The sequence below is a fragment of the Eublepharis macularius genome, chromosome 6, assembly GCF_028583425.1.
Source record: "Eublepharis macularius isolate TG4126 chromosome 6, MPM_Emac_v1.0, whole genome shotgun sequence".
Lineage (NCBI taxonomy): Eukaryota > Metazoa > Chordata > Lepidosauria > Squamata > Eublepharidae > Eublepharis > Eublepharis macularius.
The window spans coordinates 131577676-131721854 of NC_072795.1; positions in this window are offsets into that span (position 1 = coordinate 131577676).

The following is a 144179-nucleotide window of genomic DNA, read 5'->3' on the forward strand; positions in this document are numbered from 1 at the left end:
TTGAGAAGAGGCAGTGAAACAAATTGATTGTCATCGGGGGTTAAGCCAGTCAAAAAATGGCTGTCTTAAGATAGAAACCAACACAAGGAAAGAGGTCTCTAACACAGCAAATATACATGGAGGACCCTGTTCAAAGACACAGTCCTAGGAGACCACTGTATGTAAAGTATAAATTTAATATATCAGTGAAAGTGCAAAGTGCAAGAAAATCCCAATCAATATCTTAGCTCTTAATAATTGTTCAAAGCTCACCGACCACAATATAACCAATGCCTAATAACAGTGTTCACAATCAGACAATGTCCCAATTACTGTCAATAAATTGTCGCTGAAGAAACAACGCTGGTGAATTTCACAGTTCCTTCAACAAAAGCATTTGGTGGTCCGGTTTTTTCTTTCCTTTTCTCTGCAGGCAAACTCCCGTCAACACATGACAGCGGGAGGACACGCTCCAGGAGAGCTATAGATGGGGAAACCCTCTCCCGGGCTGTTGCCAACGGGTGCAGCAGCCTTATCACAGCCCATTTCACATTGCTTTTTCAAGCCTCATAATGCCTGCATCATCAGTGATAAGATATGTCTTTCACGGATATATGTCTTTCACTGACAATGACTTTCACCGATATATTAAATTTATACTTTACATACAGTGGTCTCTTAGGACTGTGTCTTTGAACAGTGTTCTCCGTGTATATTTGCTGACTTAAGATAGAGACAACTGTTTTCAAATGATTACTCCCTGAAGAAACCCCTTGGCTTTTCTGAAATACCTTCTACTCTATTGAGCCAGGATTGGCCCTTTGCTTTGAAGATGAAGCAAGTGACCACTAACTTTCATTTTTTTAAAAGAAATTTTATTTAAAAAGAAAAGCTGAAGAAAATGTATAATAAAAGGTTAAACTAACACTACATTAGAGATCAAGTTGAGACTTATACCATCTTATATAAACAATACATCTGAAATCAGTTTAAGTGTTGTACAGCACTGCAATTGAAATTACGTTGAACTAGTGAAGAATACGTTCAAAATTTGCCATAACTAAACAGAATTATGTAACAGTTCTCCTTCCCTCTCCTTGGTTAGTTTTACTTATACAAACTATGATATCTACTTCTCCCCCCCGCCCCACATAAGAACATAAGAACATAAGCAAAGCCATGTTGGATCAGGCCAGTGGCCCATCCAGTCCAACATTCTGTCACACACAGTGGCTAGAAATCCAGTGCCATCTAAAGGACTGTCAGTGAGGCCAGGACACCAGAAGCCCTCCCACTGCCTTCCTTCCAGCACCAAGACAACAGAGCACCACCTCCCCACAAAGAGAATACCATCTATCTCCTGTGGCTAATAGCCACTGATGGACCTCTGCTCCATATATTTGTCCAGTCCCCTCTTGAAGCTGGCAATGCTTGTAGCTGCCACCACCCCACTTTATTCCATGTATTTTATCTTATGTTTATACTAAAATATCTTAATTAATATTAATTTCTACCTAAATAGTCAAAGAAATCTTTCAATTTTTCCCAAAATTCGGCTATCGGTTATTTAAAATTCCGAATTTAAAATTCGGTTATTTAAATACGTAGTTAATTTAGCCCTTGATGCATATTCATAAATCTTATCTCTCCGCTCTGACACATCAGGACGAATACCTGTTTTCCATTTTGCTGCATATAATACTCTTGCTGCTGTCGCCAGGTAATGAAAAAGATCCCCGTTCTTTTCTGACATTAATTGGTAGGATGTTTAAGAGCATATTTTTCGGATTTAACTCATATTCAAGTTTAAAAATCTTCTGCATCTCATCATGTATCTTTATCCAATATTTTTGTATTTTCGTACAGGTACACACATATGGTAAAATAAAAAGCAAGTGACCACCATCCTTATAGGTGCTCCCTTGGAACTTTGGCAGCTTTCCCCCCAGGCTTCTTCATGTTTATGTTTACAAAACATTTGCATGCTGTTTTGTTACCTCTTTTTGTGTCTTTTCTGGGACAACACTTTCACTGGTGTTTTCTTATGAAGTGTGTTGATGGTGCAGTTCTTCAACATTCTTTGGAATCTTCTGATCTCCTCCCAGTTCCTCCCCCAAAGCACTTTTCCTTTCCATTTAGCCATGGATGCCTCTCTGCAAAACAAGCTGGATACAAATGTGTGTATGTGCCAAATACAAAGAAAAATGGAAAGGGAGGCAGGCTATTTCAGGCTATGATGATAGCCTGAAATAGTGCCCAACCTCCCCTCTAAAACTGCTTTTGTTAGGGACTTTTTGGAGGCTGTCCTGTGACCACACAGCGCAAGATAAGCCCTTGTGAGGAGTGTATGTGGAGGATGAGTTTTTGGAGCGACTCAGCAAAACACACACCTAAAGCAGAAAAAGCGCAGGAACGATTGGCTGTATGGAAATGCCATTGTCAGGCATCTTGGTGCCCATGGGCACCATGTTGGAGATCACTGTTTTACAGGAAACATTGAGGTGACCTAATCAGGAGCTTAACTCACATGCAAGCAAGAGAGTTTTATCAAGGTAGTATCATCTGGTAATGATGTTCTCAGCCTAGTTAATCCCCTCCCCACTCTGGGCTGTTCCTCATTCAAGAATTGACAAGGTTTGAAGCTAGTAGCAGCAATATATTGCCATATCTGGATCCTGCTGCCTTTAAGTCACTATTTCATGGCAAAATCAGGAACGGCCAGAGTCAAAAAATGTTCCCGCAATGGTAGGCCATGCTGCCTGGGCATAACCCTCAACAACAATTTCCTTTTTTTTTTTGAAAATTTTTTATTGGGTTAGAATCCGTTATTTTTACATTTACATTCAATTTTCCCCAAATTTTTCATTTCTAACCCCCTCCCTTCCCCCCCCTTTTGTTGACTTCCAACAGTTTTCCAACCCTTTGTCCCTTTTCCCTTACTTCTATTAAATTTCTCTATCTAAAACAAATACATATTCTCCATTATACTAAGCAGTACATCCTTAACTACTTTTCTTATTATATACCCAAACTGTAAGTCTTTGTTTCCATCTTGGATAAACAATTTATCCCATTTTCCAATTTTGAATATTTCTATATATCATAAACCTATATATCATAAACCATAAAGATCTTACACATTTAAATCAAACAATTTGACTTATTCTCTATGTATTACTCATTCTATCTTTTTATGGTAATTCTATATAACTCTCGTCACATAGTCAATCAATTTGACTCGTCTATACATTCAGTTTGGTGCATTATACAAATCTTATCAAAGAAAGAAAATATTGTTGGTTACTCAATCCGTATATTTAATCCTTATCCTTAATTATTTTCTATCAATATTCTATTTATTAACCAATATATATCTATATATATATCAATCTGTTGATCTAACTGCTTATAAATTCACATTTATCTCTTCCCCCCCCCGGTAAAGTCACCCCCCTCTACATTTTATTATACTTCAGTAGTTCTCAAACTGCCACAGTTTTCCTCCCACCTCCCATTTCTTCTCCAGATATTGTTTCAGCTTCTCCCAATCTGTGTTAAACTGCCCTGAGTCCAGATTTCTCAGTTTTCTTGTCATCTTGTCCATTTCTGCCATGTACAGCAATTTGTAAGTCCAATCTTCAATAGTTGGCACTTCTTGTACTTTCCATTTTTGCGCATACAAAAGTCTAGCTGCTGCTGTCATATAAAATATCAACGTCCTATGATGGGCTGGAATTCCCTCCATTCCCAAGTTTAGTAGCAGGAGTTCTGGGTTCTTATTTATTTGAAATTGTAAAATTTCACTCATTTCTCTTATTATTTCCCCCCAGTACTGCCTAGCTACCTCACACGACCACCACATATGATAGAGGGAGCCCTCATGCTTCCTACATTTCCAGCATTTATTAGAAGTGTTCAAATTCCCTAGCGCAATCTTCTTTGGTGTCATGTACCAACGATAGATCATTTTGTAGATATTCTCTTTAATATTTGTACATGTCGTTGTCTTCATTGTAGTCTTCCACAAGTATTCCCATGCCTCCATTGTTATCTCTTTGTTAAAATTTATAGCCCATTTCACCATTTGTGTTTTAACTGTCTCATCCTCAGTATACCATTTCAACAGTACTTGGTATACCTTGGATATTCTTTTCTTGTCCTCTTTAAGAAGGGTCTGCTCTAGTTCCGAATTCTCTATTCGTATACCTCCCTTTACAGAGTCCGAGTTATACAAATCTCTGATCTGTCTATACTGGAACCAATCGTAGTTCGGTGATAGTTCCTCTTGCGTCTTTATTCTAAGTTTAGATGCTTCTATTTTAGTTATTTCTTTATAAGTCAAACATTGTCTTTCGTTATCAACAGCTCTCGGGTCTATCACCTCATATGGAACCACCCACCAAGAAGTTCCTTCTTGTAGATAAATTCTGTACTTCTTCCAGATTGTGTATAGACTTCTCCGTACAAAATGGTGCAGGAACATCGAGTTGACCTTTACTTTGTCATGCCATAGGTATGCATGCCATCCAAATATTTTTTTATATCCCTCTAGGGCTAATAGTTTCTTGTTCTTTAATGTCATCCACTCTTTCAACCAAACTAGGCAGATTGCATCGTGGTAGAGTCTCAGGTTGGGCAGTTGCATTCCGCCTCTTTCCTTTGCATCTTGTAAAACTTTCATTTTCACTCGAGGCTTCTTGCCTGCCCATACAAAATCTGATATTTTCCTCTGCCATTTTTCAAATTGTTTAGAGTCTCTGATGATTGGTATTGTCTGTAGCAAAAACATCACTCTTGGTAACACATTCATTTTAACCGCTGCAATCCTACCCAACCATGACAGATTGAGCCTATTCCATTTAATCAAGTCTCTCTCAATCTGAATCCACAATTTTTCATAATTATTCTTGAACAAATCTATATTCTTTGCAGTCAGTTCAATTCCCAAATATTTCACCTTACTTGTTACTTCACAATCCGTTGTTTCCATTAACAATTGTTGTTTCTGCTTAGTCATGTTTTTGCATAGTATCTTTGACTTCTTTTTGTTAATGAAGAAACCTGCCAAGTCTCCAAACTCCTTGATCTTATCTATCACTTTTGGCATGTTCTCCAGTGGGTCCTCTACAATTAACATTATGTCATCCGCAAATGCTCTGACCTTGTATGAATAGTCCTTTATTTTTATTCCTCGGATTTCCTCATCTTGTCGTATTTGTATCATCAGAATCTCCAATACTAAAATGAACAACAGTGGAGACAACGGGCAACCTTGTCTTGTTCCTTTGCTTATAGTCAATTTCTTGGTCAATTCATCATTCACCACAATTGCTGCAGTCTGGTCTCTGTAAATTTCCTTAATTGCTCTGATGAATCTTTCTCCTAATTGTAGCTTTTCCATAGTGGCAAACATAAAGTCCCAGTTTAAGTTGTCAAATGCCTTTTCAGCGTCAACAAAGAAGAAACCAACCTCTTTATCACAACGCTTATCATAATATTCAATAGCATCAATCACTGTCCTTAAATTGTCTCTTATTTGTCTGTCTGGCAGAAAGCCTGCTTGCTCCTCCTCTATAACTTCCGAAAGCCACCCCTTCAGTCTCTCCGCCAGTATCTTCGCAAAGATTTTATAATCATTGTTGAGTAACGATATAGGTCTGTAATTTTTCACACTAGTCAAGTCTTGGCCCTCTTTTGGGATCAATGATATGTTCGCTTCAGACCAAGTGTCTGGAATCCTTTGATCCCTTAAAACTCCATTGATCACCTCCTTTAGGAATGGTGCCAGCTCACTGGCCATAGTCTTATAAAATTTAGCTGTAAGTCCGTCTGGCCCTGGCGCCTTTCCTAGATTTGCAGATTGTATTGCCTTACTTATTTCCTCATCCGTTACTTCACTGTTCAGTTTATTTCTCCAAGCATCCGAGATTTCTGGAAGTGTCATTTTCTCCAAATATGACGCTATTGAATCTTTATTTACTTCTTTCTTATTATACAGTTTAGCATAGAATTTATAAAAGGCTCTACTAATGGTATTCTGTTCCAAATACGTTTTGTCATCTTCACAAATTTTATTTATTGTTTTCTTTTCCCTTCTCTTCTTCAGTTGCCATGCCAGGTACTTCCCAGGTTTATTTGCACCCTCAAACGCTTTCTGATTCAGCCTTTTGAGATTCCACTCCAATTCTTTATTACTCATTGCTGTTAGCTGTTCTTGCAATATTTTAATTTCCTGGTATAATTTCTTTTTCCCTGGTCTCTTTTTTAACTGTATTTCCTTAGCTTTTATTTTCTCCTCAATCTCTTGTCTCTTCTACTCTTTCTTCTTTCTTGCTCTACCATTTAAGTCCATTAGTATGCCCCTTATAACCGCCTTATAAGCATCCCAAACTTTATCAGTTGGTACTTCTTTATTCACGTTGTATTGTATGAAAAACTTTGTCTCTCTTCTCAATATTTCCATATTCTCTTTTTCCTGTAACAAATCCTCATTTATTCTCCATGCTTTCCTTTTCCTCCTTTTCCCCAGCTTCCACATAATTGGGTTGTGATCTGAGCCTACCATCGGCATTATTTCTACATCTTTAGTCCATAACGCCAAATCTTTTGAGGCCCAGATCATGTCAATTCTTGATAACGTGGAATGCCTTGCAGAATAAAAAGTAAACTGTCTGCTTTTAGGATATTCTCTCCTCCATACATCTTCAAGAGTCTCTTGTTGAATCAACTCAAAAAAGAGCTTTGGTAATAGTCCTCTTTTCTTTTGTGCCATTGTAGTCTTTTTATCCAGTTCCAAATCTGTCACTCCATTGAAGTCTCCAGCAAGAATTATCTGGTCATATGAAAGATCATCTAAATGCTTCCTCAAATCCTCAAAGAAGCTCTCTTTTGCACCGTTGGGTGCATAGATTACGACTACCAACACTCTCTTTAAATTCCAAGTACATTCCACTGCTACAAATCTGGCTTCCACATCTTTCATTATGAATTTTGGTTGTAGCTCCTCTTTTACATACAACACCACTCCTCTTTTTTTCTTACTTGAGGCCGCTACAAAGTCTTTGCCCAATTTTCCCAGTTTTAGATATTTTACATCCTGTTTTCGAATATGAGTCTCTTGCAAACAAACAATATCACATTTTTGTTTTAGTAGCCAGTGAAAGATATTTTTCCTCTTATTCGGTGAATTTAGTCCATTTACATTCCAAGATAATACTTTACACTCCATATTCATAATCTTGTTGGTAAGTCTTTTTCATTGTCCCTTATAAATCGCTCCATCTCCCGCTCAGATCTGATACGCTTTTTGGCGCCTCCAAATTCGAAGGACAAACCCTCTGGGAGCTCCCATCTGTACCTGATTTTCATGTCCTTCAGCATCTGGATTAGCGCTTTATATTTTTTCCGATCTAGTAACACTGATCTGGGTAGTTCCTTCATTATAATGATTGTCTTGCCATCGATCTCCAATGGATCTTGAAACTGTTTAGTCACTATCTTCTCTTTCATGTTTCTTGTTGTAAATTGTACAATCACGTCTCTTGGTACTTTTCTCTGGGTTGCAATTCTCGAGTTCACACGATATGCCACATCTAGGATAGCCACAACATCCTCCTCCTCCTTCCCCAGGTATTCAGCTAACACCTCCGTCATCTGCTCTTGCGCTGTCTTTCCTTCCATTTCCGGCAGGCCGCGAAATCTGAGCTGCTTCTCCATATGTCTACTTTCCGCAACCGCCATCCTTCCCCTCATCAACCTCATCTCTGTTTGTTGGGTATCTGCTAAGTTCTCCATCGCTCCTTCTACTGTTTTAACTCTCTGCTGCGTCCCTTGTAATTCACTTTGTATTGTTTCCATACCTTTCTTCACTTCTGACAGCTCCGATTTTACTTCTGACAGCTCCGATTTTACTGTCTGTTTAACCTCTTTGATCAGCTCCAATTTCATGTCTTTAAATTCTTTAATCACCTCCAAAAGTTTTTTATCCAGGTTTTCTATTGCCGATTGCCACTCTTTCTTCGACATCGTGGGGCTTGCTTTGGCTCGCTCCCACGAATCCGCTCTCTTCCTTAGCTCCGTGGCGTTAAATTTAGTACCTTTTTTATTTCAAATGTCCCGGTCTTCTTGCATAAATTAATTTTAAAGGGTCCAAAATGTCGGGCGTCTTTTCTCTATGGTCTCTCTATGATTTTATAATCCAATATGGCCTACTTCCTTTTCCGCTGAAGCCGCGACCCTTCCCCTCTCAAAGATGGCGATTCCCTTCTTCCTGCCCTCCAGCAAGGGCCGCTTCTCTCCAGCCGCTCTATTGTTGTTACGCACTTCCTGTCTCCCGTCTTCCCACAGCAGGTCTCGCGATGGTGTCTTTTTCTCACAGCTCCAAAGCCACAGGTATTCAAAACAATAATCCGATTTCTTTAATAACTTCTTTAAACTTAGTCTCTTTTCTAATACAACTCCTGCCGAAGCTTCCCCTCCTTTTCGCTAGCCTGTTGCAGTTTAAAAGTCTACTTTTTTTCCTCTCTGTTTTTATCAATCTGTCCCGTATCGGAAGATAGTGATCTTTACCTTCCCTTCACTTTCCTCGGGTTGTAATCGCTGTTTCGATTTCAAGTTCTCCTTTCCACTTCTTCCCCCAATCGAAGCTTGGGTATGTAGGTCTTATGCCAGCCGGATTGGCCCCAAAACTGCCGCAGAGATTGTAGCCGACCCGTCGCAAGGTGGGACCTCAAGGATCGGGAGGGGACCCGTTATGTAGAGCCCCCCCTCGTCTGAGATCTAACTCACCCTAGGGTCTTGAGCGTTCTTTGCCTGCTCTCCGCCTGAGAGCAGTCGGCCGCGGGCTATTTTCACCCCGCCGGCCGCTTAAAACGGCAGTCCGGTCAGCTCCGCAAATGGAGCTGCATTAGACCTCCATGAATCCCAAACCGGAAGTCTGCTCAACAACAATTTCCAACAACCTCAGTTTCCAGTGGCCATGAATAGGTCTGTAAAGTGTTTCGAGCAGTTTTTGATCAAAGGGTTAATAGCACCATGACTACCCTTGAACGAATCTCCTTGTATTAAATGACCATTGTGTTGCATTTCGTACTCTCAGCAAGAAGATCCAAGCAAACATCTGTGTAAATAATCTCCCTTTGTGATTATGTTTGCAAACAGTAAACACCAAAGGTGGGGAGCAACCAGCTGTTCTTACTTCAGACAGACATGCAAGGACACTCTCTCTTTTCTGATTAATCAGATGCAAGTAGCTTCTACAATGGCACATTGTTGCTATCATATAATAGGCATAATTCCAATTTCCATGCTGTCCTCTAATTTACAAAGCAAAGTTTACCCGCATTTGGGTTTTCAGGGACACTTTATTAACAAACGCTATCAAGGGTACGATGGGGCTCTTCCTCCTTCACTCCGATTTTGCTGTTTAGTACAGGATCAGATTTGCAGATGTGTTTGCAAGATGCTCCAGCACTGAATGGATGGTGGATGCTGCCAAGTCTGATGGTGCTGATCGCCAACCAGTATCCCAAGTCTTGCATGGGGGCCTGTCCTACAGCAGCACCCTTCTTTCATGTCAAGAGTATTCTCTATATTCCCTTCTGGTTGTTGAATTGTTTGCTGCACTGAACTTTCCTTTAATTTGCTGTTTATACACTGAAACCATGTAATCCTAAATTGAGTTGCTCCAGTCTAAGCACCATTGATTGCAATGGACGTAGACTGGAGTTACACTTTTTAGGACTGCACTGTAAGTCACTATGCCTGGAATTTCTTCCAGCCTCCCCCACTGCCTGGCCCCTTTTGAAGCTTTCCTGGCCCCTCATAAGGAAAACGAGTCTAAGAGCCAAGCTACAAGTGACGCCTTACACAGGTTAGACACTTGTCAGCTTCCCTCAAGTTTTGATGGGAAATGTAGGCATCCTGGTCTTGCAGCTGTAATGGAGAGCCAAGCTGTAAAACCAGGACGCCTACATTTCCCATCAAAACTTGAGAGAAGCTGACACGTGTCCAACCTGTGTAAGGCATCACTTGTAGCTTGGCTCTAAGGCTTAGGCAGAGTATAGGCTGCACGTGTAGCCATTCTCCAAGCTCACCTTCCTCCCCAGCTGATTCCAGTGTGATTGCATATTAAAGGAGCTGTAACTTTTGGGCAGTTTGGCAGTTCTAGCCTGAAGTGTGGCAGCAGTTCCAGCCCAATCTATGGCAACCTAAAGTGCGGCAGCTGAACCACCAGCTTTAGGTAATTCTGTATCAGCCCCAATCCCAAACATTTCTAAAAGGCACATTAATGTGAGGGGAAAAATTACTTTGGGGGAGATTACCCTGGCAGCTCATCCTCATCAACAAATTCTTTCACTAGTCTAGTCCTTTCCTGGCAACTGGCAGAAGGTTTGGAGGTGAGGACAAGGGTGAGTGCTTGATGCTGTGTGTGCTGTTGCAATACTTCCAGGGAAACCACATAAGATACATAAAGTAGCTCACTGGGAACTCTATGGTTTTACCATAGATTTTCCATTGAACTCTATGGTTTTACCATAGATTTTTCTAGTAATTCCTAGAGTTACTCTATTGAACTTCAAGCTTTCTTCAAAACAAACATAGCAGCAAACACGATGACAAGTTTGCTGTTGCAATACTTCCAGGGAAACCACATAAGATACATAAAATGGGTCACTGGGAACTCTATGGTTTTACCATAGATTTTCCATTGAACTCTATGGTTTTACCATAGATTTTCTGGTAATTCCTAGAGTTACTCTATCGAACTTCAGGCTTTCTTCAAAACAGACATAGCAGCAAACACGATGACAAGTTTTTAATATTTTTCTCCCACCGCTACTTAGAGCAGCAGCAGGCAAGGGCAGCTAGTGATGGGCAGCCTTGTCTACTTGTCTTAGATGGGCATCATGCTGTTTTTGTAAACTCTCACGCATAGTCTTTGTTCACATGTTAATAGGTTCCTCCTATATGTGACTGTGTTGTCCTATTAGATCTAATCCTCCTACCTGGGCCTACCAGGCTAGTTTCCTCTTCTTGTCCAAGATCATATTGCAAGAGAGGTCAGTGTGATAGTGGCCGTAAGTCACCCATTAATCTTTCATGGCAGAGTGGGCATTTGAATCTGGACATAAAGTTGCCAGCTGGCAGTCAGTGGGAGATTTACCATGGGATGCTTTTCATACAGATTTGGATGAATGCTAAGGCATTGCCAGACACAATTACTCACCGTTGGGTCATGCCAGACGTGATGCCATGGCTCCAGCATACCACAAAACACCCCTCTATTCCCCCCCCAGCATTTCCCCTTCTTCCCTGCGGAACAATGGCAGGTGGAGCCAGCAGAGGGTCTTCCTCTATGGGCCTCTCAAGGCGAAGCTACAAGTGACGAATGACACTTGAACGGCAAGTGTATTTCTCCCTGTTCACTTGCGCTCCACTCAATCCACTTGCGGTTCAAGTATCATTCGTCACTTGTAGCTTGGTGCTCAGAGATCCTAATCCTACACTCTAACCGCCACATCATTCTGACTCTTGTTGACTCTTGCTTGGACTCATCCTTGCTTTGGAGAAATAATTCTCATGGCTTCTGGCCTACTGCCTATATACAAATTTCACACGAAGCAAGATTATGGGGGAATTCTAGCCACATTTTGCATTTGGAAATCCTTGCATGCATTGGAAATTTATCTCTATCAGTGTACCAAATAGGGCGCATATTACACCAATATTGCGCGAGCTGTTGCCAGTGGAGTATCAGATCAGGTTCAAGGTGTTGACCTATAAGGCCCTGTGCGGACTGGGGCCAGCGTACCTGAGGGACCATCTCTCCCCGTATATTCCCCAGAGGACCCTCCGATCAGGAGAAAAGCAATTGTTATCAGTCCTTGGCTACAAGGAGGCCCGCCTGGCCTCGACTAGAGCCAGAGCTTTCTCAGTCCTGGCTCCTACCTGGTGGAACGCTCTGTTTACCAAGACCAGGGCCTGGCAGGATCTATCATCTTTCCGCCGGGCCTGTAAGACAGAGTTGTTCTGCCAGGCTTATGGCTGAGGCTGGGCCTTCGCTGGCTGGAGGATACAACATCTACCCCCCTCCCTATGACAGCTGCCCACCACTGTTCTTAAGATGCTGCTACGTTCAACTGTACTGTTGCACTGTTTGTTATTAACTGTATTGCTGCCATCAAGAAAAAGAGCGCTGCTATTTTTATATTTTTGTGCGATGCTTCTAAATGTTTTATATGGGATGTTTTAAATATTTTTAATGCTGTTATCCGCCCTGAGCCTGCTTGCGGGGAAGGCGGAATACAAATACGATAATATATATATATTTTTTAAAAAATACAAGTCGCTCCTAAGTTTCAGAAAAGACACAACACTGGCACTTCTGTGTTTGCGGCTCCCAAATGGTTGCTTTTCCTTCAGATAGCAAAGTTCAGAGCAGCGGGATTCTAATCTGGAAAACCAGGTTTGATTCCCCCACTCCTCCACTTGTAGCCTGCTGAGTGACCTTGGGTCAACCTCAGCTTCTCAGAGCTCTCTTAGCTCTACTCACTTTGCAGGTTTCTGATTTCATTATCAGAAGCAAACTGATCCCATTATCAGAAGCTACTGATTGTATCTACTCCCCCTTCCCCTCTCCACCAATATATCTGACCAGTTTCTTCTTGTCCTCCATGCATCTGATGAAGAGAACTGTGATTCTCGAAAGCTTCTGCTACAGTAAAGTTGGTTAGTCTTAAAGGTGCTACTGGACTCTTTTCGATTTCACCTCACAGGGTGATTGTCAAGAGGATAATAATAGCATATTTTGTAAACTGCTGTAAGTGGGTGTTAAATTGTCCGGAAGGGCAGTATATACATCAAATGTTATTATTATTATAAGCCATCATCCCTACATTTCTTTCCCAACCTGAAATGTCCCATAGGGGGTGCTATTGGCTCTGTTGGCGGAAATGCAGTTCCCAATGAGATGAGAAGGTGACGCAAGAACCATCTTCCTTCATTGTCTTCAGTTCTGCTGTACTTTTTTGCAGCTTTACTTAAACACATGAAATATGAAGTACCTGGAGATGTTTTTAAGGAGTTGAGTCTTTCATGCCTAACTAGCCATTCCATTCTTACTACTGAGAATTACTGTCTGGTTCCTGATAACTGTTTTCCACAGCAGGCAGCGATCCCTATTTTTGTAGATAACTAGCAGCAGGGCTTCTTTTCAGAAGGAAAGCAGTGGAACGGAGTTCCGGAACCTCTTGAAAATGGTCACGTGGCTGGTGGCCCCGCCCCCTGATCTCCAGACAGAGAGGAGTTGAGATCGCCCTCCATGCCGCCGAGCAGTGCGGAGGGCCATCTCAACTCCCCTCTGTCTGGAGATCAGGGGGCGGGGCCACCAGCCATGTGACCATTTTCTCCGAGGGCAACCCACTGAGTTCCACCATCTCTTTTCCCAGAAAAAAAGCCCTGATTAGCAGGCTGGATCTACAGGAGAAGTGGGTCACCTTGCTCTTCTTGTTCACAGATGGTTCGATATAATGGATTTTGGAGGCAGCAAAACTCAACATGGAGATCAGTTTTAGGGACGCACAGTGAAAAGAGGAAACCAGGGCCAAACTATTTTACATATTTATGGAGGATCCTGTCCCCACTACCCAAGTCGCTTGTAGCTTTTTTAAAAACTGCGAGTGTCCCTAATTACATATTTGCTGGATCACTCCTAGGCCATTTTCACACATCATTAATGTCACACAACATCTCGCAACTGCATGGTGTGATTTCTGACTTCACCCCATCATGATTTCATTTTCGTGGCGCGATGACATCAGAAATCGCGCCATAAAGACGCTAGCATTCTGTGAGTGTTGCCCGATGTTGTGCAACGTTAATGACGTGTGAAAATGGCCCTAATCTGGCCCCTAATACACAAGGGGTGGGAGCAGGTTAGTCCCTTGGAGACCCCAGGCTCACTCCTTTACTTTTTCCTATGGAAGCGAATACTAGCCATTTGTTCTTATGGGGCAGAGAAAAGGACATCACTTCCTGGCTGCAGCTTTGATGTCACAATCTACTTCCCGCCACTAAAGCTGGGGAACCAAGCCCTTTCTGACAGGAATCCCTCTTGGGATTGCTTTTGTTCTTGGTCTGCAGAGCATGATTCTCTTTGCCTCGGGGTTAAATATATGTATCTTACCTTCATATGTGCATGCATATACAGCGCTAGTTTATAAGCAACTTAACCTCTCACAATGGGCCAAAAATAATGGCTGAAAAGGAGATAAACACAAATGTTCTCACGTTGCTTGCTTCCGTGTCAAGATGAGGTTAACAGCTCAGAATACTTTGATAATGGTTATAGTAAAAAAGTCCCCACTCGTAACTCTGTGGCACTGACATGAATGCCTTAGATTTTACTGAACACTGTATTGTCTTTTTCTCTCTCTCCTTACCAAGTACTAAGTCCTTGAATCACATAAAGAAAATAGGTCTGAGCAGGGGGCAGAAACTGGTACAAAGCTTGGTGACGGCATGTGCCTCAGCTACAGATTCACCCTTAATGTTGAGGAATATTAATGTATGCTCTTAATGTATGGAGTTCCTTGGGGGGAAAGAAAGTTTGGGCGCCTCAGTGTCCTCTTCGCATGTTACAGTGAACGCATGTGCATTTGTTTCTAAAACACAGCCAATATATGTTTGCTTTTTAATTGAAACTGGTTTTTTAAAAAAAATTTATTTTTGAATTTTTTAACAATATGCAATAGTAAATATATATATATATATATATATATATATATATATATATATATATATATATATATATATATATATATATATAACTATATAAACAGTATGAATATAAACATGTGCTCGAGACAGCGTATCAATTGCCTTGGCAGTATTTACAATATATGTGGTAAAGACAACGAAAGAACATAAAATTTAATAAATTGCTATAACTTTGAGATTGTCAGGTATTGACTTCAAGTATTTGTTTTGCTTTTCCATATAGTTCAGAAAAGGCCACCATTTCTCATAGAAATTGGATTGGAAGTTCTGGTTCTCAGCGGTTGAGATGCAGTCTGTGATTTTCTCCATTGTGAGAAGTTCCCATAATTTATTAATTCAAGGCTGTGTTGTGAGTGGGACTTTGGATTTCCATGATTTTGTGATTATGGCTTTGGCCGCACTGATCATAATTGAAATCAGATCTTTTCGGATTATGGGGATGTCCTCATTTCCCCACAAATTAAGAAAAACAAGTTCAAGACGTGGTTGAATAACATACCCGAAACTGGGGATTTTAATCACAAGTTCAGCTGTAACACAAGAATTACAACACGTTTAAAGAGAAAATGTTTAAAGAAGAATGCATAAAGAAAAATCAGTTGCACCCTGTACATGGATTGTGCATGTGTTTACTGTAACATGAACAGGGCTTATGCTTACACTGTACACAGATTGTACATGTGTATATTGTAACTTTCAAGCAGGGTGTCTTGGGTGAAAAGTTGCAGGTTTATCATCTGCTGCCTTGCAGTTTTTCAATGGTTCTTTTCCTGTTTCTTGCCACAAAGAGAAGGTGAATGTACAGAAAGACTTGAGAAGTGTGGGATATTATTAGAGAAGAAAAGCCCACACAGTACAAAAAGGAGAATTCATATACCTTCTGTACAACAATAGAGCTTGGGGGATGGGGTAGGGGGGTTGAATGGAGAATGTCAAGGCTGCCTGCCTCGGTATCTCTGTGGCTGTGTAGTATGGGTGAAGGTAGAAGGAACATTGCGATGCAGTATCCCAGTGTATGATTCTACCGAGGGCTGAATCGCCTTTAATCCAGTATTGACTCCTTTCTTTCAGATCTCTAGAACAGTATAAAATTGATACATGAAAAAGGAGAGGCTCTTTTATGCTGGAATTGTGGGGCGGGGGAGGAGAGGGCAGAAGGGGAAAGCCAGCTTTGTTTGAGGGTAGTGAGTTGTTTGTCTCTGCCGAAATCTCCAGTGGGGTATTCATTGTAGTGGCTGAGTTACAGCTCCTCTGCTTGCTGGGAGAGATGGAAAGCTATGATTGACACCAGAAACAAATCCTTTCCCCTCTCCCTCTCGAGCTAAAAGAATACATGCAGCCAAGTGGAAAAGAGTTGTGAATTTCTCTTTGCCATTTGAGAATGTTAGATGATGGTTCCCTGGCAAGTTTGTGCTCATTGGGCAGGGAAAGATGGTCTCCAGGCCCTGAGGTGACATCGTAAGATACGAAGGGGAGAGAATCGGGTTGTTTTTATTTATACTTTTAAGAAAAACAGATGACTTGGAGAAAGAAAGACATTTAAATTGGTGAATACGCTCTGGTTTTTATTCTCTAATTATTCTGGTATTATTGATAATTTGGATTCTATTATCTAATATGGTGTTTCTTGTAGAAAAGAGCAAGAGTCCAGTGGCACGTATAAGAATGGGTCATACTCACTGTATCTGAAGCTGTGGCTCACGAAAGCTCACACCCTACCACAAATTTTGTTAGTCTTATAGGCGCCACTGGACTCTTGCTCTTTTCTACTGTTGCAGTAGAACTCATCTTGATGATATTTCCTGCCCAGTAAAAAAACCCCAAACCCAGCAGAACTTACACACGCTTGAACCTGCTTTATACTGAACCAAACCAAATAGGAGTCAGTCTTGTCTACTCAGACTAGCAATGGTTTTCCAGGGTCTCAGGTGGAGGGCTTTCACATCACCTACAACCTGGTCCTTCCAGCAGATGCCGAGGACTGAACCTGGGACCTTCTGCATGCCAACCAGGACTCTACCACTGAGCCATAGCCCATGGTTGGAGCCATCTCATTAAAATCTAAAAAGGGGGTAGGGACATTACGCTTGTGTGTGTGTGTGTGTGTTATGTACCATCAAGGCACCTCTAACCTATGGCGACTACATCTCAAATGAATCAATTTTCTTCCTGTCTCCTTTCTTCACTGTCCAACTTTCACATCCATACATAGTAACGGAGAATACCATCGTTTGGATTATTTTGATCTTTGTTCCCAGAGAGACATCTTTGTCTTTAAAATTGTGTATATAAATAAAATAACATCACTAATGTACAGGTATAATAGTACAACTCATTGCCATATGCACAGAACCAATAAAACCAGATGTGTTTTGGCTCAAAGGCCTTCCACAGTGGTATAAAAATATCACAGATGGTACCCCATCAATAAAATACATAAGTTAAACATACATACACATTGAATGGTAAGATAAAAATTAGATGGAGTGAATTCCTTAGAATTCTGCCCCAGGATATCTTAACATAGTCAGGGCAATATTAGGATTTGTAATTCCTTTGCCCATGAATCTTACAGAGCCAGGTCAAGAATATAAAAGGCCATGCCAAGGTTCTCGATAAGGCACGCAAGGCTGACAACATTGCTGCCACCATCGATAGGCAATTGCTGGAGTGGGTAGGCAAGGATGTCACCATTATAGTGACAGATGGCAGTGCAAATGTCAAGGCAGCAGCAGCCAAAATGGGTCTCAAGCTCATTTATTGCATGGCCCACAAACTTCACCTCATGGTGAAGGACACTCTGGGTCTGGGTTTTTCAGAGGAACCTGGACTGGATGCTGCAACTCCTGAGATCCAGTGTCTCTTCCAGAGATGCAACTCCCCAACTGCACCAGAAGCACGTGAGGACAGGCGTGCCAGCTTATCTCCTGATCAGAGACATTTGTTGATTCCGCACACATTGGATAATGCACTTCCAATCCTCTTGAGAGATCATTTGGAACTGAATTTTTCATGTGTGAAACAAAAAATCCACTTCAAAACGATTGCTAAAGTGCATTGAAGGTACATTATCCAATGTGTGTGGAATCTACCATAGTTACTTACTGGAACTCCACCCATGCCATTCTTGTTTGGTGGAGAAGCAGGCTGCCCTCAAGATGTGGGTCTCAGAGCCAAGCTACAAGTGACGAATGACACAGATTGGACACTTGTCAGCTTCCCTCAAGTTTTGATGGGAAATGTAGGCATCCTGGTCTTGCAGCTTGGCTCTCTGACTGCTGCCCAATGGACTTTTCAACTGTCACTTGCCCAACATTCCGCCAAGCTGCCCACATTTCCCACCAAAACTTGAGGGAAGCTGACAAGTGTCCAACCTGTGTCATTCATCACTTGTAGTTTGGCCCTAGGTCTGCACACTTGCCAGGCAAGTGTAATTCATCACTTGTAGCTTGGCTCTCAGACAGTTACACTTGGATGGGGGAGAGACAATGGAGGTCCTTAGGTCTTTTAAAGACTTAATTATCATTTTCTTGTCTGACATGGTGACCCTGGGTATGGTCATTCCTCTGATCCAGACACTTCATAGGGGGATGACCTCCCTCCTGGACCCAGACATAGGATGAGTAGACCTTGCTCCAGCAGTGCATGAACTTGTGAGAAGGTTGCAACAGGGAATCACATCCTGGCTGCAACCTCTCTCTGAGAAGGAGCCATGTATCTTAGCAACTATGTGTGACCCATGCACCAAGGATGCCTTTGTCAAGTGGGTTGGGAAGCTCACCATTCTGAGACAAGAACTCTCTTGGGGGATGTGGCAGTGCCCCCTTCTTAGCAGTTTCCCCCCATGGCCACCCCTGAGATGTCCATGGAGACGGAGGCCGTCCATCATGAGCTCAGTCCCTCTGGGAATGTGAGGCACATGAGTCAGGATTCAGAGAAGCCGGTGGTCAAGGACTACCTTTCAGAGTCCTACAAGTTGCTTTCCACCTGTCCTCAAGCTACTGGGCCAAGGAAGAGGCAGTCTGGCCGGATCTCTCTCTTGAGGTCCAGAGGCTTCTTTCATGCCTTTCAATAAGTGTGCAGTGAAAGCATGTCTTTCCCCATGTGGACAACATAGCCTTCATCATACTTGCCTGCTCTCCTGGAGAGTGGAGCAGCTGGTCTTCCTGAAGGCCAACTTGCCTCTCTTCAGTTTCCCGGCTCTGGACTTTCAGAGGGAGTAAAGTAAGCACAGTGGTGCCTACATCCTCTACCAGTTTGTGATGGGGAGGTGATGTGAAAAAGCACTCTTCCCATAACTTAAAAACTTAGAAAACCAGCAGGAAGAACACTTGACCCAGTTGGCGCACCATAAAAGGCACACCACAATTTGGAACCATGGGAAATGATTGATTGCGGGCAGCTTGTTTAGGACGCAGTTGGATTTGGGAGGGACTTCTGTTTGGGTCGATTGGGCTTTCTCCAGATTGAGCTTTCATTTGGGAGTGTGCCTCTGGCCAGTGGAAGCCTTGCCCGTCTATGCTTCTACTTGGGAGCCAGTTTGGAGGTTTTTCCCACCATAGAAAACAATGGAGAGTGTCCTGGGCAGTTTGTTCAGGGGTCAGTTGGTTTGGGAGGCAGGGGGAATGCAGTCTGGTTCTGTTGGACTTTCTCTGGGTTCAGATTGCATTTGGCAGTGTCCCTCTGGCCAGTGGCAGCCTTGCCCCTGTGTGTTTTGGCCTGAGAGCCCGCCTGGAAATGTTTCCCCTATAGTAAGCAACGGAGAGTGGCAAGGGCGCCTTGTACAGGGGCCCATAAAATTGAACCCTGGGGTCCAATCTTCCTGAAACGGGAGGGATGGGTCTTTAGTGGACAGTCAGGAACAGGTACACTGAAAATTTGGAGGAATTTGTTTTTAAAATTCCCCTCACCCCTGGATATTTCCACCTACACTTAATAATGGCAGGATAACCATAGGATACACAAATCCTGCCAAACCGGATTTGAGAATCTTACCTGGATTTCAAGGATCCTGGATTTTTTTAGGGGGGGGTCCCTGAAACTTGGATCTCAATGACCCCAGTTTGTGTGTATGCATGCCCCCCAGTGGCATTTCTAAGGCCTAAGATTAGAAGCAGAATTTGCAACCGGCAGAGACTCGTTATAGTAGCAAAGCGTCTACAAGCTTCTGAATGATGGATGGAAATGGACCACTATTTTAAATTTTTAAAAAGCATATTATATCATCAGATTACAGTGAAAAGGCTAAATAAATAAAGCAGGAACAGTGACTGTGGTAACCAATGGAAAAGAATAAAAGGCCAAAGTATCCTAAAACTTATCATTTCAAAAACCATGACTCATCATTTTTATGAAAACGAATTGACAGATAAATGAAGTTCTCAGAAGATATACAGTGCAATTCTGTGCAGTATTACTCCATTCGAATCCCACCAAAATCCATGGGCTTAGACAAGAGCATTGGGTGAGGATTGTGTTTGACATTATTGTAGCATCTGAGACATGCTGAAACAACTTGGACATAGGTAGTGGGAGAGATTTGTCAAATAATACATGACTGCTATCTTCACAATGCTCAGCAAATTAATTATCATTTCCATATCCATTCCATTAATTGTGTAGATAATTCAACGATCCGTTTAATGGATCCACAAAGATTTCATACCTTGCCAGTTGTTCAAAATTGTTTGGCCTTTTCACAGTTCCAAAGAGGTGAAGCAAATCCGCACGTGGCTCCATTCCCATCTCAAATTGTAAATCATGACCCCATTGTAAATAAGTCAAGTTACAGGTGTCAAGTACTATGGGTGGCATGCAATCCATAGGCAGTCAGGTTTTTATGGGCAACCGTGGTCCTTCACATCCCATCAAAACTTGACTATTGTAATGCACTATATATTGGTCTTCCATCTAAGTTAACTAGGAGGCTCCAGTTGGTCCAAAATGCTGCAGCTTGACTGTTAGCAGGTGCAAGCAGGAGCATGAACATCACTCCCATCCTGCAGTCACTCCATTGGCTACCTATCAGCTACCATGCTCAATTCAAGGTACTGGTTATTACATACAAAGCTCTTCATGGCCTTGGCCCGACATACCTACGGGACCGCCTCCTTCCCTATGTCCCTCCATGGCAGCTTTGCTCAACCGAACAGGGTCTCTTGCAGGTGCCAGCCTGCACATGGGCAAAATCAACTGCAGTCCGTACACAGGCCTTCTCTGTGGTGGCTCCTACCCTATGGAACAACCTGCCTGAGGAGGACAGGAGAGCTCCCACACTCTTGGCTTTCTGCAACCAATGCAAAAGCCTTTATTCAAAAAGGCTTTTTTACTCAGATAGGAGGTTGGTACTGAAGGGAGGGAGTCTTGAATGTTTCACTAATAGGAGGGTGGTATTGTAGGGAGGGGGGTCTCAGATGTTTCGCCAGTGAGTTGGGAACCATGGACTCCACCATTATGTTGCTTTACATATTATCTGTTGCTCTGAATCTGTACTCATTTATACTGCTTGTGCTTCATGTTGCCTAATGTCAATCCTAGAATGGATTATGTTCTGTTTCAGCAATCCTTCAACCCTGTATTGGATCCTTGCTAATGCTATGCCTCTGTAAACTTGCATTCATCTACCCTATGACATTGTTTACGGAAATGTCCTTGACACTGTATGGAAATGCCTACCCTTGACCTTGCTACTGATCATACTGATCTCACACTATGTAATCCGCCTTGAGTCTCAGTGAGAAAGGCGGACTATAAATGACAGAAATAAAATAAATAAATTGGAGAGGAACTGTTACATTAAGCATATTTCTGGCCGTGGAAGTGTTAACAAAATAGCATCAGCATATAAACAGATGCTAAAGATCTCATTCTTATCCCTTGAATTTCTTGGTTGCCATGCAGGACCAATGCTTTTATGGATGAGACAGAAAGCAAAGGAGACATGGGATTTCACTCTCACTTCCCTTTGAACAAACTGATATTTTCTGTTAAATATCCATTTGCATAGACTGTACAGCTGTATTAATCTATTGGCAAAATGGCTTTTTTAAAATCTAGAATTCATTTCAGATGGGGACATAATCGAGGCTGTTCACCTCCATCAAATTGGCCACAAGGTGTCTGGGGTGACAATAAAACACGTTAATATTTAATCAGTCTTTTTTTTACACAAACTGAGGTAAAAGCCTTCTTTTAATGAACTCTCTTTCATCATCAATATACTTATAGATTATAGATATTCATGTAAAAGCAAACAAGAAGACAATGTTTCATTTAAGCCCCAAAGGAGCGACATCTGAAATCATCAGAATTAAATCCTTCTAAAATTATTTTTGAAGTAAAAGCGTAATAATCTTGCAGGGAAATGAATACATAGAATGGGCCTCACTTAATTTTCCGGGTAATGTGTATTAGAAATAGTTATATTCCATGGAGAATCCCCCAAACACTGGATACAAATAGAAGATACATACACACATCCTGTTTCTTGCCAAGAATTCTTATGGGACATATTGTAAGGATACCAGGCAACTCTCAAGAGACTTCACTTCAGGAGTAAAAGTTCTTTATTGATAAGATGCCAGTATTACACACTTACACCATCCTTGCTAAGACTGGCAGCTACAGACAAGCATCAAGCAGATATAATGTTATGTATTGGCAGGGCTTTTTTTCAGCGGGAACGCAGTGGAACAGAGTTCTGGAACCTTGTGAAAATGGTCACATGGCTGGTGGCCCCGGCCCCTGATCTCCAGACAGAGGGGAGTTGATATTGCCCTCCGCGCCACCAAGCGGCACAGAGGGTAATCTCAACTCCCCTCTGTCTGGACATCAGGGGGCGGGGCCACCAGCCATGTGACCATTTTCTCTGAGGGCAACCACTGAGTTCCCTCATCTCTTTTCCCAGAAAAAAAGCCCTGTGTATTGGTCTAGCTTCAATAAACGCTAGGCTCCTAATGTTTCTCTTTTTATTGGTAGTTTATTGTTGGCAGCAGCCAACCAGTCGTCTTCAATAAAGACCAATCACAATCTTGTAAATATGTCATTATGTGTATAGTTGATGCAAATCAAGGATTCTAGGTATGCGTTTTTCGTTGGTTGTTGTAAAAATGGGGGCGGGTCTTATGTTTATATATTCGGCTTCTGTTGGTGTCATAGCCCAGTCTGAGAGTGAGGTCTCCTCTGGAGGAGAGGAGCCTCATGTAGCCAGCCAGGACTCCTCAGGAGAAGAAGAGTTCTGTGTAGCCAGCCCTAGCCCTGACTCAGCAGAAGCCAGCAATCATGAGCAGCAGCTGCTGGCTGATCAAGGCTCACAGCTAGCAGCTGAGACACCAGCACCCTCTAGCCCCAATACCACAGGGGAAGCTCAGCCAGGAACTTCCACAGGGGAGGCTCAGTCAGGGACTGCCAGCACCACAGGGGAAGCCCAGCCAGGGGCTTCCACCCCCCCCCCAGGCTCACCCACACCTAGAGAGCGCCGCAGGCAGCGCCAGAGACTGGAACTGCAGGAGAGACGGCGCAGTGCTCGTCTCCTGAGCCAACGCCAGCTGCTGGAGAGTGATGATGAGTAGCATCAGGATGGAGCCCCAGCAGCTGGCTGAAAATCACGCCTGGCTATAAAAGCCAGTCAGGAGCAACTGCCAGGCGTGGAAGCAACGTGTCAACTACCTGCAACCACTCCCTGGTACCTTGTGTCTTGCTCTTGCCTGCACCTTGACTTGATACCCTCGTGCTCTGACTTACGGACTGGACTTGGCTTGGCCTTTTGGATCCTGGAGGCAACCCTGGCATTAACCTTGTGCTCTGACTACAGACTGGACCTGGCTTGTGACTTTTGAACACCCCTTGGCTTCGTGCTAGTACCTGGACTCCCAGCTTGGGCGGGCCCAGCCCATGACAGTTGGGTTTGTTCCTCGGTCTGTCTGTTCCCCCTCAATAAAGATGTTGAATTGAACCTCTGGTCTCAATACTTAATATACAGGTTCCCCAATGCTCCTCCTAATCCACCCCCCCTTTCTCCTAACAGTCCTCTAACTTAGCAGAAAGGAAAACAGGCTGTGTGATTCATGGACTTCTCAAAGCCAAACAGGCTCCCAGACTCGGGAGAGATCACAACAGGAACAAACACCTCCTGTTCTCAGTTTCCCACCCCAGGTTCAAATGATAGAATCACCTCAACAGCATCAGCTTCAGCTGCAGGGGGGTATTGAATATGACAGGTGATCCTAAGCACCTGACATAAGAGATCCTCAAGGATTAAGGGTTTGGGATAAACATCAACCTATGATATGGGTTTAGGATAAACATTGACCCAAACAGCCACAATATCCACTCTGTGACTGAAATGTAGGACATTTGGATGTTGCTACCTCTTGCTTATCATTATCTGCTGCTTAGAAAATTGATTAATCTTTTCAGGGACATTTTTTCAACGTATGAATTACTTTTCCAAACAATAACATGTTGAGGTTGAGAGAACATGCTGTTAATACAGGCAAAATTCCATTATAAGGACAGAGCAGTAATAACCCTCCCAAGCAATAAGTAATAAAGTTGGGGGGAATACAAATCAGCAGTTGTATTTCAAGATAAAACAATCATGCTGAGATCTGGAAGGATAAACAAGGCAGTGGTAGAGAAAGGAATATGAAAAAGGGCAATGTGCCTGTAGACAGAAGATTTCAGACCACGTAAAGAAGCAATCCAGGGCTTGCCACCAAAGAAGAGTCATAAGGGATATATGCACCAACCTCTCTGCCCCCTGACAGAGGTTGAGGCACGGGAAAAAGACATAATGGACACACACTGCCATTTCCAGATAAAACCCAGAAGTGATGTCATTGAAGATCAGCTAAATTCAAGAGTGTTGAAGACATCAGTGCCAGTTCAAGTTGGAAATGACTTTAATATGTTGATGATCCTCCAACACACATACATTTTCTCCCACCACTCATTAGAGCATTTATGGGAAACAGGGGGACACAGATGCTTCAGTGAGGGTTCACCTATCAGAAATATGGGCAAATAACTCTGTTCTGTACAAATGCCCCTCTTTAACAGGCTATTTCAGATGTAAATGTGAATGTAGATGTAAATGTAGATGTGACGTCATTGCACAGGTGCGGGGGCGCATGCATGCTTTGGGCTTGCATGAGGAGGATCATGGAAAGGCTAGAAAGGGAAGCACTGGGTCGCAGACCTGGTAATCCTATCATGAGTACAACTCCCACATAAATACAATAACATTTGCACTTGTTTATTTATGCTGACTTCTACATTACAAAGACATGACAGACAAATGTTTTTCTTTACTGGCAGCCTTGAGCCTTTAGGGTTATGTTGTAAATGGAAGAGACCACTATCAATTTCCTCCCAGAATGTTAACATTGTTACATCTACAGTAACTACAGATAACTATGCCAGGTGTATTCTGGACCTTGATGAGCAAGGAACAGAAAACATTTTAGCTGAGTGTTATGTCTTCCTTTCAAGTCAAGTTTTTGCCCTGTTAAAAACAAACCACGAAGTTAAAAGATGTCAGGTGTGTTTGTTCCTCCCTGATGTAACTGCCTACCTGAATACTTACTCATTTATTGAATTCACTTACAACCTGCCTTTCTCGCTGAGAAGGGTTGTCAACCTCCAGAGATCTCTCAAAATCACAATTACTCTCCAGACCACAGGGATAGGTTTCTCCAGAGAAAATGGCTGCTCTGAAGTGTGGACTCTATAGTATTAAATGCCACTGAGGTTCTTCCTCATCCCCAAACCCCACCCTTCCTGGGTTCCTCTTCCAAATCTTCAGGAATTTTCCCATCCAAAGATCATAACCCTATAGTTGAGACTAGACATGGGCACGAACAGCATTACAAATGGAAAAAACCCACGAACAGCCCATTCGTCCATTCTAAACAAACAAGTGGTCGTTGCAAGCCTCGTTCATTGCCTTCATCAGCCGTTCATCAAGCCAGACAGTCTGGGGCCTTTCAATCAATTCCACTGGCAACGGCAGGGACTGAACGATGTCTGAACTCCTTCTGGCTTTAATCCTTCAAAGTACTTCCAGCAGAGAGTCCCATTTTTGCCACTGTAAAGAGAAAATGACAACAAAGGGAAGGACCCATGGATCATGCCTTTCCCAGGGTGCAATCTCTCTGAAAGTTGGGGGTCGTCAGAGGACAGTGAGGACTATGTCCCCTGCAAATTTGGTGGGTATTGGACATTGGGAAGGTCAGTTTGTGGGGTATTTAAAGAGACTTGCCCCTTGCACTTGGCAGGAAAGGGCCCTTTAAACTATCAGCTGGCAGGTGGCAGGGGAGAATTCCCCCTGCTGCCTGCCAGCTGATAGTTTAAAGGGATGTTTAAGGGGCCACAAACAACGAACATGTTTGTGAACAGGGTCATGTTCGTTATTGTTCGTTGTTCGTGGATGGCAACGAACAACGAACAGCAAGTTGGTTTTTTTCCCGTTTGTGCCCATGTCTAGTTGAGACTCAAGGCAGGAAGTCCTACCTGGAAATCTAGAAATCCTACCTGGAAATGTCCTGGAATTACAGCTGATCTCCAGAGATCAGTTCTCCTGAGAAAAATGGCAGCTATGAAAGTCGGATGCTCTCCCCTGCTGAGTTTCTTCTCCAAACTCAGCCCTTCCCATGCTCCATCCCCAAATCTCCAGTAATATCCCAATTTGGAATTTGCAACCCTAATTTACTGTCAGCTCTTCACCTCTATCATTTCCCTTGCTGCAAAGCATCATTGAGAAGCCTGTTAGTTCCGTCCCAATCTCTGCCTGCCATTCCCTTTACATGCTAATTCTATCCTTTCATCCAATAGACCTTAATGTAAAAATGTCACCTTCTTTTTTTAGAACAGCCTTATTTAGTTCTGCACTCTGAGAAGCTGTGACTGACCCAAGGTCACCCAGCTGGCTTCAAGCGGAGGACTGGGGAATCAAACCCGGCTCTCCAGATTAGGGTTCTGCTGCTCTTAACCACTACATCAAATTGACTGTGCTTAGGATGGCACTGCTGTTCTGGTCCAAGAAGGTATATTTTAAATTCTTCTACCCATCCCAAGTGAATTAGTAAAATACCCAGGGTTCCAGTAGTTCAGCCAGCGTACAACCCCCCCACCAATGCCCTATTAAACCAAATGCCAGTAACAAGCCATGTGCAATTATGTGCCAAACCAATGCTTAATCAATCAATTACTTTATCTTAACATTTTACATTTTTAAAGTCTTTCACATATGTTCTCATATAAAATTCATGTTAATATTATCAAACCAGTAATAAGGGAGAGGCTATCGCCAGAACTGAACCAAAAAACTGCTGGTTTTTCATTCTGTAATTTAGCTATGATGCTGCACCATAGGTTTGAAGGAGGATGGGCCAGCTGGGTATGTGGGGGCACATATGACATTGGTGACACTGCCAAATTACCAATGGCACTACGTCAACTCTGGGTACAACCTGGAAGTGACAATGGGTAGCTCTAGGAATCACTACAGCTCGATGGTGAAACTATGATTTTATCATAGAGTTTCCAGCAATTCCTAGACCTACCCTACATCACTTCCAGGTTTTCCCTCAAGTGACCTCGCAGCACACATGACACTCCCATGTCCCCGCCACTGAAGCTCCCATCAGTTGCCAGGCATACCCTGGCAGCCCAATCTATGTCCCCCACTTCCATCCCTCCCATCGCTGCCCACTGCTGCCTGGTACAGCAGCAGGAGAAATTGTGGTGCCAGAACTGGTGTCACAGCAATGCAAACCATAGTGTTTGGGGAAAATGCTAGAGTGTTGCAATGATGCACAACACCAGTTATGTGACCAGAAGTGATCTTGCAGAGTCAGAAAATGCTGTGCAATAGAGATGGACATATACGGGAGAATTTCCAAACCGTGTGGTTTGTGGTTCGTCACGTTTCATGAACCACAAACCAGGAACTTTCACGAACTTGCCCCGGTTCACGAACCAGTTCATTCGGTTTGTGCAAATGTCACTTTTGGGTCAGCAGAAGGTCTGCAGAGGGCTCATCCCCCTGTAGCCTAGGAAACTGATTGATTGGCACCAGGCTGTCTGCAGTGATGAACCAAAATATGAACCAAACCAACCAGGATAAAATTTGTCACAGTTTGTGAGAAATGAGCTCCCATGAACCACTGGTTCGTGAACCACAAACCGAGCCGGTTCGTGAAGAGCTTCGGTTCGTGCCTGCCTCTACTGTGCAATGCATTGTCCTGCCCCTCAAAGCTCCAGGAGGTTGCCAAACCTTGAGCATCCCACCTTTGGCTGGCAACCCTAGGTTACATTGTAGTTTTAAAGAAAACTGCCTCAGTCCATTTACTAATCCTTCTGCCAATGCAGACAAGTTATTGCCAAATACAGAAACTGTGTGAGAATTAGGCAGAAGAGAGTATAATAAATGTATAATAATAGTACCAGTCTTGAGCAGCGTTCTTTGGGGTTAGCAAACTTAAAAAATATGTAACAGTGCTCCATCTTCATGTGTGAAACATGGAGGAACAGTTTCCCCCTGATTTTGGACTTGTAATCTGTAACCAGGGCTTCTGTCTCCAGGAAAGCCCAAACAGTAGAGGAAATGGAAGCTTGAAGAAGCAACACGGACAGCAGACAGCGTCAAACAGGGTTCAGACGAGGTAGCTAAGAAGGCACAACATCCCCCTGGGTTACTCAGACCCATCCATTATTCACAGCCCAGCTTTTACTTGTGTGACTTAAATGGAACACGTCAAAACATGAGCCATCAGTGCACTGGAGAGAGTGCGGAGGAGGAGGAGGAGGGGAGGGGGGGGACCGTGAGGACATCGCAGCATTCAGACAGCACCATCAGGAAATGAAGTCTGCAAGCTGCACGGCTGTATCCGTGCAGGCTCTGTTAAGCCGTTTGCCAGTAGATGGAGTAGTTAAATCATCTGTCTGTCATCCATCTCTTTTGATTGGTTTCTAAATGGCCAATATCCACAGTTTGTAGGCACTGTTAAATTTTCACCTCCTGGCTTCAAAGTGTCTTGACAGCCACATCTTTCTTGTTATAGGCGAGGAGTCTGAGGCTTTGTAATGTACTTTTGCAGTCTGAGAAAGAAAATCTCCCAAGCTGAGATAAGACGAAGCAGTAACTGGGCAACAGCTGGAACTTGCCAGGCCTGTAGCTGCAGGGTGTCTATAGGGGCAATGCTCCCTCAGAAATATGCCTCTCTCCGAATTTCCAACTTTCATTTTTTTTTCAAGATAAGCCTTTTCATTGTGGAGATATAAAGGGGAAATGTGTGAGATTGTTTCTTGCTGCAATGGTCCAGGGACCTGCCTACCATATCCTGTCATCCATAGCCTGACAATCCCCAACTCGTTTGTATTTTAAATACTATTTTTGAAGAGCATAGGTTTGCAAGAGGGTCTGACGGTTTGTTTTAACATTTAACGTTCTTTGGTCTACTGATATTTCCTCCTGGTTAGGAGAAGAGGAAGTTAGTGTTTGGAAGCAGCACAGTTTTGTCCCCTTGGCTCAGCCCTTCCATTACCAAGGTCCCACAATTTCTTGTCTCAATGGGGTTGACGGTAGAATGCAGGTTACAATGATCAATGCTTTGAATTAGTTTGCACAAACATTGTTCAGTTGAATAAGACTCTGTTGGACAGTGTTGTTAATAGAATAGCAGTCAGTGGTTCGGTGAGAATTCTGGGTTTGAACTAAGTTGCCAACTCCCTGCCTGGAAGATGGAGGTGGTTAGAATGGTTTAGTTGCATGCACGGCTGCCTCCCGTCCCATGTTACCCCCTCTTCGAAAGTGTCTCCATTGCCCACATGTATAACAGGGTCCATGATCACTGGGCTCCATGCCAGGTACTGCAGTATTTCCCTCCTGGGCTACAGGTCCTGGATAGGAAGTTCTTCACCGTCTGCTGTTCTGAGGGAAGAGCTTTTTTTCAGCTGTAATGCAGTGGAACGAAGTTCCGGAACCTCTTAAAAATGGTCATACGGCTGGTGGCCCTGCCCCCTGATCTCCAGACAGAGGGGAGTTTAGTTTGCCCTTCGCGCCATGCGGTGAGGAGGGCAATCTAACCTCCCCTCTGTCTGGAGATTAGGGGGTGGGGCCACCAGCCATGTGACCATTTTCTCTGAGGGCAACCCACTGAGTTCCCCCACCTCTTTTCCCAGAGTAAAAGCCCTGTCTGAGGGGACTTGGGGGGCGGGGATTGGACCATAAAAGGGAGGCCAAATTTCCACCTGAGCTGGGCTGCTAGACCATGGCCTGCAGCCTACCTAGGCCTCATGGCAGGTTCCATGGGCTCTGCTACCAGGACGTTTTCCCAGAGGGGGTAGCCTCCTTGAGGTCCAGCAGCTTGCTACTGGCTACCCAATGCCAAGCCTGGAGTCAGATGATCTGCAGAAGTTGTTCCAACATCACTTGGTCTACAATCCTTTTCCTTTGTTCAGCCATCAGTCGGCAGCATCCCGTATGGTAGCCAACAGAGCCCTGGGCCAAACAGTTTTCTTACATATGAGTTACCAGAACTTAGGGCAGTATGTCTTGGAAGTCACTTCATATCACTTGAAAACACGCTCCTTCAGGCTTTTCCTAGTCGTTGTTCTCCTCCTTAGTGAGAGCTTTAATGCCACATGGGCTTCTCTAGACAGATATCCCGAGTATGAATGTCCACTACTCTTTGGGCCAATGGGCTGCCTCAGCAGTCCTTTCAAAAGCCTCTAGATAGGCATCTATTTCATCTTCTGGCCCCAGCTTCATTAACTGGAACAATGGGGATTCTCCAGGGCTTGAGAGGGCCCCCAGAAGTCCCTGTCCAACAGGTGCATATGCAGGGATTGGGCACCCTGTCTCAAAGTCCCCACACAGATCTTGGACTGGGGCCACATGGGAGTCCCACTGTTGTTGCATAACCTCACACAGAAGCCATTCCTGGTGCTCCATAAGTCACTGACATCCATGGTAGTCTCCTTGTGAGTCAGAGTCTCTTCCTGAGTCACAGTCTCACAGCAGGCTCATTGCCTGCATTCTCCACCACTTTGTGAGGCTTTTCCTTCACAAATGCCCCTGTCTGGCTATCAGTTGGCCAGTCAGATGCTGAAGGTGGGTGTCCTCAGGCATCAAGGGGGTTCCACTCTCTGGTTCCTTCTCCTGCCCTGGGAACAGCAGCGCCACCAGCTATCTCTCCTTTTTCCTTTTCCCTCAGCCTTCACAAAAAATCTGCTTTTAAGGGATTCCCCTTCCCAACTCCCTGGCTTTCCTCACAATCCCCACCCAACCTCACCGATTAGCCATTCTCCCAGCCTATCTAGGGGAGAGCAGGGTGGCCTCTGCAATTCCCTGGCCCTTCCCTCCTCATCCCAGCCTAGGGCAGGGCATTGGCTCAGCCCTCTGCCTGGCTCATTCTTGCTGCTGCTGAAGCTTCCTCAGCAGTTATCCCAGTGGTCTGCAGCCTGGGTCTACAGGACTAGAGGTTGCTGCCCAGGGTTGGGCATGAATGTTGGCTGTTGCTGTTCTACCATGGAAGATAGCCTGGTCCTTTGTGGAGTTGCCTGCAGCAGAAAGGCTGATAGAGGAGCTGGTGCAGGATTTGCGGAAGATGCCTGCTGCTGCAGCTGTCAGTTCCTGGCAGGTGGATCCCTCAGCCCCTCTCCAGTGAACACACATTGGTTCCAGTAGAAAAGCTTTATTTAGGATTTGACAGTTCAGGTCTGCACTCCAGCACAGAGCTTGGTAGAAGTGATAAGGCAAGGCCAGTGATTCTATGTTATACTTGATTTTCCCGTGCTCAAATAACTGTTAAGGTTTTGGCACACAGTATACACGGGTCCTATGAGAACCCTTTTTAGTTATGGCTAGACATTCAGTATACAATTATACATTCCCAGCATGTATAATTGGCGCCGTGGCGTGGAGGGCAATCTAAACTCCCCTCTGTCTGGAGATCAGGGAGTGGGGCCATCATCCATGTGACCATTTTCTCCAAGGGCAACCCACTGAGTTCCACCACCTCTTTTCCCAGAAAAAAAGCCCTGCAGACAATCATGGCATGACTGAACACAGACATGACAGCAGTGCTGGTGGGGGTGATGGAAAGGAGAAGAAGAGTTGGTTTTATACCCTGCCCTTTACTACCCAAAGGAGTCTTGGAGTGGCTTACAATTACTGTCCCTTCCTCTCCCCACAACAGACACCCTGTGAGGTAGGTGGGGCTGAGAGAGCTCTGAGAGAGCTGAAACTGACCCAAGATCAACCAGCTGTTTTCAAGTGGAGGAGTGGGGAATCAAACCCGGTTCTCCAGATTAGGATCCTGCCACTCTTAACCACTACACCAAACTGGCTCTCAAGGAGGACAGCATTGTCCAATACCACACCATAAAATGTCTGGCTATTATCTTGCTCTTAGTGTTCACCCTTGGCCTAGAGGAATGGTGCTTACAGGGAGGTAGAAGGTGCGGGATGGAAAAATATGACTATTTATTTATTTCATTTGTATTTTACCATTCTTCCCTGTTGGAGCACAACTGTTCTCCTCTCCCCCATTTTATCCTCTCCCAGATCCTTGTCCAACACTCTAACCATTGTAACATGCTGGCTCCAGGATACAGAATAGGCCAAGAATGTACAGCTTAAGGGCCAATGATTTTAATCCCGTTCTGGTTCATGTCACCCCTTCCGACTTTTTTGGTGAATTTTCTTCATGTGTCACATTCCAGCTTCTGTACTGTAGTTCCTGAGAAGTAACAACAACAACAACATTCGATTTATATACCGCCCTTCAGGACAACTTAATGCCCACTCAGAGTGGTTTACAAAGTATGTCATTATTATCCCCACAACAAAACACCCTGTGAGGTGGGTGGGGCTGAGAGAGATCTGAGAGAGCTGTGACTAGCCCAAGGTCACCCAACTGGCTTCAAGTGGAGGAGTGGGGAATCAAACCTGGCTCTCCAGATTAGAGTCCCATGCTCTTAACTACTATACCAAACTGGGTCTCAGGTAAAGGACTCAGGTGAGATGAAGTAAGGGACTCAGGGCCAAGCTACAAGTGACGAATGACACTTGAACAGCAAGTGTATTTCTCCCTGTTCACTTGCCCTCCACTCAATCCACTTGCTGTTCAAGTGTCATTTGTCACTTGTAGCTTGGCCCTCAGGTGAGATGAAAAAGAGGCTCCAGCAAAGAGAAGAGGCTGAGATTCTGTATTATTATACTTACTTGGCACAGGTGATAGGAACACCCCAAGAATGGCTGAGGAGGCAGCCTCCAGGGAAAGACCTGTCTTGGTACCATTTCAGATGCTTTCCCAGTGTTTACCTCACAATGAATGGAGGATTAAGAGTCTCTAAGATTTGAAACTGTGTATCTACCAAGGGACAAGGAAAAGGATTTAAGAACAATATTTTGTTGGCTGCTTTCCAGCAGAGGATATGCATAATGGTGAATGGTATCATTTAACAGAGAATACCGGAGGCAGGGGGGGAAACCCTACACATTCTTGCTCTTTCCCTCCCTTCACCTATATGTATAAAATATATTTTCTCTCACTCAACAGTTTAGGTGTGATACTCTCACAGATGTGTGTGTGTGTGCTTTAAATTTAATATCAAGCATTATACAGGCTCCACAATTCCACCGCCCCTTTCCTATGCCAAAAACAAAAAAAGCCCGCATAAACATTACTTATTGTTCACATGATCCCAATATGGATCTGTCATAAATTTAAAAAGCCTCAACAGTTTTCACTGGGGTACCATTAATTGTTACAAAATGTGGTTCCCTTAATGTACTGACATTAAACAAAGCCAGATGTAGCTAACTAGAGAAATATCCAGACAAAGCTATGATTTAACAGGAAAACTATGTGTGGATTAAGGTACTAAAATGTGTGTTTGCATAAGATGAGGACCACAGGAAGATGTAATCTATACCTCCACCTTTCCCTCCAAATTAATTCTCTTTATTTATTTTTAACATCATATTTGTCTTATATTTTCATTGTGAATGTCCTTGCCAGCCTCTGTAGGACAGGAACGTGAGATGCAAGCATAAGCATAGAATCAAAAAATAAATTCACTGATCACAGTTGGATTTTTTAAAAAAAAATCCTAAATCATGAGTTTTATTGTGGGTTCAATACCTGCTATCTTCCAAAGACAAGCCAAGGGGTTGGTTAGAATAACTCATAGGTTTATCATTGAGACAAAGTATTGCCCTTTCACATCTTTCCCCTTCTGTTAGTATCTCTAGCTTCTAGGCTCTCTTCATAATTGCCTTGGAACCATAGACTCATAGAATCATAGGGTTGGAAGGGACCTCTAGAGTCATCTAGTCCAACCCCCTGCACAATGCAGGAAATTCACAACTCCCCCCCCCCCCCGATGGCCCCAGTGACCCCTGCTCCATGCCCAGAAGTTGGCAAAACACCTCCAGGATCCGTAGCCAAACTGGCTTGTGGAAAATTGCTACCTGACCCCAAGGTGGCAATCTGCATTACCCTGGGCATGTAAGAAGGCCATAAGAACTCAGCACTGATATAACCCATTCTGCCCTCCCCACCCATTCTGCCTTCTTCATCTGCAACATCTAGCGGATGATATATGTGTCTTTTAATGGAGTGAAGGTGGCCTGCTCATTAGGGAAGATAAACTTGTAGGTCATGTTATGTTAAATTGATTAAAGGGGGTGCTGGCTGCATGTACAATAATATAATAGTAACTAGAGGTTGGGAAGGGAAGCTTTGCTCTATCTATTCAGTTCCAATGTGAGTTTTTTGTTTAATATACATACGTTCATAAACACACAGCATACTTACTTGGAAGCTGATAAAGAGCCTGTTGGTAGATGTTAGATGGGTGGAACCATGGCTCAATGGAAGAGTGCCTGCAAGATTTTCTTAAACATACAGGACAAGGGTCAGACAAGGGTCTCAACTTAATGATGATGGGAGCTCTGACTCTCAACAGCTTACACTCTGAAAATGCTGTTGGTCTCTGAGGTGCCACTAGACTCAACTCCTGATGTTTTACTGCAGACCAACATGGCTACCCATCTAAAACTAAAAATAATGGCTGTGGGGCTTTTTTTCAGCTGGAACACAGCAGAACTCCATTACAACACTTCTTAAAAATACTGACATGACTAGTGGGTATTCGGCCATTTTGGGACTGTTTTGGCCGCTGCCGGGTGGGGGAGGTTCCCCCACCTGGGCTGTTTTGGACCTGTTTTGGCCATTTTGGGCCCAAACTGGTCAGGATTGGGTCCTAAATGGCCAGGATTGGGCCACTGCTTGGTGGAGGAGGATTCTCCCTTGTGGTAGCAGCCTAGGGTTGCCAGTCTCCAGGTAGTGGCTGGAGATCTCCTGGAATTACAACTGGTCTCCAGGCCACAGAGATCAGTTCCCCTGGAGAAAATGGCTACTTTGGGGAGTGGACTCTATGGAATTATGCCATGCCAAGGTCCCTTCCCTCCCCAAACCCCACTTTCTCCAGGTTTCTCCAGGTTTCACCCCCCAGATCTCCAGGAATTTCCCAATTTGGAGCTGGGAACCCTATAGCAGCCCCTTCAAGGCTGAATTGGGCCCAATCCAGCCCATTTTGGGCCTGTCTCAGCCATTCTGGGCCCAAAACGGCCAGGATTGTGCCTCTGTCTGGTGGGGGAGGGTTTCCCTCAGGGCAGCACACCGTTCCAGGCTGATTCAGGCCTTATCTGGGCTGTTTTGAACCCGTTATGGCAATTTTTGGCCCAAAACAGCCAGGAACCCTCCCTTGCCTGGCAGCAGGCTGATCCTGACCATGTTAGGCCCAATCATGGCTGTTTCTGGCCCGTTTTGGCCATTTTGGGCCCATTTCGGTCCCATTCAGGCCTGAAATGGCCAGGATTGGACTGCTGCTGGGTGGCAGAAGGTTCCCCATGTGGCAATGGCACTTTTCAGGCCAATTTGGGCCCAAATCAGGCCCCCTGTGGAGCGGGGGAGCACTCCACAGTGGCCACAGCCTGTGTGATCACATAACTTCCTGGAAGTGATGCCATCACATGGTCCCGGGGGCATGCATGTGCTTTGCGCGTGCACATATTGTACCCAGTGAGTTCCACCACCTCTTTTCCAAGAAAAAAAGCTCTGAATAGTCTATGCAACTGTTCCCTCAGTTAGAGAATTGTTCATCTCAGAGCAGAACCACAAGTGACAAAAGGCACAGATTGGACACTTGTCAGCTTCCCTCAAGTTTTGATGGGAAATGTAGGCATCCTGGTCTCGCAGCTTTGCTCTCTGACTGCTGTCCAATGGACTTTTCAACTGTCACTTGCCCAACATCCCGCCAAGCTGCCTACATTTCCCGCCAAAACTTGAGGGAAGCTGACAAGTGTCCAACCTGTGCCTTTTGTCACTTGTGGTTCTGCTCATAGTCACAATGGCCTGAGAGCAACTGTTCAGGTTGGTGGTGTACCGGAAAAGCTTCACTTGTATTGTGGCAGTAAACAAGCAAACAAAGAAACATGGAGAGTGTAGATCAAGATGGGTAGCCGTGTTAGTCTGTCTGTAGCAGTAGAAAAGAAGAAGAGTCCAGTAGCACCTATAAGACTAACAACATTTGTAATAGAGTATGAACTTTCCTGAGTCACAGCTTACTTCTTCAGATACCATGAGTTGTGATTCACGAAAGCTCATATCCTACCACAAATTTTGTTAGTCTTTTAGGTGCTACTGGACTCTTGCTCTTTCTATTGCTACAGACAGACTAACACAGCTACACATCTTGATCTATCTCCATGGAAGGCTGTACAGAATGGAAATCCATCAACGATGGGAAGTGCAGTTCCTCAGGAAGCAGAGCCAGTATCTACACTTCCGCTGTTACCGATGAAAGATGACTCTGAGTTTAGGAATGGGATTTGGATGCAGAGTGAGGGAACAAACAGAGAGATAGGGTAACATTCCCCCCTTCGTTTTCAGTTTCATATGGGAAATTCATTAATCTTCAGTTGTCCTGCTCTCTGGGGATGGCCCTCATCCCAGCAGCAATAAAATAAAATAAAATAAAATAAAATAAAATAAAATAAAATAAAATAAAATAAAATAAAATAAAGGCATAATATGGCAGATTGGGATGGCTGTGATCGCTGATGTGTGTTGCATGCCCTGAGCCTGCTGGAAATGTGGGGAGGGCGGAATAAAAATTGAAAACAAATAAAATAAATAAATAATAAATTTGGTGGTGAAAGCATTGCTGTGTACTGTTGATGCCACATCTATGTCCAGTCAGGCTGCCTAGCAAATCTCTCCTCCACTGACTATCGTCTCTGCCCACTTTCCTTTTGCAGCCTCTAGATTGCTTCTTTCCAGGGCTTTTTTTCAGCGGGAACGCAGTGGAATGGAGTTCCGGAACCTCTTGAAAATGGTCACATGGCTGGTAGCCCCGCCCCCTGATCTCCAGACAGAGGGGAGTTTCGATTGCCCTCCGTGGAGTTCCGGAACCTCCTGAAAATGGTCACATGGCTGGTGGCCCCGCCCCCTGATCTCCAGACAGAGGGGAGTTTCGATTGCCCTCTGTGGAGTTCCGGAACCTCTTGAAAATGGTCACATGGCTGGTGGCCCCGCCCCCTGATCTCCAGACAGGGGAGTTAAGATTGCCCTCCACGCTGCTCCAGCAGCGTGGAGGGCAATCTCAACTCCCCTCTGTCTGGAGATCAGGGGGCGGGGCTACCAGCCATGGTACCATTTTCACCAAGGGCTACCCACTGAGTTCCACCACCTCTTTTCCCAGAAAAAAAGCCCTGCTGCTTTCCTTGTGCCCTAGTCTTTTTCTCCCCAGTGACTGGTTGTAACTTCACTTCCCTATGGAAAATGGCTACTCCTTAGTTTACAGCTTGGTGTTGAGGTAAATAAAGAGAAAGATCAGAGCTAGGACTCTTGCTGGATGCATACAAAAGCACTGCAGAGATCTCCGGCTGCACAGCTCCGGAGAAGGCAATGAAATAAGAAGATAAAAAAGGAACCCAATCAGGTATGCCAATGGCGGTGGTGGGGAAGTGGAAGTAACTGAACACATAATTTAAAGGAAATAAAGGTGGGGGCAGAAACAGCAGTTGATTTAAATGTCTCAGATCCCTGCTGAGACTCATTTCCTAAACCAGAATATGCTATCTGCCATTCCGTCTGTTTTTGCCTCTACTCTCCTGGCTGATCTCCAATATCTGGTTTGATTTCTTTTTTCTGCTGGCATTGTTTCAATGTATGTTTTAGCAATTATTTAGGATCTGAGATGATGCAGTTCGGGGTCTCTTGGAATCCAAAACACCCCAGATTCTGAACGTTTGGAGCATTACACAACAACTTTGGTTTAAATACCCACCCCCAACTGATGAACAGTTCAGTTCAAAAGACTCGAGATTCTGCAGCTCCCATCTTGCAGGCTCGGAAGCTGAAAGCTAGTGTCTTTCTAAGGTTGCCAACCTCCAGGTGGGACTGGGAGTTCTAGAATTACAACAGCTCCACAGACAATAGAGATCAGCTCCCCTGGAGGAAATGGCATCTTCAGAGGGCAGACTGTAGACTCCAGGCGAAACAGATATCCTAGAGCAGCATCTCATCCCGGCTGATTTCCTTCCATTTCCCAAATTCTGCCCTCTACTGGTACCACCCTTAAATCTCCAGGGATTTCCCAAACAAGACAACTCTAGGGCTTTCCCCTTTGTTATTTTCTGACATCTCTTCTCAAAACCAGTGTGAGAAATGGATACAAAGCAACCGGCTTCTTTGCTGGAAGGAATATAATGATCAATCCATGACGTGTTTAGCATCAAGCATAGGTATGGGCAGAGCTTTTTTTCTGGGAAAAGAGGTGGTGGAACTCAGTGGGTTGCCCTCGGAGAACATGGTCACATGGCTGGTGGCCCTGCCCCCTGATCTCCAGACAGAGGGGAGTTTAGATTGCCCTCCGCGCCACTGGAGCGGCGCGGAGGGCAATCTCAACTCCCCTCTGTCTGGAGATCAGGGGGCGGGGCCACCAGCCATGTGACCATTTTCAAGAGGTTCTGGAACTCCGTTCCACCGCGTTCCTGCTGAAAAAAAGCCCTGGGTATGGGATATTTGGCTGCCAGTTATGTGCTGCAAAGTGGGTGTATGTGACGGCATGTTCTGCAGGGGAGAATTTACATGTGTGTGTGTCCTAATTCTTCCCCTAATCCTTGCTTTCCCCTGCAGCATCACTCCCCGGCTGACTTTTCCCCACTTGGCATTACCCGTAACTTAGAACATCAGCTGGAAGATTGTTACCTGGAGGCAGGGTCCTGGAAAGGGAAAAAGTGGTGGTGATGGGAGCTGATAAGTGCCCTCCATCTACTGCTTTGCCCCTGCAAATTATATGCCCTTCCCACCCCTGCTTCCCAACGGAAAAGTGGAATGTCAGTTTCTCAGCCTTTTGTTTTCCACCAATTGCAGAGACAGATTTGTGAAAGAAGGCTGATAGGATCTCCTCATCTGAGCACCACCTGAATAAGGGTACAAAATGGAGCATGCATTATATATGTTAAACTATATAATGGTTTATTTTCACTGTAAAACAATTAAGCATGTTTGCTAGATAGCCAATGAAAAGCCAGGTGTTAACTCTCTCAGAGGCTTAGTATGGGCAGCAAGTCAGGTAGAGAAAGACTGTTGCAGTTTCCCATGGGACCTCTGGCTGTAAAACACATTCTGCCATTGAATGCTGCTTAGGAGGAAGCAGATCCTGGAGAGGAGAAGCTAGTTGGGATTCTGAATAGCAGTTTCTGGATAGGCCATTCCTCTTGAGCAGAAAGAATTTGGAATTTCAGCAGCACTGCCGCTCAGAAAGATCCACAGCCATTTGTCTCTTGCCTGGTACTGTTCTCAAGAAGGCAGCAGGTAGGATCTTGGATTGAAGAAGGATGACATTATTTGCTGGAGCATACCAATCTAGATTTGGAACCCCATACAAAAAAAAAGTGCGGAATGTTTTTTCTACATAATATTAAAAGCCATGTTGCTCAGAGGCTTAGTAAGAGCAGCAGGACAATCAAGGATGTGGAATCTCACTGGCATGCAATTTCAGCATGTGGGTTGAGACTCTTAGAGCCAAGCTACAAGTGATGCCTGACACAGGTTGGACACTTGTCAGCTTCCCTCAAGTTTTGATGGGAAATGCAGGCATCCTGGTCTTGCAGCTGTAACAGAGAGCCAAGCTGTAAAACCAGGATGCCTACATTTCCCATCAAAACTTGAGGGAAGCTGACAGGTGTCCAACCTGTGTAAGGCATCACTTGTAGCTTGGCTCTTATATGCAGCACTGAATTATTTTGGTGGCTATATGTTTTGATGTCATCAATAACCACTTGAGGGGGAGGAGTGGAGCACTTAAACTAGTCTTTCCTGACTAGATCAAGAAGGGTTGCTGTGTTAGTCTCTCTGTAGCAGCAGAAAAGAGCAAGAGTCCAGTAGCACCTATTAATACTGGTGCAATGACAGGACAGGCATTTAGGGAATTCCTTCCCCTTTTTGACCAGGTCCTTGTTGAAAGATGTGCAGCTGAGACTGTCACTAAAGGAGGCATCGTGCTCCCAGAGAAATCGCAAGGGAAAGTGCTGCAGGCCACCGTGGTGGCAGTTGGGTCAGGCGCTAAAGGAAAGAATGGAGACCTCCAACCAGTTAGTGTAAAAGTCGGTGAGAAGGTTTTACTACCAGAATATGGGGGCACAAAGGTTGTGCTGGAGGACGAGGACTATTTCATCTTTTGAGATGGAGATAGTCTTGGAAAGTACATAGATGCAGAGGAGTTAGCCGTGTTAGTCTGTGGTAGCAAAATCAAAAAGAGTCCAGTAGCACCTTTAAGACTAACCAATTTTATTGTAGCATAAGCTTTCGAGAATCAAGTTCTCTTCATCAGATGCATGATACAGAGACTGGTCCCTCCTCTTCTGTATTTGACCAGTCTCTGTATCATGCATCTGACGAAGAGAACTTCATCCTCGAAAGCTTATGCTACAATAAAATTGGTTAGTCTTAAAGGTGCTACTGGACTCTTTTTGATTTTGGAAAGTACATTGACTGAACTGGGTTCCAGGACCCAACTTGGGTTCCCCGCAGCCACACAACAGCTGTGGGGAATTGTCCCGGGAGAGCCTAGATGGCCTCAGAATGCCACTTTAAGTCAAAATAGCACAGAACATGCCACGCAATGCAGCAAAAACAGAGACCCACCCCCACTTGCTATTTTGGAAAATGGCTTGAGGGGGGGAGGGGGGAACCCTTTGTTTCTTCACAGTGGCATTCGGAGGTCTTTTGGGCTCTCCTTTATTTTTTAACATCCATGCCCCACATCAGCTGAGTAGTTGCAGGAAACCCGTGTTGGGCCTGGGGAACCCAGACCCAACTCTTTGAAAACCTGCCCGTCTAGTTTGACCCCTTGTCAGCTAGAGATGTGCCCGCACTACAGTGATTCTGTGCACTCACCACAACCCTCACAGATAATTAAATATTTGCATCCCTGTATTTTGTTGTGTTGCTTTCAGTACTGATCTGTTCCTTTGCTTGTTGTTAGATGCTGATATCCTGGTAAAGTCCTCCTAGGAGTTATGATACCATTTCAGAATTGGCTTTCTGGAGTCATATGATGCTTTGGCCCAGGAAGATTGTGAGATATATTCTCTGTATCCTGGTTTGAATTTCCAGCAGTTCCCCGTTGCCATCAGAAGTGGTAATAGTGAATTAGTGACCAGCTTACAAGGCTCCTGGTAGAAGCTCAGGAAAATAGAGGGCTAAGCCAAATTTGCTTGAAGAGGATTCTCCTCCACAAATATTGATGCTGAATATTCGCCAGATTGACTTTATGTGTGCAAATATTCAGTGTGTTTCACTTTCATCATTCGACATCTGAAGATTTTGCAGTAGGTCTCAACATTTGACAACATCTGACAGTTGACGTGACAGCAGTGATCAACATTTGAAATGATTTGACATGTCTGATGATCAAATTGCAGTCGTCGTCAATATTTGATTTTCAGTTGAGTTTAATACCTTTTAAAATTAACTCTGTCTGTTCATTTAGCCACAATTAACGAAAAGCAAACACTCACAGTGATTTATGGCTACTGTATATTATAATAATTGAAATGTTGCAATCTTTACATGTTACATAGACAAGAGCAAATCATCACAACAAATAATGTGATCTTGTATCACAATTTTTAAAAAGCCCCATCCTTGTGATATAGTGGAACAGCTTTTCTGATACATACATCAGATGCAAGCATCTAGATGCAAGCTCATTTTGTAGTGGACCTTCCTCAGAAGTTATTCTCAGTGGATCTGAGAGCCAGTTGGAGTAATGGTTAAGAGTGTGGGACTCTAATCGGGAGAACTGGGTTTGATTCCCCACTCCTCTGCTTGAAGCCAGGTGGGTGACCTTGGGTCAGTCACAGCTCTCTCAGGGCTCTCTCAGCCCCACCCACCTCACAGGGTGTTTGTTGTGGGCATGATAACAGCATACTTTGTAAACTGCTCTGAGTGGGTATAAAGTCGTCCTGAAAGGTGGTATATAAATTGAATATTGTTATTGTTGTTGTCGTTGTCATTGTCGTTGTTATCTTCCTCAGAAGTTATCTCACTCTTGTTTGCAATTCAGCATTTACATAGGAAGCAAGCCAATAGCCCCTCCTTAATCAAGTACTATTGAATTGGAAGGAAGATCCACTACAAATGTCCTCATTATTTGTTGTGATGATTTTCTATTATCTATGTAATATGTAAGGATCGGAAGTCATTTCAATTATTATAATATACAGTAACCATAAATCACAGTGATTGTTTGCTTTCTGTTAATTGTGAGTTTTTTATACTGTGATCTTGGGTTGTTGTTTTTTTTTGCATTCATTAAGCAAGCAACATCGTTGGATCCTTATGTCAGACTTGATTGCTGAAATGTCAAATCTGGAGGGGTGATTTGATGGAATCTGAATTTTGCAATCAGCACATATCTAGCAGATGTCAACATTTTGTAAAGCTCCATCTTTAACAATGTTCATTCCTGTACCTGATCATCAGGAAATCTCCCCAGAAAGAGGTGGGCAACCTACATTCATATTGGTTTACAGTAATTTTTTTTAGAACTGAAATACATATTTCAAGAATTAGCAGTGCTGCTGCCAAAGATAGCAGCCCCATCTTAATGGCCCCTGTACAATCTGTGCCAGCATTCAAGGAAACAATACAGGCTGAAAATGAGGAACGGCACAGTGATTATATTAGGATATGGAGTAAGTTTAACTACACATCATGCGGAGGAGGTAGACTCAACATGGGGTTACTATTTTCTGCACTGTTGGTGCAGAATGCCCTCAAGTTATAGCTGACTTATGGCAACCCTTGGTGGAGTTTTCATGGCAAGAGACTAACGGCCAGGCTACAAGTGACAAATGACAACAGGTTGGACACTTGTCAGCTTCCCTCAAGTTTTGATGGGAAATGTAGGCAGCTTGGCGGAATGTTGGACAAGTGACGGTTGAAAAGTCCACTGGACAGCAGGTGGAGAGCCAAGCTGCGATCAGAACTTGAGGGAAGCTGACAAGTTTCCAACCTGTGTCATGTGTCACTTGTAGCCTGGCCCTAAGAGAGGTGGTTTGCCATTGCTTGCCTTTGCCACCCTGGTCTTCGTGGGAGGTCTCCCATCCAACCCTGCTTAGCTTCTGAGATCTGACAAGATCAGGCTCACCTGGGCTATCCAGTTCGGGGCATTTTAGGCACTGGCCCCAACTTTTTTGTAATAGATGAATAATTTGGACCTATCTTAATGTCTGTCCACTGGCCCTTATCTCCTCCTCTAAACCTACATTTCCCCAACTTCTGAGAGCCAAGCTACAAGATACAAATTACACGAGGAGGAGCATGTGAAGGGAGTTGCAATGTTAGCCGGGAAGCTGAGTTTTAAAAGAGATCGGAAGGCTTTGTCAATTTCCCCTCTTTACAGAGCCAAGAGATCACTGCTCAGAGGGTTAGTTAATTTCCTCTTTGCCTCTGGAAGGCTCTGTCAGTTTCACTTTCCTTTTAAGAGGCAAAGAAGTAATAAATGAACCTTCTGAGCAGAGATCTCCCTGGCTCTGTAGAGAGGGGAAATTGACAAAGCCTTCTGACGTCTTTTAAAACTTAGCTTCCCAGCTAACATTGTGACTCCCTTCACATGCTCCTCCTTGTGTAATTTGTCTCTTGTAGCTTAGCTCTGAGATAGGGTTGCCTGTATCCAAGCTGGTATGCACAGAATTTTCCTGTATTCCTCTCTGTTCCTGCAGCCCTTTTGATCCCCAGAAAAGTTACTTCTAGGATTGAAGGCCTGTATGGAAGACTAGCCACATGAATTAGGGAGCTGAATGGAGATCAGGGGCGGCAATCAATCCAATTCCGTCTGCAAGTGCAGCTTTGATGATGGAAGAGAAAGGAGGTGTCAGTCCTAGGGTGTCAATCCCTGGCAGTTAGATCCTCAAGTCCCTCATAGCAAGCAGGCAGGTGCATTGGTTGAAGAACTTTATTAGAGATCCATACAGTTCAGGTGTTCACTCATAGGTAGTAGTTGACAGAAGTAATTAGGCAAACAATAGGACTACTGATATAGAGAGACGCAGGGCCGGATCGACAGGGCGGGCAGGGGGGTAGTCTGTCCCCAGCACCGTCAAAGAGGGGGCGCCGGGCACAGCTGCCAGCCACTGGGAGCAAGTGGGCAGCTGACCAGAGGGCTGGGAGGCCGGCCGCACCATTTGCCTGCCCCGAGGGCAGGGGGTATGCAGCAAGCTGGACGCCCCGTCTGCGTGCCACCTGCACAGCAAGCCAGCTGCCCTGGTGCACCATGGAGCTGGTAGGGGCAGCACAGCTGGCACAGCCACCGACACCCTTTGCCTGCCCCACTGAGGGGGCGGCCGGCTTGCCACATGCCCCCTGTCCTGTGGGGCAGGCAAATGGCTTGGGCAGCCTCCCAGCCACCCGCACTGCTGCCATCAGCTCCATGGCACGAGGGCAGCTGGCTTGCCACGCGAGCAGCATGCTCTGCCCCTGCATGATGACATCACAGAAATTACATCATCATGCAGCATTGAGGCCAGACTTGGGTTGCCCTGGGCGCCGGCAACCCTAGATCCAGCCCTTGAGTGACGTTCCCCTGCCCCCCTTTGCCTTTAAGTGCAAAAGCCTAAAAAGTTACATTGGAACAAAAAGTAGTTTAGTCTGAGATAAGGTACACAGTGGCATCTTCTCTCCTGTGAAGCAGATACATTTCAGCACCCAGCAGTGAGCTTTCAGCCAAGGCCACACAAAACTGAAAGCGCACATTTCTTAGAGATAAGGGAGAGCTTGCTAGCCCCTTTGGCAATTAATATTAGCAGTTTGGACACCCTCAGGAGTCTTCTCATAAAATGCATAAGATTCAGTAGTATAATATAAAATGCAGTGTAAAATATAAAATGCAGTGTAATACAATGGTAGAATTGTCTATATCATTCTCAGTATGAAAGTCAGAATACAATGATGGCATGCAACACAACAGTGGCATGACAGGAGGGGCAGATTTCATTCCCTTCTTCTTCCTCACTGCTGGCCTCCATCCACACAGGTAGTTCCTCATGCAGGTCCTACAACCCCAAGAAAGATAGTTCCAGAAGAAGCTGCTAGAATGAAGAGGAACCAGAGAAGACACTCTGCCTCTCTGTAGCTTATTTCCTTTTTCATTATTAGACTTTTTGTTTGTTAGTTGTCACTCTTAGTTTTTGTGTCATTTTCTTTTTTGTGAGTTTGTTCCTTCCTTTATATAGAATTCTTAATTTTAAAAAAAAAAGAATGAGAAGTCTTCCAAACAGGTTTGCATCAGGTCTTTGTAAAAGACACTGCCGATTCAAACTGATCAGCAGCCATTATTGCCATTACCGACTACTTAGACAAACATCCAAGAACCAGATTTTATTGAAGCAAAGCAATTCTTTTTGATATTTATATGATTTCTCACTGATTTGTCTATTTTAACAATTGCCGGCCAAGTGCAGCAATTCATTCGTTCGTTTGTTCGTTTGTTCATTCGTTTGTTTGTTCATTCATAGTTTATTGCCAGTCTTTCTCAATGAGACTCAAGGTGGATTACATAGTATAAGTCAATACAAAAATTTCCTGGGACATTCAATAAACAATACAATAGAATAAGAATAATGGAAATTTGAAATCAAGCAGAGCAGAAGAAAAAAATGCTGAAACAAAACATAAACCAGCACAGAACTATCCAGTTGGAATATACTTATAGCAACAGACAATACACAGTAGTATAGTCTACAGTAATCAATGCATCTGAACAAGGATGACGGCAAAGGCGGAACTCACCTGGACTGTGTGAAAACGCACATACACAAAAGGTCAGTTGTACTGTAATGCATGTTTAGGAAGAAATACAGTGAAGCAACCTGACAAACAGCCGCAAATGCTTGTCAAGTTGCTTCAAATGGGTTGATGATTGACGTACAGTCAAGCTGATCATAAAAAAATCAGGTCCTTGTTCACAGTGGGTGAACAGAATGTGAACTGAACTTGCAGGTGTTCAAGCATCCCTTCACATGACTCTTAATTTCATCAAGTATCAGGGAAAGGACTGCCATATACTTTACTGACTTTTAAAAAACGTTCAAGTTTTGCAAACTGCAATGTTACAGAGCAGGGCAGACCAGATTCTTGGAATGAACGGGGCACAAGCCATACTAACACTTACCTTTGGGGATTTCTGTGATGCTATGAGCATTTCTCCTTGAGCACACACTTTACACTGGCTACATGAGCTACAGCAGGACTACTGGCACCTGGAGGAAAGCATCCCTCCTGTTTCACGAACAGAATAGTAACATGCAGAGATACAATAGTGAACCTCCTCAAAAAATTAGGAATCCTGTTGCATGTCTGCTTTAGGAATGATTGAATCATCCAAGAAATGCAGCTCTTAAAAATATCTAACCATCCCCGTTTTCTCAAGAGCCCTTCAGTTTGTCCTAATCCCATAGTCTCATCAACATATGGTGGAGGCTAATTTTAGTCCATCATTGCCGAGCCTTCCACCAGTCTCCCTCTATGAGGGGTTATGGAGAGTCCACTGCTGGCTGCCCTGAAAAGGGGTACAGTATTTTATCTGTCCGCTACTACCTCCCCATTTTGTATGCTGATGGGGAGGGGTGCAGGACTGCCCCATCTTGGAATGGTTTTACTGATTGCTGTTTTTATGCTGTGATTATTGTTTTTATGTTGTATTTTAATCAATGTTGTACCTCGCCCTGAGCCCGCTTGTGGGGAGGGCGGGTTAAAAATATAATAAATAAATAAATAAATAAATAAATAAATAAATAAATAAATAAATAAATAAATAAATAAATAAATAAATAAATAAATAAATAAATAAATAAATAAATAAATAAAGCAGTAATTCATCCTTGACTTCTGTATATGGCTTTCACAGGAAGAGACTGAAAGCAGCAGGCGGGAAAGAAAAGCAAAGTTTTCCCGTGGAGTAATGAAAGACAGCTGAATAGCACCAGAGGCAGAGGTTTGTCTGGGAGCGACACTGCACACACATACACACACCCCACTCTAGGGGTCTGTGCTGTATCATGCAAAACAGAACACCCCTCATTTAGGATTTAATAGCTCCAACTCTCAAGTGGGTTGAGAGAGGGATATTAATTCTGCCAACTATTGGATTAGAGTGGAGGCAACAGCAATTTGTTTTACCTGTTGTATTGATTTAAATCTAGTAGATAATAGCCTGACATGAAGCGATGGAAATGAAAAGGAACGTGGCTAAGCCTGCAATCTCCATATGCTTCAGAGGATACCAATCTGTCTAGTCCTATTTCCACCCACCTCTATCAGGTTTGCAGTTCCATCTGCAGCAATGCGTTTTGCAGACAGGTAAGCCAGCCACAGTTCTATGTGCTAAATCCAAGATACTCAAGCCTACAGATCACAGAGATCAGTTCCCTTGAAGGACACGGCAGCTTCGGGGGTGGGAGGTGGGAGGGATAAACTCTGGGCCATCATCTCTGAGCTCTCTGCCCTCTCCAAGAACTGCCTCCAAATCTCCAGGAATTTCTAAGCTGGACTTGGCAGCTATAGAAGAGCGATCACATGGGAGAAAATGAAGACTTCTCTGCCTAAGAGCCAAGCTACAAGTGACGCCTGACACAGTTTGGACACTTGTCAGCTTCCCTCAAGTTTTGATGGGAAATGTAGGCGCCCTGGTTTTATAGCTTGGCTCTCCATTACAGCTGCAAGACCAGGATGCCTACATTTCCCATCAAAACTTGAGGGAAGCTGACAAGTGTCCAACCTGTGTCAGGCATCACTTGTAGCTTGGCTCTAAATTGAATGGAGAGGGCCGTTCAGCAAAGGAATCTGATATCTACTTGGTAGGGGCTCCCTTTTGTTGCAGGTCTCAAGAGGAAGCTGGTCAGCCATCTGTGAGAATTCTCTATGCTTTCCATTTCCTGTAACAACAACAACAACAGAAACAGCAGCAGCAGCAACAACAACAAACAAACAACAACATTAGATTTATATACCCTTTTCAGGACAACAATGCCCATTCAGAGCTGTTTACAAAGTATGTTATTATTATCCCCACAACAATCACCCTGTGAGGTGGGTGGGGCTGAGAGAGCTCTGAGAGAGCCGTGACTGACCCAAGGCCACCCAGCTGGCTTCAAGTGGAGGAGTGGAGAATCAAACCCGGTTCTCCAGATTAGAGTCCCGCTGCTCTTAACCATGACATCAAACTGTGCAGGGGACTTGATTGGGTGGCAATTTAGGGTTGCATCCTATGGGCGATGTGCCAACTAGGGCCCCGTTGAATGATACACAGACACGTCGCATTTGGTTGAGATGGCCACAGCTTTATTGATAACAGCCCTTTGGAGCCTTGGCAAGGCAGTGGATCCCCGGGATCAAAAGGCCCTTCGCTGTTTGATGCATTGTTCCCCAGCAATCCTGCTGGCAACTGCGGGATCAACAACCAACAAGAGGCGTCCCCAAGAGAAAATTCCAGCAAATCATACACAAAACACTTGGGGATAAGTACGCTTATCAAGGTTCCTAATGATCAAATTATATCTTTATATCTAAAGTGCTCAGTGTTATACATTTTCTAAATACAAAAATAAGCAACTATATTAAACAATTCATATGTCCATCACAAAAAGTGAATACAGGGAACAATGCAGGGGTCATTTCGTAGAAAAAGAGCTGGAGGAACTCATTCGCATAACTCATTAGTATAACTCATTAGCCTATGCCACACCCCTTGACATCACCAGAAGTGTGTCATTAGCATAACTGATTTGCATATGCCACACCCCCTGACATCACCTATCCTGGCTGTTTTGGACCCAATCCTGGCTATTCAGGGCCAAAATTGGGCCCAAAATGGCAAAAAGGGGCTGAAAATGGCCAAAAAGGGGCCCAAAATGGTTAGGATCGGGCCACTGCTGAGCAGGAGAGTGATCCACCACCCATCAGAGGCCCGATACGGGCCGTTTCGGCCCCAATCCAGGCTGAAATGAGCCCAAATGGCTGAGAGTCAGGTGGGCGGGGCCACCTGACATGTGACCTCTTTGGGGAACTACCGGAACTGCGTTCCTGTGCGTTCCCCCTCAAAATGAGCCCTGGAACACTGTATATCACACTTCCGGTTTGGGATTCATGGAGGTCTGACGCAGCTCCATTTGCGGAGCTGACCGGACTGCCGTTTTAACTGGCCGGCGGGGGAAAAATAGCCCGCGGCCGACTGCTCTCAGGCGGAGAGCAGGCAAAGAACGCTCAAGACCCTAGGGTGTGCTAGATCTCGGACGAGGGGGGGCTCTACACAACGGGTCCCCTCCCGATCCTTGAGGTCCCACCCTGCGACAGGTCGGCTACAATCTCTGCGGCAGTTCTGGGGCCAATTCAGCTGGCATAAGACGTACATACCCAAGCTTCGATTGGGGGAAGAAACGGAGAGGAGAAGTTAAAATCGAAACAGCGATTACAACCCGAGAAAAGTGAATGAGAAGGTAAAGATCACTATCTTCTGTTACGGGACAGATTGATTAAAGCAGAGAGGAGTAAAAGTAGATTTTCAAACTGCAACAGGCTAACGATAAAGAGGGGAAGACTCGGCAAGAGTTGTATTTGAAAAGAGACTCAGTTTAAAGAAGTTATTAAAGGAATTGGACTATTGTTTTGAATACTTGCGGTTATGGAGCTGTGAGAAAAAGACACCATCGCGAGACCTACTGTGGGAAGTTGGGAGACAGGAAGTGCGTAACAACAATAGAGTCGCTGGAGAGAAGCGGCCCTTGCTGGAGGGCAGGAAGAAGGGAATTGCCATCTTTGAAAGGGGAAGGGTCGCGGCCTCAGCGGAAAAGGAAGTAGGCCATCTTGGATTGCAAAATCATAGAGGAACCATAGAGAAAAGACGCCCGACATTTTGGACTCTTTAAAATTTAATTTTTGTAAGAAGACCGGGACATTTGAAATAAAAGGACATTAAATTTTACGCCACGGAGTTAAGGAAGAGAGCGGACTCGTGGGAGCGAGCCAAAGCAAGCCCCACGATGTCAAAAAAGAGTGGCAATCGGCAATAGAAAACCTGGATAAAAAACTTTTAGATGTGATTAAAGAACTTAAGGACACGAAATTGGAGCTGATTAAAGAGGTTAAAGAGGTTACACAGACAGTAAAATCGGAGCTGTCAGAAGTGAAAAAAGGTATGGAAACAATACAAAGTGAACTACAAGGAACGCAGCAGAGTTAAAACAGTAGAAGACGCGATGGAGAACTTAGCAGACACGCAACAAACAGAGATGAGACTGATGAGGGGGAGAATGTCAGTTGCAGAAACTAAACACATGGAGAAGCAGTTACGTTTTCGTGGCTTGCCAGAAGTGGAAGGAAAGTCAGCGCAAGAACAGATGACTGAGGTGTTAGCTGAATACCTGGGGAAGGAGGAGGAGGAAGTTGTGGCTATCCTAGATGTGGCATATCGTGTGAACTCGAGAATTGCAACCCAGAGGAAATTACCAAGAGACGTGATTGTGCAGTTTACGACACGAAATATGAAAGAGAAGATTGTGACAAAACAGTTTCAAGATCCATTGGAGATTGATGGCAAGACGATTATCATAATGAAGGAATTACCCAGGTCAGTGTTATCAGATCGGAAAAAATACAAAGTGCTAATTCAGATCTTGAAGGACATGAAAATCAGGTACAGATGGGAGTTACCAGAAGGTGTGTCCTTTGAGTTTGGAGGGGCCAAAAAGCGCATCAGATCTGAGCGAGAGATGGAGCGATTTATAAGGGACAATGAAAAAGACTTACCAACAAGACTATGAGTATGGAGTGTAAAGTTTTATCTTGGAATGTAAATGGACTAAACTCACCGAATAAGAGAAAAAATATTTTCCACTGGCTATTAAAACAAAAATGTGACATTGTTTGTTTGCAAGAGACCCATATCAGAAAGCAGGATGTAAAATATTTAAAATCAGGAAAATTGGGCAAAGAATTTGTAGCGGCCTCCAACAAGAAAAAAAGAGGAGTGGTGTTGTACATAAAAGAGGAGCTACAGCCAAAATTTGTAATGAAAGATGTGGAAGCCAGATTTATTGCAGTGGAATGTACTTGGGACTTAAAGAGAGTGTTGGTAGTCGGAGTTTATGCACCTAACGGTGCAAAGGAAAGCTTCTTTGAGGATTTGAGGAAGCAACTAGATGATCTTTCATATGACCAGATAATTCTTGCCGGAGACTTCAATGGAGTGACGAACTTGGAACTAGATAAAAAGACAACAACTGCACAAAAGAAAAGAGGACTATTACCAAAGCTCTTTTTGACTTGATACAACAGGAGACTTTAGAAGATGTATGGAGAAGAGAATATCCTAAAAGTAGACAATTTACTTTTTATTCTGCAAGGCACTGTACACTATCAAGAATTGATATGATCTGGGCCTCAAAAGACTTAGCGTTATGGACTAAGGAGGTAGAAATAATGCCGATGGTAGGCTCAGATCATAATCCAATCATGTGGAAATTAGGGAAAAGGAGAAAAAGGAAAGCATGGAGAATAAATGAGGACTTGCTACAGGAAGGAGAGAATATGGAGATGTTGAGAAGAGAGACAAAGTTCTTCATACAATACAACGTAAATAAAGAAGTACCAACTGACAAAGTTTGGGACGCTTATAAGGCGGTTATAAGGGGCATACTAATGGACTTAAATGGTAGAGCAAGAAAAAAGAAAGAGGAGAAAAGACAAGAGATTGAGGAGAAAATAAAAGCCAAAGAAATGCAGTTAAAAAAGAGACCAGGGAAAAAGAAATTATATCAGGAAATTAAAATACTTCAAGAACAGTTAACAGCAATGAATAATAAGGAATTGGAGTGGAATCTTAAAAGATTGAATCAGAAAGCGTTTGAAGGTGCAAATAAACCTGGGAAGTATTTGGCATGGCAACTGAAGAAGAGAAGGGAAAAGAAAATAATAAATAGAATTTGCGAAGATAATAAAACGTATTTGGAACAGACTACCATTAGTAGAGCCTTTTACAAATTCTACGCTAAGTTGTATAACAAGAAAGAGGTAAATAAAGAGTCAATAGCGTTATATTTGGAGAAAATGAAACTTCCAGTAATTTCGGAAGCTTGGAGAAATAAACTGAACAGTGAAGTAACAGATGAGGAACTAAACAAGGCAATACAATCTGCAAATCTAGGAAAGGCGCCAGGGCCAGATGGACTTACAGCGAAATTTTATAAGGTAATGGCCAATGAACTGGCACCATTCCTAAAAGAGGTGATCAATGGAGTTTTAAAGGACCAGCGGATTCCAGATACCTGGAATGAAGCGAATATATCATTGATCCCCAAAGAGGGCCAAGACTTGACTAATGTGAAAAACTACAGACCTATATCGCTACTTAACAATGATTATAAAATCTTTGCGAAGATACTGGCGGAGAGACTGAAGGGGTGGCTTTCGGAAGTCATTGAGGAGGAACAAGCAGGCTTTTTGCCAGACAGACAAATCAGAGACAATTTAAGGACAGTGATTAATGCTATTGAATAATATGACAAGCGTTGTGTCAAAGAGGTTGGTTTCTTCTTTGTTGATGCTGAAAAGGCGTTTGATAATTTAAACTGGGACTTTATGTTTGCCACTATGGAAAAGCTACAATTGGGAGAAAGATTCATTAGAGCAATTAAGGAAATTTACAGAGACCAGACTGCAGCAATTGTGGTGAATGACGAAGCGACTAAGAAATTGATTATAAGTAAAGGAACAAGACAAGGTTGCCCGTTGTCTCCACTGCTGTTCATTTTGGTATTGGAGATCCTGATGATACAAATACGACAAGATGAAAAAATTCGAGGAATTAAAATAAAGGACTATTCATATAAGGTCAGAGCATTTGCGGATGACATAATGTTAATTGTAGAAGACCCATTGGAGAACATGCCAAAAGTGATAGATAAGATTAAGGAGTTCGGAGACTTGGCAGGTTTTTATATCAATAAAAAGAAGTCAAAGATACTATGTAAAAATATGACTAAGCAGAAACAACAATTGTTAACGGAAATAACGGATTGTGAAGTAACAAGCAAGGTGAAATATTTGGGAATCGAACTGACTGCTAAGAATATAGACTTATTTAAAAACAACTATGAAAAACTATGGACTCAGATAGAGAGAGATTTGATTAAATGGAACAGACTAAATTTGTCATGGTTGGGAAGGATTGCAGCAGTTAAGATGAATGTGTTACCAAGAGTAATGTTTTTGCTACAGACAATACCAATCATCAGTGACTCTAAGCAATTTGAAAAATGGCAGAGGAAAATATCAGACTTTGTATGGGCAGGCAAGAAGCCTCGAGTGAAAATGAAAGTTTTACAAGATGCAAAGGAAAGAGGCGGAATGCAATTGCCCAATCTAAGACTTTACCATGACGCAATTTGCTTGGTGTGGTTGAAGGAGTGGATGACGCTAAAGAATAAGAAATTACTAGCCCTAGAGGGATATAAGAAAATATTTGGATGGCACGCATACTTATGGCATGATAAAGTAAAGGCGAACTCGATGTTCCTGCATCACTATATACGGAGAAGTTTATATATAATCTGGAAGAAGTATAGAATCTATCTGGAAGAAGGAACCCCTTTGTGGGTAGTTCCATATGAGGTGATAGATCCGAGAGCTGTTGATAATGAGCAACAATGTCTAACTTATAAAGAAATAACTAGAACTGAAGAATCTAAACTCAGAATAAAGACTCAGGAGGAATTATGATTGGTTCCAGTATAGACAGATTAGAGATTTATATAACTCGGACTCTGTAAAGGGAGGTATACGAACAGAAAACTCGGAACTAGAGCAGACCCTTCTTAAAGAGGACAAGAAAAGAATATCTAAGGTATACCAAGCACTGCTGAAATGGTATACTGAGGATGAAATAGTTAAAGGACAAATGGTGAAATGGGCCATAAATTTCAACAAAGAAATAACAATGGAGGCGTGGGAATACTTGTGGAAGACTACAATGAAGACAACGACATGCACTAGTATTAAAGAGAACATTTACAAAATGATTTACCGTTGGTACATGACACCAAAGAAGATTGCGCTAGGGAATTTGAACACTTCTAATAAATGCTGGAAATGCAGGAAGCATGAGGGCTCCCTCTACCATATGTGGTGGACGTGTGAGGTAGCTAGGCAGTACTGGGGGGAAATAATAAGAGAAATGAGTGAGATTTTACAATTTCAAATTAATAAGAACCCAGAACTCCTGCTACTAAACTTGGGAATGGAGGGGATTCCAGCCCATCATAGGACGTTGATATTTTACATGACGGCAGCAGCTAGACTTTTGTATGCGCAAAAATGGAAAATACAAGAAGTGCCAACTATTGAAGATTGGATCCACAAATTGCTGTATATGGCAGAAATGGATAAAATGACAAGAAAATTGAGAAACCTGGACTCAGGACAGTTTAACACAGACTGGGAGAAGCTGAAACAATATTTGGAGAAGAAATGGGAGGTGGGAGGAGAACTGTGGCAGTTTGAGAACTACTGAAGTACAATAAAATGTAGAGGGGGGTGACTTTACCGGGGAGGAGAAGAGGTAAAAGAGAATTTCTAAGCAGTTATGATATTAGATTGATATATATAGAATAATAAATAGAATATTGATAGAAAATAATTAATCATAAGGGTTAACTATAAGGATTGATTAACTAATAATATTTTCTTTTTGATTCCGTACAGTGTACCAAACTGAATATGTTTATTTGAAGTTGTATATGAGTCAAATTGATTGATATCATATATAGACTTATGATTGAAGGGGAATAGAAATACTAATGTAAACAAATATAACTAAAATAGAAAGAAGAAGATAGAATGAATAACATATAGAGTATAAGTTAAATTGGCTGATTTATATGAATGTATGGTTTACATAGTTTATGATATATAGAAATATTTGAAAGTGAAATAATGAAGAATGGGATAAATTGTTTATCCATTATGGAAAAAGGGACTCATAGTCAGGGTACAGAGTATTAAAAATAGTTAAAGAAGTATTGCTTAGAATAAAGGGAGAATATATATTTGTTAGATAGAGGAATATATAAAGAGTAAGGGAAAAGGGATAAAGGGTTGGAAAACTGTTGGAAGTCAACAAAATGGGGGGGGGAAAGGGAGGGGGTTAGAAATTGGGAAATGGGAATATTGACTGTAATGTGTAAACATTTGATCCTAACCCAATAAAATTTTTTTCAAAAAAAAAAGAACAATGTATATCACTTTCATAAGACCAGAACCTCCAAAAGGTCTCTCGGCACTGGATGTAATCTCTTATACAAGTGTTTGTTTATTCTCTGCTTTTCATATAATCCAGATGTCCAAGACTCCTGCATAACCATCAGTTCATTGGATAAGCGGGTATTGAAGAAGGTAAGTAAGGATGATACAAATATAATGTTCTCTGTTCTTTTGCAGGTGGATGGAAGCAGATGGAACCAGGGACTCCAAGGGATCCCGAACCTGGCCCTACAAGTGGCTGGCAATATTATTTAGCTTGTTTCATCCTGCCAGAACTTCCTCAGGGGCCAAAGAAGACTCCACCAAACAACTCTCTAGAAATAAAAAGTTATATCATAGAAAATGCCGTCTCCTGTTTTTAACATTCCTCCATTATAATTGCCAATGCTGTAATCTAAGATATACACTCACCAGCCTGTTACAGCAAACAAACTCTTACGTGCAGTTCATTCTCAGCACTGCGAGGTCAGTCAGGATAACCAACTCCACCCTCACCGAGGTATTAAATACAGACGCACTGCTAGCCACAGTCACATTTAAAGAAACAGCAACAGCAACAGCAACATTTAGTAAGACAACTATAAAAAATTACAAAAAACAAGAGAGATTAAATTCCAAGTTAATTCCTCTAGGTTGTAAACTGCCTAAGGCAGGGGAGGGCAAATTGCGGCCCGCGGGCCACATGCGGCCCGCTACAGAGTTTTTTGTGGCCTGCCAAGACAGTCAGAAAAATCCGCCTTGAACCGAGATTTCCTTCCCGTGCGCGATATGAAATTAGCACAATAAATAAATTGAATAAAACTACCATTTTATTTAATTTATATTTATTGATTTTTATGATACAATTTATACCTTTTCTGAAATGCAAAGTTAACTAATGAATGCAATCATTTTAAAAGGTGCAGCCCTCCGCTAACCTCTGCTCCCACAAAGTGGCCCCCGAGCCAAAACAATTGTCCACCCCTGGCCTAAGGAATGAATCCACTGTGCTTGCCGTCTCAATAGATCTCTTTGGATATTACCCAGTGTTCCCTTTGTGGTGACATATAGGATCGTATATTTAAATTCCATTTCATTGTTATGATTCTTAGCAAAATGCTCGACCAGTGGTGCCTCCATCACATGATTTTTGATCCTCGAGAGATGTTCCAAAGTGCGGGCATATGATGCTGCCTACATAGAGTTTATTACAGGGATAATTAAATACTCAACTCCCTCCGTTTGACAAGTGAAGTGTCTGAGTGGAATATCTGATCTCCTCCCATTGATCTTGACTACCTTTCCAGATAGTACCAAGGGACAAATTCGGCAGTGGCCGCAAGCAAAATGTCCTACAGGAAGGCGACTATACTCTTCCTGTACTTTACAATCAGAATGGACCACAATATCTCTAATACTTCTGGTGTGTTTATAGCCCACTCTAGGGAGTCTCTCAGAGCCTTTGATTTCTGAAACCAAATGCCAATGGCGAAAAAGAATACTTTTAATGTCAGCTGCCAAAGGCGTGTATTCTATAGTGCACCTAATTGACTTGTCTTGGGTTACTTTATGTTTAAATAAGTCTTTTCTGGAGGTCATTTCCACTTTGCTTTCAGCCTGCAATAAGATACCAAGAGGGTATCCTCTATTTAAGAATGCTCTCCTCATGTCATAGCTACCTCTATGGAAATCCGTCTGTAATGTAGAGTTCCGCTTAAGTCATAGCATTTGTCCACATGGAATATTGTGTCTAATGTGTTTAGGGTGGTGAGATTGGAAATCCAAATAAGAGTTCCTATCAGTAGACTTATCCCAATTTTCCCTTGTTCGTCCCAAAATGTCACCACATCCAGGAAACTGATGTAGTTCACATTCATTTGAACAGTGAATTTAATGTTAGTGTCCACTTGATTCATCCATATGCTGAATGCCTCCACCTGTTCCTGTCCTTTGAATAGGATATACAGATCATCAATGAACCTCTTATATATACTAATATTATTCCAGAAAGCGTTGTATTCAGATGTCAATATGTACTTAGACTCCAAGTCCACCATATGTAAATTGGTGATGCTTGGGGCAGCCAAACTGCCCATGGTCACCCCCTTCACTTGGTAATAAAACTGTGACTTAAACCTAAAGTAATTCTTCTCCAAAATAAGATCTAGTAATTGGAGAAGAAAGGGGGTGCTAGGGGTCTGTCTCTCCCTTTTATACAAAGTTGATTCTACTACTGCCCTAGCTCCTTCGAGTGGGATGGAGGTATATAGTGAGGTAACATCCATAGTGAAGAATATATGGCCCTGTTGCATAATCAACCCTTCCACCTCTTTTATAAAAGAGCCTGTATCTTTAAGAAAAGCCGGCGTCTTAGCAACAAAGGGCTGCAAAAAAGAATCCAAGTAAATCGCCAAAGGGTCTAAAATAGAGTCACAACCCGAAATTATGGGCCTTTCAGGAGGTGGAAGGGTCCCTTTATGGATCTTAGGGAGAACGTAAAATAAAGGCACTCTTGGTGTACTATTCAATAGGATTCTATAGATGTTTTCAGTAATCTCTCCCATAAACACTCCTTCATCCAAGACCAATTTAACAAGACCAGCTATGTGGGTAGTTGGATCACTAGGAATGGGCAAATAACTTGCCTCTGTACCTCCGCTATGTAAGTGTCGGTAAGCCTTTATCAGCAGGCTTGATAGTAATTAAAGGGTCCTCACCCAAATTCTTCAATGCAACCCATTCAATCTTAGACAAATTGTGCCAAGTTTTAAGAGGTTTATTCTCAATTGAAGCTATGTTTCGTAACACAGTGAGCGCACGGTGGCTTTCTGTCCTCCCTGCAGGGTTGGTGTCCTCCTTGCGGAATCTCCCGACTGGGGGCTGGTCATTGGAATGTGTTCATCATTTGATCACCGTGATTAAGAAGAAAGGAGTGACTTGCTTCATTAAGAGACAATTTTGGGACATCTTCCCCAGACGGGAGTGTGGACTTTTTGTTGTGCAGTCCTTGTGTTCATTTTGTATTGAAAAGGAACAGGCTAGTGGCCTTTGTGATTAATATTGTTCATAAAAATGGTCAGTAACTTACACCGTAATTGTGTGTTGTACTTTGTAGACTTTATGTTAAGTTGCTAATCCTTACTGTTGTGGGTCTTTTGATTCAATGTTTCTTAACACTGCATATTTGAAAGCATCAATTCTGGCATCCACAACGTTAGGTACAAACACAGATTTGCGCACACGCGCAAGCTTTTTCAAAGGCTAAGAAAGTAAAAGGGCTAAGACGGTAACAGCGTCCATCGGAAAGCGAAAAGAAAATGTCCGGTGTGTGAAACATGTCGATTAATTACTCCCTTTGCCCTTGAAAAAGTGTGTGTGTGTGCGTATGCGAAACAAACTGAGCTAGCAGTTTGTCGGGCAAGCCTGGAACCGTCACTGTCCCATGGAGACTGTTGGGCTGGATAATGACATTTCAAGCCATAGAGCTCCTCTTTAACTAAACCAGCAGTCCTTCAGGACAAAGAAAACAATGGGCAAGTGCAATAAGGAGCGTTTATTGAAATTTACATGGACTACATTTTGTATTGATTGCCGGACTCATTTGAGAGTTATATGATTGTTTGACTGTATGAAAGACTTATTGCATTTATTATTACTTGTTGAAATTAGATTTATGTATAGTACGGAGCACTTTATAAATTGATTACACACGCTATTTATTTTGAATTAGAGAGAGCTTTGGTCTTTGAGCTATACAATCCAAACATGCTTTCCATTTTTCTCGAAATTCAGAAATTGGCCTATTGTGTAAATAAGATAAGGGGCTTGGACAATTCACATATGTTCATTTGCACTAAGACAGCTAATGGCACATGTGCAATCCCATATACTTTCCCACAGTTTTTAACCCTCTCTGCTGCCATGTCTCCCTCCACTTGATGACATTTTTAAAATTTGGCAGATTTTTCCACAGGTCCTCATAGCAACAGATAAACAGACACTATATAGAAACTATACAAAGTGTCAAGCCCCTTCTCCATCTGCAAGCACTCTTTACTCTTTCAATTCAAATTAGGCCACAGTGTCTTATTCCAACACTTTAAACCTGCTATACCTAAGCTCTACCCACCTGTATGACTTTTGGTGCCGTTAAGCGCAAAAACAGTTCCCCAAGAGCCTTGTTTCCCCAACCCCCCTTGAAAAGAACAGCATGTGTCTTCACATGTGCCAGCAATGTTCCCCTTGTGCGTGTGCAGTGGGCTGAAACACATTATAAAGAAAAAAAATGGATTTGATCCAAATTAATAATGGCCCACCTTGAAACAAACCAATCATGGAAGAGTTCATTTGGAAATCCCAGATTCAAAACCGGAACACATTTTTTCCTCAGTGCACACCTCTAATGTTCATTGCAGTATCTTGTACAGAATTTGGATTCCTGAAAACTGCAGCATTCATTCTTCAAAAAACTGGTCTACGTTTCTAGCCCTTATAGCTGTGGGGAGAAGATTGAAAGTGATCCACGGCAATGTGCAAAACTACACCAACAGTTCCACTGTGACATACAAATTAAATCCAGGATGACCTGGCAAAATTCATTCTTTGAATTGAAGATCCAATTTCCCAGTGGTTTTCGTATGAGGAATTCCTGTCCTCATCCATCAAAACCAATAAGACTTGAGTCTTGGGTAAGAAGGCCTCACAGGAAATAGTGTTTGAGTCCTCAATTTCATTGCCTGCTATATCTTTGTCAGGTACTGTTCTGCTAACAAGAAAAGGCCAATTGGAAAAGTTCTGCCAGTGTGCTCTAATGGGTTTCTTTCCCCCTGGTCTAACCTGACAACTTTGATGATGAGAAGGCGAACTGCAAAATGTCTTGAGAGTGCAATGGGATTATCCTCTCCCCTTCCGCCAATCAAGCCAAACTTTCCCCCTTCCCTCTTGGATGCTCTTGTTGGCTTTAATTCACATCTCCAAGCCATGGCACAACTAGGTCACAGCAGGCACGAGAAAGACAAGGGTGGATATGGGTCATTGCCAAAGCTGGAACTGTTCTTTTGGGGCTGAGCCTAAAGAGATGCTCTGAGCTCAGTGAAAGCTGCAGGTGCCATCTGCCTTGTCAAAGCAGCCCTCGTAAGTACGATTCACGTGAATTTTGTACAAGTCGATAAAAAGAAGTCAAATTAAACAGGCCTTACTCTAGAGATGGTCCTGGTTGACTGGGCCCTAAAATGCTTAATGTTAAAATCACAATGTTCAGTATTACTTTTTTTAAAAAAAATGAACAATTTTAATCAATGAATCCATCACCAGTCTTTTAACAGATAATTTTAAAACATTATTATGGATTTACTTTTTTAAAAAACCCTGCCTATTGAATTCTCAAATCCACTCCCAACGATACAACACCTGTAATATAATCAATAAGTGATTAAAAACATGGGTTTTTTTATGTTTGTTCTCAACCTATCCAATAAAATGTTTCTTTAAAAAAACAAAAAAAACCCCATGCATTTATTTATCCAGGAAATCAAAAGGAAATTCAAGTCATGCTGAAAGATTAACATGGAAATACAGTATCTGATCAGGACAAAATAAAGGAAAGATGGAAAAAATCCGCTGAAGAACTATGCAGAAGAGATGGAAGGATGACAGATACCTTTGAAGAAGAACCTTTTGATGAAGAACCAGAAATCTTAGAATGTAAAGGTTGCACTCAAAGCAATTGGGAGAAACAAAGTACCTGGAGTAGATGGAATACCAATAGAGCTATTTCAAGCTACAGAAACTGAGTCCATTAAAATCTTAACAAGAATCTGTCAACTACTATGGAAGACAAAACAATAGTCCAGAGACTGGAAACACTCAATCTACATTCCAGTTCCAAAAACAGGGGATGCTGAAGAATGCAGCAACTATCAGACGATCGCATTAATTTCCCATGAAAGCAAAGTGATGCTCAAAATTCTACAGCAAAGACTTTTACCGTATATGGAGTGAGAAATGCCAGGTGTTCAAGCTGGATTCAGAATAGGAAGAAGCACTAGAGATCACATTGTGAATTTATGATGGCTAGTGGAATATACCATGGGATTTCAGAGGAAAATCAGCCTGTGTTTTATAGATTACAGCAATGCTTTTGACTGTGTGTGTCATGAAAAGCTATGGATAGCGTTAAAAGAAATGGGGGTGCCACAATATCTGATTGTTTTAATGTGCAACCTGTACTCTGGAAAAGAGGCTACTGTTAGAACAGAATATGGGGAAGCAGAATGATTTCCAATTGGCAAAGGTGTCAGACAAGGATGCATATTATCTCCCTACCTGTTCAACCTCTACACAGAGCATATCATAAGAAAAGCTAGAAGATGGAGTGAAAATTGGTGGAAGGAACATTAACAATTTGAGATATGCAGATGACATCATGTTACTGGTAGAAAATAGTGACGACTTGAAAAGACTACTGATGAAAGTTAAAAGAGAAAGTGCCAAAGGCTGAATATCAGCTGAATATCAAGAAGACAAAAGTAATGAAAATTGGTGGAAGGAACATTAACAATTTGAGATATGCAGATGACATCATGTTACTGGTAGAAAATAGTGACGGCTTGAAAAGACTACTGATGAAAGTTAAAAGAGAAAGTGCCAAAGGCTGAATATCAGCTGAATATCAAGAAGACAAAAGTAATGACTACTGAGGAATTACACAGTTTTAAAGTTGACAATGAAGAAATTCAAATGGTTCAAGGTTTTCTATTCCTTGGCTCAATTATCCACCAAAAGGAAGACTGCAAGAAGAAGAAGAAGATTGAAACTTCAAAGAGCAGCTGTGAGGGAACTAGAAAAACTCATTAAAGATAAGGATAGGTCCCTGGGATCAAGATCAAGATAATTTGGCCCACCTGGACGGCAGCAGCGCAGCTTGGACGGGCGCTGTATTTGCAGCCCCGGAAGAAGGAAAGGCTGTTGGGCATTTCCTAGGCATCCGAGGGCTTTGCTGGATGGGCAGTACGAAAGGCATATTTGCCTGCTCTGCCCTTCCCCAGCACACAGTTGTCTTTGTTGCTCGGCCTGAGCAGAGCACACTTCAAGCTGAGCTCCTCTGAGGCTGGTTTTATCGAAGGCTCTCAGGTCGAGGCAGCAGGAGCGACCTGGGAGAAGCTGTGCTATTCCCCTGCTTGCTGCCTTCAGACTCCAGGAGGAGAGCCAGGGCCCAGCGCCAGGCTCAGGGGTTTGGCAGAGATTCCCCCTCCCCTCCTTATTTACGTTTGGGGCCTGTTGTCTATCAGTCAGGAGGGCTAAAGCAGGGTGAGGCCTCTGGACTACCTAGGCTCCTCTCCCCCCCCTTTTTTCACTCTGTTGGTAGGGAGTTCTTCCAGCAGCTGCAGCAACAGGCTTTGTTGTAGGCCACAGGGGTGAATTGCAGCCATCTGAGGGGCAGATTGCTTCATATACTATTGCCACGGGCTTAACAGGGTGGATGCTGGTGGCCCCCCTCCCTATCTGGGCTTTTCCCTCCCCCCATCCCCGTTTACACTTTGGGGGCTTGGGTCAGGCTCATGCAGATAGGCCTTCCGGCCTTAGCAGGCCTTGTTACTTGAGGGAGGCTAGAACTGGCAGTGTGGGCCGGTGGCGCCATCTTTTATTAGGGCAACTACAGAGGTGTGGTTATCAGTGGTGACGTGGGAATTTTGGAGTTTGGCTCTGAAAGACCCAGGCCACTAACAGCTTTCCATCCAAACTTATGAGAGAAAGCTTTTAAAACGCCAAAAGCGGAGGGTTTTTTTCCTCTACTTTTCACCCCCCCTTTCTCTCCTTTTTAACTTTCGATTCCTCTATCTCCCACACAAGCAAGTTAGCTAAAGAATGTGATACATTTAACACCCTGTAACAAGCAAAGTCCTTTGTTTTTGCCCGCAGAGATAAGCAAGCGTCTTCTTTAGCCAGAAGCCGCTGTGCTTTTTGCTGACTACACTAAAGGGATTCCTGAGAGCGCTCTGCCCTGCAGAGAAAGCCGATAAGAAAACAGGTACTTTCTGTAGCCCTTGAATCGGGTCCACTAGCCAAAGGGATCACTCCAGGAGCGATGACACATAGCCCATTGGACTACTATAAAATAAGGCTACAAGGCTTTACAAAGTGGGCTGATGCTCTAGCCAAGTGGCTAGGGAGGGTCTGTCTTAGGGAACCTCTCTGCTTGGTTTAAGACTCAGTCCAGGGGGCACGTAGACTTTTATTTGACTTGCTTTAGGTCAAGTTATAGAGTATAAGATTGCCTGTAATCCATTAGTGTGAGAGCAGAACCACATGTGACAAAAGGCACAGGTTGGACACTAGTCAGCTTCCCTCAAGTTTTGATGGGAAATGTAGGCATCCTGGTCTTGCAGCTTGGCTCTCCAACTGCTGTCCAATGGACTTTTCAACTGTCACTTGCCCAACATCCCGCCAAGCTGCCTACATTTCCCATCAAAACTTGAGGGAAGCTGACAAGTGTCCAATCTGTGCCTTTTGTAACTTGTGGTTCTGCTCTAAGTTTCTGTATGCTATGTTTGTTGTGGGTTTTCCGGGCTGTATTGCCGTGGTCTTGGCATTGTAGTTCCTGACGTTTCGCCAGCAGCTGTGGCTGGCATCTTCAGAGGTGTAGCACCGAAAGACAGAGATCTCTCAGTGTCACAGTGTGGAAAAGATGTAGGTCATTTGTATCTACTCAGGAGGGGTGGGGTTGAGCTGAGTCATCCTGTAAGAGTTTCCCAGGGTGTGGAATGCTAATGGAAGGAGGCTTCACTGTATCCTGAGGAGGTTCTTTTGCATATGGATACAGTGAAGCCTCCTTCCATTAGCATTCCACACCCTGGGAAACTCTTACAGGATGACTCAGCTCAACCCCACCCCTCCTGAGTAGATACAAATGACCTACATCTTTTCCACACTGTGACACTGAGAGATCTCTGTCTTTCGGTGCTACACCTCTGAAGATGCCAGCCACAGCTGCTGGCGAAACGTCAGGAACTACAATGCCAAGACCACGGCAATACAGCCCGGAAAACCCACAACAACCATCGTTCTCCAGCCGTGAAAGCCTTCGACAATACATTCTGTATGCTATGTTCGTGGTTGTTCGTGAGTGCCTGTTCGTGGATGGCAACGAACAACGAACATCATGTTTATTTTTTTTTCTGTTTATGCCCATCTCTAAGTACTACACCACACCTGTTTTTTTAAGTAGCTAGCTAGCTAACCAATTGCTTCTTATGTCCTTAAGCAAGAATGCCTCTTTAACACACAATATTTATCCCACAACTGCCAAGAGATACTGAGCATGCATTCCGGCTTTCTGAAACAGATACCACGTTGGTAAACCACAAGGATTCTAGCAAGCAGCAAAAGTATATCATTCAAGACTGCAGTTAGCCCAAAATTTATAAGCCTGGGGGGAAAGAAAGATGCTTTCCCATACATAATAGTGGGAATTCTACAAGATGGGGACTTTTACTTTGCAATTTTCAAAGCTAACATACTGATATGGTAGATTATGGTTGCTATTAAAACAGGGCTGCAGACACAAAGCTATTCTTGGATCAGAGCATCATTTTCTGAAGAGAAATGGTGGAGGGAGTGATTTTTTTTTTACTGCAGATTGTATATACATATGTTTCAACTTCTATTGTAGCCAGCCAAAAGCTATTAGAAGAGAGGAATAGAAACATAAATTTCTTCATTGAGATAAATAAATATGTAGGAAACAGGTTTAAATAATAAAGTCCCTTCAGGTTGGGTTTCCTGGGACATGTTTGAAAAGACTCCGTTCTATGGAAAACCATGCCATTTATTTCAATAGATTTCCACCTTCCCCAAAAGTGACATGAGATACTCAAGGCCTTTTTTTTCTGAATCATTCATTTGCCTGTTTACTTCTTACTCGAGCAAAACTGTTCGGTATTCCTTGTTCAAAGTACTGACAAGGTTGCAATTGCATATGGTGCTGCTCAGAAGACGGTCCTATTTCACATCTTTGCTTTTATGTGAAACTGGCTAGCACACACCACCTGTTGGGTATGTTATTGGTTTCTCAATGGATCTGAAACAACCACTCCAAAATCTGCAGTTTTATTCCAGACATTTATTCATGTTTGATTTTCATTCTGAACTCAAAAATTAGGGATACTTATTGGCAGGGCTTTTTTTTCTTGGATAAGACGTGGTGGAACTCAGTGGGTTGCCAGCACAGGGAGTAACTCCTGGTGGGAGGTGGTGCCCCTGGTATCCCATGCACATGCGCAAAGTGTGCGCACATTCCTGGGACCATGCAATGACGTCACTTTGTGTCAGCTGGAACAAGGGGGGAGTTTTTTAAAGTTTAGATCGCCCTTGGTGAAAATGGTCACATGGCCGGTGGCCCCACCCCCTGATCTCCAGACAGAGGGGAGTTTAGATTGCCCTCCGCACCAAGCAGCGAAGAGGGCAATCTAAACTCCCCTCTGGCTGGAGATCAGGCAGCGGGGCCACTGGTCATGTGACCATTTTCAAGAAGTGCTGGAACTCCGTTCCACCGCGTTCCAGCTGAAAAAAAGCCCTGCTTTTAATAGCATTGCCATTAAAGTTGTAACTCTCTGTTGAACAAATTCACAACTGGATAGTGTATGGTGTTTCCATGAAGAATCCATTTCATATAGATTGCAGAAATCCATTGACAAATTCTCCTCCCATATCGAATTAAGCACTTGGGTGAAGGAAGATAAAATGTAGCCATATTTTTGTTGCGGCAACATATTCTGGAAGGACAACAAAGCCAACTGTCAACTTTACAAATAATAGGACGTTTATTTTTTGCAGCAATAAACATATGAGAAGTTCTGTCCAAGCCACCCAAACAATATTAAAATCCATTGCCAAAGATAAGCATCCCGTAGCCCTTTCCAGGGAAATAAAAATAAACTGAAAGACATCAATGGTGTGTGTGTGTACGAGAGAGAGAGAGAGAGAGAGAGAGAGAGAGAGAGAGAGAGAGAGAGAGAGAGAAGTTATATGACAACTTCCATCACAGCATGGGGAGACTCTTCAGATCTCAGGAACTGAGGGCCAAGCTACACATGACGAATGACACTTGAACGGCAAGTGTATTTCTCCCTGTTCACTTGCCCTCCACTCAATCCACTTGCCGTTCAAGTGTCATTCTTCATGTGTAGCTTGGCCCTGAGATAAGTGACCTAATATCAGGTACCAGAGCTTGAGGGATTACATCACAGAATTTTTAGGCCTGGATGCTTGCTGAAATCTATGGAAACACCTTTTCCCCTTCCTCATCTTACTGGGAAAGATTTGCAGAAAACCCCAAGCCACCTTGTGTTCACCATGCAGATGTACGCGTACCTTTAAAACAGCGTGCATCAGTGGGGGGAAGCAAACCATGGCAGAGCAGAGCCATGGTGGGAGAGCTGTTTGCATTACTAATGGTTCCACAGGACCTTCCCATATTGTCTAATCATGCCTGGGCAGACACGTGGAACCAGAAAGTAATGCAAACAGCTCTCCCCTCACAGCCTTTCTCTGCTAAGTGAAACACACAGTGGGGGAAGGTGGAAGCTCTCCTCCTGCCTCCGTATGTACATGGGAGTTGATTTCTGTCCTTCGACTGTTTTGAAGGTAAGCTTACAGTCAAACGTTAAACACGAGGTGGGTTGGGGTTTCCTTCAAACCAAACTTAAGTTTGTGTAACATGTAAAGAAGCCTCAAGTTACCATAATCCAAGATCAGGGGTGGCGCCAGGGTTTCTGGTGCCCACGGCTGCCCCTACGTGTGTGTGTGTGTGCCCCCCCCGACTGTGTGATGATGTCACTGCATGATGATGTCATCACACAGCAAGTGCTCCATTGGCTGGCGGGTGGCTGGGATGGCACACAGAGGCTGTCCACGCTCCCAGTCGGGCTCGGTGGATGGCTGGGGAGGTTCCGCACACCGCCCCAGACGCCTGCTGTGCCTGGCCCACGGCTGCTGCGCCAGCCAGGGGCGTGTGTTGGTGGCGGCGACGGCACGGGGTTGGCTTGCTGCAGGAGCTGTGGGCCAAGCATGCCAGCTCTGTGGCATGCATCTCCACCCCCGGCATCCCCTCCGGCGCCCCCTCCAGCGCCTCAGCACCGGCAGTGCCCGCCTCACTGCCTCAGTGGCAGTGCCAGCCCTGTCCAAGATGAACAGAACCATCAGTACAATCCAAACACCTCTGTGCACAAGCCTTCACTGAGACATGGAGAAGAAGCAACACTTCCTTCTGGGGGCAGCCCCTCATGCACCAGAGGCCCCTGACCTTGGACAGGGCTTCTGAGGAGTACAACTGAGAGGGGGTTGGAAAACCCAGTACACACAGCAATTGGAATCTTGGCCAAAAGCAGTAAGAAGCTGGTCACGGGCTTTGGAAGGCCAACCACAGAGGGTGGCTGGGTGCCTGGTGAGGCTGGGGGAACTCCTGTCCTGGCACTTGGTTGCTCATCCTTCAGGTGGGGTCTGGTGGGATTTGGTATCATATTTCATGACTTTGCATCCCACAATGATTATTACACATAATAGTTTCTGTAACAATTCTGATGTTTGTCCAGTCCAAGAAGAAAGCATTCCAGATTAGAAAGTGAGGTTATGCTTGCAGACTAACAGGGCAATCATTGGTAGAGATACTCCTTGCTGAAATGCCTTGGTGTGTGTTCATCAAGTGTAGGGAGACACAATGTTAGCCAGAAAGCATAGTTTAAAAATACAGAGCTGGTGGAGATCGCTCCTCAGAGGCTTTGTTAATTTCATCTTTGCCTCCTCAAAGGCTCTGTCAATTTCACCTCTCCAGTCTAAAACTGTGTGGGATCACAACCAGAGGGCAGTGAGGAATGGAAATGGGCTAGAACTGCCTTCCAGAACCGGGGTTGGATGTGGAGAGGTTCTAATGGGCTGAAGTTTCCCTTCTGGCCTTGCACAGCCCCTTCACACAGCTCCAGTGTATAGTAAAGCCTTTGTTCTGCTGCAGGCTCTGTCTTTTTAAACTACCCTTCCTGGCTAACATTGCATCTCCTAGTATGTGTTCTTCATGCGCTAAACAGATGGGGGAAGTTCAGTGACTAAAACAAAGAATTGTAGAACAGTAGTTCCTGCTGGCATGCATCACCCGAACCTTTAATATCAAGAATAATGTGTGCGTGTTTAACAATGCAAATAATTTTGAAAAACAAATAAATCATTTAAAACTATTGCTAGAATTTGGGAGCAGAAGATAGAAATCTTTGTTCTCGTTTAGAACTTGCAGATGAAAAGCTGTGCACCCAAAATTAAGCTGTGTGAGAAAAATTTCAATGATCTTCAATTAGAAGATTAAACCAGGGTGGCCAGATCTTGGTTGGGAAATTCTTGGATATTTGGGGGTGGAGCCTAGGAAAAGTGGGATTGGGGGAGAGCGGGCATAATGCTATACTGTCTATCGTCCCAAACAGACAGTTTCTCCAAGGGAACTGATCTCAGTTACCCACACGTAGTGATTTCACTCTTAGCACTCTGTTTGCGGGGCTGCATACCTGCCTTAAATCCCACCTTCGTCGCCAGTATTAAATATTGAGACTAGGGCTCAAGTGATGTCAGCCAGACAATGACTTCAGCTCATGATAGTAACTTTATTGCAGAAAAAGAACAGCGTGGCTACTGAGGGAGCCAGATATATACACCTCCAACTCCACCCCATTTCAGTAACTCCCCAATAAGAACATAGGCACTAGGATCCTTCATTTGCATGCACTAAACAAAAGGTAACTTGTTTACAGGACCACAATTGGCTCATATCCAGGGGAAACGATTGGTTGGTGATAACCCTAATCCCCAATAGGATTGGCTACCTGAGGAGCTCTATTTTCCTCGAAGCTAGCCCAATACATAACATGAAGAACAGTTGTAATTCTGGGAGATCTCAAGTCTCCTTGAGGTTGGGAACCCTTCCTGCAACACATTCTATCAGGGCAGAGCAAGAGACAATATTTATTGTCCTGAAATTGCAAAGGAGTGAAACCGAGGCTCTTGGGCATCATCCCAGAAGCTGAGCATGTTCCCTCCCAATAAAGCTTCCACAATAAACTGTGTGGGATTGGCTTTCAATTATGTAAGCATCGCAGGCCAAGTCAGCTTGCAGATAAATTATTTATGCCAAGTGCCTGAATGCATGGCTGCATGAACAATGCGTTCGCATTAATAAACCCAACTGCAAACTCAAAACAGATCTTAGGCGGAAAAAAAATTGAAGAAGAAAAACCAACATACCATTAGGTAATACCTTCACATTTCAGCTGAATCGACTTTCTGTTGATTGCATTTTCCACATTAATCTCCGGTTGTGCTAAAATAATGCCTCATTTTGTTCAGCCTTATCTGTTTTGGCTTTCCCTGAGTGGCAGATAGCTCAAAAGGGACTAACGGCTGCAATTGTCGGTTATGTTCTGATTCCATGGCAAACATTGTATCTCTGCTTTTGTGGAGAAGTGGCCTTTGTGAGTTTGAAAATATTAGCATTGGTTTTGCTGACACTGTGCAGAAACATGTGGGGGAGAAGAAACAGGTACAAGTAGATGTACAACCTCATGAAATTAAAGAGGACATAAGAACATAAAAAGAGCCCTGCTGAATTAGGCCAGTGGGCCATCTAGTCCATCTGAGAGTCAGTTTGGTGTAGTGGTTAAGAGTGGTAGGACTCTAATCTGGAGACCAGGGTTTGATTCCCCACTCCTCCACTTGAAGCCAGCTGGGTGATCTTGGGTCAGTCACAGCTCTCTCAGAGTTCTCTCAGCCCTACCCACCTCATAGGGTGATTATCGTGATCAGGGCTCATTTTGGGGGGGGAATGCACCGGAATGGCATTCTAGAGGATCCAAAAAGAGATTACATGGGTGGTTGCCCTGCCCATGTGATTCCTCTTTTTCCCTGCTGTCTTTAGCAGCACGCGGCAGTGGAGGCAGCAGCAGCAGCAGGTAAGAAGCCGGGGGGGGTGGCCGTATGGGGGGAGCATGGGGGGCCTCCGGAGCAGGCTCCGTGGCCAGCCGCTGCTGCGGCCTGCATGGCCCGTCCTCCCGGCCTGCGGGGCACTCGAGGTGGCCCATGGCCTGCAGTGGCCTCCAGAGCAGGCCCCACGGCCAGCCCCCACTGCTGGCCTGCACAGACATTTCTCCAGGCCTGCAAGCTGTGAGTACATCTTCCCTCCTTCTGTGTATATCTGTCTGTGTTTTGCTGGCTTTGTTGTCTGTGGTGAGCTGCTCTAATCTGTCTATAGACTGTACCTCCCCAGATGTCACTTGTAACATTTTTTAAAAAAAAATGGTCATGTCAAGGGGTGTGGCATATGCTAATGAGTTATGCTAATGAGTTCCTGCAGCTCTTTTTCTTTGAAATGAGGATAATGATAGCAAACTTTGCCAACCACTCTGAGTGGATGTTAAGTTGTCCTGAAGGGCAGTATATATAAATTGGATGTTGCTGTTGTAGCGTTTAAGTTCGGCAGGACTCTAATCTGGAGAACAGGGTTTGATTCCCCACTTCTCAGCTTGAAGCCAGCTGAGTGACGTTGGATCAATCACAGCTCTCTCAGAGCTCTGTTATTGTTGTTGTTAGTCCAGCATCATGTCTCATACAGTAGCCAACCGGTTACTATGGAAGGCCAACAACAGGGCACGAAGGCTGAAGTCTTTCCCTGAAGTTGCCTCTTGGCACTAGTATTCAAAGGTTGACTGCCTCTGAATGGGGAGGTTCCTTTTCATCCCCATGGCTAGTAGCCATCTGATAGATCTGTCCTTCATTACGATGGGCCTTGGGTGAATGCTTAAGTTGGTGAAGCAAAAGAAAAGTATTTGCTTTATTGTGACTCAAAACAATGGGCCACATAGCTCCTTCGGAGGAGATGCTGTTATCCATGCTTACTGCATTTCTTAAGGCAGTAAGCGTGGATACCAGCATCTCCTCTTGAGAAAGGGCACCAAGATATTGTTGGCTGACATAGAACCCATCTAGGTCATTTCAATACCCTCCAACGGAAGGACGGGGCATCCCCATTCTCACAACAGGGCTCAAGTTCTCTCCCTTCTCTCATTAATAGAGATGGGCATGGAACAAAAAATGAACCACGTTCACGGAACATCAAAACACAAACTTCCAACCATTTCCCAGTTCATGGTTCGTTGTTCCATGGCATTTCAATCACCCTGCACTGGCTGCTGAAGTCAGTAAGGGGCGTTTGAAACAGACAGCCCCTTTCTTCTGCTGCCAGAGCAGCGGGAGAAAGAAGCTGTCATTTCACAGACCCTGCGCCGGTTCCAGCCCATTGGCTGAACCTGGCACAGGGTCTATGAAACAGACGGCCCCTTTCTCCTGCACAGGGGCTGTCCATTTCACAGACCCCCGCTGGGCTGAAACTGGCACGGGGTCTGTGAAACTCCAAAACCGCCCCCAAAATGGCTGGAAAAATTCAGTTGTTCCGTAAACACGCGTTCCCATGGAATGCGTGTTTCGGTGCAAACGACCCAGCCATTCCGTACAGAATTTTGTTCCGTGGTTCATTTCGTGCCCATCTCTACTCATTAATATATTGTTGAAGGTCCACCTGCTATATGCTGAATTCATCCACTTTGAAATGTGCCTGCCTCTGTATATTAGATCAAGAATTCCGAATGAATTTCCCCAGATGTAGCATGTGCAACACTGTACTTTTGTGTTTTACACATGTAAATGTGTACTAGACATCAGATGTATTCCCCAGATGTAAGATGTGTTCCCCCATCCCTAGACACAAGATGAATTTTCCCTGCCCCTGCAATTAACTTCGAGAGAGAGGGAACTGAAACCTGAAAGAATGCAATTCTCATCCACTGTGTGTTTGTTGTGTGTGTGCACATGTGTGCACATAAAAGAAGGCTAACAACATTTTAAAGACATCCTCAAAATATCACCAAAAAGCACAACCTGGACAGTGATTTACCAAGGAGAAATACCAGAAAACTGCAACTGTCACTAGTAAATAGGAACATTTGGAGTTCAGGGCACCATTTGGATAATCCATCTAATAGACTGCAAAAGTCTTAGATATATATATGGCTTTCCCAGAGAAAATTGCAGTTTATTTTCCTTCCCATTGAGCCCTGTACAGCTGGGAACACGGGGAATTACCTGGCCATTCCCATCCCTGTTTGAGTTACAACTCAATTTGGCATGGCTTGCAGGAGTCGATTTTTTATCTCTGGAACTAAGAGCCTTTGGACATTTGGAAACGGTATGCAAAGGAGTCAGGCTGCAAGGTGTTCACTTTACTAGCCATGCAAATCTCGGCATGAGAAATAGCTTCCATGCTTCTTTCCTAACGTGACTTCATTGCACCTGAAATTATATTGCAGAAATACTATTTGGAACTCGGTCAGGAAAAGTACCCTGGAGGGACACATTTGCCTGATTAAATCTGATATATTCTGAGTATCCTGCCTGGTTTTTTTTTTTGCCCCCCCCCACAAGTCCATTTATTCTGCAGGCACTAAGTCAGTAATCAACCTCGGCACCCACCTATTAGAATGATTACTGATTTACAACAGGTAATGTATGACCCATAGAGCTGCTGTTTCTTGCATCTAAAATAAAAAAAGGAGAAAGGGTGAGGGTCTGCTTTGTCATTCATTGCATCCTATTACATTTAGGAACATGAAGTGTTGGAAATAAAAGCCTATCAAAATGAACTGGTGTTGAGTATGTGTGGAGTTGACCCTAAAAGATGTACAGGCGATCTGAAGTAGAGTTGAACCCTTCTAAAGCAATGGACTTGGAATTGCTTTGTCTTTCACTTTTGGCTGTAGGGTTGTCAGGCCAGCACTGGGAAGGAAAGAGGGAGGCTTCAGAGAATAAGAATAGATCCAGAAGAGTTAGCCGTGTTAGTCTGTAGTAGCAAAATCAAAAAGAGTCCAGTAGCACCTTTAAGACTAACCAATTTTATTATAGCATAAGCTTTCGAGAATCAAGTTCTCTTCATCAGATGCCTGATCAAAACTGGGCAGATACAGAAGAGGAGGGGGAAAGAGAGAGAAAAGGGAGGGGTCATAAATCACAAGAAGGCAGAATGCAATTAGCATAGAGGCAATCAAAACATTCCTTTGCTTGGAAATGTAAACATCTCCTTTTGGTGTGCAGTCAGTTTGTAGCAGTGAAGGTGTCCAATTCCTATGTAGTATAAGCCTTCGGTAACCACAGCTCTCCCTGCCAGTTGCATCTGACAAAGAGAACTGTGGTCCCCGAAAGCCCACACCAGGCGTCACTGGGCTCCCCTAGATCACGCCTCTGTAAAGAGAATCTGTTACCTGTGGTAATGTGATAACCATTCATAGTCTCTATTCAGTCCCCGCTTGACAGAGTCAAATTTGCATATGAATTCCAATTCAGCAGCCTCCCGTTGGATTTTGTTTTTGAAAGGTTTCTGTTGAACCACAGCGACCTTTAAGTCTTTGGTGGAATGTCCTGGTAGATTGAAGTGTTCTCCCACTGGTTTTTGGACGTTTCCATTTCTAATGTCAGATTTGTGTCCATTTATTCTTTTGCGTAGAGGTTGGCTGGTTTGTCCAATGTACAGAGCAGAAGGACATTGTTGGCACATGAGGGCATATATCAGATTGGAGGATGAGCAGCTGTAAGAGCCAGAGACAGTGTAGTTGATGCCATTGGGTCCTGTAATTGTATTCCCTGGGTAGATATAGGGGCAGAGCTGGCATCTGGGTCTGTTGCAGGGCCTGGTCCCTGTGCTGGTGACTCTGCTGGCCGATTCATGATTGTAAGTGAGAAGTCGTTTAAGATTGGGGGGCTGTCTGTAGGCAAGGAAAGGTCTTCCACCCAGGGCTTCTGAGAGAGAGGTATCATTTTCCAGGATGGGTTGTAGCTCACTGATGATACGTTGGATGGGTTTGAGCTGGGAGCTATAGGTGACAACCAGTGGTGTTCTGTTATTAGTTCCTTTAGGTTTGTCCTGGAGCAGACTGTTTCTGGGTACTAGTCTGGCCCTGTTAATTTGTTTCTTCACTTCATTTGGTGGGTACTGTAGTCCCAAAAATGCTTGTTGTAAATCTCTTAAGTGTGAGTCTCGGTCGAGAGTATTGGAGCAGATACGGTTGTAACGTAAGGCTTGGCTGTAGACAATAGACCGAGTGGTATGTTTAGGGTGGAAGCTGGAGGCATGTAGATATGAGTATCGGTCTGTTGGTTTCCGGTATAAGGTGGTATTTATTCGTCCATTATGTAGTTGTACAGTGGTGTCCAGGAAGTGTACCTGTTGTGTAGAGTGGTCCAGGCTTAGGTTGATAGTAGGGTGAAAGTTATTGAAGTCCTGATGAAATCTCTCAAGGGCTTCCTTCCCATGGGTCCAAATGATGAAGATGTCATCCAGGAATCTTAAGTATAGTAGTGGTTCCAGTGGATGGGAGCTGAGGAAGCGTTGCTCTAAGTCCGCCATGAATATGTTAGCATATTGTGGTGCCATGCGTGTGCCCATGGCTGTGCCATTAACCTGTAGATATAAGTTGTCACCAAATTCGAAGTAATTGTGAGTGAGTACGAAGTGACAAAGTTCAGTGGCAAGGTTTGCTGTGGTTTTGTCCGGGATAATATTCCGTATGGCTTGCAATCCATCTGCATGTGGGATATTGGTGTACAAGGCCTCCACATCCATGGTTGCTAGGATGGTGTCATCTGGTAGGTTGTCAATGGATTGTATTTTCCTGAGGAAGTCAGTGGTGTCCCGTAAATAGCTGGGTGTGCTGGTGGCATAGGGCCTGAGGATAGAGTCCATGTATCCCGAGACTCCTACTGTGATGGTGCATTTTCCTGCAACAATTGGGCGTCCTGGGTTACCCGCTTTGTGGATTTTGGGTAGTAGGTAGAATCTTCCTGGTCGTGGTTCCTGGGGTGTGTCCGTATGGATGCATTCTTGTATGTCCATGGGGAGTGTTTTTAATATTTTATTGAGTTCCCTTTTGTATTGTTCAGTGGGGTCAGAAGGTAGTATTTTATAGAATGTTGTGTTGGAGAGTTGTCTTTCTGCTTCTTGTATATAATTTTGTTTATCCATGATGACAACTGCTCCGCCTTTGTCAGCTTCCTTGATTACGATGTCAGAATTATTTTGGAGGCTGTTTATGGCCTCTCTTTCTCCACGGCTGAGGTTCTGCTTTAGGTGTTGTTGTTTGTCAATTATCTCAGCCTGAGCACGTCTACGGAAGCATTCAATGTAAAAGTCCAATGAGGAGTTACGGCCCTCAGGGGGAGCCCATGTGGAATTCTTTTTCCTGGAGTTTTGTAACGATGGTTGTGTATTGCTGGGTTGGGGGGGTGGGGGCTGCTGAGGCTGCTGTGATGGTGTCTGTTCAGTTCTTTGTTCGTCATTTTGTCCAGCAGAGGAGTTGAAGAATTCTTTCAGTCTTAGGCGTCTAAAATAGGCCTCCAGGTCCCCACAAAGTTGTATGGTTTGTGTGGGTCTGGCTGGGCAAAAGGATAGTCCACGTGAGAGGACTGATTCCTCTGCTGGGCTCAGCTTGTAACTGGAAAGATTGATGATGTTGCTTGGATCCCAAGTGTTTTTGCTCTCTGTTGCAGGCAGGAGTTTTGAGAATTTCTTCTCCTTCTTGTTCTGTAATTCAGTGAATAGATTACAATAAATAGTTTCTCTGGTTGTGGCAAACATCTCCCAGTTACCGGTCTGTGCAGAGGGGGTGCACTTCATGGAAGAGTCTAGTTCAGAGACCTCTTGCTTGATCCATTGTTGCTTGCTGTACATCAGTCCAATGAGGTGAATTAAGAGTTTCCTGGATAAGGTGTTGCATAATGGTTGTTGGGGGTTTTCCGGGCTGTATTGCCGTGGTCTTGGCATTGTAGTTCCTGACGTTTCGCCAGCAGCTGTGGCTGGCATCTTCAGAGGTGTAGCACCAAAAGACAGAGATCTCTCAGTGTCACAGTGTGGAAAAGATGTAGGTCATTTGTATCTACTCAGGAGGGGTGGGGTTGAGCTGAGTCATTCTGTAAGAGTTTCCCAGGGTGTGGAATGCTAATGGCGGGAGGCTTCACTGAATCCTGAGGAGGTTCTTTTGCATATGGATTGGTGCTTGATGTGCTAATCTTCTCTGCAGGGCTATTGTCGGGTGTGGAGTGTTTTGTTGGCCTGGTGTTTTTCAGAACTGGAGCCCATGCTCTGTTCATTCTTAAGGTTTCTTCTTTCCTGTTGAAGTTTTGCTTATGCTTGTGAATTTCAATGGCTTCCCTGTGCAGTCTGACAAAGTAGTTGGAAGTGTTGTCCAGTATTTTGGTGTCCTGGAATAAGATACTGTGCCCTGTTTGAGTTAGGCTATGTTCAGCCACTGCTGATTTTTCAGGCTGTCCAAGTCTGCAGTGTCTTTCATGTTCTTTTATTCTTGTCTGGATGCTACGCTTTGTGGTCCCGATGTAAACTTGTCCACAGCTGCAGGGTATACGGTATACTCCTGCAGAGGTGAGGGGGTCTCTGCTGTCTTTTGCTGATCGTAGCATCTGTTGTATTTTTCGGGTGGGTCTGAATACTGCTTGAAGGTTATGCTTTTCCATAAGCTTTCCCATCTGATCAGTAATTCCTTTGATATATGGCAAAAACACTTTTCCTGTAGGTGACTGTTTTTCCTTGGTTGTTTGATTCATCCTGGGTTTGATTGCTCTTCGGATTTCATTTCTGGAGTAGCCATTTGCCTGAAGTGCGTGGTTTAGATGATTAATTTCCTCATTGAGAAAGCGCGGCTCACATATCCGTCTTGCACGATCCACTAATGTTTTCATTATGCCTCTTTTCTGTCGGGGGTGGTGATTGGAGTTTTTGTGTAAGTACCGATCAGTGTGAGTTGGTTTCCTGTAGACCTTGTGACCTAACTGAAAGTTTGCTTTGCGGATGACCAAGGTATCCAGGAATGAGAGTTTTCCCTCACTTTCTTTCTCCATTGTGAATTGTATGTTCAGGTGGATGTTGTTGAGATGATTCAAAAACTCCCTCAATTCTTCCTCCCCATGGCTCCAAATGATGAATGTATCATCCACAAACCGGAACCATACACTGGGTTTGTGGGGTGCTGATTCTAGAGCTGTTTTTTCAAAATGTTCCATGTAGAAGTTTGCTATAACTGGGCTGAGTGGGCTCCCCATGGCCACCCCATCCATCTGTTCATAGAATTCGTTGTCCCATTGGAAGACAACCAGTTACTTCCAATGGGACAACGAATTCTATGAACAGATGGATGGGGTGGCCATGGGGAGCCCACTCAGCCCAGTTATAGCAAACTTCTACATGGAACATTTTGAAAAAACAGCTCTAGAATCAGCACCCCACAAACCCAGTGTATGGTTCCGGTTTGTGGATGATACATTCATCATTTGGAGCCATGGGGAGGAAGAATTGAGGGAGTTTTTGAATCATCTCAACAACATCCACCTGAACATACAATTCACAATGGAGAAAGAAAGTGAGGGAAAACTCTCATTCCTGGATACCTTGGTCATCCGCAAAGCAAACTTTCAGTTAGGTCACAAGGTCTACAGGAAACCAACTCACACTGATCGGTACTTACACAAAAACTCCAATCACCACCCCCGACAGAAAAGAGGCATAATGAAAACATTAGTGGATCGTGCAAGACGGATATGTGAGCCGCGCTTTCTCAATGAGGAAATTAATCATCTAAACCACGCACTTCAGGCAAATGGCTACTCCAGAAATGAAATCCGAAGAGCAATCAAACCCAGGATGAATCAAACAACCAAGGAAAAACAGTCACCTACAGGAAAAGTGTTTTTGCCATATATCAAAGGAATTACTGATCAGATGGGAAAGCTTATGGAAAAGCATAACCTTCAAGCAGTATTCAGACCCACCCGAAAAATACAACAGATGCTACGATCAGCAAAAGACAGCAGAGACCCCCTCACCTCTGCAGGAGTATACCGTATACCCTGCAGCTGTGGACAAGTTTACATCGGGACCACAAAGCGTAGCATCCAGACAAGAATAAAAGAACATGAAAGACACTGCAGACTTGGACAGCCTGAAAAATCAGCAGTGGCTGAACATAGCCTAACTCAAACAGGGCACAGTATCTTATTCCAGGACACCAAAATACTGGACAACACTTCCAACTACTTTGTCAGACTGCACAGGGAAGCCATTGAAATTCACAAGCATAAGCAAAACTTCAACAGGAAAGAAGAAACCTTAAGAATGAACAGAGCATGGGCTCCAGTTCTGAAAAACACCAGGCCAACAAAACACTCCACACCCGACAATAGCCCTGCAGAGAAGATTAGCACATCAAGCACCAATCCATATGCAAAAGAACCTCCTCAGGATTCAGTGAAGCCTCCCGCCATTAGCATTCCACACCCTGGGAAACTCTTACAGAATGACTCAGCTCAACCCCACCCCTCCTGAGTAGATACAAATGACCTACATCTTTTCCACACTGTGACACTGAGAGATCTCTGTCTTTTGGTGCTACACCTCTGAAGATGCCAGCCACAGCTGCTGGCGAAACGTCAGGAACTACAATGCCAAGACCACGGCAATACAGCCCGGAAAACCCCCAACAACCATCGTTCTCCGGCCGTGAAAGCCTTCGACAATACAAGGTGTTGCATAGTTTCTCACTGTAGTCTGTGTGGTAAGTGGATTTCAATGGATTCCTCACACGAAGTCCCTTGGGTAGAATGTCCAGTCTTTTGCATTTAGAAAGAAAGATGATGTCTGTTTGTATCTGTGCCAGTTTCTTCATGAGGTTGATGGATTTCCTCTCCATTCGGCTGAAGAAACCTTTCAAAAACAAAATCCAACGGGAGGCTGCTGAATTGGAATTCATATGCAAATTTGACTCTGTCAAGCGGGGACTGAATAGAGACTATGAATGGTTATCACATTACCACAGGTAACAGATTCTCTTTACAGAGGCGTGATCTAGGGGAGCCCAGTGACGCCTGGTGTGGGCTTTCGGGGACCACAGTTCTCTTTGTCAGATGCAACTGGCAGGGAGAGCTGTGGTTACCGAAGGCTTATACTACATAGGAATTGGACACCTTCACTGCTACAAACTGACTGCACACCAAAAGGAGATGTTTACATTTCCAAGCAAAGGAATGTTTTGATTGCCTCTATGCTAATTGCATTCTGCCTTCTTGTGATTTATGACCCCTCCCTTTTCTCTCTCTTTCCCCCTCCTCTTCTGTATCTGCCCAGTTTTGATCAGGCATCTGATGAAGAGAACTGGATTCTCGAAAGCTTATGCTATAATAAAATTGGTTAGTCTTAAAGGTGCTACTGGACTCTTTTTGATTCAGAGAATAAGAACAGGAGGAAGGAGGGGTCTGGGGGGGTGGCAGGTAAGGAGGCAATGAGGGTTTGGGGAGGGCTGAGAGGCAGGAGGAGTGCAAGGAGGGTTGGCAGGTAGAGGGGCAAGGGGGGTCTTAGGGCTGAGAGGCAGGAGGGGTCTAGGGAGGGATGGCAGGTAGGGAGGCAATGGGGGTTTGGGGAGGGTGAAGAGGCAGGAGGGGTCTGGGGAGGGATGGCAGGTAGGGAGGCAATGGGGGTTCGGGGAGGGTGAAGAGGCAGGAGGGGTCTGGGGAGGGATGGTAGGTAGGGAGGCAATGGGGGTTCGGGGAGGGCTGAGAGGCAGGAGGGGTCTAGGGAGGGATGGCAGGTAGGGAGGCAATGGGGGTTCGGGGAGGGTGAAGAGGCAGGAGGGGTCTGGGGAGGGATGGCAGGTAGGGAGGCAATGGGGATTTAGGGAGGGTGAAGAGGCAGGAGGGGTCTAGGGAGGGATGGCAGGTAGGGAGGCAATGGGGGTTTGGGGAGGGTGAAGAGCCAGGAGGGGTCTGGGGAGGGATGGCAGGTAGGGAGGCAATGGGGGTTTGGGGAGGGCTGAGAGGCAGGAGGGGTCTAGGGAGGGATGGCAGATAGGGAGGCAATGGGGGTTTGGGGAGGGTGAAGAGGCAGGAGGGGTCTGGGGAGGGATGGCAGGTAGGGAGGCAATGGGGGTTTGGGGAGGGTGAAGAGGCAGGAGGGGTCTGGGGAGGGATGGCAGGTAGGGAGGCAATGGGGGTTTGGGGAGGGTGAAGAGGCAGGAGGGGCCTGGGGAGGGATGGCAGGTAGGGAGGCAATGGGGGTTTGGGGAGGGTGAAGAGGCAGGAGGGGTCTGGGGAGGGATGGCAGAGAATAAGAAGAACAGGGTACTACAGCACATTGTGAAATGCTGGATGGCACCCTTGGAAACTAGTTCCTGTTTTGCTTGTGATTGTTTACAGTGTTTATTTTGAACTTGTCCCCTGCCAGAACTTTACGACTTGTGGGACAGAGCCAGCTGTTGTAGTTTGCATAACAACAACACCCCCTGAACTGCAGTTTCACCTCAGATTACCTGACTTGATCTCCGCACATAATCCTAGAAGCCAATCAGACAGACTCAGGCCCTATAAAGCCTGAGCTTGATAACTTATTCTGATTAGAGTTGCCAGGCCCCCCAGCAACTGGTGGGGGAGAGGAGACTTCCCAGGTTGGGGGACATTATTACATTGTCAGTGACGTGATAATGTCACTCTGTTTGTGTGTGAAAGTAACATCAGTATGTCACTAAGAGACACTGGGGTTAAGCCACAGAGTTTTGCCTAAATGTCGGAGTATCCCTGGTGTCCCCTGGCAACATACTGACATTCAGGGCTTTTTTGCTGGGAAAAGAGGTGGTGTAACTCAGTGGGTTGCCCTCGGAGAAAATGGTCACATGGCTGGTGGCCCCGCCCACTGATCTCCAGACAGAGGGGAGTTGAGATTGGCACGGAGGGAAATCTAAACTCCCCTCTGTCTGGAGATCAGGGATCGGGGCCACCAGCCATGTGACCATTTTTAAGCGGTTCCAGAACTCCGTTCCACCATGTTCCAGCTGAAAAAAAATCCCTGCTGACATCACTTCCTGGCACAAGAGGAATGACATCAGCATGTCAGGATGCGGCTGATGTTTCCCTGTTCCCCACTGTTTCCCTCCTGCAGGCTAGTTGAGGATCCCCTGCCTCCAGCAGGGCTTGGTAAGCCTGATTCTGATGTGTAGTCAGCCCACCAGTCTCTGAGGTCCTGTCCTTGAGTCTCTCTACACGAGACGCCTCACTGTATTTTTGTGAACTGTAGGAAGATGCAACCTTAGCTGCGAGGCATAGTTTAAAAAGACAGAGTCAGTGGAGATTGCTCCTCAGAGGGTTTATCAATTTCATCTTTGCTTCCCCAGAGGCTCTGTAAATTTCACCTCTCCATCTAAAACTGTGTGGGATCTCAACGAGAGGGCAGCAAGGAATGGAAATGGGCTGGAGCCGCCTTCCAGAGCCAGGCTTGGACCTGGAGAAGTTCTAATGGGCTGAAGTTTCCCTTCTGGCCTTTCACAGCCCCTTCACACGGCTCCAGTATATAACAAAGCCTTTGCCCTGCAGCCAGGTCTGTTTTTTTAAACTACCCTTCCCTGCTACCATTGCATCTCCCGACATGTGTTCTTCATGTGTCAGATGTCTCATGTAGACAGACTCCTAGATAGGAGTTGAGATCCTTGAGCCTGTATATCCCAGTTAGGACTCACCTCCAGACTGTCATATAAAGGGTCAGGGATCTCCACTCCTTGCTGTATCTGAAGAAGGGAGCTTTGACTCTCAAAAGCTTACGCCCTTGAAAAATCTTGTTGGTCTCTATGGTGCTGCTGGACTCAACCCCCCCAAAGTCTCTCTGGAGGAGAAAGGAGAGGCTGGGAGCAAGGCCATGTTAATAAATGGTAGCAGCAATTATAGTAAGTTCTTTCAGGGAGCTGTTGCCGTAGATTTCTTTTCCTTGGCTTGGAAGGTTTAAAAAACAGCAAATTTCTGCTGATGGAAGCTGCAGAACAAAGACAGCACCCTGAACACCTCAATGAGGGTCTTGAACAAAGCAGGCCATTTCTATTTAATAAAGCATTTGTTGCATGTTAAGTATCCCCAGCTTGTAAATAAAGCAGCCATTGAAGTGTAATTATCTTAAGAGGTACATCTAGCTCTCGACGTAATTAATTGCACATTACACATTCAAATCAATGCATTTGCTAGTGGTAAACTCAGCAAAATGGTGACAAGTATTTTATTTATCAATTAAGTATGGGAGATCCTGTTGCTGTATCGAATTAATTAGATATCAATTAATATGTGAAATAATTAGTCATGTCTTGGGCAATATTAAATAAGCAACATTTAGGCAAGAACCTTTCATTTTTCTCTTATGATTGTAAGTGATCCAATAGATTCGCGGGACTTTCAACAGGTTGAATCACTCCCAACAGCCTGATTAACTGAGACTAGCAGTGCTTGGAAGCTAATCAGGATCAACCTTTGAGAAGAATTGGATGAGAGACCAACTAGGAAATCCTGGGTTGTTATGTGGAGGAAGGGACCTCTGTGTTTCTTGCCTTGAAAACTCCATGGTCCTGGAGTCATCAGGAGTCAGTTGTGACTAGACATGGGCACGAACCGCATTATGAACCAAAAAAAACCCACGAACCGCCTGATTGTCTGTTCGTGAACCAGCAGTTCGTGAGGGTCCATGGCCAATGAACCAGCATTCATTGGAAGCCTGGTTCGTTGCGTTCGCCTGCTGTTCATGAAGCCGGACAGTCAGGCACTATCAATCAATTCCCTTGGAAACAGAGCTGGGGGAATGCCTGAACTCTGCCTGCACTCCTTCGGTCACCCTGGAAACCTGAATTGAAGCCCAGCTTACCTTGATCAGCAGGTCTTCCTTCCAACCATAGAGCTGCAAATTGGTTACAATTGGTTACATGGGAGAAGATACCCGGGGGGAGGGAGGGGGAGGGGGTGTTCTGTAGCCATGGGCACACCAATCTCATCCCTGCAATCCTTGATAGGCAGTTCTGATGGCCAACCCCTTGTACACTGGGCCAACTTCAACTGGTAGCTCTAATTGTATCGAATGGGAGTTTCCTGGGGGCCTCAGATTGGAGAGGGTATAACTCCAAGATCCCTATTGCAATCTTGACCAAACTTGGTTGCTGTCTGGAGGACAGTCTGCTAAACACTCCCTGGGAATATGGGCTCTCCAAGTCCAATGGGGGCCATTCTGACGCCCACGAACCACAAACCTCGAACAGGTTCGTCAGCGGGAAATGTTCGTTGCGGTTCACTGGTTCAGGTTCGTCATCAGCACCAAACCACGAACTGCTGGTTCGTTAAATTTTTTGGGTCCATGCCCATATCTAGTTGTGACTTGATGGCTATAATTAATAGTAATATTATTATATCACCTCTACAAGTGTTCCTGCTAAGGTTGAAGGGCAAAACCTAGACAGTCAAACAGCTCAGCATCACAAGTTACTTTGCCTGATTGAGCAAGCCTTTTGTCTTCTGTGTGTGTGTGTGTTTAAAGTCCCCACTAGGTTGACTGTTGGTTTTCTTGAAATATCCAGGGCCTCGTCAACTTTGTCTAGTGAAATAGCTGTGGCTGGATGGAAGGCTGTCCTGAAATAGGGTACTATAAGAAGCCAGGCTGCTGACTTGACAGTTATCTAAAGGTATGACTGGTTTTTCTCTTGTGTTTCTGCTTGCTAGATAAAGGGTTTTTTTCTTCTTCTTCTGTGGGCTAGGAGGAAGGCTGGTTGTTAAATTCTTTAAAAAAATATATATTTTCTGTTTCCGTCCTGATTGGGATCTTGAGTCATATCAGGTGAGATCAGAGTCTCTCTCCTCTAGGCTCAGTCAAAATCATGCAAGTTTGATCATAATGAGCTGGGATAGCAGGTGTGATGGTGCAAAGCTTTCATTCTTGCTGGATTGGCCTTACCTATTCTCTTTGCTTTCTTTCCTCCCCTTGACTTCACAGCAAGGAGGAGAGGAGATCTCATCCTTTGATAGATTTCTTCCTTCCAAGAGATGGCAACTCTAATACAGAGGGTTGGCTTCTGCTTGCTTCACAGGGCCAAGCTACAAGTGATTGATGATGCTTGAACAGCAAGTGAACAGACTCACGTGTATTCCTCCCTGTTCACTTGCACTCCACTTGTGCTCCACTTGGCCAAGATCCAAGTGATGAATGACACTTGAACAGCAAGTGAACAGCCTCACATGTATTCCTCCCTGTTCACTTGCGCTCCACTTGTGCTCCACTTGGCTAAGATACAAGTGATGAATGACGCTTGAATGGCAAGTGAACAGACTCACGTGTATTCCTCCCTGTTCACACACACTCCACTTGCACTCCAGCACAAGTGGAGCACGAGTGAACAGGGAGGAATACATCTGAGTCTGTTCACTTGCCGTTCAAGCGTCATTCGTCACTTGTAGCTTGGCTCTTAGATCACAGCAAATATATTCAAACATTATTTTTTCTGGGCCCAAGACAAGCTTGTAACACGGAAGCCACAGCTTACACATAGGAGCTGTCCAGTGTATACAAGCTAGAGTTGCCAAACTCCAGGTGGAGCCTGGAGATCTCCCTGAAGTACAACTGATCTCTACCAAGATAAGTTCCTCTGGAGGGGGGATTCTATGGCATTATGCTCCACTGAGAGCCTTCCTCTTCCCAAACCCTGCCCTCTCTAGGCTCCACCCACAAATTTCCCAGTCTGGAATTGGCAACCTTAATACACGAACTGTGAAATTCGTTCATTCGTTATTTATGGTCGTTGACCAATCACATAACACAGTTTCACTAAAAATGAAAATTCAAGGCACTCAGTAGAACAAATAAAATAATTTGAGGTTAAGATCTAGATGCAGTACACTATAATTTCCAAAACCTGAATGTCACCCAACAGTATCTGGCTGCTTCTTAGGCAATCTTGGCATTCTTACTGGATAGGAGATCATCAAGAATAGCTTTTTCAGCAAGACCAGAACTGTGAAATTAAAAATTCTGTGATATTTGTGAAATGACATACATGGATCAGATCAGACTTGGGCTATGCGGATCCCCCTCTTCAGAGAAGTGTATCCATTCCCCACACTCACTCATAGACCTGGGCCCTGATCACAGTGGGTTTCACTTTCAACAGGAAATCATGCAACCAAGTCAAACAAATAATTCAACTCGGCTAAATGATCTTTCTTGAAGAACAAAAGCAACATTGCTAAAAATTACAATTGAAATTTGTAGATGCATTTCAAGAATTCATTTGTTCTTGTAGCAGCCATGTAAAGTAGGTCAATATTATCCCAAGAAAGAAGCTAGAGCAGGGCTTGTTCACCAACCAAGTGGCTTCTTAGGCTGCCAAAGAGGTGAGGGCCACCAATGTGGGAGGAGGCAGGAGACCTGGGTCTGAAGCCTTGAAGAGCCATAGCTTATTGGGGGGACATGACGTTTTCCTTCATTAGACCAATGAGGGCCAGTTTGGTGTAATCTGGAGAACTGGGTTTGATTCCCCACTCCTCCACTTGAAGCCAGCTGGGTGACCTTGGGTAGAGATGGGCACGAACAGAAAAAAACCCAAACATGGTGTTCGTTGTCATCCACGAACAGGGACTCACGAACAACCACGAACATGACCCTGTTCACGGACATGTTCATGGTTGGTTGTTTGTAGGGGCCAGCAGGCTCTCCTCCAGCCATCATCCAAGTTTAGTCAAGATCCCTACTGCACCACTTCCAGAAACCTGACCTGAGCAGGCACCAGAAAAGGTACCAATAATAAATAATAGCTTGGCCCAAGAGCCTGGCAGCAGCCCTGGAACTTGAAGGGGTAGATCCCTACCACACCACTCCCAGAAACCCTACCTGAGCAGGCAGCAGGAAAGGTACCAATAGTAAATAATAACTTGGCCCCAGTGCCTGGCAGCAGCCCTGGAACCTGAAGGTCCCAACACATACAAAGAAAATTCAAGCTCCAATGCACTCTCCCTGTCTATCAAAATGCCAACAGCAGGTGTCTCTCCCTCTCCACTGTCTGCAAAGACTAGCCAGAGCTGGGAGCCCTCCCTCCCTCATGGTCTTTGCTCTCTTGTAACAAATTTGGAGCTCCACACTTGTAAGGAAGACCTGCCTATCAAGCTAAATTGGGCTTTGATTGGGGTTTCCAGGGCAACAGCAGGAGTTCAGACAGAGTACAGACAATCCCTGCCTACATTGCCAGGGGAATTGATTGCAGGTGCCAGGCTGCATGGCTTGACAAACAGCAACGAATGAGGCTTGCAACAGCCACCTGTTCGTTTAGAATGGGGCCTCACGAACAGCTTGTTCTCGAACAGCAGATTGGGCTGTTCATGGCTTTTTTTTTGTTCATGCCCATCTCTATTTGTGCCCATCTCTAACCTTGGATCAGGCACAGCTCTTCCAGAGCTCTCTCAGCCCCACCCACCTCACAGGGTGTTTGTTGTGGGGATAATAATACACTTTGTAAACCACTCTGAATGGGTGTTCAGTTGTCCTGAAGGGAGGTATATAAATCAAATGTTGTTATTTGATCTGGAATAAGAGCACTTCATGTGTTCCCAAGATAATTGCTTCTAAATTTATTATAAAGCTAAAAAATGAGATGAATTTGGAACTTCCTCTTCAGGAAAAACATCTGACATTTTCAAGAAAGCAAATACAACTTTCTGTATATCTGGTGCAATTTTTCTGTGGAGCAGGTTGGCTTCGCTTTCTCACATATCCCTAAGATGCCACCAAGTTTCTCCCAAAGTATGATTTGGAAGTGACTGTGGAAGTTCTCGCTTGGGTGAATCATTGGAAGAATTGCCATGTCCTAGAAATAGACTCCTGGGATTTCTCAAAGGGGTTCTACACATTCCTACCTGCAATCCTTTAGCAGCATCCATCCATGTTGAACTGAAGTCGCTGCCTGTGGCATATGACAATGTGTGAATGCTGAGTGGCTCCTTTTACTGATGTGCATGAAGGTGCCGTAGGATGAGACCACGGACACTCATTTTCACTGGTGACCTAATCGAGGCTTTGAACCCAAATGTCCCAAGATGAAAGGCTATTGCTCATATTTTTCATTTGAAAAGCCATTTGGAGAGCACATAGACCTTTTCCCCCTGAGAGGAGGTGTCAGATTGATGTACTGCAGCACAAAACGGGAGTGTAAATGTATGTGATGTTCATGGACTAGTGAATAGGGCTAGTTTACTATGAAATGAATTACTGGCAAAACAAATGGGTCAGCTCCTTACCCAGACACTCTCTGATTTTGTTCTTAAAAGGTGGTGTTAACCAAAGAAAGGCTCCAAAAGGTGTTGATTTCTGACAGTTTTCTAATGATTCTGTCATTTTGTGTGTGTGGCGGGGGGGGGGAATCTTTTTAAGTGCTGCCGAGATATGGTCTCGTTTTTATTTTAAATGGAACAAGGACAGAGGAAAGAGCTTAAGAGGAACTGCAGGCATGGAAATTGCTTATTGCTATATTGTCATAATGGGAAGAATTCATTTGGTTAAGGGCTTTGGGGGCAATAAATGTAACCTCTAAATTAAAGCAGCCTTCATAGTTAATAGCTGAGAAGACTTACACTCATTCTGCCATGACGGTAAAAGTGCAAATAAGCAGCATCCAGCTTTATTGAATGTGAGCTGTTAACTTGGGGCATATCAGATTGTTTCCAAAAATGGAATGGTGAACTGTTAGCCTCGCATACATTTAATTCATGGGTGGAAAAAATTCACTGCTGCTAGCGTTCTGTAGTTGTCAAGAAAGAGCAGTGAAGATCTGAACCCAGAACCACTTCTGCATGCTTATGCCTTTGCATAGAATCACTGAAGACAATGGTAAAAAGGACAGTGATAACAGCCGTGTCTGCATAGCCGATTGTTCCCACCGTTCTCCCGCTTTAGGTCTGCGTTTTGCTGAGTTAATCTGAAAACTCATCCTCCACAAACACTTATCTTTCATTGTGAGGTCATAGGACAGCCTCCAAACAGTCTAAAACAAAAGTGGTTTGGGAGAGGAGGTTGGCCACTTTCGTCATCATAGCCTAAAAGCTCCTGCATCCCTTTATTTTTATTTTACTTTGCACATGTGCTATTGCCTGCAGCTCCTGTTGCCGGCAGGCTTCAGCGGCTGAACAGAAATGTGAAGGAGGAAGGGAAAGAGCTTCTGGGAAAGAATTGGGTGAAGATTGAGTGGAGTAGGAGGTTTCTTTAGAAGCAATTTAACATTTTCTGGCAGAAAATGCAAAAAACTTGCACCATAAACCCACAACAAAAGAAAACAGAGCAAGTGCAGTCCCAGAAAAGACACCAAAAATGCAGTAACAAAACAATATGCATATGTTTTGCAAATGATAACATGTAGATGCTTGGAGAAAAGTTGCCACAGTTCTGAGAGTGAACCATACCTCTGAGGATGTGTGGAAATGACCATCTTCTTTATGCTCTAGTAGGATCCACCCCCAAAGGCATCAGTTTTGCTAGTGTCTTGTTTGTCACTCACAATCAGTCAGCTGATCGGTTGCCGGGCTGTACATCTGAATTGCCACAGTTTGGACGCATCCACTTGTGTGATAACGGACTACTTTCTCACCAGTTCCCACCTTTCCCATACCCATCTGCTATCACTTTTAATTGTAAAGAATCATGTAAACAAAAAAACACATTAGAGATTTAAAAGTTGAGATTTACTACTTTAATATCTCTGTGTACCTTCTGACATCATCACTTGGTGTCTGCCCCTGAAATTTTGTGATCAGCACTTGAAATCACAATAGAAGATTCCACCTATGCAAATTCAATCAATCAATCAATCAATCAATCAATCAATCAATCAATCAATCAATCAATCAATCAATCAATCAATCAATCAACCAGTCGTTATTGCATTAGCTGAAAGCCACAGCAACAATACAAGATAAAATAAAATGTCCATCAAGATAAAATTAAATTTAAAAAATTCTGAACATTTTCATAGAAAAAATTAAAATACAGTATGATCATTTAAAATTAGGGATATGCAGTTGGATTCAGTAATCCCTTTAAAGTACTGAATTCCAGCTGATTTGGTGGAATTCGGGATTCCCAAACTGAAATTTACCAAATTAATTTTTTTTTAATTCAATAAACTTCGGTAATCACAGCTGGGCTGTTCCTTTGGTGTTTGTTCTTCTGCGGTGTGTGTGTGTGCACCTTCTGTTTTATCCTGTTGGAGGTGCTTTGTTTGGTGTTTTATAGTTTCTGTTAATTAAATTCATTTTTTTCTGGAGTGGGGGTGTCTCCTTTCTCCTGTTGTAGGTGCTTTCTTTTCCTAGTTGGCTTTAGTTGTGTGGAGGATGTTTCCCCTGTTGTTGGGGCTTGGGGTGCTGCTTTCTTTGTAAAAGTTTGGTTGGCATTTTTTTTTGCTGGGTTCTGTTGGCATAGGTTTACTGTAAATTTTTGTGGGTTCTTCTTTTGGGGGAAGGGTTCTGTTTTCCCTGAGGTTGGGATGCTTCAGTTTGTGAAATGTAATTTAAATTAACTAGTGGTGTTTGTGTGCTTTAGGTATTCAGAGAGGGATGCTACCTTTGAAAAGTATTTTATCATTAGGCTAGTTGTAGGTCTTGTAAGCCAAAAAATAATTTGTAGCTTTTAGGGACCAGCAGAGGGTTTTTCCTCTTTGAATAGGCTTGCATAGGAATTAAGAAGGCTTCAGGTGTGTTCTATTAAAATTATATAGATAGGCTGCCCATAGTGGAGTTTAACTAGACATTACCTGCTCACCTTGATCCCTTGAGCCAGGCCAGGCACATTAGAAGTAGTTTTTTTGGAGTTTGTCATAAGCTTACCTGTAGAGCCCTGTGGCACAGAATGGTAAGCTGCAGTGCTGCAACCCAAGCTCTGCTCACCTGAGTTTGATTCCGGCAGAAGTCAGGTTCAGGAAGCCAACTCAAGGTTGACTCAGCCTTCCATCCTTCTGAGGTTTGTAAAATGAATACCCAATTTCCAGGGGGTAAAGTGTAGATGACTGGGGAAAGCAATGGCAAACCACCCCGTAAAATTCTGCCAAGAAAACGTCATGATGTGATATCCCCTCATGGGTCAGTAATGACTCGGTACTTGCACAGGGGACTATCTTTACCTTTACCTTTTTACCTGTAGAGACTGGGTTCAGAAGTAGTGCTTAACCCCTTAAGAGGAATTAAGCTTCTGCTTGCTATTGTACATAGCGCCACATACCTAAATAGGGCCTTTTAAAAAGAGATTTGTGTGTCCGTCTCCAGGTTTAGATCCACAAGCTTTTAGAGTAGGTAAGTACGATTTTTAAAAACTCAGATATTTGGCTAGATGGGTTGGTAACTGTTAAAGGTTAGTGTAGGTTAAAAAGGCAGAAAATGAGTGACAAGGGACCAGAAAGGGGGCCTGGGGAAAAGGTGAGGGTTAAGATGAGAGGGGTGGAGGGGAGAGGGAGGGCTGGCTCTCCCTCCACCTCCTGGAGAAGATAACCCACCTAAGGCTCAGTTAACTGAAGGATAATGAGGTGAAGTGATAACAACATTTGTGGTGGGGTACAAGCTTTTGTGAGTCACAGCTAGAATGTGAGTCCATCTGTCCTTATGGACTCACATTCCAGCAGTATCTGAAGAAGTGACCTGTGACTCATGAAAGCTCATACCCTACCACAAATTTTGTTAGTCTTATAGGTGCTACTGGACTGTTGCTCTTTTCTACTGTTACAGACAGACTAACACTGCTACCCATCCTGACACCAACAGAATGGCTTGCTTTTTTAAGCGAATAAGAATGAAATGTATTTAGAATGAAACACAATTGAGGTAAACATTAACATTTTACCAGGAGTTGTGGGGTGTTAGGCTTGAAAGAATGCATGCCTAATAAAAAAATCTCTCTGGCAGGTTCATAACATATCCAGACAGTACTCTGCTGCCACTATGACCTGACAAACCCTGCTGGAATACTATAACACCTTTGTCCCCTGAGTTCCCCGTACAGGGAAACTTAATCTAAGATTTGGATATTTTCACAGATTCACACTTCCATCAAACTAACCCTTCTCCCTTATTCACAACTTCCAGCCTTTAACTGCCAGCCCTCAAAACCTGACTAAACCTCTCCCATTACATCTTAACTCTCTCCCAGGTGGCTCAGAACTCTGCTTACATCGGCTTCTGTGTTGCTGTGGTTCAGTTCTGTGCTATACCTGTCATATAGTGCAAGATGTTGGTTGCAGTTAGCAAAACTATGTGAGGTGGTCCTGTAAAAGTCTCTCTATGCTTTCCCAAATTGGAGCCCTGTGGGACTTACTCCCCCGTAAGTGTACATCTAACTTATGTTAATATTTCAGTGTAATTTTTAAGGATTAATATGGGGTGTGGGAATGCAGACTTAGAGGTCACGAATGAGCATTGCCCAGCCCAGGGTTATTTGCTGGGGCTTGTGGTGTTACTGGAATGGGGGAATTAACAAACAAGGAGAAAGTGGTAACAAGCGAGATCCTACACCAATTTTTACAGTGTCCCCTCCTGAAGAAACTGATGACAGATAGGTGTTTTCCAAAACAAGAGTACCTTTATTTAAAGGGAAATTCAAACACACAGCAAGAAGCAACTCACAAGCACACAAGTTTCCTAGGAAAGCAGCAGTGAAAGGGGGAATAGATTTCAGGGGGGGTTGGGTGATAATTACCTATCAGAGAAGTAGAGTAGTCCACTGAAGAAGAAGGCTTCAAACGGCCAGCATTCTCGGCCAGAGAGGCTCAGATAGGGATTCTGGGGGCAGAGCATTTGGATCCGAGTAAGCACGTACAATTTGGCTGGGGCAAAGCCAGTATACTTATAGGGTAGAACAGACCCTGAGACTGAAGGTGATTTCAGCCAGTAAGACAAAAAGCTTAATGGTTGTCTTCTGGGACGGACAAAAGGCTTGAATACCTTGATTGGCAGTGCCAAGGTATGACAAAAAAAGTTAAATTGGCTGCTCCTGGTGCCTTACAAAGAAACTATAGTTAATTAAATGTTCTCCAGAGCTGGCTGATGAATTTAGAGTTTTGATTAAATGTTCCCAGGAAGAACTTAAACTCATCAGAGCTGATTGATGGTCCTTGATTACTCGATAGGGTCTTAGCTGGGGTTGTGATCAATGGGAACAAAGGAGATAGGAATGTCCTAGGGGAGTAACTCATAAGCATCTTTCTTGTCAGGGATAGTATGTCCGCAGCTTGGGAGGGCAGGAACTAATCATGCTGAGTCACTCAGCTTGTATTTGTATTCCATTCATATTTCACTCTCCTGGTGGGAGCTGGCAACACTTTGCTCAGCTGGGTGGCTTGCTAATGGGGCATAGTATATCTGGCAGCTGTTTTAGGTGCTAAGGTTGAACTCGGCCTTCCAATTGAGCCACTTTTCTGTTTTTCTGCTCCATCATATGTGATGGGCAAGAAGGAGAGGAGACCACTTTTTACTATCCTGTTATTTATTTATTTATTCATTTTACATGTTACATGAAGATCTCAGCATTGGGCATTGCACATGCATGCAAAGCCAAAATTGAGGAGCAGGTTAGCATCACAAAGGAGCTCCCAGAAACAACTGACTGAGGTCTCAGGCACAGAAGGATTATCCAAAACAAAATCATTAATCAGCCAGGATGCTATCTAAGGTATTTGTTCATAGGTGAGTGGGTAAAGAAGCATCCATCAAGGACTAAACAGTTGCCCAGGCAAAGGGCAACTTCCTGACTTGGAAGCATTTGTAGTTAGGTCACCTCAAGAGGGCTATCCAGGAATTAAGAATGCTGTCAAGTTCAACATGATAGCCAGACTGTGATAGAACTTCCTCACTCATGGACAAGGAAAATTCCTGATTAGAGATGGGCACGAACCGGAAAAAAATTGAACCATGTGGTTTGTGGCTCGTCAAATTTCACGAACCACAAAGCACGAACCATGAACTTTCATGAACCAGTTCGTTTGGTTCATGAAAATGTCACATCTAGGTCAGAAAATCATCACTTCCAGGGCAGCAGAAGTTCACTTCTGGGTCAGCAGAAAGTCTGCAGGAAGTCTATCCCCTGTTGCCTAGGAAACTGATTGATTGGCACCAGGCTGTCTGCAGTGATGAACCAAAAAACGAACCAAACGAACCAGCCTAAAAGTTCGTGGTGGTTCATCAGAAATGGGATCTGATGAACCGTGGTTCGCGAACCACGAACCGGCCTGGTTCGTGCTTAATTTTGGTTCATATTTTGGTTCGTGCCCATCTCTATTCCTGATCTCATTGCCTTGATGTTCACTTGAAATTCATCTCAAACACCAACCCAAGCACCTTTGCTGCATCAAATGGCATGGCAATTGCTTGTGTTACAGGGACAGGTTACGCTTTGGTAATAAGTAACAAATGTGTGTTGCAGCTTGCAGCCACCTTACTCTTAAAGAGTCTTTATTTTTATTTATTTGTTTAAATTTGTATTTTGCCCTCCCCGCACCAGCAGGCTCAGGGTGGATCACATTTATAGACCTTAAAATTACAAGCACAATTTAAAGCATAATAAATACAATATAAATATTTAAAAACAAACACAAGCAGCACAACAGTTCTTTATTATTCTTTATTTGAAACAACTATCATTATTATCATTATTAATGAAATCTTCTTGATTACCAGAGAAAAGGCACATATTGCCTGGGATCACGGTTGGATTATTACCATGACCTACTTGTCAAGCATGGAATTATTGGCAGTTCTGCTCCTCTTTGCACCTGCATAGTTGGGGGGCAGAGGAGGTTGCCTGATTTCTCCAACCTTGGAAATGTATAAAATAAAATTACTTCCCGCTTCTATATGGATCAGCAATTTGGGGCTCTGGAAATCTCCACTCTTTAGAAGTTGTTCGAAACAAATTTGCCCGTATGCTACTAGTTGTTTCTCCTTCAACAACTTCAGCTACGGTTAGAGTAAAATTATCTCTGTCCTCATGAATAATAAAGCAGCCATTAACTATTGGCTGGAAATCATCTTTTGTATATCTCCAGGACTTTTCACCTTGATGTACGGAGAGATGAAGGCTAACTCATGGTGCAATTTAGTACTGAGATAACCTTGGCTTCTCATGAAACTACTTGAGGCCCCTTGGAATTCTAGGCAGCCAAACTTTTAGTAAAACAATGATTGTTGTTTCAAATTGATGCTGGATTAGGGCTGGACTAGTAGGCACCTTGAGAACTACCCTTCTTTGCAGACAGTTCCTTCACTAAGACATACTTAGATATTCCTTCTTCTCTGACTCTTGCAGCATACTTTATTGACATAATGAAGGCAAAGAAAGGCCTTCACTAAGACATACTTAGATATTCTACTGCTCACAGTCTTGGAAAGCCAAGACTGTGGCATTCCATATATAGGTGCACTTTTTTGTTTTTATTGGAAGTAGGCAAGATTATGGGATATTGGAAGGAGGAATCCAACCTTTCCCCTCTAACAGTGAGAAAGGATTAACCCCCCTTCCCACATTGTGTGGTGGTGGAGAGTGCCTTTAGGACATAGCTGACTTATGGTGACCCCTGGTACGGTTTTCACGGCAAGAGACTATCAGAAGTGGTTTGTCATTGCCTGTTTCTGCAATCCTGGTCTTCGATGGAGGTCTCCCATCCAATTACTAACCAAGGTCAACCCTGCTTAGCTTCTGAGATCTGACGAGATCAGGCTCACTTGGGTTATCCAGGTCAGAGCTCCCATACTGTAGCTCTATACAATTTAAGCCACCTGTAGTTGCCATTTAAAATTTAAAGAACTGTAAGTAGGCATGCCAACTTTTAAACTGGTCTCTAGATGTCCCTTCAATAGCAATTTAATCTGCAAGCAATTATCAGGTGATGTTATTTACCTCCATGCACGAGAAGCTTCAACTGCCCTCTTCTGCTCATTAAATCTTTATTAAAGGGAACTGGACATATTTTTCCCTGGCCAGTTGGCAACTGTCGCAATGATGGATCAAATGATAGATGTCCCATTAAACCCACACTTGCCACTTTCATTTGTCATCCTTTGATTTCCAGATCTAGGCTGATTCCAGATGGGCACAAATAGAGCGAGTGCTTTCGCTTTTTCAGCGACCTCACTCGTAAAAACCCGCAATTTCCTGTCCCGGCTTACCTGCGGTCCATGGCGCTCAGTTGCACTCTATAAGCGGACAGTGTGAACGCGGTATTGTGGGTTTGCACACTTCTGGACGCTTTGTCGCTGCGGAGAGGCCCTCCCCTTTCCCTCCTTCGTTTGCCGGCCGGCCGGCAACAATATTCCCTTAATTTTTTTAAAAAAACCGGGCGCCATTTGCGCAGTCACACGTTTGCGCACATCAAACTGCACAAACGCGCACAAATGCACAAACGCACAAAAGTGCACAAAAGTCGATGCTGCATATTCGCATACCTGCGCATTTGCGCATTTGCGCAAAACATGTAAAAAATTTTTTTAAAAAAAACGAAATGCGAACCAATGAAGGCCCCCGACGTCAACTGTGACGGGGAGGAAACAACCAATCCCGGGTACCTCAGTTGGCCGTGCGAACATCCGGAAGCGGGACGGCACGGCACGCTGCGAGACAAAGCGGATGGAGACGAAAGTGAACATGTGGCCGGTAAGCGATTATTTCCGCAGAAAAACCGCAATTTCTGGCCATCTGGAATCGGCCCTAGTAAGTATACCCTGTTCCTTATATAGCCTGGGTTGCTATATAAGCAAATTAGTCTGAGGGCAGGGATAAGTATAAAAACTGATCATGCTACAAGCACCTTGATGGCTCCCAAAAATAGATGGGAAGCAGTATTTCTCATACAGTTTCTAGATAGGATAAGGCATTTATGAAGTTCTCTCTTAGGTGAAAGATGGAGCACCACTCTCCTCTAGCTTAGATTTCAGCTGCCAGCTACCTTCATAATGGCAAAGATGTTCCAGAAGAGCAGGCAGACAGACCAGTGTAGGTCATTGTTATTGAAGAACTATTGATGACAAAGGCAGATGTCTTCAGGAGACCTGAAAAATCTCGTTGATCTTCAAGGTGCTACTTGGCTCACGCTGCTGTCCTACTGCAGACCAGCATGGCTAACCCACCTGAAACTAAACCTAAACCCACCTGAGAGCCACTTTGGTGTACTGGTTAAGAGCAGTGGGACTCTAATCTGGAGAACCGGGTTTGATTCCCCACTCCTCCACTTAAAACTATCTGGGTGACCTTGGGTCAGTCACAGCTCTCTCAGCTTCACCCACCTCACAGGGTGATTGTAATAACACACTGTAAACTGGGCGATAAGTTGTCCTGAAGGGCAGTATATAAATTGAATGTAATTGCTATTACTATTAACTATTTAAAGTGTGTATCTGGTGGAATGCTCTGTCTACTGAGACCAGGGCCCGGCAGGATCTACTATCTTTCCGCCAGGCCTGTAAGACAGAGTTGTTCCACCAGGCTTATGGCTGAGGCTGGGCCTTCGCTGGCTGGAGGATACAACATCTACCCCCCTCCCTGTGAAAGCTGCCCACCACTGTTTTTAAGCTGCTGCTATATTCAGTTGTATTGTTGTATTATTTGTTATTAATTGTATTGCTGCCATCAGGAAAAAGAGTGCTGCTATTTTTTATGATATTTTCGTATGATGTTTTAAATGTTTTAATATGGAATGTTTTAAATGTTCTTAATGTTATCCGCCCTGAGCCTGCTCGCGGGGAGGGCGGAATACAAATATGACATAAATAAATAAAAATAATAAATAAAGATGCTTTTTCAGATGACAAACAGTGAGAATGAAAATAAGGAAAAAGGAGCACAACATACAACATCATTCATCAAGAATTCAGCTCAAAAGCTGTGGCTTCCTCTTGTATTGCTCCTGTAGGCGGACAGTAAATCATTGGGCACAAAATCTGCTCTAGCTTTCTAGCACATTTTACTCTCACCTTTCTACCAAGGAGCCCAGGGCAGCAGGGGTGGATTACCTTTTGGGGGCCCTGTGGCTTGAATTGCTATGGGGGCCCCTTTGCAACCAGCAACAACAGGGCAACATCTAACAAAGTCCAAAGGGCCTTGCTGCTCTTGCAAGGACCTCGAGGCCCAAATTGCAGAGAACGGGGTGGTGGGCTCATTTTGCCCTCCAACCACCAATCTGAGGTAGGTTAGGTTATAGAGTGACTGGCCCAGGGTCACCTGGATCCTAGTCTGGCATTCCAACCACTCAGGGCCGGATCTAGCGTTCCCAGCGCCGGGGGCAATGCTTGTCGGTCCTCGCATGTGCGTGCAGCACGCGCGCGCTCTGAACATGGCGTGATGATGTCATTTTGGTGACATCATCACGCTGGCGCCGGAGGCAGCATGCGGGGCTGGGAAGCCGCCCGCACCATTTGCTTCTCCACAGGCAAATGGCACAGTCGGCTTTGCAGCCCCCCACGCTGTTTTCGCCTGCCCCGTGGGACAGGGGGTGGGCGGCTGCCCCCTCTCCTGTGGGGCAAGCAAATGGCATGGGTGCCCACGCTGCCCTTTGCCTCCTCAGTGGGATGGGGTGCGCGGCAAGCCGGCCATCCCCTGTCCCGCGGGGCAAGCGAAAGGCAGCACAGGAGCCTGTAAGGCTGCCCGCGCCATGCACCAGACCCGTGGGACAGGGGGCGGCCGGCTGCCCCCTCTCCTGCGGGGCAATCGAACGGCATGGGTGCCCACGCTGCCCTTTGCCTGCCCTGCAGGACAGGGGGTGCGCTGCAAGCTGGCTGCCCCCTGTCCCGCGGGGCAAGCAAAAGGCAGCGCGGCTGCCCATGCTGCCGCCTGCGCGCTCCAGCAGCTGGAAGCTTCTCCCGGTGCCCCCTCCCTGGCGGCGCTGGGGGCAGACTACCCCCTGCCTCCCCCTCGATCTGGCCCTGTAACAACTACACCACACTGCCTGTTTTAGTGATTGTAACTTTACTCAAGGAATCTTGTAGCACCCTAACAAAATTCAGTTCACTTCACTACTTCACTTCTGCAGAAGTGAGCTGTGACTCATGAAAGCTCACACCCTATCACAAATTTTGTGTGTCTTATTGGTGCTACTGGACTCTTGCTCTTTTCTACTGCAACAGACAGACTAACACGGCTGCCCATCTTGACCTGTCTCAAGGAATCTTGTCTGCAAAATAAGCTTTATAGCAGAGTGGGGATCTGATTTACCCCATCCCAGTTTCTCTAACCACTGCACACACTGCCTCTCTACCTTTAGTGAGACTGAAATTGATGGAGAGTCTCACCCATCTTTTCACAGCTCCTCAAAATACTAAAGCCATCAGTAGTGATTTTCTCTGCTTTGACTCTGCCTTCTCTTTTCCTTGAAAACATTTTTTTTTTGCTTTTGAATATTTGGCTGCTGTTCTTTCCATTCGGAGTATGACTCATAATTGATGGCTTCATAATAAAAGTTGTTTTCCAATTTGCTTCGAAATCCTTAATATTGTTATTGAAACACAGTGCCACCTGGGAAATAATTGCAAATGCTTTCAGAGTACTCCGAGCTTCTCTGCGTTTCAGCACTGTTCTCTAGATCCCTGTGTGGAGACTCTTGCATTATCTATAATATGCCAGGCTACTCTAGGGATCTGTGGGATGGAAATGTACTTCAGTACTCGTTTTTTTATAAATGAATGAAGCCAGGCTGGAAGTCTGAGCCTACAAAGCCCAGATATCCTCCTTCCTGATGAGCAGGACTTTTTTTTCAGCAGGAACACGGTGGAACAGAGTTCCGGCACCTCTTGAAAATGGACACATGGCTGGTGGCCCCGCCCCCTGATCTCCAGACAGAGGGGAGTTGAGATTGCCCTCTGCGCCAAGCACAGAGGGCAATCTAAACTACCCTCTGTCTGGAGATCAGGGGGCGGGGCCACCAGCCATGTGACCATTTTCACCGAGGGTGATTTAAACTTCAAAAAATTCCCCCCTTGTTCCAGCTGACCCAAACTGACATCATTGTGCGGTCCTGAGTTCCACCACTGAGTTCCACCACCTCTTTTCCCAGAAAAAAAGTCCTGCTGATGTGTGATGCCTCAACAGTAATAGTTATATAATACTTTATAATAAAGTGCAAAGGTGCAAAGTGTATAAACAAAGTACAAAACTTCAAAAGGTACAATAATTACAATAAATACAAAACAGCAGTCTGTCGCCAAGGTAATTAATTTTACAACCATTCAATGATGGGCTCAACTGGAGGTGGAGAGTGCAGTAAGGAAGGGTTGGAGAGAACAGTCCAAAGGATCACGCAAAGGGTAAAAGGGACCACGCTAGCCGACAGGCTAAAGCTTCCATTTACAATTCCCGTTTCGGAGCTTCTTCTTCCAGGGCTAGTCTTATCCGTAACCAACACTCCTCACACACCCACCAGTACAGAGCAGAAATTCAATCGACAGATGGGAGTTGAGATTGCCCTCTGCGCCAAGCACAGAGGGCAATCTAAACTACCCTCTGTCTGGAGATCAGGGGGCGGGGCCACCAGCCATGTGACCATTTTCACCGAGGGTGATTTAAACTTCAAAAAATTCCCCCCTTGTTCCAGCTGACCCAAACTGACATCATTGTGCGGTCCTGAGTTCCACCACTGAGTTCCACCACCTCTTTTCCCAGAAAAAAAGTCCTGCTGATGTGTGATGCCTAGCTCAAGTTAGTCTGCTTGATACATCGAAGGCTGCACATGATTTATGTGCTGCTTTTGACAGACATGGTGTCTATAGACACGTGGCTGGCAATCACTGCAAAATGTAAAGGTCAGGCAGGAGAATGGAAGAAGGGTCAATATTAGTCTTGCAAGTCAGAGTACCTCTCTCCTCACCCCTAACAGTCCATTATTTCTTCTTGGCTGGCTCAGGTTTGACCTGGACAACTGACTAGCAAGCAACTGGGCTCTTTGATCTTTTCAGGGTTTTGTTCTGGATGACACTGCCTGTCTATCTGATGCACTTTTATCTTACTGTTTCCTCCAAGCAGTTCAGGGAGGCATACATGGTTTTTATGCTTCCCAGTTGCCCTCCTGTGGCAGGCATCCCACCCCAACCCCCCCCCATGCTGACATCACTTGCACTCATTCAATGGCACAGCAAGAAAAGGGGAGGGACAAAAGAAGTCATTATTTCACTTCTGGGAGTGCACCCGGAAGTGACATGACAGCATCCACAACACTAAGGAGCTTCACCAAATCTCTTTGGTTTTTACCATAGAGATTGGGGAAATTCTTAGGATGTCAAGGAGCTTGTCAAGGCATTTCCATGTACTTCACCAGAAGTGATGTCACAGCATATGTACAGTCGTTCCTTTCCCAGGCTCCACCCCTAAATGCTTCCAGGTTGGCCAGCACTTTGCTGGGAACTGGATTCCCTTGTAATGTTTCATACCCCAGTGACTGTTAGGCTGCCATCATACCCTACTCGGGCATCCCTCTCACAAGCCAACAAGTGAGATCCGGACCTTCTCTGAAGCCAGAGAGAAATCGGTTTTGTCAAAGGGAAACCTAATCTTCCTCCTTGCTGCTCCCCCAGATTTCCTTGTTGCTCAAGAGTTTTGGAGGGACTTTCCCTCCAGTAGCTCCCCCCCCCCCACTCTGGGATATACCCTCCTTTCCAGTTTGATGTCAGGAGTACAAGCATATAATATTTCTCATACAACGTAGCAGGCCTTGGCTCCTATTAAACTCCGAAGACAACAGGGATGTTCATTGAGATAATCAAAATCTGAGCCAAGCACATTCTTTTAACCTTAGAAATGAATTGCATCCAAATGACCTCTTCTGACTTTTGGACCTTAGTTGACTAAGCCAATTACGGCTATTTCTCTGGCAGTCTCAAGATGTCTGTGGCTGCACTGACAGGCGAGTCAGCACATATATGCCTGACAGGGACCATGTCCAACCAGAACAGTAATCCGTGCTTCGATCACACAACATTGTTTCTGAGTGAGGCTACTGAGCACTGCTGAATCACCGGCTTGGGGTGGCTTATCATTCTATGAAAACAAGAATGCCTTTCTCAAGAGTAGAGATGGGCATGATCTGAATTACGATTTCAAAAACCTCCCAATTTTGGCGTTTTCGCCATTGTGACTCAGCTAATCGGTTCTGTCCATGGGAACCAATCCAGCCGTCGAGAGTTTGCTAGTTCGGGACTTGATCGGATGGGTCAGTTTCTGTTCAGAATTGCAGACACTCTGGCACTAGTAATTAATTCCCGGGGCAATGGAGTCAGGGAAATGAGCTGTGTTTGCCCTCCGTCTGTCGCCCTCGAAACACGAATGGAAGCCCAGCTTTCCTTGATTAGCAGGCTTCCTTCCAAACACAGAGCAGCAACCCAGGGGAGGGAGGGGGAATGGGGTGGGCACAAAGGAAAGGCAAAAGGCAGCATGGGAGGCTGGGAGGCCGCCCGCACCGCCTTTCCCCAGGACAAGGGGCATGTGGGCAAGCCAGCCGCCCCTTGTCCTGGGGAAAGGCAAAAAGCAGCGCGGGAGGCTGGGAGGCCGCCTGTGCCATTCGCCTTTCCCCAGGACAAGGGGCGTGCGGACAAGCTGGCCGCCCCTTGTCTTGGGGGGCAGGTGAACGGTGCAGGCAGCCTCCGACCCACTCGTGCTGCTGCCAGCTCCGCAGCACACCAGGATAGCCGGCTTGCTGCTTGGGCAGGGGCGACTCAGGAGTGCGCACGCATGCGCAACAGCCTGACTACGGTTGCCCTGGGTGCTCGCCTCCCCGATTCCCGATTTCAGACCGGAAACGAGACTTGATCGGTTAGAACCGGGAACCTGCTTTCGGTGGCAGCCCAGACCCATGATTGGCTTAATCGGGATTTATTTTTGGATCGTGCCCATGTCTACTCAGGAGTCATTCCTGCTATGGGGCATGTAGTTATAGCAGGCAAATGCTTTGCTTGCAAATGATGGCCGTAGAAAGAGGCCAGGGGGCTAGAGGCAGAGAGGTTTTATTTATCTACATCTATTTCCCCTACCCAGGAAGCTCACTGCATGCCTGGCCCTGTTAGGGAAAGAGGGAACAGGTTTGCTTGTGTACTCTGGAAGTTGTGATGGGTTGGGGTATTTCTTTTTTCAAAATTCACTTGTTTTAGATACAGCCATTGATTCTTCTTCTTGTCTTCTTTCTCTTTTAACAGCAGGATTTCGCTTTCATTTCTCTTTAAAGAGAAATCAAAGTGTTCTTTTGTAACTCAGCACTTGTATTTTTTTTAATCTTATACAGCCCATGTTTTTTCCTCTAGCAGGCAGCTAGGAAGGCTTAGAAAGACATTGCCTGCCTCTAAGCATCTACAGAGTTAAATTCTGAAATTTTGCAGAACTTCCCTTCCTGCCCCTCTATTCTTATTTTATTTATTTATTTATTTATTGGGCGTCTATCACACCCTCCCCGCAAGCAGTCTCAGGGCAGGTTACAGCAGTAAAACATATAGTTTACATTAAAATTCGCAATAAAAACACAGAATTTTTATAAAACACAGCAACCTTACAACCCACCTCTGCCAGTAACACATGGAGGGGTGGGAGAAGGAGACCATTCAGTTTAGGTTGTAACTCATATGGGGAGGCAGATGGTCTAATGCCTCCCCGCCCCTAGCAAGAGGCTGGCTGGGAGGCTCTCCAGATGACTGCTGGACCAACCTCAACCATGGTGGAACATAGTTTTGCAGGCCTGCTGAAATGATAGAAGATCTTTGCGAGCCCACATATCCACTGATAGAGAGTTTCACCAGGTTGGAGCCTTGGCTCTGGTCGAGGTCAGTCTAGCCTTCCTGGGGCCCCAGAGATCAGATGTTTGTCAGCTGATCTCACAGAATCACAGAGTTGGAAGGGGCCTTCTAGTCCAACCCCCTGCCCAGTGCAGGATGAGCCTAAAGCATCCCTGACAAATATTCATCCAGCCTCTTCTTGAAAACTGCCAGCGAGGGGGAGCTCACCACCTCCCTAGGCAGCTGATTTGAACTACTTTGAACTACTCTGACCATGAAAAAGTTCTTCCTAATATCCATCCGGTACCTTTCTGCATGTAATTTAAGCCCATTGCTTTGGGTCCTACCCTCTGCTGCCAACTGGAACAGCTCCTTGCCCTCCCCCAAATGACAGCCTTTCAAGTACTTAAAGAGAGCAATCATGTCCCCCCTCAACCTCCTCTTCTCCAGACGAAACATTCCCAAGGCCCTCAGCCTTTCCTCGTAGGGCTCAGTCTCCAGACCCCTGATCATCCTCATCACTCTCTTCTGCACCCTCTCAATTTTGTCCACATCCTTTTTGAAGTGGGGCCTCCAGAACTGCACACAATACTCCAGGTGTGGCCTGACCAAGGCAGTATAGAGAGGGGCTATGACCTCCTGCGATTTCGATGCTATGGCCCTTTTGATACAACCCAAGACTGAGTTTGCCTCTTTTGCCACCGCATCACACTCATATTTAGTTTACAGTCTGCTCTTACCCCAAGATCTCTTTCGCATACACTACTACCCAGAAATGTAGCCCCCATCCTGTATTTGTGCTTCACATTTTTGTGGCCCAGATGTAATACTGTGCACTTATCTATTTTGAATTGCATCCTGCTCACAACCGCCCACTTCTCCAGAGTATTCAGGTCTTGTTTAATTTTAACTCTGTCTTCATGGGTGTTTGCCACTCCTCCCAATTTGGTATCATCAGCAAATTTAATGAGTAGCCCATTTATGTCTTCATCCAGATCATTGATAAAAATATTGAAAAGTACTGGGCCCAAAACCGAGCCCTGCGGCACTCCACTGATGAAACACCATTGACCACCACTCTGGGTGCAGTCCTCTAACCAGTTCCCTATCCACCAAACTGTCCTATAGTCCAGTCTGCAGCTTTCCAGTTTACCCATTAGAATGTCATGGGGAACTTTATCAAAAGCTTTACTGAAACCCAGGTAAATCATGTCAACAGAGTTCCCATGATCCAGTAAGCTCGTCACTCGATCGAAGAAGGAAACCAGGTTGATCTGAAAATATCTGTTGGGGACAAAACCATGTTGACTTCCCTGGATCACTAAGTGGTCCTTCAGATGCTTACAGGTTGATCCCTTTAAAATCTGCTCTAATATCTTCCCAGCAACAGAAGTCAAACTGACCAGCCTTTAGTTTCCCGGGTCATCCTTCTTCCCCTTCTTAAAGGTTGGGATGACATTCGTTCTTCTCCAATCTTGTGGCACATCCCCAGTCCTCCAGGAAGCCTTGGAGATGATGGACAGAGGCTCTGCAAGTTCTCTAGAAAGTCCTTTGAGCACTCTTGAGTGCACCCCATCCGGCTCAGGGGATTTGTATTCGTCCAGTGCAGCCAGGGGCCTTTCCACAACCTCCCTGTCAATGTCAACTAGCCACTCCAGTTTCCTATCATGTTTTGTACCATCTCTAGATGGGCTCGAGTTCTTCAGGGAGAAAACAGAGGCAAAAAAGTAATTAATCCTGTCTGCTTTTTCTCTGTCCTCCATCAGAGTGTCTTATTCTGCTCCCAACAGCAGTCCAATTGCCTCTTTTACCTTGTGTTTGCTTCTTACATATCTGTAGAAGTTTTTCTTATTGTAGTGAGCCCCCCCCCCCCCGGTGAGACCCAGCTCATACTGAGCTTTGGCTTCTCTGATGGCTGATCTGCAGTACCTAGTAACCTCATATATTCCTCTTTAGAGGTCTGTCCTTCTCTCCATTTCCTGAACATTTCCTTTTTCTCCCTTAGCTTATTCTGGAGCTCTCTCTTCATCCACATTGGTTTCTTGGAGCCCTTACCATGTTTCCACCTTCACTTGCTCCTTTCACTTCCCCCACGGAATGACTCTCATCAAGCCTCTGAGTTCATTGAAGTCTTGTCACTTTGCTGAGCTTGTCTCCCAGCACACATTGGGGAAGTTGAAGTCACCCATAATTATAAGATTCTGATGTCTGGATACTCTACCAATCTGTTCAAGGAGGGCAGCAACCCCCCCCCCCCCAATCAGGCAGTCTGTAGCAGACTCCAACAACAATACCCTTTGTCCTTCCTCCCCTTATTTCTACTCATATACTTTCCACTGGGCTGTCTACCACATTCTCCAGAACTTGCTGACAATCAAGCCTTTCCTCACGTACAATGCCACTCTGCCCCCTCTTCTACTCTTCCGGTTTTTCTTGAACAATTCGTACCCATCCACTACCACATTCCAATAATGGGAATCATCTCACCAAGTCTCAGTAATTCCTCCTATGTAGTAGCCCTCTGTTTGCAAGAGAAGCTCAAGCTCTTCCTTCTTATTACCCATACTTTGGGCATTGGTATACAGTCACTTGTAGCTTTGTACCTTTGCTTGATCTGTCCTATCCATGTGGGTAGGACAGACCTCAGCACTTTCTGGGGCACATATGGTGAGAGGCAGTCTCGTATGTATTCTACAGAATTCTCTTTGATCCAAAAAGGAATTGATTAGGAACTGACTCCTAAAAAGAGGGAAATGAAAACATTGTTGGATTTCAGAGAGCAACTGGGTAAAGAGGAATTAGGAGAATTTCTTAACAATCCGATCTGGAAGAAAGGCAGTCCTATTGCCCTGGATTGTAGGAGAGGCAGAAAAGAGCCAGAGGCCAGTCTTACTGTGTTCCACTCCCTCCCACCAAGTTAGGCTATCCTGCTTTGCTGGAGGGGGGAGTATGGCATGAAACCCTTACTCTCTCCCCCACTGTGAGCAGATTTTCCATCCAAAATGGTCAAAATTACTTGCTGAGGCTGGGGAGCATGTCTCTGGGTATAATTAAAGGTGTTTTTGTCCCACACTTAGCAAATCTATATTTTTTGCTTCTATCCCAGCCCAAATGCTTGGAAGGGGAGAAGCAGGAGCCCGTATCTACTTTAAAATGAAATGGCACTAGAGGCTAAGTGAAGTTCAAAATGAAACAGCAGGTTTATTGAACAGGCAGGGTTGGTATATAGGTAGGCAATGAAAGAAAACTTGAAGTAAATTTTATTTGTAGAACAGAATACTTCAAAAATATTAGGCACAATAATCTTCTTACAGTTTAATTTCAAATATTTACAGTTCCTAAAAGCGAGAGGCTTGTAGTTTCAGACTTAGGTTAAATTAACAAGCTTTCTTCACAGATTTCACTTTTCAGCGTAGGTGTTCAGACTTCAAGACAGTTCTCTTTTCCCATTACACCAGACTCAGGGTCCTCTTCAGAGCCCCAAACCCCTTTTTAGACACTGGGCAGGAATTGTTCTTTCCCAAAAGATAGGAGAAGGGAATCTCCTTTCACTACCCACTTCCTCTGCCAACAACACACTCCCAGTTCTGTCTTGTGTGTGTAAAATTAGTGCTGGTATTCATTCACACTGAAATACTTTAACTAAAAGTCTTCTTTCAACTTAAAGCTGATCTAGTTAGGGCAAACTTTCCTTTTTTCCTCACACAGAGTTAGTCGTCTAACTTCCCTTGTCAGACTCCAGACTTCAACTGCTCCCAATGGTTCTGTCAGTTCCAAATGTTACCTTCTCACTGGCCAGTCACAGAGAGGGGGGAGCAACCTGTCAATCAACTCCCTTCAGGCAGTTTTTAAAAAGCCCTTGACCTTCCACTCTCTGGGTGCTGCACTTAGTAAACCTTCCATTAGAAGCTCATTCCATTACAGGGAGGGATAAGGATTTTACCCTATGATGGTAAAAATGTGGTTCCCCACACTCTCACATGAGCACAGTGAACTGAGCTCTCGTATAAATACAACCTCAATTATCTACAAGTCTGCTTGTCCATGAACAACACAGAGCTGGGGTGGATTTCTCTAAATATAAAATGGACCATGCAGATAAAACAGCCACGCCTTCCTGCACTTTCTGTTGCTGTACGCAGCATTTAATCTTCTTTAAGCAAGTCCTCTGGCCCCTTAATAGATAAAGCTAAGTAAGGCAGGAGCTTGAAGAGAACTGCTGAGATAAATTAGCAGAAGGCTCCTGCCTCATTGATGGGTTTAGCCCCACCAGATGTGTTTTGAAGCAGCCTCTTGTCTCTTCCCCAGCTGCATCAGAATGCCAGGAATGGAGGAAAACAGAGGAGCAATATAGGAGAGGAAAAACCCTCATCTCAATACCTCCCTGGATCTGCTTTGCAAGAGAGAATTTTAATCGTTTCTCATCACTGTCTGCAACTTGGCAGGAAAGATCCCTTGGGAGAGGGATGCCATCCCTGAGAGGGAGGCATACAGGTAGGACTGACTATCGAAATTAAAGATTAGAAAACACATGTCATGAAGATGGACCCTACCCCTATCCTACCATTCTACTGAGAGAGTTAGTGTGACCTCTTTTGTATGGGTTCTACGGGGTTAATTTAGGAAGCAAACTTTCACACACATGTAATCTAAGAAAAAAAAAACCCCTTTTTTCAAACCTTTTAAACATTAGTACAATACAACTATTTTTCTTGTCTTGAACTAAACTCATAAGTGCAACCATCCAGAAACTTTCAGCCAACAATGTCAAAGTTAAACAGTTCAACTTGTCGGATCCCACCAAGTGATAGAATTCTTTTTCATAATCCTTCCAATTTGAAGCAACTGGAACCCAGGCTTCTGTCCTCTTCTTGGGGAATTACAGCCTTGCAAGAACAATACAATCTCAGTAATAACACCAACCAAACACTATACACATACACCACTTTTAGTCATATCGTTCCATACAGGGCTCATTTTGAGGGGGAACGCACAGGAACGCAGTTCCGGCAGTTCCCCAAAGAGGTCACATGACAGGTGCCCCCACCCACCTGACTTTCAGCCACTTTAGGCCTGTTTCAGCCTGGACTGGGGCCAAAACAGCCCAGATTGGGCCTCTGACGGGTGGTGGATCACTCTCCCACTCATCAGCGTTCTGATCTTAACCATTTGGGGCCCCTTTTCAGCCATTTTCAGCCCCTTTTTGCCATTTTGGGCCCAATTTTGGGCCTGAATGGCTTGGATTGGTCCAAAACAGCCAGAATAGGTGCTGTCAGGGGGTGCGGCATATGCAAATCAGTTATACTAATGACACACTTCCAGTGATATCAAGAGGTGTGGCATATGTTAATGAGTTATGCTAATGAGTTCCTCCAGCTCTTTTTCTATGAAATGACTCCTGGTTCCATATAATATTTCTGATTACCTTATTCAAGGTGCTAAGAGCACATTAATTGTTATTAAGCTCCCAAGCAACTGGCTTCTTCCTCAGCTGCCTAGCTCTAGCTACTGACTCCACCCTACTGGGCCAAACCAATTAGCTTATAGGGGTTACACTAGCATCCACCCTTCCTTCCTTCCTTCCAATGGAGGAAGAACCACTTAAGTTGGCAGAAGTCTCCTTAGACTGGAGGAAGGCATCTTCAAGGATGTTAGATCTACCCCCATGAAGTCTTACAGGATTCAAATAAAAACCTGAAAGCAACAAACCCTGCACTGAAATAAATGTGTCTGCAGCATCTGCACACATTTGTCGAAGGCAACACAGAAACCGAGTTCATCTTAGAGAGCTGGTGTAAATGCAGCTGCATGCATGCAAGCCGTTCAGTTTTTAGGAGGAAATTAGCTCCGCTCCCTATTTCATTGTTGTTCCCCTGATTTGGCCAGAAAGCTAGATGTCATTGAGCAAAGAAGGGTAGACGATTCTGACATGGGCTGCAGCATTCATGCCCAGCGGGAAAAATAGGCTTCAGTGGCAGAGAGGAGAACAACAGCAAAATTTATCTCTGTCACACTCAATTAGAGAAGCTTGACTGAAAATCCTTGGACTGGGAGGCTGCTTTATGTCCGGTCATCACACGTCGTTTAACATATTATGCCCCAATTTCCCAACTTTGAAAGGAAATTGCAGTCATGATTCCACCAAGATTAAGCATTTGGAAGACCCATTTATTTCAAAGCTAAAATTGAACATATGCTTAACTCTTCTTCTGTTGAAATCTGTGGCACTTGAAATTGCTTATCTTTGGCTGGATCCTGCCCATTTTTCTTAGCAAGTCACCTCCATAAGAGATGGTCAGCTACTGCATTGCTGTGGAACACTCTGTTCTCCAGACAGTGGCCCAAGAATTGTGTTTTGCTGAGTGAACTGAACTCATTCTGGAAAACTGGGTTCTACAATGAAGTAGGGGTTATCAACATTATTGTTACGGAGCAGTTGTGGATAATAACTAAGACACTGGAAAGCTCCATTTCAAATTTCTACAATTACTACATTGGTTAAGAGCGGCAGGACTCTAATCTGGATAGCCAGGTTTGATTCCCCATTCCTCCACTTGAAGCCAGCTGGGTGACTTTGGGTCAGTCACAGCTACTAGGAGCTCTCTCAGCCTCACCCACCTCTCAGGATGATTGTTGTAGGGATACTAATAAGATACTTTGTAAACTGCTCTGAGTGGTTGTTAAGTTGTCCTGAAGGGCAGTATATAAATCAAATGATGCTGTTGCTGTTGTTGTGATGATGATGATGATGATGATGATGATGATGATGATGATGATGATGTATCATCCTACTGATTGCATTGATTTATGCTGTGTAATCCACCTGGCATCTCAGTGAGAATAAGTACTGTAAACAAACAAACAAACAAACAAACACAAACAAATAAACAGAACAGATCCCAAGAGAGCTTTAACATGAAAGTGTTGGCTAGCACTGTTTCACATATTGAGCAGTGTCTCTAATATCTAATATTGTGCTACCAAATCACAAAAACTCGCTAATTTGATCCTCATATGACCATATTGATCTTGCTTCCACTATGCATAAATTGACTCTGTGAGTATTGGGGGCATCATTTTCTGTTTTCTTGGTCTGATCTTCCCCTACAAAATGTATGTATTTTAAAAATGTTATTTATGCATTGACCTGCAAGTGGGAAGCAATTTGGTATTCCCACCCCAATAATCCCCAACTTCTTCCTTCCTAGGATTTTCAAAGCATTCAGCTCTCAAGAGTTTGAGCAGGGTGGTTTCTCCTTTTCCTCCAGTTTGGTGTAGTGGTTAAGAGCAACAGGACTCTAATCTGGAGAACCAGGTTTGATTCCCCACTCCTCTGCTTGAAGCTAGCTGGGTGACCTTGGGTCAGTCACAGCTCTCTCAGAGCTCTCTCAGCCTCACCCACCTCACAAGGTGTGTATTGTGGGGAGAGGAAGGGAAGGTGATTGTAAACTGCTCAGAGACTCCTTTGAGTAGTGAAGGATAGGATATAAAACCAACTTGTTGTTGTCGTCTCCTTCTCCTTCTCCTTCTCCTTCTCCTTCTCCTTCTCCTTCTCCTTCTCCTTCTCCTTCTCCTCCTCGTCCTCGCCCTCGCCCTCGCCCTCGCCCTCGCCCTCGCCCTCGCCCTCGTCCTCGTCCTCGTCCTCGTCTTCGTCCTCCTCCTCCTCCTCCTCCTCCTTTTAACTCATGGCCTAATTACCTAACTACCTAATTCCGGGACATTTCTAGGTCTTGTCAAACCAGACATGCAGTGGGAGTACCATGTCCTGAGCTCCCAGAGATTTTTGAAACTTAATTTGCAAGGGTGTGGAGACCCAATTTGAATGGAGACCACAGTGGCTAGGGAAAGAGAATTTAACCCCTCCCCCTACACACACATGCACACGTCTGACCTGAAATGTTCCCAGGGAGCTCTTGCTTTCCTCATTGGGCTACTGATCCATTCTTGCATTGGCTATCAGCAGCATTCACATGCAATTTTGAGTTGCTATAGTCAGTTCTGAGGATGCATCAATAGTGATTACTGGCTGGCTGGCTGCCTGTGTGTTAATACGACCCAACACTTGAAACTCATGAACAAATAATCGATGCAAGCATATGGGATGCTCAGCTGAAGAGCACTTGTGCTGGTTGTAGGTTCAGTTCCATTTTGGAACACATTATTTATGAAGATTGCATCCTCCCTAATTTTGCTGCCAATTTTCTCCGATAGATTTTTTTTTTACCAATTATGTTCATTCATTGTGTGACATAAAGGTAATGGAATGCCTGATTTGAAACTCGAAAGAATCTCAGCAGGTGATGTGGGGGTGAAGGGAGAAGGGACATTAAAACGGAATGTGTATTCGAGTCACTTGAGAGAATTTTAAGATGCTCAGGATGGAAGTTGGTTAAACGATTATATCTTATTTCCAGAGAGCTAATTAAGAGTGGAAGTGGGGAAGATCAGCCGGCAACAGGTGGAGAAACAAGAAATTCCTTCTAATAAAATGTGCAGTTGGTTTTGCTTCCATTTAGTACAAAATGATGTTATATCAAGAGGATGCCACTCACACGGGTATCTCTGTGTTGACCTTCTCTCACTTCTCCCCTAAAAAGAGCAAGACTTAACAGAGCCCATTGGAAGATTTATGAAGCAGCAGTAATTGCACCAAAGAAACGTGATTTCTCTGCAACCATTACATCAGCTAATTCACACTCATCCCAGCTCTTTAAGTTATCTCAACATCTTTTGATCCCTACATCTGAACCGCTGGTTCAAAAACAGACAATTCGCTGTGACACCTTTGCAAAGTTTTTTGTTGATAAAATAGCTCGAATACACTATGATCTGGAAGCCACCTGTAATATAAGTGAGCCAGAAGAAATGCTTAACAACATATCATTTTTTCCGTTTCTGAACCATTTTCACTCAGTCACAGTGATGCATATTGGCAGAGTTCTAGCATTTGTGAAGGCCACTACTTGTACTATGGATCCTTGTCCATCCTGGCTACTAAACTCTTGTAAAAGACCACATATAGGAATCCTTGATGTCTATCATAAATCAGTCACTAACATAAGACACCTTCCTTCAGCCTCTCAAAGAGTCCATCATCCATCCACTACTTTAAAAAAAACATCCTTAGACAAAAATGATGAAGCCAGTTATTGCCCAGTCTCTAATCTGCCCTTTCTGGCAATGCGGTTGAGAGACCAGTAGCTGACCAACTCCAAGCTGTTAACTCTGGCGCTTTTGACCCTTTTCAGTCTGATCTTAGGCCAGATTATTGGGACGGAGACCACTCTGGTGGCTCTAATTGTTGTTGTCGTTGTTGATGATGATGATGAAAACTGCATGTACATACCGCTCTTCTAGAGATATTAGTGCCCCATCCAGAGCTTTGAACAAGTTAATGTTGTTATTATCCCCACAATACAGCTGGGGAGCTGAGGCTGAGAGGAATGACTTACCCGAGGCCACCTACTGAGCTCATGGTAGTAGTGGTATTCTAACCAGCAGAGAGGCAAACCACTTAAACACTGTGCTGCAGTTGATGGTAAAAGTAGTCTCCTGTGCAAGCACTGAGAGATTACTGACCCATAGGGGATGTCGCATCACGACATTTTCTTGGAAGACTTTTTGTTATGGGGTGGTTTGCCTTTGTCTTCCCTAGTCATCTACACTTTACCCCCAGGAAACTGGGTACTCATTTTATCAGCCTCGGAAGGATGGAAGGCTGAGTCAACTTTGACCTGGCTACTTGAACCCCAAACAACCCCAAATGCAGAGTGCAATAAACCAGCTATCCCACCAACAGCAGTAGCAGCTATAAATAACACACAGTTATTTCAATTTTTTCAAAAACTTAAAGTGCTCAGTGCCAAAGTGTACTTAACACAAGAATTTACAAGAATTACAATACAGAATTCAAGCATAAATAGCAAAGTCAACAACATCCCTTTAAGGTAGTCCCTTGGAGCTTCCTAAGTCCTTCAATTAGCGTGTATTCTTGCTTGAAGAGCTCGAGACTTTCTTGAGCTTGATCGTTCAGCTTGTTTCACGACACATCCACTTCCTCAGGGGCCACTCTTGTTACCACCAAAACAATCATAAAGTTCTACAAACAGAATAATAATGCAAATTGTAAATTACAAACATTATCACAAATAAAAGGTTTCTGTTAGAGACTCAATCTTTATGTCTTCATAATCACTCACCCATAATAGGACCAAAAGTATTCATGTGCAAGAATTCAACGCACTGCAGGGCGGTCTTAGGGGATCCTCCCCCCAATCTCAATAAATACTAACGTTCAATTCCAAAATAAATAATTAAAGCTACATGGCTCCTAGAGTCAGCAGTCACAACCGGCAATTCTACAGTATGTTTCATTACAGGAAACAAGACAAATTATTCTCTAGATTCAAACCCCCTGGTTTCAGTGAGCCTAGACGATTGTCATTAGCATAACTCATTAGCATAACTCATTAACATAAGCCACACCTCTTGATATCACCGGAAGTGTGTCATTAGCATAACTGATTTGCATATGCCACACCCCCTGACATCACCTATCCTTGCTGTTTTGGACCCAATCCTGGTCATTCAGGGCCACAATTGGGCCCAAAATGGCAAAAGGGGGCTGAAATGGCTGAAAAGGGGCCCAAAATGTTTAGAATTGGGCCACTGCTGAGTGGGAGAGTGATCTGCCACCCGTCAGAGGCCCAATCCGGGCTGTTTTGGCCCCAATCCAGGCTGAAATGGGCCCAAAATGGCTGAGAGTCAGGTGGGTGGGGCCACCTGAAATGTGACCTCTTTGGGGAACTGCTGGAACTGCATTCTTGCACGTTTCCCCTCAAAATGAGCCCTGGATATAAAACTTTTATATTAGAGATTTAGTTAATTGGTTGAAATAAACAAGTATGGAAAAGAAAATGGCGGAATTTGAACCGCGCAATTACTGAACTGAAAACTATTTCTGATACTTTACTATCATCTACTGGCCTAAAGATGAAAATGGAAATCGCTCAACAAAATTTCCAAGATCTCAACCGAGCTTGGAAGTTTGATAAGCCAATTTAAGCAAGACTATGGAAATATTTTAATGAAAATATGTCAAGAGGACCAAGACTCCCCAAAACTAAATTTAGAAGACAAGAAGCTAGAACTGCAATCACAACAATTTGACCAGTCCATGAAAGAAGTTTCTCGAGATTTGGACTATGGACTGCCTAAAATAAACCAAGTATCTCAAAAAATTAATCAAGCCATTCAAGAATTCAAGGAACAGTGGAAGAAGAAGACTACTGATGTTGGAAACGGAACTGAATTCCAAGATTTACTACAATCAGACCCTGAACTCAGGAATAATATAGGTTTTTGTGAGGACTATGTGAGGACTATCCGTGGCGATCCAGGAGGTTTTACCTACTGAAATTTTAAGAGTTAAAGTTGCAAAGAGGATAATATGGGCGTATATAGTCTCAAAATGCAATTATAGTTAACTCTTTTATAAAAATTGTCATCAATTTATTCTATATATAAAAAGTCAAATAATTCAACCCAGAATGTATAATTGGTGCCACAAGGTTTAATTTTAAAAGATCTGATATTTATAATGAATAGTAAAATAAGACGTAAATATATGAATAGTAAAATAAGACGAAAATATAACAATCAAACTTGCAATTTATGATTTAATTTTTTTAACATATATATAGATTTCTTCTAGATTGAGTAAAAGTTCCGTTTAAATAAATGAAATTCTTCCCTCAGATGAAGCTTCAGTTTAAAAAGATATCTTTTAGTAATTTATCTGGATTTAGTTCATTTTTGATGGAGGGTAAAAATTACTATCTAGCAGCTTATTGATATATTTCTTTAAAGTAACTGTTAAGTTTCTTTCCCTTCTCTCTCTTTTTATATAATTAATATTCTTCTTTTTAAGTTTGCTATTCTTCTCTTTTTTTTTGAAATTTTTTTTTATTGGTGAGTATAAATTCCAAATTTAATACATACATTCCCTTAATATCTAATTAGCCCTATCCCCCACCCTTTTCCTCCCCCCTCCCTATCGACTTCCAACAGCCTTCCAACCCTTAACCCCTCTTATTACTTAAATCTATTCATTTATACTTTTCCTACCACATATAGTCGTAATATCACACTATTCTTCTCTTTTTTTTGTTGAAATATTATATTTCTACTAATGTCTTATCACCCCTATTTGTTAATGGTTAACATATCAAATAAATAATAGGTTAATTCTCTTATTTAAGTTTAGACTAATCTTAGTTTACCAATTATTATATAGTATCCTTTTTTTTTTAACCTACCTAATTTAAAAGGCTTACTCATAACAATTTGAATTTTATGTTTCCCTAAAGTTAATGTTAAGTTTTTTATTCCTTTTTTTAAGTAAGACTACTCCATATTAGGCTTTTATTAATTCCTCCAACTTTGGGTTTCAATGGACTAACAGATTATACATAAAAGAGGCAAATCTACTAATTCAAGATTACACTAATATCAGGTTTTTAAATTGAATAATGGGATTAATATTAGAGACGGTTTTATTTTTATTAGATTCCAATAATATATAATAATATTATAGACGGTTTTATTTTTGTTAGATTCCAATAATATATAATAATATTGTAGACGGTTTTATTTTTGTTAGATTCCAATAATAGGTGGAAAGTATAATTACTCTTTGTTTTTATTTATTTTAACTATATCCTGTATCCATTTTACTTCAGACATATTAATCAACTGATTATGATATTTAAGCACAATCCTTCAGATGTATTTAATATTTTTATGTTTTTTTCTATGCACTATTAACTGGGTTTTTTCCCTTTTTCTTTAAATAAAACTTTATTTAAAAAAAAAAGGAAAGCCCCCTCCCCTCCTGGCTTTCTGCAACCTGTGCAAAACTAAATTATTCAGGAGGGCTTTCTACTCAGATTGCAGGACTGTGTCTTAAGAAACAGCTCAGAGGTAGGGACAAGGACTAAACAAAATGCTATTGAATACTATCTGCTGATGCAGATATACACCTACGAAGGGGTTTCCATATGCTAAACATGCCATAAAAATTAATTGTGTTTTGGTTCAGAAAGATTTCATCTCTGTGCTTGGCTTTGTGCTTGTTTAAAAAAATGTTCTACTCTCATTCCCTATTGTATCTGTTTCCCTGAACGTCCATTCATTATTGTTCATTATTGTACTTTGCTCAGTGAATGTCCTAGCTGTCAATTATATTGTATTTTCACTTGCAGTGTTGTAATCTGCCTTAGATCTCAGTGAGAAAGGAGGAATAATAACAACAACAATAACAACGACAATAATAGACATGCCATGGGTTGCAGGGTGAGTTTGGAAGACACATGAAAAAGTAACATGGCTGAAGGTGTAAAAGGTCAGTGATGGAATGAGAGGCCATTGATAATCCTTTCTTGGGTTCCAGGATGATGGGAAGACAAGATCAAAATATTACATGTCATTTCATGCCACCTACAACAAGCAGTTCTACCATTCAAACTACACATTTTATATGCGTATTTTCCATTCTTGTTTCTAGGGTTGCCAGTTCCCCAGCAATGGCAAGGGATCCCCTGTTCTCCTTTCTTGTTTCCTGCCGCTGTTTGTGGGAGAATTTTTTTTTAATGTCTGTCAGGCTGATAGCATGACATCACTTCTGGGGAAAACCAAGAAATGATGTCACCCCACTCTAGGAACTGACAGAAATTCTATGTCAAAATGATAATGTTTTTGGCAATTCTTCGAGAGGAGTGTTGCCAGACCAGCTCATGTCCTCCATCACCAAGGATTTTTTTGTTGGAGGGATGTGCCAGTATATAGTACTGGCATCTCTTTCTGCAGTACTGGCACCTCTTTTGATGACAGGCTTGAGCTCCCAAGGTAGTGAACATCATGAGTACCAACACCTCTTTTTTAAGAAACAAAAGGAGTGGATAGGGTTAATAGCCCAAGGCTGGCAGTCAGAGGGGGACTTACTGGTTTGAGATGAGGGGCCTCCAGTGACTTCATGATGTCACAGTGCTGCAGTGACATCATCATGTAGGGGTGACACTCTGGCATTCATCCAAAACTCTATGGTTTGGAGTGAATGCTAAAGTGTTGCCCCTACATGGTGACAGTGACTCTTCTCCCATTTTCCCACCACCAAATCACTGAGCAACGGTGCAGAAAGTGGGCTGCCAGTGGGAGGTCATCCAATAATCCAGAAGACCTGGTGAACTCATAATCATCTGCAGGGGTTTCCGTCTTCTTGAGTTAGAATTTCAATCCTTGGCAAAGACTGTAGGGAACTAGAACACGGAGCCAAGACGGCTCATCTACTGTCACCCATGCACCTCTTTTCCTTTTAAAATTGGACTCCCATCCCCATTTTCAATATGCCTGAGGGCCATTCAGAGTCTAAATACACCAAATTGTCACTGTAATGCCTTGCCTGGCCCTCCGTAGCTTTTGAAAAGGTTTAAGGTGCTCTTGACAACTTTATGTTCAGGTTTTAGTGACTTCTTATCTGTATAATTCTTGGCTCACATCAGCGGTCGAGCCTCAGACTCCAGCTGTATTTCATGATTTTTGCCATACGGGTGAAAATGTAAAATTCAGGACTTGGCGGGGTGTGTGAGTGGTTTTTTCCCCCTCAACAAGCCCGGTATGTTTTCATTCTTTCCCAACTGCCAAGATGTTTCCTTGATGACTGCAGCTAGGAAAACCATTACAGACGGAGATTAGATTTAAAGAAATAGATTTAGAGGCTAACAGGATGCCTTCCTCAGAGAGAACTTGATGTAAAAAAAAAAGAAGAGATTTATGGTTATTATGTGGGTGTGTTTTGCCCATGCCATGAGCAACAGGATGTGATGGGGGAGGGAGGAATGAGTCTCTCAGTCAGTGTGAAGAAGTTCTGGTTTTAGGTGTGAGCATATTTGGAGGTGGTATGGGATGTCTCTGTCAGGTCTTGCCAGGTATTTCCCAAAACACTTCACTGCATCACGAGAGTGAATGAGTTGAAGTTGGTTTTATTAAAGAAGAACACCAGTATCAAGATGCTATGACAGGAGCCCCTGTCTGAAGTGACTCAAGGTAGCAAAGCAAGGTTAATGATAGGTCAAAGTCCCTGCCCCCCAGTGGGAAAGAAAGTCCATTAGGATTTTAGCATGCTGAGCCTGGGAAGAGGGGAGGAGGGAAAGGATGAGCTCTGCTCAGTCTCTTAGGAGTTTTGTGCAGTCGCTGCTGAAACTTCAAGGCCATGTTCTCAGGCTGGCCAGGAAATGGTAACCAAAACACCTGCAAGATAAGCAGCTGGCAACCAGTCAGCAAAACAGGTTTCCCTCGCATGTTCTCAGAGGCACACTACACACTGCAGCAAGGAATCCATAACACATGACAGATATGCTGGAGGTGTATCTGACAGTCTACAGAGCTGTAGGAGTACAACATTTTCTCATTACAGGCTCTTTTGAGACACGTCAAATGCCCACATGTGAAGGTGCATTCTGATGCGCCTGAGTAGGCGCAGGGCACTTACCAAGAGATGGCTGTGCCACTGATTGTTTTTCAACCTCTACAAATCTGTGAATGAAATGAAATGCTCTTTGAAAAGCTCTTTTTGGGGAGGCAAAGGGGACATGGGAAGCTACCCGTTGGGTTATTTTAGACTCTTTTGCACAGACTTTTTTTGGCCTTCTCTGAGGTGGCCTTTGGCTTCTGTTGTCCCTCTGTTTAGGAGCAGAAGTCTGACATTAACCTTTGTGGCTGAATTCTTAGGGCCAAACAACAAGTGACAGCAGCCACAGGTCCATCCTGTGCTACGGACACCATTTTAAAAGCTGTTGTGGTTCTTCAAAAATTGTTTCAGGGCCCTGATCCAGATCACATGCTAGCATGGTAGCCCTAATAGTAGCTGGCATGGTAGCTCTCCCCACAAACCCTTTCAGGTGTCAAAACAGGCCCTGCCCATTGCTGTGTTTCATCACCCAAAACATCATGTGGAGTACAAGACCTCCTGGGACCACTGCATGCTCAATCTAGATCTGAGCCTCATGACAATTTTAAAGAACTACAACTGCTTTTAAAATGGCATCGGTGGCCATAAGATGAGTCCATGGCTTCTGTCACTTGGAGTTTGGCCCTTACTCTCCAGCTTCCTCGAGAGAGATGTGTGATCCTGCTCTGCACTGGAGGTAGAGAAGGGACATGAAGAAGGGATTGGGATACAGAGTAGGGATAATAGGCTAGGCCTCTGGCCTTGTCTTTCCCTCCCCTTTCTAAGATGCCACCCTACTATATGGGATGGGGCTGTGGCTCAGTAGAAGAACATCTTTATGGCATGCAGAAGGTTCCACATTCAATCCTCAGTGCTTCTAGTTAAAAAGCTCAAGTTGGAGGGTTATGTGAAAGACTCTGAGTCCCTGACGGAACATTGCCAGCAGGGCTGGGGGGAAATGCCCTATCCCTTGCATAGATTTTTACAGTATATAAATGACAGCTGAAGCTGTTCATGGTACGAGGTAAATAACATCATCAGGCAAATAGCATCTCATTCAGCCTATGTTGAAAAGATAGGGCAATTGTTTTCTCCAGGCAGTCCTACCCTGAGCTGCAGCTGCCCATCAGAGTAGGCATGCTGACCTTGCTAGGGCAATGGTCTTACCCTGTATAAGGCAGCTTTATGTATTCAGTCAGCAAGAGCAACAGCAGGGTTGCAACTCAGGATGGGCCCCCCATAAGCTCAGCCTACTAAGCTATTCTAAAGGTTGCACCTAGCCTATGCAGTTATTGCTATCTTGGTGTCTTGTTTTATAACAAGAACAACAACATTCTAGGGCTGCCATGTCTCCAGGCTTTCTGCCACTTGGTAGAAAAATGGGGAAATGGGCTGGGAGAATAGGAGTCTTTCCAATGCTTAAATGTCACCTGGCATGACCCCAGAAGTGTTATTAAGTTTGAGCCATGCTCTAGGACTCCCTTAAAACTGTATGGTAAAATCATAGAGTTTGGACGCAATCCTAGAGCATCGTGCCAACATGATGATGTCACTTCTGGCATGACCCCTGGTGGGGGTGGATTGCACAGCATAAATCAATGCAATCAATAGGATGATACATCATCATCATCACAACAACATTTGATTTAAAAAACTGCCTTCACGACAACTTAATGCCCACTCAGAAAAGTTTACAAAGTGTGTCATCATTATCCTCATGACAATCACCCTGTGAAGTGGGTGGGGCTGAAAGTGCTCCTAGAAGCTGTGACTGGCCCAAGGTCACCCAGCTGGCTTCAGGCGGAGGAATGGGGAATCAAACCTGGTTCTCCAGATGAGAGTCCCACTGCTCTTAACCACTGCACCAAACTGGCTGTCAACTTTTTTCTTATGTTCAGTTAACAGAAACTTCTATTTTAGGGTTGCCAGACCAGGTGAAAGGTTTAGGGAGGTGGGAACATGCAAATAGGCAATGATCCATTATAATGTTGTCCAGGGGTCATGCCAGAAGTGACATCATCATGTTGGCATGATGCTCTAGGATTGCGTCCAAACTCTATGATTTTACCATAGTTTTACCATAGAGTTTTGAAGGAGTCCTAGAGCATGGCTCAAACTTAATACTTCTGGGGTCATGACAGAAGTGACATTTAAGCATTGGAAAGACTTCTATTCTCCTCCCAGCCCTTCCCCCCATTTTTCTACCAAGTGGCAGAAAGCCTGGAGATGTGGTAGCCCTAGAATATTTTTAACTTTCAGTTTACTCAAAAAAATTATTTTGCACATTCTACTTTTCAGGCCTATGGTGGCTTCATATGGTAGCCATATTAGAACCAGTGTGGTGTTTCAGTTACAGTTCAGAACAAGAATTTGGGAGAACCAGGTCTGAATCTGTACTTTAAGCTGCTCTGCGACCTCATTGCAGAAAAAGGCAAGGTATAAGTGATGCAATTTGTTAAAAAAAAATGCTCAGTGTGGGTGTCTATCTTCTTGGGTTAGAATTCAGAATCAGCAATGCTGATTCTGTGACCCTGGGCAGATTATGAGGGGGAGGGTAGTGCTTAGTTCTTCTGGCCCCTTCTTACATGCCCAGGTTAATGCCAATCACCACCTTGGGGTTAAGTAGAAATTTTCCCCAGGCCAGTTTGGCTAGGGATCCTGGAGGTGTTTTGCCATCTTCTGGGAATGGAGCGGGGGGGGGGCACTGGGGTAGTTGTGAATTTCCTGCATTGTGCAGGGGGTTGGACTAGATGACCCTAGAGGACCCTTCCAACCCTATGATTCTATGATTCTATGATTCTAATTCCACACCTGACAGTGAGCATTGTGGCAGACAGGAGAGTGAGGACAGGAATAGGTGAGTAGCATTGCCAGATGTCTGGTTTTCACCCAGACAGTTTGGTATTTGGGGGGACTGTCCAGGGAAAACACTTCCCCAAAACTGGACACCTGCCCCCTCCCCTCCTGTGGCTGCACAACGGTGCAATCACCAGCCCAGACAAGTGGCCAGCCAGCCTAGACATCCAGCTGGCCTCCTACGCCTGTGTGGTGCCACCCAGGAGTGGTGCCTGGAAGTGGAGGTTAGCGTGATGATGTCACTTCCTACAGTCATGTCATCATGCCGTCTCAGGAGGGCATGTGTGCAGTGAAAAGAAAAAAAGTAAGTTCCCCCTCTCTGCCTCTCCTTACCATCATCTGGCCAACCTTAGAAGTGAGGGCTAGCCCAGCTAACTCCCTCCTTCACTGCTCTTGCAGCTTCCTGGGCACCCAACATCCCAGCCACTATTCCTCCTCGCAAGGTAGCCAAAAGCATATGTCCCATGATATGTGGTGTGATTCCGGCTCCTCCCGCATGGCCTAGAGTGCTCCTTCAAGTGGCCAAATGGAAGTTTTAAGGCCGCCCTGTGTCAGGGTGGCCCCTGCCATACTTTGGGGGGATTGGGGGTTCACTGTCGGGCTGTAGACCTGATCTCTGATGCCATGCTTTAAGAGTGCTATTGTAGCCTGCGTATCAAACCTGCCTGCGAAACCTTACATGTTGCTGTGAGAAGCTGTGAGAAGGAATGCAGTTATCAGCATTGCTACAGAGAAAGACACAACAAACCTGTTTACTTTTACTTTTCCTGCTTTCGCTGCATAGATGGAAAATTAGTTTAGCTACAGGGGAGGGAAGTAGAGTGGGTTGTGCTTGAAGCGTTTAATGCTTAGCAGGGGGAGGGGACAGTTATTCCAGTCAAGAAATGTCTTCTGTACTCTTAGGCAGGGCTTTTTTCAGCTGGAACGCGGTGGAACAGAGTTCTGGAACCTCTGGTGGCCCCGCCCTCTGATCTCCAGACAGAGGGGAGTTTAGATTACCCTCCACATCTGGAGATCAGGGGGTGGGGCCGCCAGCCATGTGACCATTTTCTCCAAGGGCAACACACTGAGTTCCGCCACCTCTTCCCCCCCCCCAAAAAGCCCTGCTCTTAGGTTATCATTAAAGCTTTAACTTATGCATCCTTGGACTCATGCAGTGAAATTCTTTGAGATCTAAGTTGGCAGTCCCTGACACTCTGTTAGCAGTAACTTCAAATACTTGGTTAAAAGGACAGAGTAGTCTTTCTGTTGCTGTTGTGAATTGCAGATACATTGTTGACATGTTTTGTGTTGACTGCCTTGGTCACAAAAGCCAGAAACATGTACGTTTCCTTAAACAAATATGGATTTAAATTACTATAACTTCCATGAAAACATAAAATCTCAGGACAGGGGTGCTAGATCTACTCCTGGCAATCCCAGGAGCATTTGGGGGCAGGTTAAGGTGAATATTGTGTGACACTCTAGGAAGTCCCCCAAGGACTATAGAGACTGAGGAAATTCCTAGAGATCATAGATGTAGTTACCAGAAACGATGATACTGCATCCATGAGACATGCCCCTTTTGCCTTCTCCCACTGCAAGAGCGGACAGAGTTAGGGAGAGCTGATGTGGGTGGTCTATCTCAAGGTGAAAGGTCAGAAGAAGGCAGGATATTTACTAGGAGCGTGCACCGAGAAAGTTTCCATTTCCGTTTAGGTTCCGAGGGTTCCGGAATCATTCCGTTCTATTCGTAGTTTGTTTCAGCTGGGACAGAGCCAGTCAGAACTGATCTGTTTGGTTGTTGTTGTTTTTTAAAAAAATGGGTCCATTCCATGCTCATTGGCCACACATGGGCAAATACAAGCTGTTCTTTTCAGGGGGAGGGGGAAAGAGGCTCTGGGGCAGCTGTTTTTGTTCTTAACCAAAACAGCGTCAACCGTTAGTCCCCCTCTTAGTCTAAACCATTGATCCACTGAGAGCCAAGCTACAAGAGACGCCTTACACAGGTTGGACACTTGTCAGCTTCCCTCAAGTTTTGATGGGAAATGTAGGCGACCTGGTTTTACAGCTTGGCTCTCCATTACAGCTGCAAGACCAGGATGCCTACATTTCCCATCAAAACTTGAGGGGAGCTGACAAGTGTCCAACCTGTGTCAGGCGTCACTTGTAGCTTGGCTCTGAGTTTTTCCTTAAGCACAATAACACACACACACAAAACAGACCTGTAGAAGGTGAGTGTTGGTGGGTGAAGTGACATTCCCAAATAGGAGAGAGAGCAACCCAGTGCAGTCCAGCAACATGAAAAACAAGCCTGCTTCATCTTCACTTTTTTCTTTTTCTATAGTGCCAATAATTTATTACCCTTGCATTCTGCCATTGCCTGTTGGTTTCATGTTTCCTTGTGCTTTGTTCCCCAAATGAGGGGCAAATCCAAATCCTTCCTTTCGATGCTCAGCAATCCACTGCAAAATGGGACGTTCTTGCTGCCAATCTTCTCCATTGCCCAAGTGCAGACAGGCTAGCAGAAAGAATGGCAGGCGGAATCACAGTCAGCCTTGCGTTCTATTCCTCCTGAATTCTAGTTTGTCAGAACATTTCTAAAATTAATTTCAACATAGGCAGTTCATCTGCACCTCCTCTCCCCTCCACGTGTTACCACCATTGCAGGTACGTTAGAATTCCGGAATCCAAAGAGAAATTCAGATGAGCAGAATTTGAGAGGTATCCAATGGTTCCTAAGTGTTGAGTCATCTTCAAATGGAGGAAGATAAACATTAACTGAAGTCAGCGTTAGATTAGTTGAACAGATTAGCAAAGCTTGGGCTAGAGGAGGAAGAGGGTCCATTGGAGTTATTTCAAGGCATTTATTGGCTTTGATCATAGTTGTTAACCCATCTTTAGGTCTGCCCTTGGAGCAAGGTTAAATGAGAGGTATTCAGGAATATTAACCTCCAGCTCTGACCAGGTTTCTTGAGAGAGGTATCCAAAATGATAACCTCAGATAATCTTTTTGCCCATCCTCTTTCCACTAATCAACCCCCCCCCCCCGAATTTTCCTTTTTAAAGGGGGAGGGAGAGTCCTGTTAGAAGCAGAAGTTTCATCTTTAAGACAGAAGTCAAGACATTTAAATGGAGCCGTTTCACTGCTTCTTGGCTCAGTCCTGGGAAACAATAGTTGTTCTTCTCCCGGGCATTAATGGATGCTCCTAATTAGAGAGGGCTGGCACTGGACAAGCCCATTACACGTTGAACTTTGGAGAAGACACAGGCTTAGCTCCTAATGGCACAGGGTTTGTTGACACAAACACAATTCCGAAACTTCCTCATCACTGCTGTTCAGTCTCATGAATTCACAAGGGGTCACACTCTTAAGCTGAGTACAAAAATTCATTTGTAAGAAACGCTGAGCAAAGCTCAGTGCAAGATGCATTGCAAGATAATAATAATAGCAACAACAATATTCAATTTATACATCGCTCTTCGGGACAAGTTATTGCCCATTCAGAGTGGTTTACAAAGTGTGTTGTTATCCTCATGACAATCGCCCTGTGAGGTGGACAGGGCTGAGAGAGCTCCGAGAGGCTGTGACTGACCCAAGGTCACCCAGCTGGCTTTGAGCAGAGGAGTGGGGAATCAAACACGGCTCTCCAGATTAGAGTCCTGCCGCTCTTAACCACTACTCCAAACTGGCTCTCATTGGCAAAGCTCAAAGTCTTGGAAACTATTTGGGTTGCAGCAGACCACTGGATGCCTCCAATCCTGTTTTTAGGAATTTTTTTTGTTCTGTTGTCTGATGTCAGCACAAATATGTAAGACAAGGTTTCCATTAAAAGTATCAATGGGTGGTTCCTTATTTACAGGTCATCTCTGAGCATGCTCCATAAGCGACTGACACTCCGGTGGACTCACTTGATACCTTTCTGAGGCACTTGTACTGTAGGTGTCTTCTTGTCTTCTCAACCAAGACTTCTCCCGTAGAAGTCTCTAAAAAAGACATCATGTGGATCGTTCACAAGAAGAAGACTCACTGGAAAAGACATTAATGGTAGGAAAAGTTGAAGGCAGTAAGAAAAAAGGAAGAAAACCTAACATGAGATGGAGTGACTCAATAAAGGAAGCTATGGCCCTCAGTTTGCAAGACTTGAGCAAGGCTGTCAATGATAGGATGTTTTGGAGGGCATTCATTCATAGGGTCACCATAAGTCAGAAGCAACTTGATGGTACATAACATACGTACACTGGAGGTGCAGGTCACTCAAGGTAGTTCAGCAGCAGATTTTGCTTGGTGAACTTGGCTGATGGCAGCAGCTGGTTTGACCACTCTTGATTTATTTGTGAACATTGATGCATAGCTGTGAGTATGAAGTTTTTGTTTCTGGACTCAAAACCCACAGATATTTGCAGCATCCTTGTCCACAGATGGCCTTCAAATAATACTCAGCTACAGGGCTTTTTTTCTGGGAAAAGAGGTGGTGGAACTCAGTGGGTTGCCCTCGGAGAAAATGGTCACATGGCTGGTGGCCCCGCCCCCTGATCTCCAGACAGAGGGAAGTTGAGATTGCCCTCCGCACCAATCGAAACTCCCCTCTGTCTGGAGATCAGGGGGCGGGGCTACCAGCCATGTGACTGTTTTCAAGAGGTTCCGGAACTCCATTCCCCTGCATTCCCCCTGAAAAAAAGCCTTGCTCAGCTAAAGGCAAGAGCTATTTTCACCCAGAAAAAGGCATTTCTGACAATAGTATTTTTTTCCCTTTTGAAAACTCCACATCAAGGAGGATCTTGGAAGGTATGGCTGGAAAAGAAAATATAAACATACAAAAAATGTTTTGCCGGCTTCCACAACATTGGTAGAGTGGACTTCATTTTTAATTGTTTTCCTATGTTTATTTATTAGTCTTGGAATTAAACTGTGCTATGGCGACATCTCCACTCAGTTGCTCCCTCTGTTCGTCAGGAGCTCATGGAAATTTTGGCAGAAGCGTTGTAACATCTGTTCCTTTTATTTGGCTGTAAAAAAGGGGGGAGACAGACTGCTGTTGAGGGACTCACTTCGGAGAACAATTTCACTTTGTCATGCAGCAATTATTTGTTATGAGTTTTGAATACTTTCTTGATTGAATAAGATTTTATTTGTGTTTCGACATACAAGGAGAGAAACAGTGAATTTTGGAAGTCATTTCTGAAAGAAGAGCTAGAAATAAGCTGAATCCCTTACAGTTTATCCTTTCCCCTATCAGGTCCAACCCCAAAATCAAATTGTAGACTACTTGAAACAGAGTCCATCTTGTTCTGCATAATATGGAAACAAAACTAATGTTGCCACCTCCCTCTTTCTCCTCAATTTTTTGGGGGGAGGGGGGGTCACTCTGTATCATTAATTGCTTGTAGATCATTCATCATCTTGTCTTACTTGCTTAACCTATTAGTTACTTCCTCTAAACACTCCACATCTCCATCCTTCTGGCTATTATGCCAGGTCCAGCGGATAAGGGAAAACATGTTGCAGTTGCTAGGCAACTGCAGGTTACAGTCTCCAACAATTCCCCATTGTTAATGATTGGAGGATGAGTCTTGTCACTTAGCAACCACTGCAAGCTTTCTTCCCTCAAGTCATAGCGAAATGGCTACTGGATGGAGAGCAAAGAACCCAAGCTTCAAGTACCTCTTTGTAGTACTGAACTGGGCCAGTAGTTTGGTTTGGTCTAATATTTTTTAATTATTTGTATTATGTTTATATTATAATAGTTTACAGCACAGGAATATTCATAAGGCATAAGAAAGCTACACTGGTTAGTTATAAAACATTTTAAAAGTTGAGCAAGTGCTATCTTAAAGGCAAAATTTTGAAAGATTGGAAGAAAAGATCTACCAAATCATGAATCCAAGTCTAAGGAAACTTCTTTTCAAAGGTATGTCAGAAACATTTTGAATAGTCTAAGAATTTGAGTAGTTTTCATTAGAAGGACTGAGAAACTCAAATCTAAATTGCCCTGCATTAGAGATAGAGGTTTTTTAACTAGACAATCATTCAGCTGTTAAACTTTTAAAGCTTTGGAACCACAATGAAGTTTTGTGTCCAACTCGGGTGATATGAAATTTAAAATGGCATGCCTTGCTAAAGACATTTCAAATGTCCATTTCAAATTATGGATTGCTGGATGCTAAACAAACAAAAAATCACCTTTTCACATTTTTTGTGGAGTACATTTTTGTCATAGATTGTCTCCATCACCAGCTATATTTTTTAGACTATCAAATTTAGCATATTCAAGCACTTTTCATTTAGGCAAATACAGTCAGAAAGGTTAAGTTCCAATAATATGCACAGAATCAGAACAGGAGACTTTAACTTACACATTCATTCACGTAGCAAAAGGTGTGGAAATTATATGTTAAGGCACCAAATATAACTACTGTAGCATGTACACCATTGGCCCTCAGCATGGATCAAGATTACCCACTCCAGCTTGGGAAATTCCCGGAGATTTGGGGCAGTGCCTGGGGAGGGCATCGTTTGGGGAGGGAAGGGAGCTCATTTGGGATGCGATACTATAGAATCCACCATCCGAAGCTGCTGTTTCTCTTCTGGGGAAACTATCTTTGTAGTTTAGAGATCAGTTGTAATTCCAGGAGAACTCCAGGCCCCACCTTGAGGTTAGTAACCCTACCTGGGACCAACTGCGCTGTGAGAATGTGACAGAAAATCACACATGATGATCAAATGTGAGAGGATCACTAGGTCTGTTTAGTTCAGCACTTAATAACATGAACTCCTGCTGAACAGGTGTTCATTTAAGGTTTCTTTTTTTCTTTAAAACTCTGTGTGTACAAAAACACTGCCCCTTCAATCACCGTGGCAGCCATTCACACTACTAATTAATACTTAAATGAACACCAAATGGTTGGGTGTTTTTTTTTAAACACAGCATTTATTTTGGACTGATTTATATGATTTGTGACTAAATTGGGATGCATGAGAACACACACGAGGCGAAAGCACCATTAGGAAGGACTATGGTGAAGCAACCTGCCTCTACAAATTGGTCAGCAAACAGTCTGTTCAAAAATCAGCTCCTTGTTTTTGACTGGCAAACAGGCCATGAATCAAACCAGCAGATGTTTGAGGTATCTCTCCTAATATCACTGATTTTTCATAAAAGCAAAAGACAGTCTTATGGCACAGACCAACAGATTTTGTGAGCTAGAGTCCACTTCATTACCTTCAGCAGGGCTCATTTGGAGGCGGAACGCGCCGGAACGGCATTCCAGTAGCTCTGAAAAGAGGTCACGTGGGTTTTGGCCCTGCCCATGTGATTCCTCCTGGCTGTCCTCGTCTTTAGCAGCAGGCTCTGTTGCTTTATTTTCATTTGTGACTCGTGGGAGAGAGGGAGAGAGGGAAAGAGAGAAAGAAAATGAGTGAATGATTGCAAGCCAAGTGGGGCTGGGCTCCAAAGGAACGTAAGCTACTTAGAATTCATTCTGCTCTGCTGCTTGCTTTATTTTCATTTGTGACTTGTGGGAGAGAGTGAGTGCGTGCATGCGTGCGTGCAAGCAAGCAGGGCTGACTCCCCAGAGGAGGGTAAGCTGCTTTGAGATCATTCTGCTTTAAGGAAATACCTGGAGATTTTTGGGGAAAGGGGCCTGAGGGGTGGATGGTGCCTTCTGACACACTTCCGGTGATGTTGGGGGTGTGGCATATGCTAATGAGATATGCTAATGAGTTCCTGCAGTTCTTTTTCTAGGAAATGACCCCTGACCTTCAGAGTAATTATAGTATAACACAAAGTTTGTGGGCTAAGTGAGCAGAACGCTACTCATCTAGCCCTGTTGTTTTATTTATTTCTTCCTCTTGCACTGCAGAATGCTGAAAAAGCAGTCCCGCTGTTCCCATGACTGCATAATACCTGGCACTGATAAACCACTTGTGGAGAGTTCCAAATACTTCAGCAACCACAACACAGTCTTAGAAAGCAAACCAGTGTCACCGTTCCTGTTTTGCAGCTGAAGTGGAAAGACAGTAGCTTGCTTATGGCTATCTGGTAGATCTGTGGCAGAGGTTTGCATGGCTTTTGAAAATCTGAGAGCAAATTGTGCAACAATAAAATTGCAGCTGCGCCAGATGTTTATTGGCTGAAGTAGTCCACAGTGGAAGGCTAGGGTCTCACCTAGAATGTGTCATGCCCTTAGAGGTTATTTTGGCCTCACTAGACTGGAAAGCAGGCTCATGGGAGAGCAAAGTATAAACTTTATGTACAGCCCATGCTGAACGTCTTATATGTTTCAATATGTGTCACCTATAATAACGTAATAATTTGGTTAATATACCTCCCTTCAGGACAACTTAACACCCACTCAGAGCTGTTTACAAAGTGTGTTATGATCTTCATGGCAATCACCCAGTGAAGTGGGCGGGGCTGAGAGAACACCAAGAAGCTGTGCCTAATCCAAGGTCGCTCAGCTGGCTTCAAATGGAAGAGTGAGGAATAGGGATGTGCGTTTTGGGTTTCCAATTTGGGTAAAATACCCAAATCAGACTTGATCCGTAAAGAGTCGGGATATCTGAATCCCAAATCAGTCCCGAAACAAAGCTTTCCAAAGCATTTGTAATGCATCAGAAAGCTTTGGGGTGGAGTTTAAAGGCCCCTGCCACAGCTTGCAAGCAGCAGCGGGGCCCTTTAAACATCAACCCACCCCCAGCCCAAAGATGCAGCATCAGGTGCGAGCCAGGAAACCACATTCGTACACTGTAGGAAAGGAGTGGAGGATCCCCAAGATCTACTCCCCAGAGACAGACAAAGCCATACATTGCAGAAAGGGCCTATGTCTACAGTGCAGAGGAGTGGGGCGCTTTGCCTCCGAGTGTCCGGGAAGGAGGGAACCTGTGGAACAGAGCTGTTCCATGAGGAAAGTTACGGCTCCAGTGAAAGCAGCGCCCCAAAAGGCACCCAAGAAAAGGAGCAGAATGGAAACCAGCCTCAAAGCTGCCGAAGCTCCAGATGGATCAAGTGATGACCCCTTGGAAGGAGAGGAAGACCGGCCTGACCAGCCACTGGAAAACACCAACGGCCTGCCATGAAAAGACCCCGATGGCAGGTCCTGAAGGAACCGGCAGCCATGGAGGTGAGACCCAAAGGGGCCCTATTATACATGCCAGTTGCTTTAGTTAACCCCAAAAGGGGGACTCACATGCAAGTGCAAGCTCTAATTGACTCTGGATGCACTTGAAATTTAATAGCCCCAGCCCTAGTCACAGGATTGGGACTGAACATAAGCAAATTAGAGCACCCCATTGTGTTCCAGCAAATGGATGGGTCCCAAATGAAAGGGGAGCCCTCAATTTATCAGACTGAACCAGTCCCAATCAGCATGGGGAATCACTGGGCGTTCAGGACTTCTGTAGTTAGTGCAGCTACCAAATACCCTTTAGTACTGGGAAGCAGGTGGCTGTGGGATCATGTCCCATATATAAAATGGAAACCAGGAGAACTGTGTTTTGTTGGGGGAGAATGTTGAGAGCATGTGAAACTGGTCAGGAATGTACTGAAAGCCTTAAAAGACAATCACTTGCCAATAAAACTGTCTAAGTGTGAATTTCACAAGAAAGAATTGAAGTTTTTAGGGTACCGTGTGTCAGGACAAGGTCTAAAAATGGATCCGGCTAAAATACAAGCTGTGGTGGGGTGAGATCCCCCCCAAACTAGAAGGCAATTGCAATCTTTCCTGGGGTTCACTAACTTTTACAGACTCTTCATAACGAACTTCGCCCAAATCTCATTGCCGTTAACTGTCTTGCTAAAAACAAAAGGAAAGAAACAAGGGGCAAAGCTGAGTGCTAAATTAAACTAGACCAAAGAATGCCATGAGGCATTCGACCATGTGAAAAGACTGTTTACTTCAGAGCTGGTCCTGCAGCACCCAGACGAGAACCGTACATTTATTGTGCATGTGGATGCTAGCGATGTTGCGATAGGTGGTGTACTCCTGCAAGCAGATGATGGGGGAAATTGCACCCTTGTGCGAATGTATCAAAAAAAAAATCTGAATCTGAATGCCATTGGACAATATGGGACAAAGAAGCATCGGCTGTTAAATTGGTGCTAACTACTTGGAGACACTGGCTAGAAGGGGCTAAGGTGCTGTTTGAGGTATGGACTGATCATAAGAATCTAGAAGCCTTGCGTACTCCCCACAAATTGGGTGCCAAACACTTGCAGTGGGTGGAATTCTTCTCCAAGTTCACGTTCACTCTGAAGCACCTTCCCAGCAAATCTAACTTCCTGGCAGCAGCACTCTCATGCAAGCCCCAACATGAAAGCCAGAGGGAGGAGGTAATAGACACAATGTTCTCACCAGCTCAATTGGGAAGGGCAGTGCTTACCCATAGTCAAGCTACAAAGGCAACTGTGGCACCTGATCTCCCTGACTGGGAGGAAAGAGTTAAAAAGGAACTGGAAAAGGAGGGGGATGCTGTACCAAAAACTGAACTACAAGAAGGGGAAGATGGTAACTGGTACAGAAACGATAAATTATACGTTCCAGCCAGCCTAAGAGGGGAAGTGTTGAAACAATGTCATGATTCCAAACTGGCTGGTCATTTTGGGTACTTGAAAACATTGCATTTGGTGCAGAGACAATTTTTGTGGCCAACTATGAGAAAAGACATTTCTCAGTATGTATCCTCTTGTCAAGTGTGTGTAATGGGAAAACCCAGAGGAGGGAAACCCCCCGGACTGTTACAACCACTAGAAACCCCTTCTCGGTCACAGGCTGTGGTCTCAATGGACTTTATCACCGACCTTCCCTCCTCAAAAGGGAAAACTGTAATTCTAGTAGTGGTTGATTTGTTTTCTAAGCAAGCCCATTTTATCCCCTGCGCCACTATTCCCACGGCAAAGAAACTGGCCACCCTCTTTATGCAACATGTGGTCAAGCTGCACTCTTTCCCGAAGAAGGTAATTTCCGACAGGGGAGTCCAGTTCATTGCCAACTTCTGGCGAGAGCTACTGAAAGTAGCAGGAATTGAACAAGGACTTAGCTCCGTTCATCATCCCAAGACTGAGGGGCAAACAGAGAGAACTAACCAGGTGTTCAAACAATTCCTAAGATGCTACATCAATTATCAACAGGATAATTGGACTGATTTCTTAGTTTTTGCCCAATATTCTTATAACAATTCAATGCATAGTTCCACTAGTGCCTCCCCATTTATGGTAGCACAGGGCTACGAAGGCACAGCAATGCCATTTGCCCAAACTCCAAAATCGCAGCATCCAGGAGACCTGGGGGAGTGGTGGACTAAGTTAACGACCCAATGAGGGATCATCAAAAAGACTTTGGAGAAAGCCAAAGAGGACATTTAGACTAATTCCATGTCTGCAGCCATCACTACATCCTCTGACAGGGAATTCCATTTTGAATATGTATTTCCTTTTGTCTGTCCTGAATCTATTGCCCCTCAACTTCCGTCCCAAGTTCTAGTGTGTTGAGGAGAGAGGGAGAATAAGTTTCCTGATTCATGTTTGTCAGGGCTTTTTTTCTGGGAAAAGAGGTGGTGGAACTTAGTGGTGGAAGTCAAGACTGCACAATGACGTCACTTTGGGTCAGCTGGAACAAGGGGGCAGTTTTTTAAAGTTTAAATCGCCCTCGGCGAAAATGGTCACATGGCCGGTGGCCCCGCCCCCTGATCTCCAGACAGAGGGGAGTTTAGATTGCCCTCCGTGCCGCTTGGCGGCACGGAGGGAAATCTAAACTCCCCTCTGTCTGGAGATCAGGGGGCGGGGCCACCGGCCATGTGACCATTTTTAAGAGGTGCCGGAACTCCGTTCCACCGTGTTCCCACTGAAAAAAAAGCCCTGATGTTTGTGACGCTGAAATTGTGTCTAAAAATCTGAAGGGAGAGAAGGAAGCCGTTAGAGAGAACTTGCAGCAGAAATGCAGCAAAAGGGTTAAGTATGCACACAGCCCTGTGGTATTTCTGTTCCCAATCACTCCCTGTACCTGAACTGATTAACAAATTATCTGAGCACCAGGTGAGCTGCACTACAGGAGGGCTGGCAAATTTATTCTGGGTGAAATGAAGACTGTCTATAAAAGGAAAATCAGAGTTGTTTTGGTCTCTCTTGCTTTCTTCCTCTGCAAGGTTAAAAAAAAATATATTTTTATAAATCCCTCCAAAGTCTCAGCCTTTGGCTGTGCAGAGAGAGAAACACAATTAAATCCTCTACACGTTTAGCTGTCTGGGCCAAATCCTGTGAGGATCTGGCACTCTTAAGAGTTGTCTGAAGCCGAGAGCTTCGCAGAATATTGATTTTCCTTCCACAGAAGCAGAACTAGGAGAGATGCTGTAGGCTGGTTTCATTTTACTTGATTACTTAATGGTAACAAACTACGTAACAGTAATAAATGACAGATGAGGCAACAAGGAGTGATGTGAATGGTCAGTGTGTGATGTTTGGTTTTTTGGGTGGTTTATTCAGACCTACAGGTCATTTGCGTGTATGTGTAAACTGCCCCTAAGTTGTATGTTAATGTGGGGAGAAAGGGAGTATCTATTTTTATTGTAGCATAAGCTTTCGAGAATCAAGTTCTCTTCGTCAGATGCTACTGGACTCTTTTTGATTTTGCTACCACAGACTAACACGGCTAACTCCTCTGCATCTATTTTTTTTTATTTCTTTGAAAAAAATATTTCAATACTGATTCATCAAGGGGTTCTTCAGGTGGCTTTCAACACAAACATTGAGGTTTTTTTATTATTATCATTCGTTAGGATTCATCTTGCAGGATAAAGGAAATGAAAAGGCCAAATCATCCCCACCTTGGGTATACTACAATGCCAATTTTGTAGCTCAGCCACTCAAATTTAAATCAGTGTTCTTAAGCTTCTTAAAAAATGCCGGTTGAGAAATGAAGCCGAGGCTTAATTTCCATTTTCTACCGCTTCTGTCTCCCGGAAGCTATCTTTCTGGAGACATACATAGAAAAGAGAGAAAAGATGGTTTTGGTAATCTAATAATAGATCTGAAAATGTCCAGCCCAGAGTGTTTCCAAATAAAGGGACACATATTAACAGAGATTCCTGTATTTATTGAAGTCCACACTGTAATTCCTACTGTTTTCAAAGGCAGCAGAATCCAGCTCTTTTAGAAATGTAGGAGCAGAGTTTGTATATTTCTCCTCTATGTTGTTCTGTTAATGCCAAAGAAACAGCCTGGGGGGGGGAGCAAAGGGGAGATCCCACAATCAAAACAGCCACTTAAATGAATGAAACACATTAAAATAAGAAATGAATGCTGTTCTTTTATAGACTTAGGGCCTGATCCAAACATAGTCACCACTGTCAGGTTTTACACTGATGAATGAACAGGGAAGAAGGTGTACGGATTCAGGCATCTTATATACACTTGATGTTATAAAGCTTTTCAATGGGGATTACTTTCAATAACCTAGTAACTGTGGCCCAGGTAAAAACTGCTATCACATTGTCATTCAGAACATGAATCCCAATAGGCAGCTCTGAAAACTTTCTGCTAGGGATGTGCACTTTTAAAAAAGGTGTTTTCTGGATTCTGGATGTTGGGAAGGTCATAAATACAGGTATTCCATGGTATTTGGGTTCCCCATATGATTTCGGGATTCGGGATCCAAGATTCCAGAATTATTCAACGTCCCTTATTCCCTTGCGGGGGGGGGCGGGCTGTAGGGGCTGTTTTTCAACCAAATGTTACCAAAATTGTAGAGCACCCGATGCTGCCTGCCCACTAAAGACTCCTCAAGTTTCAATCAAATTAGAACAAGGGGTCCCATTGCCGACTGGGAGGAAAAAACAACTGTGCCCCACAAAGGGGGGCACTCCCCCACAGAAATGTTCATGTATATTTTTGGCTTGAAAATTCCAGAATGTACACCACTACTTTCTTTTTTTAATTATATTTTTTATTATTTTTTCCAGATATGAGAGAAAAGAAAACAGATAAAAGGAGCAATAAAGTTTTCAGTACAGTTTCAGTAGGCTTGCTTAACTCAACATTATAATTCTCCAAGGCTTCTAATTAATCTCAATAAAATTTATAACTGTAAGTTCTGATATTTCATACATTGTTGCCATCATGTTGGATTCTATTCTGTACATTTATTATTTATCCATTCATAAAAAGGACTCCAAGGTGTAAAGAAGTCTTCTTCCACTCATCCATTCAATATAGAAGTTAATTTGTCCATTTCTGCAGTTTCCATTATCTTCTCTATTCGTTCCTCCTGTTTGGGTATCGCTTGTCGTTTCCAGTAAGACGCAAATAAAATTCTAGCTGCAGTTATTACATGAATAGTAAAATGCATCTGTTCTTTGTCTATGTCCAGTATACAATTTAACAAAAAACTCCGGTTTGAGAGCAATTGAAATTTGTAACACAGTTTGTATCAAGTCATGCACCATTATGCACCACTACTTTCTGCCTGTAAGTGATACACGTTGCTGCATTTCTGTTCAGTTAGAACAGTGAGAAAACTAAACTTTCTGTAGTCTGTGGTAATCTATCTGGAAAAGTCCAGGGATGCTCAGACACTTTTATGTTTGCCCTGCACTTTGCTTGCAATGCCCTGAAATATTTGCTGGTGGGGAGTTCACTTTTTGGGGTATGTTCCATGTTCTGCACATGCGTATTTTCCACATGCTTCCCCTGTTCCTGCCCCCCATCTGTCATTGTTGTTATCTTCTGAAAAAAATCAATAAAATAAAATTGTAGTTTAATCTGGGCGGGCTGGAGAAAGCTGTGGCTTCTCTCTTCCTACTAGTCTTGTCCGTTCTGACTCAATGTGTGTTCCTGGAACCATTCACAATTAATTACCACTACTTTGCACATGTGCATAGCGCATAGCAAGGCACATATCTGTGCCTTGTCCCTTATATTTTAGCAACAATTCTTCCCTTACCATTAAATAAAAAATGCAAGGCCTATCTTATTATAATTTTTTTTTTAATAATGGATGGATGTAGAGATTAACTTCTAAGATACATTGTGCCGCCACTGCTTTGTTGTTTTTTCCCTCTGGCATTTTTTTTGCTGAATTTATGTAAATTTATGTTGTTTGTATTCATTTAAAACCACTCCAGACAGAGTTGCCTAGCCATGAGACACATCAGGTGACCATGGGGAAGACAATCAAGAGGATACCTCAGCCAGTTTGGTGTAGTGGTTAAGAGTGGCGGGACTCTAATCTGGAGAAGTGGGTTTGATTCCCCACTCCTCTGCTTGAAGCCAGCTGGGTGACCTTGGGTCAGTCACAGCTCTCTCAGGGCTCTCTCAGCCCCACCCACCTTACAGGGTTATTGTTGTGGGGATAATCATAACACACTTTGTAAACTGCTCTGAGTGGGTGTTAAGTTGTCCTGAAGGGGGGTATATTAACTGAATGTTGTTGTTTGTTTTTGTTTGTTGTTGTTGTATTAACTTAGCTAATATAATCCTTTGTCATGCTGTTCTGAGTCCTTAAAGGGATACAAATATGATTTGCAGAGAAGCATAAGTGGTTGATCTATTTTGTGACATTCTTTATATGCAATAGTAACAATTCCAGAATAAAATGGGCCAAATAGTTACAATCAGGGCTTTTTTTCAGCAGGAACGCGGTGAAACAGAGTTCCGGAACCTCTTGAAAATGGTCACATGGCTGGTGGCCCCGCCCCCTGATCTCCAGACAGAGGGGAGTTTTGATTGCCTTCTGCACTGCAGCACGGAGGGCAATTTCAACTCCCCTCTGTCTGGAGATCAGGGGGCGGGGCCACCGGCCATGTGACCATTTTCTCCGAGGGCAACCCACTGAGTTCCACCACCTCTTTTCCCAGAAAAAAAGCCCTGGTTACAATTGCAGGACAAGTTATTCAAGAAAAAGATAAAATTATGTACTTTTGTGTGAGGCAAGGATGAAAAACACCCACCAGTTCATCTCACATCCTATTCTTCAGTTGCAAACAGGGAGTCAATTTTTTGATGTATTGTCGAAGGCTTTCACGGCTGGAGAACGATGGTTGTTGTGGGTTTTCCGGGCTGTATTGCCGTGGTCTTGGCATTGTAGTTCCTGACGTTTCGCCAGCAGCTGTGACTGGAATCTTCAGAGGTGTAGCACCAAAAGACAGAGATCTCTCAGTGTCAAACTGTCAGGATTCCTAACTGAACTGCTGGCGAAACATCAGGAACTACAATGCCAAGACCACGGCTATACAGCCCAGAAAATCCACAACAACCATCAGTCAATTTTTCGATTAGCCGACTGACTGTTGACCAGATTATGGCTGTTCCACAGGTTGCTCCACTCCAAGTGGCTTTTTGCGCTTGTTCGTTCTCACAGACTCCTCCCATCCTTGCTGCAGAGCATCACCACTCATAGGCTGATTCCGCACACATTGGATAATGCACTTTCAATGCACTTTAACAATCATTAAAGGTGGATTTTTTGTTCCGCACATGAAAAAACCCGTTCCAAATGATCTATAAAGAGGATTGGAAGTGCATTATCCAACGTGTGCGGAATCAGCCATAGACACTTAAATCACTCAGAAATCATGTAAATCATTCATAAATAAATGCTGTTTTTTAATAAAATCCTACCTTTCAGTGTTTGTTGTAAATAGACCCTTAGTGACAATAATAGCTGCTGATTGGTTGGAATTATCTGTCTTTGTGCATGCACAGTTTTGCATGAACTGAACAGATTGAGTGAGTGGCTCACATCTGATTGTCTCCTTTGAGCATGGAAAGGTTGACTGTTAAATACATTTGCAGCAAACTTCACAGCATTCCTGTAATTTACAGACATCACATGATATCAAAATGTTTTCATGTTTTCATATTCACTGCCTTGGGGAACCTATTTGGGTGGAACGGCAGCATAAAAATGTTTTAAGTAAATAAATCAGTCATTCTTACCGCAGAGTTAGGGGTTCTCAGACAAGTGAATATGCCCCAGGTTTCATCAGAAATACAAGGGGGAAATTTACATTTCCCAGGCAAGACAGAAACAAAGGGTATGTTTCAAATATGATGGTGCTGCAAAAGAAGAAAAAGGCTAGGAAACTTGAAAACCAGCTTCCAGGGCTTTTTCCTGGGAAAAGAGGTGGTGGAACTCAGTGGTGGAACTCACAACTGCACAACATCACTTTGGGTCGGCTAGAACAAGGGGGGAGTTTCTTAAAGTTTAAATTGCCCTTGGTGAAAATGGTCACATGGCCGGTGTCTCCGCCCCCTGATCTCCAGACAGAGGGGAGTTTAGATTGCTCCCCGCGCCAGCATGGGGGGCCATCTCAACTCCCCTCTGTCTGGAGATCAAGGGAGGGGCCACCAGCCATGTGACCATTTTCAAGAGGTTCCAGAATTCCGTTCCACCACTGAAAAAAAGCCTTGCCAGCTTCTTTCCTGATACTGTTTAAAGTCCTCCTCAGGTAAATCCTAAGTATAAATAAAACCCATCCATCTAGTCTCCTCAAAGAATATCTTCTTGAGAAGAAATAGGAGTAGGGTTGGATGGCAGGGGCAGTCTTAGCCACAAAGCACCTAGAACACTTGCTCAGAGTTGTTCCCCAACCTCCCATGGATCTACTCTTCACTGATGGAAGGAGAAAGAAGAAAAGTTTCTGGGATTAAAGTAAGTGGCAGTGAGCCAGACTGGCAGTTGTCATGTGCGCCCGTCTGTATACACACATACACTCTGGAGCTCGAGTAGGTAGGTAGTAGCCAGCTGTCTTGATTGTGACGTGTATCCAGTGCTTGAGTAGGTAAGAGGCAGCCAGCCAACACATATGACCTCTTCCCATTTAGGGCTCAGAGCAGTTTTGGGTACACACACCCAACTTGTATTTGAGCCGGGGTGGCTCAGGGGGCAGGCTGGGGGATGAGTGTGGTTCTGGGGCACCACCTTGCTCTTATGTCCAGGGCTTTGGAATCACTAAGAGCACCCCTGTTGCGTGGCTCTGTCTTACTGCCATTGGCCATGGTGGCACGCTGGTGTGTGCTACAGTGTGCCCTTGTGGTTACCAGAGCTTTTTTTCTGGGAAAAGAGTGGTGGAACTCAGTGGGTTGCCCTTGGAGAAAATGGTAACATGGCCGGTGGCCCCGCCACCTGATCTGCAGACAGAGGGGAGTTTAGATTGCCCTCCCCAAATCTAAACTCCCCTCTGTCTGGAGATCAGGGGGCGGGGCCACCAGCCATGTGACCATTTTCAAGAGGTTCTGGAACTCGGTTCCACCGTGTTCCAGCTGGAAAAAAGCCCTGGTGGTTACCCACATTTTGCTAGAACCACTCACATAATGAGATAAGATATCATAGCTGATTTGAACAACGAAAATATCAGAGCTGACTATTCCCTGCAGGTTTTGGGGGGGGGGCATTTTGTAAACATTTCTGTTAGTTTGAAAACAACTACTTTCTCTTTTGGCTGATGTTTGGCACTGCTTTCAAACATGTGTGTTCTGTTAACAATCACTCTGTGATTCCCTCTCACTATTACCCATGCTTGCCTGCAGTGATGCCTTCGTGTAGCTAAAGTGGACTAATTCTGTAGACCTCCGTGATTTTTTTTACTGGCATCCCTGTGACATCATTACATCATACATAACACTGAGACATGACCATTGAGTGCCTTAATACTTTATACTGATCATTGTAGGGTTTCAACTATATATATATATATCACCAGGGCTTTTTTTCAGCAGGAATGTGGTGGAATGGAGTTCTGGAATCTCTTGAAAATGGTCACATGGCTGGTGGCCCCACCCTCTGATCTCCAGCCAGAGGGGAGTTTAGATTGCCCTCCGCGGAGTTCCGGAACCTCTTGTAAATGGTCACATGTCTGGTGGCCCCGCCCCCTGATCTCCAGCCAGAGGGGAGTTTAGATTGCCCTCTGCAGAGTTCCAGAACCTCTTGAAAATGGTCACATGGCTGGTGGCCCCGCCCCCTGATCTCCAGCCAGAGGGGAGTTTTGATTGCCCTCCATGCCACTGGAGCGGGAATCTCAACTCCCCTCTGTCTGGAGATCAGGGGGCAGGGCCACCAGCCATGTGACCATTTTCTCTGAGGGCAACCCACTGAGTTCCACCACCTCTTTTCCCAGAAAAAAAGCCCTGTATATCACCAGTATAATGTATATCTCACCTTTTCTTCAAGGAGCTCAGCTCAGAGTAGCAGACTTAGTTTCTTCCCTACTCTATTTTATCTTCGCAATAACAACAGGCTTTTGGGGCTGATGTGTGCTTGCCCCAAGGACATCCAGTGAGCAACATGGCTGAATGGGGATTTCAACCCAGATCTGGCAGGTTCTAGTCCAACTCTCTAACTACTATACCACTACACCACTGTGGCTTTGAGCATATTTCATTTCCTGCTATATATTACATTCAGATTTATGGCTTGTTTCAGATTTTATGAAGAAGAGCCACTCTCTGGCTTCTGGCTGCTCCTTTCATTTTAAATCAAGAGCCTGGCCGAAAATTATTTTATTTATAACAGCAGCAGAGACACCTGCTCCTGACATGTGAGACCATTTGGATGACATAACCAGCTACTAACAATAGTAACGGCACTCTGGGCCTTCATTATAAGCCATGTGATGCTGCCATAGTGCTGCCAAGTCAAACATAGTAATTCCACCCGCTGAGAAATAAATATTCCCCTGAGAGCATGAGAGAGAAGGAGGCTGGCAAGGAAAGATTCTCGTTGTTTACAGTGAAGGAACGGCATCTAAATATCTCCATGTATTAGGCTTCTGATATAACACCCGTATCTGGGAACAACACAATCGGATAAAAAGAATATTCTGTTCCCAGAGACACTTTCTTTCTGTATGGGCTTTCTGTCCTGACATTCTTTAGCATCCCATTGTAGGATGGGGCTATGTAGATAGGGACTCTTTCTCAATTCACAATCATTCCTATAGGGCCTGAAGTCTGGGACACTGTTTACTTACTCCATTTGTACAAAAGGGGAACCCATGAAAGTGAAGAAATCCAGTTGTCCTCTCACTGACCCTAGTTCTCCCTGTAGTCTGGTTCCATTTTTCCTCCCTCCCTCATTCTTACTCCACACTATCCCCCTTTGTTTTCAGTCCCCCCAACCCAGTTACTTGTTCCCTACAGCTTCCCAGTTCCAAAGGCATGGCTGAATGGAGGAGTCACATGGAGCCCATGAAGTTGCCTTCTACTGGTGCCTAGGGGTTCCCCTTGGTTTGTAGAATTCTACACTGGTGCTGTGCCTGGCCCAGTTGTGCAGATATTTTAATCACTATTATATGTAAGGGTACCTACCTACCACCTTTCTGCCTCTGCATTCAAGGTAGTTTGCAGTTCAAAATAACTTCCTACCCTTTACAAGATCCAAAAAAAAAGAACGAAAGAGAAAATAGAGAAACTCAAGTTTCAGTTCTGCCATATAGAAATGGCTGCTGGGTTTTGTGACCGGAAATAATAACTGGCAGTTGGTCCTAGCTGATGTGGTGAAGGAAGACTTGTATCTTGTTTCTTTCTCTCATGGAGAAGGCCTCACCTGTCCCCTGCAGTTATAAGGTGGAATGTCTGGAGTGATCCAAATGGCATTTGGTTCCTTAGAAGCTGATGGATAGGGCCTCCTTGTTTTCTGTTCTTCTAAGGGGTTATATAGGATCCAGCATTATTACTAGAAAAACAAGTTAAGGCAGTGGCAAAAAATGCTTACTACTACCTCACGCTAACCTGGAAGATGGCTTCTTAACTTGACGCAGCTGACCTGGCCACTTGGATCCATGCTATGGTAACATCAAGGCTTGACGATTGTAATACTCTATACATAGGTCTCCCATCTAAGTTAACTAGGATGCTCCAATTAGTGCAAAATACTGCAGCTCGATTGTCATCAGGAGAGAGCAGGAGCATGAACATCACTCCCATCCTACTAGAGATGGGCATGATCTGCATTATGATAAAAAAAACCCCCACAATAATGGCGATCACGACCCGGTGGATCATGATCGTCCACGGCCAACGATCCAGCGATCAGGAGAGGCCTGGCTGTTCAGGCTCGGATCAGGGATCCAGACACTCAGACGCCAGCAATCTATTCCCCTGGCAACGGATCCAGGGGAAAGCCTGAGCTCCGTTTGCCCTCCTTCTGTCGCCCTGGAAACCCGAATGGAAGCTCAGCTTTCCTTGATCAGCAGGGCTTCCTTCCAACCACAGAGCAGCAAAGCAGTCACAATTTGGGAGAAGACACCCAGGGGAGGGAGGGGGAAGGGGGTGTTCTGTAGACATGGGCACTCCAATCTCATCCCTGCAAACCCTGATAGGCAGCTCTGATGGCCAAACACAGACCTCCTGTGTTGCTGAATGGGACCTGAGGGGAGGTGGCTCGTCGCCGCCTCCCTGTGCCCGCCAGGCCCGGTGGCCGCCACCACCACCCACCTTCCACATAGCTGGGAATAGCAGCGCGGCCTGCGTTGGCCTCCACAATCCACTATCCACGATCCACGGCTCGGGAACGGGAGATGATTGGTGTGGATCATTAATTTGGGATTGTCGCTGGCGCCGATCCACGATCAGCTGGATCATTAATTTTTTGGGGATCGTGCCCATCTCTACATCCTACAGTCCCTCCATTGGGTACCCATCAGTTACTGTGCTCAGTTCAAGGTATTGGTTATTACATCCAAAGTTCTTCACGGCTTTTGTCCGGTATACCTATGGGACCGCCTCTCTCCCTATATTCCTCTGCAGCAGCTTTGCTCATCTTAACAGGGTCTCCTGTAGGTGCCCGGCTGCACACGGGTGAAGTCAGCAGCAGCCTGTACACGGGCTTCCTCTGTGGTGGCCTTTATCCTGTGGAAGGTCAGGAGAGACCCCACTCTCCTGGCTTTCCATAAATGATGCAAAACTGAACTATTCAAAAAGGCTTTTTACTCAAATGGGAGGGCTGTATTGTAGGGATGGGGTCTCAGATGCTTCACTAATGAGTTAGGGACCATAGACTTCAACACTATATCGCTTTACATATTATCTGTTGCCTTAAATATGTACTCCTATGTACAACCAGTGCTCCATGTTGTCTAAGATTAATCTTATAATTATGTTTTGTTTCAGTATTTTTTCTACTCTGTATTGGATTCTTGCTAATACTATGTCTTTTAAATGTGTATCTATTTACCCTATGGCATTGTTTATGGAAATATCCTTGATGCTGTATTGAAATGTACTTGATACTGATTGTACTAATCTCATACTTTGTAATCCGCTTTGTGTCTTAGTGAGAAAGGTGGGCTATAAATGACATAAATAAAAATAAATAAGGCATCCAGTGTCAGGATGTCTCCTGTCATACTCTGCAAGGTCCTCCTATGTGTTACTTGTACTCTGCAAGGCCTGTGTACTGTTTGATTCTGTTTGACTTTGATGTTAGAAGCTGAAGCTGTTCTCTATCTGGAATGTGAAACCCTGCTGTTACCTTTTGCCTGGGAAGCTGGGCCTCATGGCCTTGGAGTTTCTAACACATCATCTCTGCTTTGT